The sequence below is a fragment of the Leuresthes tenuis genome, unplaced genomic scaffold, assembly GCF_036924035.1.
Source record: "Leuresthes tenuis unplaced genomic scaffold, fLeuTen1.0.hap1 SCAF_9, whole genome shotgun sequence".
Taxonomy (NCBI): domain Eukaryota; kingdom Metazoa; phylum Chordata; class Actinopteri; order Atheriniformes; family Atherinopsidae; genus Leuresthes; species Leuresthes tenuis.
In genome coordinates this window covers 15,880,935-16,025,113 of record NW_027325363.1, presented here as the reverse complement: position 1 = coordinate 16,025,113, position 144,179 = coordinate 15,880,935, and the positions used below count along the sequence as shown (strand labels likewise).

The following is a 144,179-nucleotide window of genomic DNA, read 5'->3' as shown; positions in this document are numbered from 1 at the left end:
GGATGGAGTGTGTGGGATTGTTATTTTGTGTATATTTACACTGCATCACTTCTGCATCAGATAGTTGTTTACTTTGTCACTTACACTTGATCCAGATAAGAACATCATGTATCAACACAACTCAATGTGTATTTCACAACTGTCCAGGTTGCCACAAATTGTTCCGCTGACCTTGTAACTGTCTGATGCATAAATAATGTGGTGTAGAAGTCAGCAATATAACATTCACTCAATCTGCTATGAATCACTTGAGGCTTGAGTTGTTTTTTGTTGGTGAAAAATATTGCTCCTCTGTTGTTCACATTCTTTAGCCTGGCTGTCAAGAACCCCTCTGATTCTCCAGACTGAGAACACTCTGACAGCAGGACAGACACAAACTTTGGACTGCTTCATGGGATCCACTGGATGGGTCATGAGAGTTGAGAAAATGTCAAAAGCTGCAAAATGATCAAATTATTCCCTTGCGATGAGTTGAGATTCTCACTGTGTTCTGCGTTCGCTTTTAAGTGGTTTTTACACATTTTCTTTAAAAAAAAAATATTCACATAAGTGGATCATTTTATTTGATAAAATATCTGTTGAAAAAATATGAATGCTGGTACAATTTGTTGAAAGCAGCATTTCCTTCTGTGTGTGTGTTTACGATTGAGGAGAAAATAAAGTACACCGCTTTCCAATAATAAGCTTTTACATGTCAGGACATAATAAACAATAATTTGGTTCTTACCTAGTCTTAAAATCAGATAAATACAACCCTGAATGAACAACAATGCTTTGAAATATCACTGTGCCGCGTTATTATGTATTAAACAAAAACTAAGACGAAACTCGGAAGCAGTTTGTTGAAAAACTAATCATGCCTTTGCTAATTCCTTTTGAATCAAGTGGGGAATAATGTTTATTCTTATTATTATAATAATAATAATATTATCAATAGAAGTTATAAAATACTATTTACTGCAGTAAAACGCTCATTTTTTTTCTTGTGAAACTTTCCTTGTGTGGCAACATGTGGCACAGGTAGGATTATACACACACTCACAGACATGCATAATCAGCATTATTTGTTTTCTTTGTTGATCAGTTCTTTTTTAATTAATCTCTCACACATTTACCGCTTCCATTTTTGATGGTTTATTTAAGGAATCGTTTTTTTTTTCTGCTATTGTTGTTGTATTGTTTCTGTCTACGTAATGTGTTAAAGTCTCTCATCTATCACCTTTTGTCTATTCAATTCATATTTATGTCATACCAAGCACACCATAAAAATTTACAATGCAAGGGCTACAAAAGAAACTAATCAAGACGTTGCAAAGGCCTAGTTAAAGAAAGACTGCTTTGGCGAGACCTTAGGAGCGCTGTGCATAAACGAATGCCAAGCTCTAATGAATGTGTGAGAGACTGATAATGACATACAGACCACAATTACTTCAAGTTGTTGCTGGTAAAAGTGGTTCTGAAAGCTATTTAATCATGGTGCGCTCTTCATTTTTCATTGTTTGTTAACTAAATAATGATGCAGCGTAACGTATCGCGCATTGTTGTTCATCTGAGGTTTTATACACCTAACTTTACAACCTTAAGGACCACAAGATTTGTTCTTATGTCCTGTGTCTACTTTATTTTGCACATGACTCTATATCACTTTTTATAGCAATAAATGACCAACTATTTCAGCTAAAACACAGAAGTCTGAATGCCCATCTCTTCAGAGCCCAAACAATGATTGAATTAAACAAGAAAGGTGTAAAGTGATCAATAAAAGTGATCAACAGAGTGAATGGCTGAAGGAGCGGTTCATTTCAGACACCATTAATTTCACTGAGACAATAAGAGGAGGTTGGTCCACAAACAAGTCTCTTTTGACTCTTTTAAATTCAGTTCATTGGATTTTCCATCAATCCATAATTGCTTCCATGCACGATCCAGTTTCACATCATAGTCTGTCATAGCTGCACCGGTCCAAAGCACAAAACCAATAATTTAACAAAAAAAATAAAATCATCATTAGTCTTATCTATAATATACGGGTGTTATGTGGGAGTTATGATAATTACAGCTATGCTTCGCAGTCGTGTGTTAGCTGCTCTGACACAGCTGGTAGACACTGCTGATATGACTTTAAGAACAGAATGAGCATTGAAAGTTGTTCAGATTTTCTGGCACAAAATGATGGTTGGCTCATGGATCACTTTAGGCTTCCAAGGGCTGCTTGAAAAAGCACTACCAACATACCATGCTCCATCTGTACATCTACATCTCTATACCAGCTGTGTAGTCATCTGTTCTATCTGAAGCAGCGGTTGCCAGTCCTAATGCTGTAGCAGAGATGTTGTCTTTGTGTGAGATAGTGGTATTCTATTTTGTTGTTTTTTTGTCCTCACTTGTTATCTATGTGCTTTTCATTTTGGTCAGGGCCCTTTGCTCTGAACTTAAAGAGCTGTTTAGTTCTGTTACTGCTTTCTATTCAGTAATGTTTCTACGGTTTGTGATTCCAGAACTGAGACTTTTCCTTTCCTTAATTTAATTCATGAGTGTTCCAGTTTCTTATTCAATATAATTGGACTTTGTTGATGATGCGTATATTGCCATGTCTATTCGGTTGTGGTACAAATGTTTTTCTAAGCAAATGATGAATTAGAGGAGTGTCTACCTCTATTTATGGCTGTAAATGGCAGTGACAACAGGCTTGTGCATTTGCACACAATTTCACAGTTAGTGAGATTTATAAAAGAATATCAAGTGTGTTTTTGACAATGTAACCCTTTGCATGGTTATTTGAAAATGCTTCCCATGTACAGTGGTCAAGGAAGCTACATAGTCAAAGCAATGACTATAATGTTGATTAGGTGTGGGCAAGTCATGCATGGTGCATGCTTTAAAAGTGCTTTGATCTGCCAAGGGACTAAGGATTACTTTGCTTGTAGCTATTATCTAGCATGGTGGGTGTATTGCAACCCTTCTATCTAAACCCTAAGCTTTTCTTGTTAAAGTAAGTAAGTACCTCACAGCAAGAAGATACCTGGTTCCAATCCTGGCTGGGGCCTTTCTGTGTGGTATGTTCTCTCTCAGATGGCATGGGTTCTCTCAGGGGACTCTGGCTTCCTCCGACAGACAATTAAACGTGCTTGTTAGCTTGATTGGCGATTCTAAATTGACCGTAGGAGTGAGTGAGTGTGAACTTATCTTATATTTGTCTCTGTGGTGGCTTTGGCGACCTGTCCGCCTCTCTTTCAATGGTAGCTGAGATAGGCCCCTTAGGTCCCTAGTTAACCATGCATTGGATGAAACAGTCATGTAAAATAAAGGATGAATGTTGATGATCCAAGTTTATTTGCTGAATTGTTTCATCCATAGACTGTAAATGAATGAAGGGAAAAAAAACTGCAGGAACATCAACCATTGTTTTCTTGAATTTTCATTCTTAAAGTTTGAGTTTGTCACTTGGCCATTATTATTAAATAATTTTACCATTATTATTATTATCATTATTGTGCCGGTCTTTTTTTGTTTTATAGCCAGAAGTGACCATATCTGGACAAATGGGTAAAGCTCTATCCAAATGTTTATATAAATTACTATTGATAACCAATTACTATCCATTTGTGGTGTGATGTATATGCTTGAAAAAAAAAAAGGTTTTAACTAATCATTTAAATATCTGCAGAAAACAACATTGCTCCTATACATCTATGCTGCAGGTATCATAGGAACTTGCTTTGTACAAAAAAACACATCCCTACATTGGCATGTAGTGAAATGATGAGGAGCACTGATTCCCTATTTTCAAGTGTCATTGTTTTGATTGTCCATTGTTATTTGAATAGTTACAATCACCCCAGCTGAGTAAGTCTATTGAGCCTGAAGTGCTCCACAGTGCAGAGCAATAATTATTGATGGAGCAACTGGCTACTACAGTATACTGCCAAGCAGATTTAAGTAGTTCCTAATCAGATCTGAGCCACAGTGTGAGTGGACAAGAACAGAGTTTTGGGCAAACAAGGAAGAGAAAACATGATTGTTAATTAGTGGACAATGCACAAGAGAAAGAAATTGCAGGAATATAAAATTAATGACATCATTTAAAATGGGCGGAGAAATGATAAAAATGAAAAAAGTAGGGAAAAGAATGAATGGTGAATCTTTCATGTTCACGTTTAGGAGACATACTAACCCACATGAAAGTGTAAAACCACTGTAATGGACTGAAAAAGCAGTCTTAAAAGGACACAGATGTGACAAAGCAATAGAACTAGGCCAATCAAATTATTTTAAAAAAGCCTGAAGGGGCAGAATTTAAAAATGATTTAAAAATGAATAATTCTCTATTTTAGCACTTGAAGGAAAATAGATTCAGTACAGTGAGACTTGTGCAAACATTTCAATTTTGTGTCAAAAAAATCAAAAATGAAAAAGACAATTGTGACAATTTAAAAAAATAAAGAAAAAACACAGTGTGTCACAAATCATTGTTTTATTGAGCAGCAAAATCCTAATTCAGTTGAAGCCCATCTTCAGTTCACCAACACCTGCACTGATGCCATGAGGCAGCAGCCAAATATTTCTTGATTTGTCATTGTTGTAAGACTCATCCTTATGGTAACCAAGAAAAATGGAGAATTGTGTTATGGAAAGAGGAAGTGTGCTTTTTTAACACGTGGGTAATATTACTAAGGGATGTATTTTACTCCATATTGTCACGTTCTCGCCGAGTTTTGCTTCTTACAATAATTATGTAAAAGGCAACATGAATTGCACAGGAAAATTTCAAATGACTTTATCTATCCATCGATTATCATTAGCTTATACGAAGTCTGGTTTGGGTGGCAACAGTTCCAGAAGAGAAACCCAGACATCCCTCTCCCAAGTGACACTGTCTAAGTCCCTCAAGCGAGTTCTGGGTCTGCCCCGGGGCCTCCTACCAGTCGGACATACCTGAAAAAACAGCAAAGAGAGGCATCCAGGAGGCATCCGAGCCAGATGTCTGAACAACCTCAGCTATCAATGCAGAGAATCAGCAGCTCCACTCTGAGCTCCGTCCAGATGGTCGAGCTCCTCACCCTATCTCTAAGGCCTGCCACTCTTTGAAGGAAACCCATTTCAGGTACATTCCTTCAGTCACTAACCAGATCTTGTGACCACAGGTTAGGGTTGGTATAAAGGTGGACTAGCAAATCAAAACTTCACCTCTAGGCTCAACTCCCTCTTCACTATTGGACACCTGAGGCAAGGACTCATTCTTGAACCAAAGGGAGCACTTCACCATTTTCTGGTTGAGAACCTTGGCCTCGGATTAAAACTACTTTAACTCTGGCATTTTCTTTTGAAGTTTAAATCATCAGAGCTTACTATTACTTAAATTGCTTTTGACTCCTCTGAGTACAACTTGGAAAAAACTAATTTAGGGCATAATAATCTGTCAGATATCGTAATACTAGTTGAAAAATATTGCCATTTTGTACAGTGAGAACGGATGCATGAGGGAATCTTGTGTTTATTGGAACCAGCTTTTATTCCTGTAGTATTAGAGTTTAATCAACAGTTGGCTGACTCAGTAAATAACCTCTGAAGTGTGCTTTGTTGTTCTATTTTTGATATCTAACTCTTACTGTAAATATATTACATTTTACAAAATTGGTGCCTTATACATGAATGGATCCTAGCCCTCCCTCACACTGGTATTCATAAATACAAGCGCAATAGAGCTCTCAGAAAATTTGGTTGATTTTGTTTGTTTGCAAGATGAATGGTCATTGTATTCATTTGAATAGCTTCTTTCAATAAACATTAATTCATGCTTAAGGTAGTGGCTAACAGCATAGATTCAAACAAACAAGCAATTCATTCCAGCCATAAATCACCTTCACCATAAAATCAAATGATTGGCTTGGAGGTCCTTTAAAACACATCTTCAGCTATTTCAAACAGCAAGTGTACCCGAAGAAGTTCTCTCATATAGTAAATGTATGTTGGGCTGTGACGTTTTATAGAGATTGGAAGAGATATATTGTTTTCTCGTTGTGTGGATTTTATTGGGCAGTGAAAGAGAAAGGCTCTGTGTGCATATGTGCCTTCAGACATGGAAACTGCAGACTGTGCCTCTGGGTTTTTGTCATTGTAGTTGTTTATTTTCTTGCATCTTGTGATGCCCCCCGCATGAACCATATTCAAAACCCATAGCTGTTGAACTCCTGCCTTCGTCGTGGTCTCCTATTTACTCAACTGCAGGCAGCTGCTTGTCTGCTGGCACCGACAAGGTAATGTAAAGATGGATTTGTGCACTGACTACTGAGCAACTGGCTACACTTGCAAATGGAAAAGCAACTGATGGAAAAAGAGAAGATGCAAGAAGAAAATATGGCAAAAGAAAAACGAGCGAGACGTAAGTCAGAGGAACAAATAGTATACATACTGTAAAGAAATACTGAGCAAAGCAACTAAGAGGGAAAATTAATTGAAGGAATGGAGACCCTCTGGGGATGACGGGCAGGGAACACCACCAAGGACAATTTAGGCATCAAGAGTCCCTTGGAGAAAACAAAGTGAGGTAGCTGATGCTGCTAATTGCATATTTTCAGGTTTGCTGCTTAAACATCATCTTCATTTCCATGCAAAGTGACAGACAAGATCCAAAGCTAGCCAGAAGAAAACGGGGCCTGATATTTCCTCAGGACACTCACCGCACAGCAACAGGCCGTGATCATCTTAAAACTGTGAATAATTCAAAAGAAAAAAAAAAAAGCCTATATCCTGTCTGTCTTCCAGTGTGGTCCCAAACCACAACCCTAAGCTTTATTATAGCCAGCAGGTGACAGACATTGCAATCACCCAGTGAAAGAATGATTCCCTTTGAACTAAATAAAAGCTGCTCCTGACACTGCAAGAGTTACATGCAGTAGAGTGTTGAGTACAAAAAGAATTACTGCTACCAGTGTTACTATAATATTACTACAGAGATTTTGCACTGGATTTGAGTCAGGTATTATTTATTGAATATTATCGAGGTCTGTGCTATTGTAATGAATTGCAAATTGGAACAAATCTTTTGACTGATTATTTTTATTCCATGTCCTCTGATAGTAAAGTGAAGAAAAGTTAGTAAAGTAAAGTAATGCAATAAGTTTATCAATGTGTAAAATTATATTACACATCATTCCATCAACATATTGTTTCATGCCTGTTGAATCATCAAGGTCACAATTTTTCAGGCCTGTCACATCTAGTCTCCCTCCCTTGCCATGCATTGAGTTTACAACTCAATCAATGTTCTACTTAAATTGTAATCCTTAAGTTATTTATTGAATCACCCAATAAGTCAATCTAAGCTTTGCAGGAAAAGGATTAGGTTTACAAACATAGATGACTGCTCTCTTGGCATTATTGGGGGAAACAACCTCTATTACTATTTTTGCGATGTAAAGTTTCATTAGAGTTGAAAGTGTAATAGCTTGTCATGCATAAAGTTGTACATGTAGGATTCACAGCAACATGGAACATCAGCAGGTCAACAACACAGTCCATACATTTATCAAATAAAGTAAATGTGGAGTGCAGCCTGGGGCTCTGGAGTCTTGCTTATGTTATCCTTACCTGAAGAGCTTCCCCAGCTATGCCTCACAAAGCAATGTCTTTTTCGATATCACAGTGTCTGTTCCAGAGACATGGGTGTGTTTTTTCCACCTCAACAATGAAATCCTTGTCCTCCTTATTGTGACAGTGACCAGAATGGCATGCTATCCCTTGACAACAGCAGAAGTCACTGTCTGAGATGTGCCAAATCAGGAAACTAGTCTCTAAAGACTGGTGCAGTAATAGAGTGGCTGTCTTGTTGCATGTCAGAGGACACCAGCATGTCTCTAGTTTGAATGAAGCAGATTTTTGATTCGTTGCAAAATTAATTATTTTTAATCAAAGGTTAATAGGGTATCTAAAAGGTTCAAAGTAAGTTCAAATGAATTATTACCTACCTGCATTCATTCATTTTATTATCCATGCTTCATCCTGCTCAGGGGGCTGGAGCCTATCCCGGCTGTGGCAGGGTACACCCAGGAGACATCCCCAGTTCAACCTAAAGCCAGCACAGAGACAAACGATACAAACAACCATGCATGAACACATTCACTACTACACTCAATTTAGAATACCCAGATAATCTGACATGCATGGAGAAAGCTGGAGTTCCCAGAGAAAACCCTCGCAGGCACAGGGAAACCATACAAACTCTACACAGGCAGGTCCCAGCTGACCACCACCCACCATACTGCCCACATATCTGCATATTCATCTAAAATCAGTTTGAAGGGTTTTTTTCTTTTATTTCGTTCTTTCTATCTTTATTCGTTTAACAGCAAGAGGGTTCCTGGTTCGAATCCTGGCTGTTTGTTTCTGTGTGGCCCTGTGATGGACTGGCGACCTGTCCAAGGGGTACCCCGCCTCTTGCCAAATGGCAGCTGGGATAGGCTCCAGCCCCCTGCGAAAACCACCCTGAGTTGGATTAAGCGCATATAGAAAATGGATGGATGGACAGATGGAGTTGTGGGAAATACTAATGAGCAGTCAGTGACATATATATACAGAAGGCAGCAGTCTCTCAGAGGACTCTCAGTTTGGAGAGTCAGAGGGGAATTCTGACAGCGGAGCCTCTTTTCAAAACAGGACCACAAAAGCGCAAGTTTTTACCATTTAAAATAACCTCCAGAGTTTCTAGTAAAAGCTATTTATAGTGAATTCCACACTGCATCACATTTGCATCAGATAGTCGTCTACTTTGTCCCATTTTTCTCAACCTAAGAAATTCTTTGTGGCTGCCCAACAGCTTCGACTCCTGGAAAAAGCACAGACACTTACCATTTTTAAAATCTTTGCCAAAGTAACTTCCTTCTTTGAGCTAACTGGTAAGTGTCAAGAAAAACATTCCTCCGTTAATAAAAATCACCACATACAATGATCACTCAAACCGCTTTGAAATTTTTGAGGTTTGAGTTCTTGTAGATGAGTAAAGTCCTACCTTCCGTGGCCATGTTCTTAGAAGCTCTGAGCTTAGCTTCAGAATTCCTTGGTGATTCTCCAACCTTAGAGCACAGTGACTTCTGTCTGCTGCAGGTCTGCTGCTCATGAGTACTTCACAAAACCACAATACCCCGTACTTGAATTGCAATTTTTTCCTGCTGTGTTCTGGTTCAAAGTCTATTCTTGTGGATCGGAGCTCTGCTGGTTTTCAGTTGTGAAAGGCAGCTAATTAAATTTACCTGGATGATTGTCTTAATCATGTAAATACCATGCAGAGAAAGTCATTTTGTCCCTTTGACAACCAGAATTCAGACTCATTAAACCATACCTTCACTGAGCACTGAGCAAAACAGCTACAGCCTGGATGTCGTGTTAGGATAAAGTGCTAAAATTACACCATTTATAACGAGATCTAACCATGAGATCCACACAATAACTGCACTGCAAGCTTACTTTACAATGGCTTTACAATGCAATGATAAAAAGATTGACATGCTGCAGGTTTAAAAGTAGTAGGGCTTTATTCTAAGGCTTGTAGTGGTCTGTGCTTTAAACTTAAAGCTACAGTCATAGTCTGTATAATATTTGAACTATCTTGTTCAAATAAAGGACATTTCACACTACTAGTACCTTATTACAATCATCATTTAAGGAATTTTGCATGAGCATCTGCTTGTATTGTACCACAGTTACTAAGCATTTTCAAAATGAAAAAGAAAAGACTAAATGTAAGCCCCAGAAACAGTTTTCTCTTTTGCACCCTAAAATTCCTGTTAAGAGACAAATGTTTATCAGTAACCTGCCGCCGTCACTGGGACATCAGCCTTGTGGGTACGTCTGCACTTGCCCACTTACAAGCTAAAACATTTAAAAACCCCAAGATGAGCAATATCACAACACGAATAGCCGACAGTGTTCTTATCTGAATGAGTACCCTGGAAAATGCAACATTGATAACAAAGAAGCAAGTGAACATGTACAACCTTCATACTGAAACCTGAATTTCATCATATAAGTCCCACAGCCATGGGCTGTATTAAACGTCCCATTAGAGGTAATATATTTTGTATGAAAGACTTTAAGGCCTTTAATGTTTAAAAATGACATAAAGCCAAAATCAACTTATTTATTTAAATTATTATATCCCTTTCCCTAGAAAAACGCTCTATTGTTCGCTCAATGTTGAGCATTTTGTTTTGATGACATCCATGTAGTATAAATGGTGTGTATTTTCTTTTTCATACAGAACATGTTGATGTGATCACCGCTTCATCTCCATGTTGTTTTTAGATGAGTATGTAACTGCTGCACTGTTAGCGCAGTTGTATTAGCAATAAGGATCTTTAATTGTACATCTGTTGCCTTCCTTTTACTGAATAATATAGAAGAAACCGTCACTTTGCATGCGGCATGTCATATCACACATACTGGTGGCAGTTTAAACGTAGGGTTTCTGTACTTAGCACATCCACACCAGCATCCAAAGTCATGCTGATTTCACTTCGGCTTCGTCATTTGTATAACTTCCTTTGATCCCCATTTGAGCTGACTGAACTATGTTAATTAGCTCACATATGTCATCACCTTACTTGTGTTTGGGGAAAACAAGGACCTAAAGAGAAGAGAAGAGAAGCAGCTATGATTTAAATTTACATCATGACATTTCATTTTTTCACATGCACGCATCATGTTTATGTCAAATTCATCAGACAAAAATAAAACCCTCTCCCAGAAGGCAGAGCTCTGTGTTTGACATTAAAGAGAACTATTAGTAGGCATTGCAAAGATGGAATAATTTTAGCACAGTAACCTGGGTATGTTGAGATAAACGGTTATGCAATAACTGTCATTAATGAAGACAAGCTCATTTGAACTCAAATGATCAAACCGTGAAAAAGTGCTTCTGTGTGTGCATTTGTGTTTGAATGTTTTGTCCTGACAAGAAAAGAAAGGGGAGGAAATTCCTCAAGTATCAAGAGGAGATCTTAGTATCTGTTATGAAAACTGAGCACATTATGGTTACTTGGGCGTAGTTTTAAAGATATTAACAAAGAAAATAAAAATGAAACTCTATCAGTAGAACTAATCACATTGATGAGTCGCAAATGTATTGTCATTAAAAAAAAAAAAATTTATCAGTTTTTGTCATATTGGCTAAATCATCTCGAATAAAGCAAGTAGTTTCCACAGCCCAGGCCAGTAAAGTTCATTATAGAACCACCTAACAGGTAATAAAACACAGCCCTGAGCGCCTGAATGTGATTGTCCCGCGACTCTGTAAAAGACAGGACATGAAATATGAACTTGCTGACAGAGGTCAATCAAAGCCCAGAGAGTGATAACATTTTATATCCCTGTAAAAGTGTTTCAGCACCATCTGACTTTCAGTGATTGATCCAAGCTGTCACCAGGGGAGCAGTCATTCTGTTCATGCATTCATTTTCTTTACTGTGCATCAGTTTTTTTTTTTTACTACTCAATTCTGGCGCCTTATAGAGACCTCCTTGGCATTGTTATTTTACCATCCTCCTATATTGACTTTCTGGAACACATGCAGGAATTTATGTATGATAAAAAACATGAAACCAACACATCAAAAAGCTGTCCAGTGTTAATAAACATACCACACACAGCATAGCAAAATGGATCCATTTTATTTATCAATTTTTCATCACTATCTTACTTTATGTATAAGCTTCCAAATTAGATGCAGCCTCTCACACCATATCCTCTGTCATGTCTGCTGTAGAACAAATGGATCTTTTAAGATATGGTGGAGCTTGGCTCGTAAGATCCTGAAACATGAAGTATTTCAAAATTCAATTCTGGATTTAACAGGGACCCAATAAAGCTAAATCTGATTATTGTTTGATAATTGTCATTAGACCTCTTGCTGAAGCATTTTGGTTCAGCTTGAGGCTTTTTTTAAAATTGAAGGGACCCAAAAGCAGACTGACACATAGAGATGGGAGAAAGAAACTGATTTGTTAGTCTTAATGGTGTAAGGTAGGTCCACGGAGAGTCCAGTCCAGCAATATCTGTAGGAAGAGAGGAGGAACGCTTGAATGGGACCAAGGAGTCATCGAATAATGATAGTAGTTTCCACAGTAAGGGCTTACCGTGTCTGCAGGAAGGTTTCCAACACAGGGGAGAGTAATGATGACACTGGCTGTGGTGCGGTTTGTCTGAGATGGCGGCGGGGTAGAATGCAGGTTGTAATCCGGACACAGTCAAGAGGTCAACGGAGGTATCCAAGGATCTCGGAAGGTTACACTGGGGAACACAGGTCAAGGAACAATATGTCACTGGAAGGTTTTACACTGATTAGCCTGATTACCAACAGAGACTGAAGTCTGGAGCTCCTGCAGGTCCTTAAGAGGCCAGCTCTAACAAGCACAGACGAGCAGCAGGTGCAGAAGCAGTTAAGACTCCGTCCTAGACTTCCTGGATACCTGCTCTGCTCCGCCTGGAGCTCAGAACACAACTTAAATACCACAGCCAAGTGCAATTATGACACAGATCACATATGCTTCTTTTTGATATTTTTCTCATTTTGATTCACGTTGAAGTATTTGAGCTACTTCAACAGATATGTTGTTTGTTGAAAAGAAGCACTTCTCAACTCAAAGGAAATACAGCAAAAGCTTCAAATGCTATCAGATTACCTACATGCCCGCGTTCTGCCATAAAATTCAGCTTTTCTGCATGCATGTAGAGTAGATGTTCCACGCCTGAATTTAGGTGCTTCTAGACAGCGCTGTCTGTTGAGATGTTGTAAGAATGTGTAAGTACACTCTGTGCTGTCATCCAACCCTTTACAGAGAAGTCACTACCGTGTAGATACACAGCTGAATCACAATCTCCTACAGATTCTCTTTGATTTCTGAGACCCACGCATGTGCTTTCATTGACCTTGTGTTAATCTTACTGTCTTACCTGTAGTTCAGATCAGCTGTTGGTGCTCTTGAACTTGCAGCCTTTCGATCCCTGTGTCTCTTTGCTCAAGCCTCACACTTCAGATTGCACTGCCAGTCCAGATTTAACTATTTAGGTTACATTATAACTGCAAACACAAAATAACATCTGTCACTTTGATGTTTCTCTGCTTATTTCAGTGACCTGTAAATAATGAAATGACTCAGCTTCTGTCATAACTTCTAGTCCAGGCATACTGCAGCAGCTTGGTCTACAGTGTCAACAACCATTAAAGATTCCAAGAATTTGGACTTAAATTCTATCACAAACATAACTATCTGTTTCATCTGTTTGTATTAATAGAATAAATAAAGAAAAAGAAAACCCTCACATTGCAGGTTTAAGAAATGCCAACCCTAATTTAATTAGTTTTATTTACACTCGTTGGAGCTGAAAGAGAGAAGAAGAAAAAACACAAATGTTGTTATATGCCCTTAAAACCAATTGTATTACAAAATTAAATTTAATGAAAAATTTGACTTGATGAGTGTAACGTGTAACAAAAACCTTTTCATCTTTGAAATTTAGGAATGTCTTTTATGCTCGATTACTCCTTATGATTAGGAATGAAAACACTGAAACAAGTCAAATATGCAAGATTATAATAAAAAAAACTCCAGTACATTACAAAAGCCATACAAGAGATTTTCCCATTGGGAATCTATGACATCTGCATCCACGTCTTCTCTTTTAAAGCTGTCACCGCCACAGCTTTCTGCTGTTTAATTGGACGTTACTGTAATAAACTAAAACCAGAGAAAGGGACAGCACATCTTTTAATCTGGCCACCAGCTGCTCAGATCCAGTGGATGACAACATATTCATGCAGCTTTGTGCATGTTTTTTTTTCATCACAACTTAAAAATCACCTCACACTGCCTGGTCCATGATGTGTTGCTGAAGGGTAGAGATACCAAAAAAAAAAAGGTGACAGTTTGTGACAAAGTGTAGAACTTGCAGATGTTGTTGGCTGCTAAATTCTAAATAAGGCAGAAAGGAAGGCAATTTTTTTTCCTTCTTGTTGGTACTGGCTCTCTCATTGCAATGGTATACTGATGGAAATCTAGCATGGCTGAAGATAACATCTGTCGACATCATACGATTGTGATAAAGGAAAACTGTGAGATACCTTGTTGTGAAAAGCAAATGCAGAAAAAAAGGGTCCTGCTCGCCTGCACTTTCGCCAGTTTTCACTTTCTTCATTTCCCATGTCAGCACTCTGTTGCCCTGAGTTCTGAAAGCAGAACATTTCAAATGCACTTGGTGCTCAAACAGCTTCACCACACAGTGGAAATTGCTGCATTCTCTGCTGTGTCACATTCACATTTAAGGGCAGAGACAATCCGATACAAGCAGTAAGCCGTAGTCCCATGACTAAAACATGAATAATTTAATTGCCAGTGATTAAACAGGATAGGACCAATTTGTTGTTGTGTATTACAGTATATTGCAACGTACAGTATACAATAAAAATATCAGCATTGTTTATTAAGATGTCTAAAATGATTAACTTGTTTTCGAACTAGCTTAGAAAGGGCAACAGTTTAGGCTGATTTGTCTGGTTGCATTCATGTATTACAAAGCGTGTTTACATGATACTAGAAAATAAAAAAAAGAAAATTTGACCTTCTCATCACCGGACTAACACACCCAGAAAATACAGTTACGGTTCATCTCACTCCTCTATGTATATGCTTAAGTTGACTCAAATGGACCAAGGCGCTCCACAATTTCTGTTGTTTTGCTTTTATGTAATATGCATTTATGTAATAATTATGTAATATGTTATAACAGCTATCCCAATAAAGCTGCTCAACTTGCAGTACAGACTGTGGCTCTCTCCTTCTAAAATCTTGATTTTAAAACAACAGGATCTAAAAAAAATCTCTGTTCAAGTCACTTAAAGACGCCTATGCAGGGAATTTGGCTGTTGCTTACTTAACTGTTGAAGTCCCCCTCTACTGAAAATCAAGTTTTTAACCTTTTCAACATGTCTATGAGATGTTTTTATGCGTTAGTAGACATATCATGAGCAAAATCTGCCATCAGTGCAGTGGATGAGGATTACTGTTTTGAAACTGCACAGCACCTCCAAAAGTTTTCGAAAGGCAAGGTCAGACACCCCCTATGTTTTATGAACAGGCACCAGCCATCCTGACTACTTGCAATGTGGGGCTGTACAGCTAATTTGCTTGCGCTGTAAGGAACAGATTAAATTAGAAGCTAGCAAGCTGTGGAAGAGGTAGTACAGGCTTGATGGGGAACAAAGCAGAAGAAAGGCCCAGTGAGAAGCCGTAGCACTCTGCAACCCATGGGAAGTGGCAAGAAGCTCGCTGCCAGTTGAACAGAGACTAACCGTGGATGCCACTAGCCCGAGGAGAGCTTGATCAGGCTGTGAACCAAGCTAAATTGAAAGCTGGTAGAATAAAATCCCGGGCGGGCTGCAAGCTAAAAGGAAGATTCTTCGCTGTGAAGGCTGTAAGCCCCGTCAGAGACTTTGCCTGAGTAGCTTCTCGACTTGTTTAGCTAGTGTCTTTTGGGGCGAGGAGGCTTCTGGTTGGCTCACTCAGCGTACAGAGTGCTACAGTTTACCGCTTGGAAGCATAGAAATGGAATAGAAAACTATTCTATAGAAAACTGTATAATTCCTTCAGCTTTCTTGAAATTGCTCTTTGGCTCAAAGATGTATCGGCTGCTGTTCTTCGGCAACCCTTACATGGCCGACAAATAGAGCTGATTAGCCATTGACAGGTTTTATTGATTTGGAAAGGAGTTGTTGGGTAGTAACTGGATGCTGAGTTGATTCTTCCATCCATTTTCTATATTCTCTTAATCTAATTCGGGGTCATGGGAGGGGCTGGAGCCTATCCCAGCTGCCATTGTGCAAGAAGCAGGGTCAACCCTGGTCAGTCCATTACAGGGTCACATGGAGACAAACAACCATTCACACACTCTCATGTGGGATGGTGGGAGGAAACCAGAGAACTTAGAGAGAACCCACACGTGCATTGGCGACAGTGATAACCACTATACCACCGTGCAGCCCAGTTATGAAAGTTTGTTTAGTTATTTGTTTGAGTTATGCAATATATCTCCATTACAGCTTGTTATAATCATACACATACTGTAAACCCACAGGTTGAAAAAAAACATTTTATCTTATCTTGCCTACAAGATAAGATTTGAATTATATAAACACTTGACAACTTGGCATTTGTCATTGCTTTATGTCATGAATGTAATTTCCCAGGGGCAACTTGCTTGGATCAGGGGGAACCAAACCACAAATGGAATTTGATATGCCTCCTATCTGCAAAGATGAGATGATATTACCAAATGATGCCCAGTATCTTATTTGTAAGTGGCAAACAATATGTGACAAAAAAATTGCAGTCAGTTTAAATGTGAAGCACTTTTGTGATTTGCACTAAGTTAATAATTGGACACCAATTTGTCCAGGCACTGTAGGTGGCACAGACTCATTAGTCATTCAGAGATATATTGGTTTTATTAAAGGCTAGGGTCATCTATTCACAAAGAGCAGATGCTTTTTCATTGTCGTCAGAAGGATATAAGTGTTCTTTTTCTTGAGCAAGAACTTATGCAGTTGTGAGTATTTTGGCAGGTGTTCGTGTCTGTTTGAGGACAGATTTTGCCGACAAAAAGGCATTTGGGATACAGACACAAAACATTACAGGTTTGTAGTTGTAATGAGAATGAAAGGTAAGGATAAGAAGATCAAAAATGGGTGTTGACTTAGTCTATATAAAAAGATTATGTATTTGCAGATAATCTTGAAATTTTGTTGATGGGTGTGGTTTGAGTATCAATTCTCGTTGCAGATGTTGTGACCCCATCACAAGTTGCTCTCTAGTTTTATATTTACTGCCACAGTCTTACAGACATCATATGGCACTTTTTCATTACATGCTACCGTACAGCATTGGTGGGTACAGGTAGCAGGCACAAACCATAAGAGGGACTATCAACAAGAAGACAAATCAAGAATAAGTAATACAAAAAAAGAGAATACATCCTAATTCAAACCAGTAACTCAAAAAACTAACAACATGAACAAGAAAACATACTAAAAAAAAAAACACAAAAAAGACAAGACAAGAAAAATTCATTCAGTCTGAAATTTACAAACCCAGTCACATCAATTTTTCTTTTTCTCTGATGTTCTTAAGTTTGTTGTCTTAACAGCATACATTTGTGCCTCTTCATCTCCTGTATTTGATTGTCACAGCTTTTGATTAGTTCCTCTGCTGAGGACCATCTGGTAAAGAGCTTTGCAAATGATATTGTCACGAGCTAAGAGCACGGGGAAAAATTCATAGTCTGGAAGCTGATATAACCCTTTTTTGCAATAGGCAAAGCAACATTTATTCTCTCTCTAGTTTAATTTACTTTAGTTTCATCTCAGCAGAAGAACTAACATGCGCTGTCTGTAGCTATCACTGGGTTCCATATCTACAAAGCTGGGTGTCACGACTGAATTTCATATCATACCTGTTGGACTGACTGCGAAACACTTAACAATATGGACGTGATCGCCACAACACTCCAAGTTTTATTGTTTACTAAAGCACGGATGCACTGGTGCCTGAGAATCAGTATTTGCTATTTGAGTCACTTCTGTATTGTGGACGTAACGTGCCATTCCTGTTTTTCTCTGTTTTGTTGTTCAGTACTTTAGGGCATGCCCATATCTACATTAAATCAAGACAGTCCCAATGAGAGTGATGTTCTGTTGCCATAGAAATAGACACTTTTTGTCACACATTTTTTAAAAATATACTTTGAGCCTCTAAAACATGAATGGAATGCTGATTACTAAAGGTTCTGTGATAGACTCATAAAGGAATTTTTAATCAAACACCGTGGTTTTTGCAAAGCCTCTGTGTTGTATTTAAGCGTTCAGTGTCTGCTTTGCGGATAGATGGGGAATATTCGCATTAAAGGCTTTTAAATACTCAGCCAGTCAATGGTCCGTATCAGTAAAAGAAACAAGACAAATTTGGGATAGCAGAGACAGCGGAAAATATCCTAAATTCAGAAAAAGACACAGGGATTATGCTTTTTAAAGTCTACAAGTCATCGTGCTATAATGTGCCCTTTGTGTATTTGCCAGATTAGCCCACTCACTACCAAATGATACACAAGTTATCTCAGCCTGTGTTGTACATGTAATATAGACTCCCACCCTGCAGCTATGGATTCAGTGAAAGCGTAACATGCAGAAAAAGAAGGGAAAAAAAACCTGGCAGTGCTACAACCACTCGTAAATGTGACTTTGTTCACACAGCCTGATGTTCAAATTCATGCTTCAAATGCACCGAATGAAACACCACCCCTGTTGTGTTCGGAGGGTATCGCAGCAGGAGGAGGGTGGTTTTTGTGGTTTTAGAATTCAAAGAGACAGCCGATATTCAAATCTCTAACATTCAATCTTAGCTGCTCGGATTTAGAAACCTGTAAATGTCTTCACATATGAAGCTTCAATGACTAAGACATGTTCCCTCTGGGTCTTGAAGTGAACATCAACAATCAAATGCATCATTCAGTCTTATTTTGGGGGTGAGCGTCTAAAGATTCATGATTTTGTCCTCCAGCTGAGGTATGTTTCGTGTATTGTTTTTTTTTTTCTTATTTGCCTGTTTATTTGCTTGTGTGCAAGCAATATTAGGCAAAAACTACCTGGCCTACTTTCATGAAACTTGGTTGAGAAGCAAGTCATGGGAAAGGGAGCAGCCCATTAAATCTTAATGCAGATCTAGATCACTACCCTAAAAAATGTGAGAAAGGGTACTGGCTTTTTTAGTTCTCCTCTAATTAATTATTCATCTTTTTACCAATGGGATAAAGGGCATTAGATAGATATTTAGATCCATGAATTTGAGACACCCGTTCACCACTTCGACTTTTATTATTGGTTTACTTTTTAATTTTTTCGTCATGAATGAGACTCCCTGTTAAGTGGCTTTTTCTGCACGGTAGAGATTGCAGGGATTCACATATAAGTAGGAGAAATGAAAGCATAATATACATACCCTGTATCAAGCTTGCAACATTTTAATATGCAAAAAAACAGGTTCAAGTTATTTGTGGTGATGTTAACAATTGCAGTTATTCAAGGGAAACTACATGAAAATGAGTGCTAGAATGCAAAAACAAGCTTTTCATATATTTATCATTGCTCTCTACATGCTGAAATAATTTGACCAATCTAAAACAATCTGAACATGCCTACCTAATGAAAGAATAGGGAACGCCTGCTAAAGTTCAACCCCAAATATATATAATATGTATAATATGTCAAAATACCAATCTCTTTGCCTCTGCCATTGCAGAATGCTGTTGGAAGCTGCTGTTTATTTAACTGTGCAACCATGACAGAAACTGTTGGATGTGTCTGCAAATGTTTGATATCTAACGCCAAAGCAGGTTGCAATGGTGCGCTCTTTTTCTGATCCGGATCCTCCCTTATGTTTCATTATGTGCAGTAAAAGGCTTAGAGTTACTATAAAAGGGCTCTGTTTACGTATGAATCCAGTCCATCTCATTTTAATTTGTTATGACATACACATTTTAATCAATAACTCTGAAGAAAAACTCTGTTTGTGGGCACATCAGTCCTTAATTTCCCCCAATACATAATACCATGTTATTTAAAATCGTCTTTTATCCCACAAAAAGCAGAATCCCCTTCCGAATGCCATTTACATGAGACTCAAGGAGAAGCTGTGCCCACTCACTAATACATGTAAGAAAATGAAGCGTGAGGAGAACAGAGGATCCACAAGCTGAAAAGCAAAGGCCTCTTAGTGTGAGATAAAAGGATGGATACTTTTAAGAAAACCACACTAAGACACCAAAGATCCACAGAGGTGGTATTAATGTGGTAGAGCTGACACAGTCCAACATGTCTTACTTCACTGGAAGTAGAGAAAGGAAATAAGAAATTAAAGAGCTTTCTGTCCTCTCTTTTTTTTCTGAATCTTCTCGCCCAGCTTTGAGTCATCGGATCAAGATGTTTCCAGCTTTTGTAACATTGCAAGATTTTGTGATTAAAGATTTTATGTTTGAACTATTTATCTATATTTATGTTATTCGCTTAGCAACACACTCATCTTGAAGCGATACAACTTATAATTAAGTAAGTATTAAGTTTTTTTTTTCTTTTAAGAGAATAAAGACTTGTAAATTGCCGATTGAATGCTTATTCTGTCAAATTCAGAAAATATTGCCAGACATTCCCTTTGCTGTCTGTTTTATGTGAGCACTTAAAAGAATGTGTACTTATTTGTGCACAGGCCTGGCTCTGTAAATGGTAAAAACACCAATAGGCTTAAACTAATCCACACAACACCCAAAGACAGTGTGCACCGGACAGCCCTTTAGATCCTCACTCATTTTCCTGGGCATAGGTTGAATTCAAAGGATTGTTACAAAATTCTTGCCCCTCACTTTTGTAAATTGCTGGCTTTTGTGCAGCAGCAGATTTGTTTGCGTGCGACAGAACGCGTACTTTCGCCACATAATAAATCTCCTACCCCAGTCTTTTCCTACCTCCTTGAAGCCTGTCTCTATTTTACGATTTTCTCTCGCTCATTTAAATGTCACACTTTTGTTTTAAGCTGGATTATTCCCTCTGCCAGATCAAGAGGAAGAATAGGAAGAAAAAAAAAACTAGGATTGGCACAAATGAGAAAGCAAGGCAGAACATCACAGTTTTGAATTTAGGAATTCACACCTAAATTACAAGGGAATGTAAAGAGGGAGCGATATGAAGCTTTACGTGAGAAATATTAACGAGGGCTCAAGTCGAGTAAGAAGCCTTGCAGATTTCTCCCTTATCTCTTCACAGACAATGTGACAAAGCTAGAAAGGACCGAGGCTCAGGCCCAGTGTGGCTTAGTCTAGAATTTTATACCCGAAGCTATACAACTTTTTCAACATGTGTATATGATGGAGGTTGGAGCACGATTACGGCTGCAACCTACCCAGGTGATATGATTCTATGCTATTTCGACCTATAAGTATTCACCAGTGTCCCTAAATTTAGCTCTGCATTCTAAGATGAAACTTTAATGATCCGTGTTCAAATTGGGTCACGCAGCAGCACCAAAATAACATGTAACGTACTGCCTATAGAGCGCTAGAAATACAGCGAACAATCTACTGTTAATATACATCTATTATACTTTTCAGGATGAAGTTCAGCATTTTGAGTGACATGATCATTTGCATTCTCTACGTGATGTCAGCAGCTGTATGTATGTTAACCTGTATTGCTGGATTTTGTGGGGGAGCAAAAAAGTTGCAATAACACAAGAGTACTGTCACGTTATTACCAAATTGTTGTTGCAAGCATTTAAAAAAAAAATATGAAAGAATCGTATAGCAGGCACAGAGCCTTGTTCAATCAGTTTTATTTTTGGCCCGTAAAAAAATATCTAGGTCCGGAGCTTTTTTTTTTTCCATCTTTGGTTTGGACACCAAATCCTGAGGGAAATTTTTCTCTTTTAGCTGCAAATTGCCTCTCTGTTCACCAAACGGTTGCTATCTTTGTCTTTTACACAACTCCACTGAGAGGTGAAGAAGAGAGATGGCACGGTTGTGAAGGTAGTGTATTTTATTTGATTTTCATTATTTTATTTAGTTTGTTAGTTTCAGTTTCCAGTGAAGATTGCAGCCTTGAAGGCCAAACCTGAAATTAAAGCTGAACAATAAAGTTTGACAAACACTCCACAGTTGGTTTGAGATTTTTTTTCCCACTAAAATAGTTCTTCTTGAATACTTAAGCGTTATATGTTGAAGTCATGAAATCCCATAAATAATTATCGGTGTTATCGATTATAGATACTGAGAAAGAAAAGTTATTAAATGACAGTAAATGATCACGATTTAAAAGGGATAGAAGACCCTGAGATTCAAACATAATTTTTAAGTAAAACATCATTTCTCTGTGTTCATTTTATGTATATAATATAACATTTGTTCATGTTGCTAGATGAAAGCCTTTAAATGGAGTACCACAGGATGGCTCACAAGGAGTCGTCTCAACTGGGCTGTAGTCTATGACTGCTTCTCTCCTCTTTCAGTTCTGAAAATTTGACAATAGCCATGAGGAATCCCATTTACATAACTGGTAGTCATTTCATCAGTTGCTAGTGTAAAAGATCTTGATGAGTGCAACCTTAAAGCAGAACTTGCTTAACCAGAGAAGCAATACATGAAAATAACACACAAAACAGTCATGTTCCTCTGGCTCCTCCTTGTCTTCTGAATGCAGTTTGCACAAATCTATCATGTCTGGGTGAAAACAACCAGTAAGAGTGGATAGAGCCCCTAATTGGTGTCAATCACTGCTGCCTCCACAGTTGTCATGGTTACAAGCCAGGGCGGGCATTACAGCCTTCTCCTTAAGGCCGGCCTCCTCATATGGAGGCCTGTGACCTTGAATGCGTCATTCTGTGTAGCCTAACAACATTGCAATACAGTGTGCTGTGTGTGACAACACAGTCATAGTAGCATGATAACATGTCTTTCTTAAGCCACAAAAATGCAAATGACCATGAAAGTCGTTGGTTTGATCCAATCCATCTGTTTATTTTACCACATGTTTAATTTGTTTGTGTTACAATACTTAAAGAAAGTTAATAAATTGAATTTATCGTAAACTCAGAGCAGGTGTTGAGGACATCAATAGCAAGCTCTGATCTCCTGTGGAAATGAATATGACAGTTAAGTATATCTGTATGTTTGGGTTAGGGATGGCTAAAAGATTAACAAATATTTTCCATATTTTTAAGTCCAGAACACAATCCTTACTCGAAAAACTAGAAAAAACTCATGAGAGACGAGGCAAAAGTCAGAGAGACTTAATTCGTTATAGGCTGGGGACAGACAGGCTAAAGTATCCAGGGGCTGAAACAGGTCAAACAACACATAGAAGTTAAAGATTGCAGAAGGCTGGGAACACATAGCGAAAAAAAATCTCTGACGATCTGGTACCGGAGAGAGGGAAGACTGACACTTAAGTATGGGGCGGCACAGGTGAAGGGGAATCAATAATCAGCTGAGTAGAACAGGAGCCAGATGCCTTCAAACACAGTGTGGAAAACTCAAGCCCCTTAGAAAGACTAAAATCATGACAGCCTTAATGTAAACTGAAAGTTAGCACATATTAATAGATCGAAGTTTATGCATCTACCTGTATAAATGCAAAACCTTGGCAACTTGGACCACAGCTGGACATGTAACTCAAAAGAAGCTGTTCTCATATTTATGCTTATGTTCATAGAAGCTCTGCCCATTCTTCTCATTTATTCATGGCTTCTAGTTATGGCTGCTTGCTGGGGTTTTTTTTTGTTTTGTTTTTTTTTCTGACATTGCAGAAATAACAGTTGTGAAATTCTGTTCTGGTTTGGCATAAGTAGATTTGCCTGAAGTAGAGCCAATAACAGATGTCAGAGCTGTTTCTCTCTTTCTCTGTCTGTGTGGCTTTGTGTGTGTCTGTATTAGTAACCAATCAGAAGCTGCCCGCTGCTTCTCTTTAGCTCCTAATGGGAGTTGGCCTAACATGCCTGGGTAAACGCCTCTTGTCTGTCTCTGTAAGCGTGTGTGTGTGGATGTTTGTGTGTAAGAGTGCATCATATTACACAGGCAGAAAAAGTTCACCGGTATCGTCATGCGATGCTGAGTGAATGTTCCTCCCTTCTCGATCCCTCTTACTGACTGCATGTGTTATTCATTGTTCTCGTTGTCTTTTCTGTGCATCTGCCTTTTTTATTTGCGGATTTGTTTGCCCTTCTGTTTTGTTTGTGTCTTTGCCCACCCCCAACTCTGCATATCTGCACACCTTTGAGTTTGTCTGCTACAGAGTCTGTATGTGTGTGCATTTTGCAGTCCTGTCTGTCTCTGCATGCTTTGATTAATCTTCTTAAGCATCTGCTTATTTGCCAGTCTGAGTACATTATGATTGCTTGATGGTCTACCTGCCTACTTTCTTTCACCTTTACATCTCTCTGTTTGCTTACCTGTCATCTTTCACTCTATTTGTGGGAGTTTTTCAAAACTATTTTTGCAGTTACTTCGTGTTTGAAATGAGGAGCTGTATATTTAATAATGTCTCGCTGCCACCTCCATCTTTCTCTCCCAGCCTGAACCAATTCTTCATATCTGCTCTGTTTATGTATTTTCTTGTAACCATCTTCATCTACTTCTGTCTATTATTCTTACTGCGTGTCTTCTTGTCACTCGGCTTATTTGTATTATTCTGCCAGTGTTTCGACAGCTTGGATTTTGTGCCTTTTCTTCTGCCTTCCCTCTGTCCATTCATTGCTATTCCTTTCCTTTTTGTTTTATGACCACTTCACCTTTATCCTTTTCACTCATTTCTTTTAAGTCAGAATGAATTTCTCAGCATATAGCAGCAGAGAGAGGGACCGTGGTGAATAGGAGCAGCTGCTAATCAGCTAGGACTGGAGGGAAGGACGATGGGAAGGCCGTGAGTTTGATACTGCAGGCTTTTAACTTGGGAAGCTTCGCCTGAAATTCACAGTGAGGAAAGGGCTGGAGACAGATGGGTAGGGCCAGAGAGAAAAGCAAGACACAGAAAGGGGAGTCTAAGTGGATTAGAATAGAGGACAGAAGGGAAGAGTGGAAGAAAGCAACATCAAAGCAGTTGAATGTTAGGAAAGAGAAGGGAAAGAGTTAGACAGAGAGAGACAATAAAATAACTCAAAGTACTGTTGCTTATCAAAAAGCTGACAGCGAGCTTAAGTGAGCTGTCTGACAGACCTACCTGGAGACCTGGACCTACCATCAATCCCTCTGGTCTGTTGTGAAATTCAAGTCAGAATAGCCTTGGATCCTTATAATAAAAACATGCTCAAGTTTCATCATTAATTTGATTTTAAGAAACCATGCTCGTCCAAAGTTTTGAGCGACTGAAGCGTCTTTGTATGCCCTCTTTTAGTCATTGCCAAATGCCAGGATTAAGAAAAGTGTTGAGGATGACAATATTTTTTTTATCAAGGACAACTCCAGCTGTAGCAGGAGCTCAGATTTACACACACACCCAAGCTCTCACACACACACACAAAAAAGTTGCAAGGCCAATCAAATTATTGAGAAAAAGACAATGAGTGAAATAGATGGCATTTTTCATATGGACTGAAAGGAGTTACAATATCACGAAATTTTTCACTTCATATCAACAATTTGAAGCAACACAACAGCTGGAATTTTTTTTTAACGTAGGTCTGCATTTAGAGGGCATATTTTTTTTTGCTTTCATCCCACTTTAACTGTCCACCTCAGAGACTGCACCGTCAACACCTTTTCGATTGTTCAAAGCGCAAATGTCATAAATAATGACAGGGATTGTACTTCCAGAGGACCAGATTTGGCCTAGTTAGTCCTTAATGTTTGTTCTTTATGGTCCCGCTATACTGCAGAAGCCTGGGCAGTTTTTTTATTCAATTAAAAAGAAAATAAGTTTGTCAGGAGTGTGGGTGGCCTGCCAACTAAGAAGTATGGAGAAGCCTGTGGCCTCATTAGTCGTGCAAATATAGGCACCCGTGACCTTGGGTGGGTGGAGTGGATTTTCAAATCTTATTTTGGCTCATCAGTAAGTGTTCTTATCATTAAACGAACAGTTTTATCTCACGGCTTCTGTTTGTCCATCCCTCTGGGGGAAAAATAGCTCAGAGATCCACAAATACTAAAGAGCGTTGGGTGTAACTCTAAGTTGTTTTTAAGCATTTCTGAAAAACTCTTTATTTGGTCTGGACAAAGTCAATGGTTCGTTTGCATTGTAACGGTTCCAAACATTAATTTTCCTTGTGCAAGTTGGTGACATTTTGGAATAATTCAAAAAAGATTTTTATAAAAGATAAGATTTTTGGGTTTTTTTTACATTTCAATGTGATCATTAAGCTTTATACATTTCAAATGATTATATCATCCCATTATCAGCCCACACGTCTAACTTAACAGTTTAAATAGGATGCAAATTTTCACATTTGCAATGGAAGCAGTGGCAGAGCTGCTTAGAGTGAGCATATTATGCGAGAGGCTGGCACTGTCGCACTTTGCTTTTACCAATGATGCTGCTGTCACTCAGTTGATGCTACAATGCTGCGTTGTTGCTTCTAGCACATTGATATGGCGCTAAGTCACCTTTGTTTGGTCATTTTGAGTTACCAAAGGGGAACAGCAGCAGCTTCCGAAGGATGTTTGGGGGTTTTTTTGTGACAGCATGGTGCAGAAAAGACCATGATGGCTTGACTGCTGTGCGTCTGACGTTTTGCGTTATCTGGGCAACAGTCTGTCAAGCACACAAATTGTTATCATGGCGTCCCCTCTCTGACATCTCCTCCTTATGGCAGCTTTGTGTTTTCCTTTGGCACTGCCTCCAGCAAGAATTCAGCTGCCTATGTTACCCTCACACATATCAAATACAGACAGTGGCTCGTGCCTTTCCTTGTAGTTCATTGCTCTGGCACTTTCACACATTTGTGAGGAACGCATTACGGGCTAAAAGAAACACTGCCTAATCAACTTTAATGGCCTGTATGTGCTCAAGTGACCCATTTCCTTTATGTTGCTCATTTAGAAACAGAGAGCTGTACACTTCTGGAAGCACAAGCTGCCATTTACTTTGTTTCCTCCTGTGCATGGGCCCATCTGTGCAAATCACACTGAATTTGCTCATATTTCCTGACTAGAATCTCAAACTTGCAACTTTCACCTTTCCGGTGTGTGCAACACACATCTTATTTCTCATCTGTCAGATATGTTGCTTTTTACAAGATATTCCTCTGGAGGACAGATTAACTTTGGTGAGCATATCTTGTGGGTTTTTTTTGTTTTTTTTTATTAAAAAGCAACTCAAGTCAGGAGTGAAGAAAGTTAAATAGATCACAGCTTATATAGTTTCAGCCTTTCTTGTTTCCAGTATAGGATAATCTTTTGCAGCTTACACAGAAAGACAGAAAAAAAGAAAAATGAACAATTTGCTGTACTTTTCCCCACTTAAGCACTGTGGTCAATCTCAGACCTATTTTCTGCCAGTATGCAGTCTATTCATCTATAGTTGACATTGCCATCTGCTTTTTTTAGCGTTTTTAGCTTCTCACTTTCTGATACCAGTTCAACTGGCAGACTGTGGTCCAGGCCTAATCAAGAACATCTATCAGAAAAACATGGTTAAAAAGAAACTGATTGGCTCCGTACTCTGTGACTAGTGACATTTTCTAATTCATCCAGGGCTTCCAGTGAATATCAGGGAGGACACAAACATTTTTATTTTTTTTTTGTATTGTATGATGAAAAGAAATGATACAGCTTAAATTTCTGTCAAAATGAAACAGCAGATGCTTAGGGCTCCAGCTGAGGTATTTAATCAATGAGCATTGGCTATACAACAGTGTTCACAAGGACAAACAGCCTATAACAAAGAAGAGAAAGTGAGGGTTTCTTTTATACCCGGCTGTCTTGTGTAACAGCAATATTTTGATTCTATGTTCTTCTGAGTTTTCAGAACTAGTCTGGAAAAATTGTTTGGATTCAAGGTGAAGACAAAAAGGCATTGTGTCTGATTTCTTTAAAATCCTGGAATACGCTCTTGGCAGAGACACAAATGAAGATAAGGGATCGTTTATCTAAGAAATGCCTTATTCAACACATCTATAACCCTAAAACTCATATATTTTCGTAATTAAATTTAATAACAGAGGTGTCTAGAAGCTTAAACAGAAATTTAAATCGATAATGGTTTTCTTTTAGGCAGAGATATGTAAAGAAACGATGTGTCTGTACTTCGTCTGCAGATGACAGAGTTCAAAGCACTGTCAGTTTGGTAAATCATGGAGGACGGGAGCACTAAGAGCTTTTCAGATCAGGGCCACAGAAGAGCAAATTTTTAACCGTCTGAAATTACTTCAATCTCAAACATTTTCTAGTAGTTCAAGCAAAGGTTTTATATAGTGACTTTTACACCATAACAGTTTGCTCTGTCACTATTTTCTCAATCGACACCCAGATCACTATGCGTCATTACATCGCGCTTTGATTGAGCTATGTATCCTACCACTGATCAGCTGAGTCCATTAGGAGTTGGTTCAGATTTGTTGGATAGCTGTCTGCTGGACATTACTTTTGGATTCATTCATTTGCACTATTGTTTCACGATCAGAATTGGTACTCTGGGATTAGATTAACAAATCTGTGAGGCCCCCACAATCAGAATTCCATCCTTCAAAATTCTTTCTAATAGTCAGCAGGTATCACTTGAATGGTAAACATGCTCCCACTCCGCAGTTTCAGGAGATGCAATATCATTATCATATTCAAATTTAATATGATGACTCTATGGTTACAATTTCTTATTTTATCAAAAGCCTGTTACCTTGACTCCTCAGTCTGTCTCCATCTCCTCCGCTTGCCTCCCGGCAGAAGGGAGTAAGACTCGAGGAGAGGAGTCAAAGATAGGAATTGAGGATGTTCAAACTGAGAACTGGGACAAGATATATGTATAGCAATCAGGAACATACTGCATATCATTGTCTACTGGGTGATTCTTCTCTGACTCTGAGCTAAGCTGTAAGTATCTATAATAAAATTCCAACTCACTCCTGTCATAGGAAATCCACCTTATAAGTGAGAATTTAAAGGGGACATATTTTTGAGCACTTGCTCACTGCGAAAATAGGGCAAAGAGAAGGACCAAATAGCTAACTTAACAAGTCACAGATAGTCTCTTCTCATTTGTCTTCTTCATTTTACCAGAAAAGCAACACTTTCACAACATTATGGCAACATCTAGTGAAGAAACCGATGACAAACTGATCATCATGACGAGTTCTGTATATTTCCAAAAACTCAAAGCACTGCAATGTTTACATTCGACTTGCTCTTATTTTAATTTTTTATATATACAATCTATTGGTTTTTATTGTACATACTGCCATCCTCATCTACATTGGTGATCTACGTAATGCTGGGCAGGTGTAGATTATACATCCCGTCCGACTGCTAGAAGTCACTTTGTGGTGTGTTCAAGTGCTAATTTGTTTGCCTAGATGCTTGTGGCATGAAGAGACCAAAGCCTCTTTTACATATGCCTTTTCAAGCTGAGACTGATGTGCTTTCATTGCGCATCGTGTCATATGTGAAAGTACAGAGGTAGCAACAGAAGTGGAATGGGTCTGCCTCTCGTGTGCTCACACACATCAAGCTAGCGTCACAGAACTTCCCACTCTAAGCAACAGCGCTGTTGTCACTCGACTTATTCCACGGCGCCTGTGGGGCTGATCTTCCTCCGTTTCTCATGTGTGAATTATGAGGAGGAACAGCAGTAGTAAACAAAAGTTTCTTTCTTTTTTCTTTTTTTTTCCTAAATGGTGCAACAAATGTGTGAAAGAAGCTGCAATAATGGGTCTCGTCACTGTTGTTCTTTCTGTTAGTTTGGTGCTGTTGGGGTTTCTGTTTTAAAGGAAAGTTTGGTTTTTGGTTTTTCTTGTGTTCTCAGTTGTTTCTATAAAGATGATGTTTCGTGTTTGTGTAGTATTTGCTTTATTTCTTATATTAATTTTGAAAGTAGTTTTAGTTTTATTAGAAATATTTCCCTCGTGTGTGATGTCTGGATTTTGTTCTTTGCTTGTCTGCCTCTGTGATTGCCTACTAAGTCTTGATTGTTGCCACCTAGGACTGTGTGTCTCTCCCTCTTTCTCTCTCAGTCTGTTCTGCTTGCCTTGCCTGTCATGTCCACATGCTCTGCCTCTGTTCACTCAGCCAGTCCTGTTCTCTGCTTCATTTTTCCTGATTGCTGGTTTGGATTTTTGGTTAATCCACTTTTTACATCTGCCCACCCAAACTAACTTTGGACTTACAGTGTCTTTTGTTTTCCGAGGGGTTTTATTGAAGCCTATTTTCTCCAACACTCCCTGCCTCCTGTGTCATATCTTTAGGCCTCCCTTCTGTCTGCCCTCATAATAGAAACATATTCACTAGAAAGTGGAGGCATGAGGATGAGAGAAGAAATATGGGAATGAAGGGCAGCTAGAGGGAATAAAAGAGAAAAAGGCCAATAATCATGTGTTTGACATTTCGATGTCTGATGGAAGAGAAATGACGGAAGAAAATAGGATGAATAGAAAAGGGATTGTGGGTCTGGGAAGGAAGAAAGCCCCTTCTTAAATGCAAGAGGGAGTATATGAGAGGAGGGTATGTAGTCAAAAGATGAGAAAAGAACAAAAGAAAAAGATGTAAGGGGAGAAAGTAAGGAAAAAGTAGAACAACCCTGCAACATTCAGCAGTCTGTTATTGGCTCTCAGGAGGGAGTGATGCATGTCTGGCTAAAAGGATTTACCTGTTTTCTTGAACATACAAAAACAGGAAACGTATAGAAGTATACAACTCCTCAAAATAAGAAAAAAATAGCATATTAATCCTCATAAGAAAACTCTTTTCAATTAACTCCAACATGTTGTCTATATCAGGCCATACTCTGTAGATGTGCTGTAACACCAGAAATTACAGAAAATAAACTGATGTTTCATGTTCTGTCGATTTATGTGCACATATTTTTACTTGACTGCAGCACTTGTTTATGTTTTGCTTATTTCCATTTCTGTTTCTATTTGCTAAAAACAGGATGGAATGGATTATAAGCATGGCATATCCACTTATCAGATTTAACTGGAACTGTCAAAATGTTGCTTAATCTTCTCTGTAATCAGTTTGTTGGGATGTTGCCACGAAGAGCTGCGCGAAAGCCAGGACATGACACAATGGGGCTGAAAGAAAAGAAAGAGAATCCAGATTTCCATGTTACCCAAAAAGCTGTAGCCTCGTTTAAATTCTGTGAACTAGATTTAAAATTAGGAGAGAGAGTTTGAGTTTTAATATTTTTTTCAGCCCTGCGACAACAGAGTAATTGCGCCCTTTTCCTTACTAATGAAATAACATGGCAGTTCAAGAGTTCAAAAAGTTTTTTAAAAAGGGAAAAAAGTCCAAATCCGATCAGTATAGACAGAATATTTGCAATTGCTCTCATTATACTATGTAAAATAATAGTATTTCAATAATTGTTTCAACTCATTTTTGTTTATGACCAATAACTACATAACAGACATTAAAGTAAGCAAACAGCCTTTATCTTTGCCTTTCTTTTGCATTCAGCTGTCCTTATCTTCCATGGGCCCATCTTTGCTTCATTTTTGTGTCCTCTTAAGTGTTTCCTCTGAGTCTCTTGGTCTCAGTACAGTCTGTCAATTTAAAGCGTGAATGCCGGTGGGGAAAAGTTAACTGAGCCAGACAGTTCACACACTAAACCCAGACAGTCACTTGTTTTATTTATTTTTTATTTTTGTCACAATTGCTATGTGTCTGCTTTATAGAATTCACAAACTGCATGAGACATCTCTCTTGCACCTCCCTCAGACATGTCAAAATGACTGCAAAAGCTTCACACTTTCTCAGTGATGTAGATTTCAACTGCTTTCAGCAAAGTTTTTACTTAGATATCTGGGGAAGGCCTTCAGCAAATTATAAACTTAGCAGCTTCAAGCTTCATCAGGATTTGCTCAAGGAGCTCAGTTCAGGTTTGATTAATATCCAAATAGTTACCATCGTGTGCCATCTTGCTGTCTTTTTACTTTTCATTCCAATCATATCAAGTGTATGGAGTGCAAAATGTGCATTTTACAAAGTCAGTAACCTTGAGAAGGATACTTAATAGATTACTACGCATTGATCAAATTATAATATGAACTTCTTTGTGATTAGCTTATGGAAGAGCTGTGCCAAAACTATGGGAGTAGCAATATTGTACAGTAGACTCCAAAAAGATAGTATCTTGGTCAGCCTTTTGAGTTGAATTACAATGTATTGTATACGTAGGAGTTCCACCTGCTTCCAGTCCTTCTGTGTCACTGGCTGTAAACCCAACTGAGGTCAGCTCAGAGAGATTTAGAAAGAGTTACAGAGACGGAATCAGAGAAGGAGCAATTCATGTTATTACAGGATCTGTATTAAGTCTGCAGTGTGTGCCGGTGTGTGCTTGTGTGCCATTGTGGGTGTTTGTACTATGTGGGCAAACTCTCTGCAGTAATAAGCTTGATGGTGTCTCCAGTTCCTTTATCTGGCTCCATTCAGAGTGACCTTGAGCCACAAGACCTGTACTCAGATATTCTCCACACACTCGTACACTGCACATACACGCACACACTCTCTCTCTCTCTCTCTCTCTCTCTCTCTCTCTCTCTCTCTCTCTCTCTCTCTCTCTCTCTCTCTCTCTCTCACACACACACACACACACACAAAAGTTTAGAAACATGGATATGCAAAAACACTTGAATACATACTTTCAGGTGCCAATCATTTCTGCAATAATGGTAGGATGTTCTGACTTGTATTTGGTTGCTGACTATATGTAGGCCTATACCTTGATTCAGCTTGTCTAAATGGAATTATAGCAAGGGTTGGTGTTATATAGAGCTGTGATTTCTCATGTTCAGTCCCTTTCTGTCTCATTTTGATTCCTTCGCTCTTTGTACATACTTAATTGCAAATGGCCCATGTTTCATGGTGAGCAGGAGCAGATTTAAATCGATAATGCCTCTATGTGCATTCATGGGTTAGCGAGTAAGCAATATACACTATGAAGAGCAGAATTTAAGCACAGAACTTTGACAGTATGCTCCCCAAAGTATAATAAAACATAATGTGTCTGAATAAAATGACTAATTAATGTGCCAAGGAAGATAAGTCACTTTTTCTTCAAAGTTCAAATATCCATTTGAACGTGTGAATGTCAGTAACCCAGCGGCAAATTGCAGTCTAAAAGCTTCAGACCAATGGCTGTATGGTTGCAATCATCCGGCAGTTAGAATTAGTTTGCCTTGTGATCCAGCAGACGGTATTCTAGTGTCAGCTGGACCTAATGAAAGTTGGCTTGTCAGCAAAATAAGCTATATTATGTTAGCTATATTGTAACAAAAATGGATTGGCAAAGCTATCCTAAGAGCACAATTATTACATTTTTGAGTTTTACATTGTAAATTGTTTCATAGGCTAACAAATATAGATCGGCTTGCTTGTTGACTTTGGACCAATCAGCTAACTTACTGTTTAACAACACATCTGCAGACTCACCTGTGGAGTTTTAACATATATGTTGAAGGAGACTTAAAATGTCATTACAACCTTGCATAAGATAATACAAAAGTTAGCTGGATACAAAATAAAATGTTAAGAGGTAGTGGCCATGAGGGATGTTCAGGTGAGTCAGATCATATGTAATGTCCACCATGTTTATTCATAGGGAATTTGATAAAAGTTATTCAAATAATTTTGGAATTGCTGTGACTTAAAGATAAAAAATACACACTGCTGTTACTTTTAAGTCAGATGATTTCAGTTTGAATGCAGGGATTTTTATCATCTTATTGTTTACTGGTCTGTGGCTTGGTCAGTGTGGCTCAATAGCAGATGTGTTGTCAATTCACAACGGTGGCCCAGATAAATGTTACCCATTTATTTTTCTTTTTAACACAACACTATTTAATTAAACATACTTTTAGATGTTCTCTCATGGTTTCCTGGGTTGCCTGCTGCATCATCACTGCCAGTGAAATAGTCAGGCATTCATTTTTACAGACATCTTAGCCAACTTGAATCCTGCCTCTAAAGCCAACTGAAGTGCTCTTCCTTTTCTATCCGCCTTTGTCATGAATAGTTGTAAGCCTTTGCATTTTCATTATTGATTTGTGTAATAAGTAAACGGCATGTGAAAAGAGCTCATATTGAATGCAGTTTTGTGCATTAATGCAGGAGTCATTATTCTTTCTGTTTGTGCTATAAGGTTGTAATGTGTTTTTTATGCTATATATGGCTGACTTTCACCGCAAACAGCTTTTTGTTTCATGAATGAAACACTCAGGGATATGTATCTTCATTCTTTACTTTTACTTTTAGAATATTTCAGCCTCACTCCAGCAAATCCTGGGCAATCTGCAGACAGTCTCTACCTAAGAATCAGCAATATAACAACAGCCTCAACTCCAGCACAAACCTGATGAAGCACGAAGAGCCCCTGTTCACTTCACCTAGGTAACTTGAGGCAATGCAATATCAAGCACTTCTTATTGATGGTAGAATTAACTGCACTGCACACAGCAGCAGCTAAAGAGTTGCCTTGGGAACTAAATAGTTTAGCATCCACACTTGTTACAATTTCTGCTGTCACCTCTTCATGCCATCTTTTCTCCATCCTGCAATCCTCTTTCTCCTCATTTACCCTTCTCTCTGTCAACATGTTTTTATCCTTATTCATTTTTTTTTTTTTTTTTACACTCCCCGGAGAAACACTGTCTTACTCGCTCTCTGCCTTTGACCTGATTTCATGGCATTGTTTTCTGTTTCTTTAGATACCTGTGTGCCTCAAGGGAAAGGACCAACTGAGGAGGACAGGAAGAGGTGAAGGGGATGACTGACAGGAGAACACGAAGGAGAAATCACCATTGGCAGAAAGGTCTATGTAGAGAAAGGAGGAAGAGGGAGAGGAGAACAGAAGAGAAATAATTTAGTATACTGCAAGAAAAAAGATAAGGAATCAGAAGGCAGAGGTACTGGGGGAGGTGAGAGGTTTATGTGCGCATTTTGTCCTTGTAATTACTTTATCTCTTTATTCGAAACAGAGTTTCCTTTCACATCCACTGTCTGAACAGCATGTTTGTATTTAGGTATGAAATGTTTGGAAAGCTTGAATAATTAAAACATGTTGACAACTGATATATGGGTACCACGTCCTCAAAGGAGTAGTTGTTGCAGTCAGCAGAGCTTTATCAGTGTAAGCCTAGATGCTGATTAAGGATTTGAAAACACTAAAAGCATTTTCACCATGTGCATACAAATAACAACCGTTTATTCCAAGTATACAGCATGCACGTGTGGTGTGTCTGATACAAACTAGTGACATGTGTATCTGTCAGTATATGACATTGTTTTCATTATTTGGATGCATTTCCTGGATACTCCAGCAATTAAGTAGTGCACCTCCACTAAGGTGTAAAACCCATAAGAAAGAGGTTGATGAGGTTATGGTTACCAGTGGGCGGTTGATGCTTGAAACAGAGTATGAAACAAAAAAAATCAAGTGGGGTCAGGGGGCATCCTCTCCTGAAGTGGAGTTTTTAAAAAGAAGCCTTGAAATAGTGACTTCTTGGAAGTTTTGAGAAAACACGCTGGCAAACTACAGAATAGAAATGACATTGAATAAATCAGATGGAGTTTAAATATGTTGAGCTGGGGTGGAGATGGGTTAGAAAGCAGCTTGCTGAAAAAATATCTCTCTGTGTAAAATCCACCAATTAAATTCATGTCAAGGGATCTGCTGATCAATCAGATGAAGTTAGCAGTCATTCAACTAATGTACTGAGATGTGTGTCACGCCAACATAACCTACCTGAATTATTGCTAACTAGTGACGTATCTTTATTTTCTAAAATCTAGATATTACTTAGTTTATAGACTCCCCTCCCCCTCCATAGATTTGCCACCTTAATGTGGAGTTGGGGTATGAGTATCTCCATGATCCTGAGAGCTGTGTTGTTGGGAGCATTAGCCGCTGGTAGGGTCTCTGGAGGCAAATTACTCTCTGGAGAGGGATCAGATTAAAAGCAATTCAAAGACCTTTATGGAGTGGCACCAGTTGAAAAAGGGGAAACCGGGGCACCCCCCTGGAATCAGGCAGGCAAGGTGCTCACATACTGCTGCTTGGTCAAGATATCGTATCAGTTTTTAATACACAGGTGTTAAAAATTGATTTCTGATATCATCAGAGAATTATGTACAGAGAATTTTTGTAAAGCTGCACATAGTTATCCTCCTGCTGCTGTAAATGACACATCTGCTGCTTCAGTATTTTTTCAACTTCTTTCGTTTTTACTTCTGTTCTTTATTTGGATTTCCTTTGCTCTACAACTGCATTTCTTTTTTCATGCGTTAAAAGTATGTGGTCATTGTTAAGCGTTTAACATACACGGTAAAATTAGGAAAACATCATGGTCACTCTGGGTGAAAACTTCAGTTTCCAGTCAGGTGAAATCCCCGTTCACTGCTGGAAACTAATTGTGCTCTGGCTGAATCCTGGCATCTGGGATTGAAAACGTCCAATTTCCGTCACTCTGCTGTCACAGGCAAGGATGTGCGCTTTTCAGGTCAGGGCACTGTTACGGTGATCGAAAGCTTTTAATCCCAGATACTGCTGAACATATATCCAGAGCTCTGGTGATTTCTGCCCATGAATGTGGATATCACCCACCCAGATACTGATCTTCACACCTATAACATACATATTATTGTGCAAAACTTTTCAGACATTTTGCACATTGCATAAAAAACACATCCCTCAATTGGTATGTTACTAGCTTGCAAAATCCTGCATTTCCTAAAATTTTAGCTTAGGGGGTAACGTGGTTTCTGACAACTGACGCAGATGACCTCTGACCCAGCATAGGCAAGTGATGAGTTGGGAATGAGAACAAGTTGACCTGATGGACACACAGAATGTCAAGACAGTGATTGAGCACCTGTCTGGACATCAATCACATACTTTGTGTTTCACGAAGGGTGACATTTAAATACGCTGAACTGTGAATAACACTAAAGCAAAATGACATGACAAGATTAGACCATCGTACAGCTTGAAAGTTCGTCAGTATTGTTTGGTTACACACACACAACAGATGACAGCTCCAGTGGTCGAAACCCATCAAATGTTGACTCAAAGGGAACTTAGAGGACAGTCAGAAAACAGTCGTGCTCACAAACATCTCAAGGGTATAGACTTGGTTGTGATGAGACAGTGAACGTGACCCAGAATGTACAGTTGGAGAAACGGAGAGGATAAATGTATTCGTTGCACGTTTTTCCAAGTTCTTACCTTGCCTTTGCGCCTGCAGTGCTCTTCTCTTCTTCGTTCATTTTCCGTGCTCTGGTTTCCTCATGCCTGTATTGCCGGCCATGGTTGGATTCCTCTCATCAGCCTGTTGCACTTACCTGCCTGCTTGCCCCGCCGCCATCTCGAAACCTTGAACCACAGCCAGCACCCTCTCCTCCATCTTGGATTCCCTCTGGAAATTAAGTAAGGACAAACCAACCGGTTTGGACAATACACCAACCTGGAAAATCCCTCTAACCTTCTCCCTCCTCCCACAGAGTTTCACGTCCTCCCGGATTCAGCTCTCGACCCTCCACCTACTCCACATATTAAAAAATTTGAATTACTCCGATCCTTGTTTGTTATTAAGGAAACATCTTACCAAGGTTATTTTTTGGATTAATATAAGAGAAACCAGTCCCATCATTTTGGTCTGTGAATTTACAACAGGCTGTTGGGCCTTCTTAAAGATCCACGAGAGGATATTCTGTTTGATAGGCCTCCTCCTGCAGTATCTGCCGACAACATGACTCCATCTCCTATCTGTTTAAAGACTTGCGGGATAAAAAATAATCAGTGTTTCATTTAAACGTATGTAGAAAGCTGTATTTATTCCTACTTTCACTTGATAGATCTTTGATGCTGTTGAATTTCTTTTTAAAAAGCACATAGTGTATCCAGGTAAGTCTATTAGGAGTATGAATAATCACGTCTATTCATCAATTACAGAAATATTGTGCCTCAATAATTTATTTTGTTCATATACAAAAGAGCCAAAGGCTCCAAAACAGACCATAAGACAAACAAAAATCTTTAACGAGATAATACAGGGGAACTTTTCAGGAATTCATCCTCTGATAGTTCGGAACACTAATACTGTCTCTTCAGAACGAGACATGCTCTGTTGTGTGCATAAAAGAAAACAGAATATGAAATAACACCAGACTCACAAAATAAAGCGGAACAAACTGGTTGAGGGTGGGGGGGCAGATAGAAAAAGGACACGATAATGACCATTCCAAGCTAGAAGAAAATAGGATTACTAGACCAATGTATTTTAACAGGTGTACAGCTGGAGGGTAAATCACACCAGGGAGCTTCATTTAATATCTGCTCTTGAGTGTTTGATCGTGAGTGACTTTTGGACGGGATGTGCATGTGTTTGTGTTGTGGCTATATAAGTTATCAATTTAAAGACTATCACTTTTCAATTGGCTTGAGTTGAATAATCCTCAACTCTGAACAAAAATGCGAATGTATTTTTCTGTGCCTCCAGACTCACCACATCCTCCCGGCTGACGGACAGATTCGATCAATTACTAATGATTCCCAGGAAGACCTGAAAATGAGTGCTTGCAGAAACATATGAGATTGTGTAACATAGAGAAAGAGAGCTTTCGAACATGACACAAATGCAAGGCTTGCAGCCATGAAACTGGGGTTCATTTCCTGTGTGGGGCAATTACTAGCATCTCCCTAAGGTTGACAGATTTGGCTTGTCAGTGCAGTCCCCTCAACCCCTGCTGTAATGTTATTTACTAATGCTCTGCTGGGAACTAATTTTGATGCCATTAGCCTCTCCACGGTTGACACTTTCAGTTAGTTTGGCCAAACTTTTAGACATCTGAGAGAGCTACATCTGTCAATCTTTGGTTGTAAACAGATCAACACTTCTTGGAAAGTCTTTATTGAGTTGTCTTCAATTCTAGTAACATTATAATGACTTCACCTCTGCTGGTTTTGTTCATCTCACACATGGGATACCACACTCTGGCACTGAACGGCAGAAATAAAAGTTGTTTTTTTTTGTCTTTGTTATAAAAACAGGGCGGCACAGATTTGGTGCTGTTTTTGGCAAATAAATGATCATATCATATCACATCATACAATTGATCATATCATATGTTAAAATGCCAACACCTACAATCTTCAACTTGCTTCTTCCCCATTCTACCACGGTGATAAATCTGGTCTGCAGTGATAGCATCACCGGCTTTGGACCACGAACATTTCACGTTATCTTATTTACAAGGTAGCTGGAGGTCACCCATGTTAACACTTAATGCCATTAAAACATTTTTTCCTTTTTTAGAAATCTGGTTATATTGGGATGTCAAAATCATACATGTACATGGATGTGTGTCAGAGGTTGATATATATAAAACATCCCCACTTTTCTCATTAGTCCTACATACCTAAACAGATGATTTGTAGAGATGGCTCAGTCAGGTTTACTACCGTGAATATTTCAAAAGAAGTAATGATTGAGACGTGCTCTACAAAACAGTTGGGAATGATACTGAATAGTTGATGTGCATTGATGAAAACTGTGAGACAAAGAGAACACATTTAACATGAGTCTCAAAAGGCACCTAATAGACCATGCAATGGAAACTCTTTCTCTTTGTCTTGACTGTTATGAGATAATACAAAAACTTTATCATTGTGGTGATCAGAGGCAAAGTTTGATATGCTATGCTGTCATTCAAATTGTTGTTTAATCCCATACTCCTGCACATACTCTAAAAAGAAATTGACAACATAATATTCCGGAAGTCTGGAAAACAGCAGTTACCAAAAAAAGCTGGAATATCTGGACAAATTGTGAAAAAATTGTGTAAGTCTTACTTGAAAAAAAGACGAAAATGACTTCTTTATTCCAAGTCTTCACTAATAAATACATAGATATAAATATCATATTGCATTTCTATCAATACATTTCTCTAAATCAAATTTTAAAATAACATAAAACAATTCTTGAAGACGTTCCAACAACAAAAAAAAAACAACAAAGAATTAAAAACTCCAGAGACAAACTGAGCTGAAAAGACACAAAAGAACACAAAAAACATGCAGTGTGACATGGAAGTGAAACAGCAGCGCAGAAAGAATAGCAAACTGAAATATTAAGATACTGTCTCATACCAAGCAAAATGGTGTTAGTTAAATTGGTCGTCAAACTGAAGGAGCAGGCTACCGTGACAGCTCTGACGGAGGAGAGGAAATTACATAAGCATGTTACTGAGAAAACAGCAAAGGAGGCAAAACAGCAAATGGAGAAGGATGAGAAAAGAACTGCCATGGTCAAATACATTTCACACTCAAGAGGTTAAGATAAGGCAGACCCAAGCTGAGAAGATGAAGGATCAAAAGAGCGACTGGACTGAAGCAAGCCCCAGTTCACGGCTGGCAGATTGTATCTCAACAACCAAATGGAAAAAAAGTTCACCAGAGGACAAAGGAAAAGAACATACAATTTCAGGATGCCTGTACTACCTTTGGGCAAAAAAATTTTCCCAGTGGTCACCAGCTGAAGGTGGATAAACAGGAAGTTGCTGTTAAGAATGCAGAACAGGCTGCTGAGTGGGTGGATGACCCCCGGCAATATGTTCTGTGTACACTTGTAGAAGCTGCAACAGTGACTGGTATACATCTTTTAGCAACAAGCATGGGGAGGGCATGCTTCAGACAGAGAGGAATCCAACTATGTCATTGAACTGACTATTGAGGCTTTTCCCGGGACTCATTTTACCACTCTGTCAGGAGATCTGCAGCCTGCAGCTCAGAGTGGTCGACGTGGTCGACGTGGTAGACGTGGTAGACGTGGAGCCGAGCCGTCTGCCACAACTTCAAGGATCACCCAAATAGAGATTTTTCTGCCAAGAAAAGAAACCAAAATTCCAATTAATGACACTTCTGCCCATTTGCATGAAGAGGACCAAGCTGACAACCACTTTTCTTCCACCCATTTACAGCATTGTCTACCAGTTCCTACAAACACAAGCGGAGAAGGACTTCTGTTATCATTTTGACAATATAGAAATGGCACCTCTAAGGATGAGATGAACATTTAACAGCTATTAGGTTTGTTCTCACCCCAAACACAAAATAACTTCAGTTTAATTATTTCTAATTAAAGACGATTCCTCTTGGCAATTCCAAACATTTTTGGGGGGTTTATGAAGTAGAATATATTAAGGACTGGCTTTTACACTAATATTATCAGCAAGACGAGTATGGCACCATCTTTGAGTTAACAAATGTCATGGTGCAGTCATTAATTAATGTAACAACAGAATCAAAATGAAGCTGGAATAATGGCCATATAAATTTCTATTACAAAAGTATCACTTTCCCATCTTTGATCATTTGCTCCTTTGCTTTCCTGCTCCAGTGATTATATTATTATCTATTATCTACTCCGCCTCAGCTGGGAACACAATCAGCTTCCCTGTGTGCAAATGTCTTTGTTTGCTAAATCGTCGATGTGAACGTGACGTTTACACCATGATGCGTTTTTGGTAATTGTATTGAATTGATATTGGAATTTTTTCTTCATCTATAACAAACTTTCTATCACTTAATTTCCCTCTACTTATCGAGCTACTACTAGACTTAGTGTGTTTTATTTTTATACCAGCCCACTTCAGATTTGTCTCTCAAGTATTCTCCTCATGGCACTGTTGTAGTCACCAACGTCATATCATCCATGTAGGCCCTAATTGGTGTAATGACATCTCTCTCCACCTGGAACCCACTTGGAAACTCCAATTATCTCCAATGCCATTGTAAATGCTAATGGAGAAATCGTACACCCTCCCATAATGCCTATTTCTAGCCTCTGCCAACCTGTTGTGAAACTTGCTGTACTTAGGCAGTCTAATATCCTGGAAATATGCTCTTATTAAGTTAACAACTACTACAGCCACTCTAAAATAATCAAACTCTTTCCAAATAAGGCTATGTGCTACTGAACCAAATGCAATTGCTAGATCCAGAAATATAATATGCAAGTCTTTTTTCTCAATCTTGACTGTCTGAATCTGATGCCAAATCATGCTAGTGTGCTCTAAACACCCTGCGAAACCTGGTATTCTTGCCTTCTGCACAGTAGTATCTATTAAGCTATTCTTTTCAAAATAACTAGCTAATCTCTGTGCACCTACACTAAAGAAAATCTTCCCTTCTACATTTAGAACTGACTCAGGTCTGAGGACTCTTTCTCCTTTGGAATAAGAACGCCTCCTGCCCTACGCCATGCTCTAGGAATAAACTGTTTCTCCCAAACTATTCTTAATTGCCTCCACAAAAACTTTCGGATATCACGTGCACATTTTGCACCGTGATGGATTGGCAACCTGTCCAGGGTGTACCGAGTCTCGCCCGATGACCGCTGGGATAGGCTCCAGCCCCCCCCGCGACCTGACCAACGGATTAAGCGGTTATAGAAAATGAATGGATAGAAGGTGCACTTTCATAAACCTGGTAGGGGACTCCATTTGGCCCTGGGCCGATGAAGCCTTTGTACGACTGATTACCTCCTCAACCGCTTTCCACCTAGGTGGTCGAACATCCATCTTATGAGCTATCTCTCCCAATGGTGGCATGTCAGGTGGAAGGCCTCCTACTCAACACTGCTCAATATCTGAATACGTATTTCTTAGATACTTTTCCACCTCTGACTTTGTTGCCTTAAGCTGCCCTCCCTTTTCCTGGTTAAATAACCATTTAACAAAGGTTGCTAACAAAGTTGCTAGCCTGCTTCTCAATTCTTCCTGCAAAACATTAATTCCCTCCCTCTCTTCTTCTGTAGCTGTTTTCCACTGCTTTCTTAAATTTCTTCTGTCCTTAACCAACTTCTCCATCTCTCTTTGCTGTCTAGACTTAACTAAATGTACTCTTTCAATCCTCTTTCTATCTTACACCCCAAATCTTTCTACACCATAAGAGTAAATTATATCTCCCATCTTCTCTAGCCTATTGCTTGCATTTTCTCCTAACCTACCCAATATTATCGACAAATCTTTATTGACTGCCTCCCATTCATTGTTGCTATTTGCCCTAGGCCACTTAACTTTAGCTTTCTGCTCCATATTTCTCTCTCTAACTGGCCTATTCACCTCAGTATCAGCTGCATGCTTTCTTAGAACCTCCTCCTCCACCTCCGTAGCTGTGTTATTGATATCCTTCAGACTGTGGTTTTCTACCTGCTGCTGGACTTCATCTGACTTACTCGATTGACTTTTTAAAAAGTGCTGATCGATGTGGCCACACTGCCCTTCTTTTACCACACATCTCTTTCTTCCCTGATGCATTTTAAGGCCTCTAACTGACGTTACTTTCTGCTGGCCACAAGGACAAACCTGGAGCTTATTTCCCTCTAGCCTACCACTTTTATTTTCTCCAGCTACACTCTCTTTGCTCTGAGAACTATTCTGCCCAGTTCTAGCCCTAGAGAATAGGTCTGTGCCCCTATCCTCACATCTCCACGTCATAGTCATGTTCGTTCCAGTGTCAGTTGCTATGTAGTCTGCTTGTGCTGCTGTTCATCTGAGGTTATATTTATTTCATTTTAAGACCTGCTGAGGACCAGATGATTTTTTTCATTATGTTTTGTTCAATTAATCTATGAGTTTAGAAATGAACTGGTGCATTCTTTTCTTTTTTTGCTGTTACTTGATATTTGCTGAAGTTAATTTCCCGCTTCCTTCGACAAGATTCAAATCTTCATGAGCATCTCAACACCTCTGCTAAAATCTAAAGTCTTAGTGGCAGCCATCAGGACATGCAGGGAAACACAACAGCTATAATATCAAATTACATTTCTTTGCAACTACTTTGGTTGGCTATATTTTAATTTAGCTTGTACGCCATTACATCATTCAGCATGGGACTCAAAGATGGTGGACGAGTGTGTCAAGTGGTTAATGAATTAATGCAAGCATAAAAAAACAGGCTGGCGATTCTTTAAAGTAAATGTTAAAGTGGTCGGACAACACAGATGTGACAAGAGACTGAGCATCCAGAAGGTAAGCATGACAGATCCACAGTTTCAAACTATGTCAAACATTTTGCCAGAGAGGTCTCATCAATGAAAACATTGACACCAACTGCTGATGAAATTCTAATCAATACAGGTGAGAATAATCAAACAAATTCAGCTCAAAGTGCCATGGCTAGAGTCGGTCTGGACGTGGGATTATTAATTGAAGGAGAAGGTTTTAATGCATGAGCATCAAATAATACTAATACTGATACTAAGCTCTGGAGATTAAACTCAAAATATCAATTTCCAGATCTTATCAAGTCCACTGAGCAACATCGACATTGGTGTTGTCAAGCAGGGATGGATCCTTCAAGGGCAAGAAAATATTTGGCATAGGCTGCATTTTATGTAAAATAATCGTGTCCAATTTCCGTTGTAGAATGCCTATCTATGTACAGAATATTTTTCAAGCATTGACAGTTGGTTTTATACGCCTTATCGTGTTGAGTTACCAGCTTTCCAGCACCAATACAAATGCACATTTTGAGAGAATTCAACCTATGAGAAATCTAGGTTAAGTGAGGCCGTTTCAGTGTTATACACAGGAATATCATGTCTCACACTGTGCAAATTTCTCTGGTTTGACATATTAGCTAAGCTACAAGACTTCATATCTCATCGGGTTCTCACCTGAGACCTGTCTGAGGTGTTGGTGCCGGTCCTACATAAAGTGCCATATGTCACACTTGACACAAACACCTGGTAATGCTCCTTGGGAGCTTAATCTTGTTGAAGATGGGTGTTTCTTTTCAGCAGGTTGCTGCCCCAGAAAGAAGACAGTTACCTACAAAACCAAATAACTGCTCATAAGAGTAACGACCTCCCTCCACACCTCATGGGTAAGTGTAATGAGTTATTCATTTAATTAATCAATGTAAATGTGTCTTTCTGGAAACCCCACTTTGACTTCTGGCTTGGTTTGGCCTTCTTTTAGTGTTCTTTCTGACCCCAACATGGAATTTACTCTTAAGATGTGTTCTGAGATGTGATATCCTGGTGTAGACTTTGAAGTAAATAGTGGCTGATGATAGTGGTCTGAATTTGTGAATAATGGAGCCCCCTACTGCTAGAGTGCGTTGGACCATGTCAATTCGAAAGTGGCAAAAGTCAAAAACTATTTACGTGTGTTGCTGAATGTGATGCACAGTATGTAGTTTCAATACAGCCAGTTGTTGTGATTATCCTATTTTTTTTGTATTTAATCATTTCGAGTCACTTATTATCATTTCACACATTTTTCTCAATTATGTCGCCAGGTTGACAGAGCAATAAATGAGGCAGTTATTGCAAAGGCTGCTGTGTGAGTCAGAAGGCTGGGTAGAAATGAAGCTTTTATATAGCATTAAACTTCTACCACCCTGCAGTCAGAAGCGACAACAAACACCACAGGGATTATAAACCCCTTTAAACCTCTTTCTTTTTTTTGTCTTCATGTATCTGTCTCTTGCTCCTGCCTTTTTTGTATTTTTTTCCGTTTTTTCTCTCTGGTTTGATATTTCTTTTCTTTTCACCCTCTCTTTTTCCTCTGTCACGATTTTCTCTATGTCTCCCTCTGATTAATAAAAAGCGGTAGAATAAAGGGCTTTCACTCAAAAGGGGAATCACTCAGGGAGCCAGGAAAATAGAAATAGCCTGTCTTAATCACCACTTGCATACTCACAAACGCATGCGCCGTTTCCAAAGCACCCACACACACAAAAATCGCATACTCTATATATCATTATCACGAGGTTCCAGGCTGCAGATAATCCAGTGACAGTTGACATTCAGCAGTTTGTTGTTTGCACATACTCACTGGAAACCCTGATTAACACGTTTTATGAAGGCAAGATTAACACTAAGTAGCAAGGAATACATGCCCTTGAAGGATGCAAAAAACACATGGAATCACTGAACAAAACAATAATGTTGCAACAAAAGTATGATTCTGAAGATTTATTTTTTTTGGCTTTATACATTTGAGACAATAGGGTGGGGAAGCAGGCACACAAAGTGGTGGTTATGAAATAAAACAAATCTGTTTTGGAATCAAACATATCGAGTCAATGTTCAACAGCCACTTTACAAAGTCTTAATTCTGGACCTACAAATGGGTCAGGAATAAGTCAAATTCAAACAGAAAAATGATTAGGTCTGCGTTTATAAAGGTTAGATCCTAAAATAATGGACAGTCATCAGAACCAAGATGGCATAAGGGTCAACTTGGATGCTCACTTATGTTAAATAAAGGGCAGTGGAAGGTAGATGGAGTATTAATAATAAAAAAGGAATTTCCCATTTGGATTGAAAACATATTTATGGGGTTAAGCTATTGACTATCAAGACCATTTTTCGCAATGCCAATCCCTATACGTTTTTTGGTACCAAATAGAAATAAGTTTTAAATTCCTTGAAATACCAATGAAATAGCAAAAAGTATGTCTTAATTTACATCTATAATTTAACAACTGGTTCAACAATCCTAATTTTAAACAATCCTATAAACAGCACATGACATGCAGTCTTTCACCATGAATAACCTACAAGATTTTTTATTTATTTACCATTACAATGGGCATGAGTCATATTGGTTTGATGTGAGCATAGCAGCTGAATGAGGGAGTGGATTATTTACTGCAGATAATGTTAGTCGAGCCATTAGAAATTGCTGAAACTGATGCATTTATCAGTTCAGAACATCTGCATTTACTGCCACTACTTCAATCAGCATGGTAAGATGCACAGGGATAGTCATTAGCTAAAACTACAATATCTGTTACGGGTCCCAAAAATGATAGTTTGACCTATATCCAATCTTTTAAAGATTGGATTGACTTGTCAAGATTGTCTGGATTGGTGCGGGAATGGTTCTCCTCTTACCTTTCTGGTAGATGTTTCTGTGTATTGGCTCACCGGATGATGTCTGACACTGTAGGGTTTGTCCTGTGGTGTACCTCAGGGTTCTGTCCTGGAACCTAGCCTGTTCCTTGTATACATTCTCCCTAGGACCGATTATTAAGCAGTTAAATAATATCTCCTCTTATCATCTTCATGCTAAAAATATCGACGACTGTTTTTTTTCACTTCTGACTCACGGTTCACATCATAACACAACACTTTACTAAAAACACATCTGTCCCTTTAATGGTTTGGTTCAGGTAACAACAGTGCATGGTTAGGGTTAGAAATAGATAATGGTTAGGGCTAAAATACATTCTTTTTCTTTTTTTAAACAACCGTCAGCTTCACGGACATTATTTTGTTGGTTGCCCGAGTTACATGTAAACCCAAAACGATTCAATAAAACCGTGTCACTTCCTAGTCTGATAAAGGCAATTATTTGAATTGGCAAGGGTTAATCGACAAAATGCCCAAATGTGACATATTTCTTGTGGAGGGCAGTCTCAAATAGCAAACATAAATTTTGTGTCAGGAACACAGAAAAATCTAGGTTTTTCCTTTTCATTTTATGTAGATTTGGATTAAAAAACGCAGCAGAGGTTGCAGACAATTGACCTGGACTAGTATGTACATGGTTGGGCACAGTTCAATAGCTTGATAGTAGTTATATGTGAAACAGACATTTTAAGTGGTTTAAACTTTGACAAGAGCTCCCACTCTGCTCATTTGCGTCTCATTCCAGAGGTGTATTTTCCTCATGAGATCTGGTCTGATAAGTGTGCGTTTGTCTATGTGTGCTTGTGGTTGTTCGTCAGTTTGTGCAACAGCTTGAGGCTAGATTTTTCTGGCAACGTAAATAGATGAGTTCCTGAACTAATTACACAGCTGTAATGTACTCATCAATATTTAAGGGTAATCACTGCTTTAACAGGCACTGATTACCATGAAAAGAGCCAAGAGAAGGGAGGTGAAATCTCTGATACTTCTAACAATGCTTCTGTTTAGCCATCATATTGTCAGGGACACAGATGCAAGGTCGATTCAAAGTCAAGAATGTTTATTCATATAAACGGCAGGTGGAGGATCTCCAAGCAGAGCAAATTAAAGGGCTGTGAAATCCTGAACACTCTCCTCAGTAAATATGTTTGAGGATGGTGCAGCTATGAAAGATGATCAAAACCTCTCTACTCTAGGAGGAAAATAAAGGGCTGTGAACAAAATAAATCTTCACGCTCTCCTATTGAGGCGGACTTAAACAAAAGACGCTTTCTGAAAATACAGAGGCACTATGAAACTTAATTAACTAGAAGCACGCCTTTAACGGCGGCACAAAGATCTTTAAGAACAAAATACACAAAAAAAATAAATAAATCGCTCGACTAGAGGAGGAACTATGAAACTTTAATATTAACGAACGCAGAGCTCCGTTAATGGAGGTGACTATGAAAAGGATACAAAGCAAAATCACTCCAAAAGGGAGGAACAAAACCGACTATGAAACTTAGCGTGAACTAATCTATGGACAAGGAATAACTTACAAACAAAATAGCTCTGAGGGAGGATCGCGTGATTTCAGGCTCATTGTAAGAGGCAACACACTGGCACAAGACAAGGGAGACGCAGACTATTTGAGAACAAGAGGAGCCATGGGGAACAGGTGGAAACACTCTGGGAATCAGGGAAGACAATCAGACGCTTGACACAGGAGGAAAGGCAAGGTACCTGAAACGAGAGGTAAGTTAGTGATTTCAAAATAAAACAGGAAATTACGAGAAAAGACATGAATCAAATTGGACGTTGTTTTCCAATTAAGTCAAGAAAAAATATAAATTGTATTTGAATAATAAAAAAAATGACTTTCAAAGCAAAAATATCCTACTGTTTTAATAAATGTAGAATCCACATTATATTATCCTTAATATCGCTTTTCTTTTGCATTGTCCACATTAACCGAACATGAACACAAAGCTTGACTTTTACTCAAACATTCCCTAGAAAGAGGCAGACAGCGAAAATAGCAAGACTATTTTTTTTCTTCAAGTTAGAAGCAAATACAGAGTGTGACAGAAATACCCATCGAGACAGATTAAAGGGAGCGACACAATCAAACATGCAATTACCCTGTTGATTTCTCTGTGAGACACTGACATTTAAATGGAAACTGTAGAGGAGGAAAAAGAGAGACATTACTGTACTTTATCACTCCGTGTTCCATTACTGTGATCGCCATTACAACATCATCCATACTCTTGAGAAGCTCTGCACAAGACATCCTGGCACCAAACTGCACCAGCACACGTACACATATGGGAACATGCCAGCAATCATAGAGATCCCGCTGTCATGAGTGTCCACACCTGTATGGAAACAATTAAAAAATTGTTCATTACGATAACATAAAGTAGTTTTTCTTGATTCAGATATATGTTCATGATTCACCTTTTTCATATTCAGAGAAATAAATACAATACTCTTCAACTTTATGTCAAACAGACAAAAACTATTTGTTTTCCATCTTGTCCTTGTCTTCCATTGTGTGGATTTTGATGCAGTGGTCTTAAAGTCACACACTTGTGTTGTTAGTTTTTTTTTTCTTGTCTTCTTTTTTTTTAAGGTTTCCTGTGGGTTTGATGGATACTACTTATTCTTGTAGTGCATTGCAGCCGGCAGCAACAGTTCTGTTCCATCCCTCACATGTCTTCATGTCGCCCCAGAAGCATTTCCGGAACAGATTAGCACCTGCCAAATCATTCAAGTTGTAGTCAGTCAGGCAAAATCACATATGTCTGTGGATTCTTAACACAAACAGACCATTTTCTCCCAAAAGTGCAATTAGTTTCTTTGCCTTGTCTTCTCTTGTTCTTTATTTCAACTTATGACCTCTCATTCCCCATAGTTTAAATCTTGTGATTTCTAGCTCTGGCAGCATAAGTGTCAGTGAGCTGCTTGCACACGCACATTGATGTTTGTGTGGTGTATTCAGAGGTTGTCGACTGTCCTAGACATTCCAACGCATCTAGTTTTAGCCCTAGGAAATCACTGTACATGCAAATATAGTCTAAATTGCCCAACAGGTGTTTTCTTTAACTTGTTTAGATGGTAATTTCATGAGATTGTGCTCAAATTATGACAAAGGGATTTTATCTGAGCACAGCCACAGTCTTGAAATGTGTTTATCACAGTTGATGAATGGTCCTAATGGATCAGCTTTTTAGTCACAATTTCTATTGTCAGACTTGTTTTACAATTTGACAAAAAAATAAATGAAGTTTATGTGAATGAGCTGCTTTCTTGGGAATTTTGCTTTGTCAGTTTAAAGTGTATATGTGCAAAGACAGTAGCAGCAAAGCAAATTAATGCAAACTGCACAACACGGAGTGACACGATTACACCCCCCCTCCCCCATTCCTAACCCATCACTCCATAACAAATATTTTGCCAAACGTGAAACTGAAATTTCAGAGTCCATTTGTACAGGATGATATAACTTGAAAGTGGCTTGGATTCTCTGAGGCATTCTTGTGTATGACTTTCATTCCAACTCGTCACCCCTCTGCCTGATTGCTGATTGCTTTGGAGATCGCATTCGAAAAGCTTCCTGTGCATACAGACAGTTAAATGTCATTGAGCAAATGACCTGATCAGGTTCATGTGCTCATGGTTAAACCTGCCTGTGCACGTGAATTTTTAAGACTCTTTTCACAGTCCCAGCACCTCACCAACCACAAACGCATGCTGTGTTTAAGTGCCAGTGGAAAACTGGGAACTAAAATTTTTCCTGGGCCATCTCCTGACCATTAAAGGAAACAAATTGATGTAGCTGAGGTCATTTAAGAGTTAATTAACTATCAATGCAATTCTCTGCAATGATGTCTTCCATCTCTCTTCCTTCTTTTTACGTAATCATAAACACAAATAAGGCTCTAAATCCACCATGACAAATCATCTGGTGAAATTGGTTGATTGCAGTGCTTTTTAAAGCTTCATATCAAATTTAACCTTGACATTCAAATCGACATGTTCATTTTAACTGCTAAAGTCAGGGTTTGAAAACCGTATACTCCCATTATGTTTAGTATCCCGCAGAGTAGGTAAGTAGTGTGGCACAAAGGGTGAATGATTGAGAAATTAGATTATAAGACGACAATTAGCTTTGCTCATTTTCACCTCGGCAGGGTGACCATCACATTGAATGTTCGTTCCTCAGTTATCACTAAAAGTCATAAAGTAACAGAAATGCTCTTCCTCAGTTTCTTTGATATCAGTTGTACCCCATGGCAATGTAGATACAAGATTTATCAAAAGTATTACGATTATCCTGTCATTTGTAAAATTGACATTTCCCATATGGGAGGCTTATATTGAATGTCAAACAAATGCATTTCTAACTCCAATGCAAATATTCAAAAGTGTCAACTTGTGTTATGAAATACCTGTAATAAAGAAATGCACAGGTATTAGGTCTCCAATAATGTTTCTTTCCAGCTCCGATCGCTTGCACAAATGTGATCACATCTTGCCCCAAAAATACCAAGTCAAATGTGGAACTCAAGGCTTTAAAACAAGAGTTCACAGACCAATGGGTTGTGTCATTGTGGCAACATTGGTTTATAATGTACAGTCCCTTAAGGTCATATATTCAAATACAAGGGTTACTGATACCAACCCACAAAAATACACCATTCCCAACATGCTTTAAAGGAAACAGTGATTTCTAGCATCCGGACCTGCCTCCTCTGTGATATACACAGATGCTCTCCAGCACTGCGTTCCTTGTATTTCACGCTGTAAGAGCACATCTCTAGCAGAAAATCTCCAACTGTGAACTACAAGCGTGAACAACAACTGCAGAAAAAAATTTGAATGATACTGTCCACACATTCTACGAAGCATCTCATGTGTGCATATGGATCCGATTTCATTGGCAGAATACTGGCAATTGCGTTTGCATTAAGAGCAAATTTGTTACAGAATAGATTCAAGTATAAATCAAGTTAGTCATGGGAAGCTCTGTAATGCTGAAGCACAATACATCTGGATTGAGATTTATATAAAGCCATCCTTTTTCTACATTTCATGTACAAACATTTATGGAGTTTTTACTTTACAACATTGTACGGTTCTCAGCTTGATTTAAATAAAACTAAATATTCAGAAAACAAGACAATGATGTCCATCAGAGGCAACAATTATTAAATGTAGAATAATTCAGAAAGGATATTGCTGGAAATTTAGAACTTTTTCGAGCATTAGATTATGAATGAGCCGATTTTGGAAGAGACACTTTCAACATCATAATCTCATAATCTGTTTTGAAAGAGCAGTGACCGATATAGCTGTTCTCAGGGCTGTGTGTGCTGAGATTTAATATCTCTGGTCGTTACATGAGATGGACAATCTTCCCTGTTTCATAATTACGTTCAGATATACTGTGTGGGTGTTTAACCATCCCTCTCAGGTCAAGAACGTGTTAAGATTTAGAAAAATAAACCTTCTTGCAAGTCCTCTAACTCTTGACATCTTCAAGATCCTTAAAGATGCCACGCCCATCTCTCCAAATATGTCCAAGGCCTTGTGATGACTTCATCCTGACAAGCGATCTCATCTGCCCTTTTTTTCTACACTGGAGACTCAGGTATTCACCTTTCTGACCAACTTGTGTTTGCTTGATTTGAGGTGTCATGTGGTTCTCTCTGGGTACTCCAGCTTCCTCCCACCGTCCAAAAACATGCATTTCAGGTTAATTGGTGGCTCTAAATTGTCCCGAGGAGTGAGTGTGAGCATGCATGGTGGTGTGTCTTGTTTGTCTCTGTGTGACCCTGTGATGGACTGCCAACCTGTCCAGGGTGTACCCCGCCTCTTGCCCAATGACAGCTGGAATAGGCTCTAGCCCCCCCGAGACCCCAAATTGGAATAAGTGGGTATAGAAAATGGATAGAGGGATGAAGTGTCATGTTTCTCTTGAATGCAGCCCAGCCAGCAGGACTAAAAAAAGCTGTTTGTGACATCAGTTCAGCATATTCAGCTCAGGCATTAGGAGATAATGGTGTTCCACAAGCTATAAAATGTATCTGGCAAATTAGATGCTATCATGACTGTTTTCTATTCTCCTTCTGCCTATCCAGCCTTTTCCAGTCTGACACTACGTTAATTGCAATAACACACGTAACTATGGTTATTTCCTCAACTATTTGCACTGCTGTCTTCTCATTTTTAGATGCTTTCTGGTTCTTTTCATTTTTCACAGATTAAGATTTCACATTCAGAAACACATGAAAAGCCCATCAATTACTCTAAACTCTAAAAGACTAAAGCCGTAGAGACCATTTCAATGCTCTTGACTTCTAGCCCCTTAAAATTGCTCAGCTGTGGGGACCCTTCATTGGTGAAATGAAATTTCTCTTATTGAATCAAAAGGTAAAATAAACTAAATTATATCAAATGGAATCAAATAAGGCAACAATTGTGGACAATTATCAGATGCATGAGATTTCAATTAATAATCTTGTGTAACCCATAAAGTGGAGGCACAAAATTTAAGAACTTGATAGATTTAAAATACTGATTTGATACACTGATGTATAATGGGATATTTTCATATTGTTGTGTTTGACATTTTAATCTAATGCATTCACATGAAAGTTTGTGAAACTGTCACAAAATATAATGATTTGATCGATGTCAAATGCCTCTGCTTTTTTCTTCTTTCTTGCGTATGGACATGAAAATAACAGCATATTGGAATTTAGTTATTTCATGATTTCACAAAATAATTGGTTGTTGCGTTTAAATACACAACCAAAACCCTCCAGCCTTTAGGCTGTGGAGTTACAGGTATGACTGTCATCCAGGATAATGGAGTTCATCACCCGTTTGACCTAGTTTTTTCAATGCATACTTCACTTAAAAACATGACTTTCACTTTTGCTCTTGCAGCACAGTTAGATTAACAGGCAGGGCTCTCAGGTTTTGAATGAAGGCAAGAGCGAGAATCCGTCCACCCCATTCCTGCGACTCGGCCACCTGTTAACAGGTGAGTCGAGCTACAGTTGAATCTCTACTGGCCATTTAACTTGACCACTGTCCTTGTAACAGTTTACACGAATGGGAGGGTAATCAAGTGATCAATTGAAGTATGTCCAATGTGCACAGTGAGTAAAAGACAAGACCCTTTTTACTCTAGTTGATTATATAATTGCAGGAGTGATTTGATCCACTGATATGCATCAGGATAGATAAACTTGTTCCTCACTCCTTTTGTCCCTTTTCTCACATTTCTTGCCTTGAGATCTCTGCTGTGTTACAATTTTATTGCACTTTGCATTTAAATGCCACAACCTTTGAAAATATCATACAACACTTATTTGTTAATGATTTTTTGTCAACTTTGTCCAATGTGGCATAATATTCATTTCACGCTTCCTTTGTTATATCCCTTTGGTTTCACCTGTTAAAACAGACCATTGTAAAGACTGTTTTATCGAGGTACGATGTGGACTTATACTTCTTCACCTCATTCCTCCACCTCTTTCTTATTCTCCCCCCCCCTTTTTTTATTGTCCCCCATCCAACTGGAATGATACCACTATCGTCCTAATTTTTTTCAACTATTTTTTGATACCTTTTCTTTTCTCCTTGCTCATTTATCATCTTTAGATTCATCACCACCTTACAGCTTTTGTTCTCTTGTCTCATCTCCCTTCCTCCCTGTCATCTTCTGTGTGATGGATTATATGTACTAAAAGCATTCTTAGATAAACAGAACAATGTAAGATTGGGCCTTATGAGACGATGAGTGAATTGCTGTGTCTAATTGTGACAACAGGAGGCACTGCTGCTCCCTAGATATGTGACCAATACAGCATCAGGGAATTGGATGATTTTATTGATTAGTGTACATGTGTTATAGGCACATGGAGTATGAAAGATCGTGATATCAAGGAGCAGCCGCATTGTTCATGGAGTGCTGCAAGCTATCACAGGTCAAATCAGACTTACAAGGAGATTAAGACTTGCAGAGAGGGCATACAGTGTTGTTATAAGGTGTAGAGAATTTAATTAAAATATTCTAAGAAGATATTATATACCGGAGCTCAAGCAAGGTTTAAGGGATAGGGGGTTTAATAAAAATAATTCAGCTCAGAGGCCCTCATCAGTCACACCTGACATAGATCCCTTTTACCACATTTTTGCACCGCTCCTTTTGAGCAGTTTGAGCTTATGACAATATCTATATTAAAGGTGGTACATCAAGTACTGCTTTCAGAAACATGCTATTGGGGAGCAACTCATCAAAAGGAAAAGACTCTACCCGATTCTTCTCTTTAACTATATGCCAATGTCAAAGTTCCCATTCTGTCTAAAATTCTAAAGATAGTTGTCCTTTATCAATCCTAGACACTTTAGAAACCTAAGGCATATAGAAAAGTTCCAAATCAGTTTTAATCACATCACAGCATTGAAACACAGCTTTTCTAAGAGTCTGCTTATAACCGTCGGATCAGGGGACTGTGTTGTTTTAGTGCCATTAGACCTGTCTGGAGACTTTGATCTGGTGGATCGTAATATTCTGTTGTCACATCTTGAAGCGTTTGTTAGTATCAAAGTTACTTTTTTTTTTTCTTGGTTCAATTCTGACTGAGAGCAACATTTTTTGTTCACTTTGGGAAATATGTCTCTTCTGCAGCCCCTCTTACAAGTGGGGTGCCTTAAGGGTCCGTTTTGGGTCTAATGCTGTTTACATTATGTAAGTTGTCTTTGGAATCTATTTTTAGGCAACATATAATTCCTTTTCATTGCTTCGCTGATGATAACCAGGTCCATTTGCTCTTTGAGTAAGACAGCAGAAACTCACTGCAATTGTTACTGAACAGTCTAAGTGACCTTAAAACCTTGATCAAATTAAACCTTCTCAATACAGAAAATAGAAGTAATTTGGGCTTATGAATCTACAGTTCTGTTCAACAATTCTATTGGTGCTCTTGGCCCTTTGGCTACATATAGTCATTCTGTTGTCAAAAATCTGGATGTGATTTCTGACAGCTCCTAATATCAATAGGCAGAGCAGTGCAGCTTCTTCCAACTAAGAGTGATTGCCAAGGTGGAAGCCTTATAAATAGACAAACTTTTGGAAAGTTGAAGCGTAGCATAGAGAGAGGTGTAGTTGCAATCTTCAGAGACTGTCATTAATGGATTGGGATATTGTTTTGTAGCTTGGAAACAACTTAGCTGATGATGTCACACAGAGCACTGGCAGATAACACAGTTGAGAAAAACATGGCCAGAGACTCACAATCAACAGTTAAACATCTGGGGTGCAGTATCACTCAGTATCATTTCCAGGACTACTGGCAACCTGTCCAGGGTGTACCCTGCCTCTCGCCCAATGACAGATGGGATATGTGCCAGAATTACAAGCAGAAAGATGTTTTAGTGCACAGCATCCAAACCAATGTAGACAATGTTTAAAAAAAATGTGATGATGACTCTGTCATTTCAGTATTTTCTGTTTGTCAATCACCCAGGAGATAAACAACCAAGTAATACATTTTTGTCAAACTTCCCTATCTGTGATCAGCATGTTGATCAGATACTCCTTCTCATCTTTTTTGTCATTGTTTAGAAAGAGGATATGCACAGGATCAGGCACGGGCACAGTTTTGTACATGTGGATTTTTCTTGGCACATATACTTTTCAGATTTTGTGACTATGTTGACCTTCAGTATAAAAGCTGCGCACTCTTAATAAATGAGGGCCCAGGACACATTCAAATGTTCTTTGGTCATGCCCTGTCTGTTCAGAAGTCTTTGGGGCTTGGGGAGGACCTACTGATTGGAGTGACTTATTTTTAGATGTATTTTTCTTAAAATGTAAATATAAAACAGAAATGTTACCAAAGCTACTTAATCAAAAACAGGTATAGTGCTATTATATGAATCATAAACAGAAAGCAGATCTTTAAAGGCAGTCGGAATAATTTATTTTCATCATCTGGAAAGAATGAAAAATAAAGACTATTCTTAGCTTTATGGTGACAGTGTCTGACTGTGTGTGTGCCCGCTGCTGCACCTCATCAGCTGGGATTTTGGCTGCAAACACCACACCATCTGTTGGTCAAGGACTTCCTGAACAAAACAATTCAGTCCCAGAAGGCCTTTGGATGGAGTTGATGTAGCATGTCAATGCCAGGTTGGCTAACCTTTAACACAAACACACGGAAGTTGAAAGTCAGGCTGCAGCTCATTTCCTTTCCTTTTTACACCTCACTGGTCTGGGTCAGACATCTTGGAAATACTTTTACCTCAGACAGACGCTGCTGTCATCACTGATGTTATCACTATAGATGTCACTTCTGATGTTACTGCTCTTGTAGCTGTTGAAGAAACAGCTTCTTGTTACAGCTGTACCGGACTCACAGGTTAGATTACTATCTGTATTAACTGCTTTCTTGCATGCATGGCGTCCCTGGACACCACCATCTGCCTCATCATTTCTTTTAAGCGAGATACAGTAAAACAATTAACTAAAGCTAACGGTATGCCGCTGAGTGTTTCCACACAATGTATAACACTCACAGGTCACACCTTAGTTTAACAGTTGTGTAATGGTAAGAGAACATGGAACCATATCTGTAAAACATACCTTGTGGGTGAAATGTAGCCACTGAATCCACCAGAGTGTTTTTGTTTTTGTCTTCTTTTTTACAGCCTCAGATCCAGCTGAATCTGGAGTCTCAGGCTTCACCCTCATACTTTTTGATGGTGTTGACTCTGCTGAGAATAACAAATTCTGATGTAATTTTACTGCATGGTGCTGTCACAATGACAAAACTGCATCAAATTAAAGAGGAACAGATGGTAAAACAGTCTTTGACAGACCTGTCTTATTTAATAGAATACTTCACGCACCCAAAACTCTCCTGTGTGGGGTGCATGAAGCCTCCTTGACACCAGATTCTTCATCTTCGTTCTCCTCAGTGTTGCTGTCACAGGTGGTAAATGGACACAAAAACTGCTTGGCTGCATATGGAGTCATTTCAGGCTTTAACTTCATAACTTGTGAACATAGCATGTGCTACTGGCAAAGTTTGGTTATCTAAGCCATTTGGGTCAACACTTGACACAAATCGCAGTGTATGAGTGACACAATATGCCAAATTCATCAGTATCCTCAGCCACACTTCAGAAGTGAACATTTCCCACACACAAAGTATCACACACAGCAGTTCACTTCAACATGGTGTTTTCCTGTCATCTGACCAATGTTTAACTGGGGGTGCCTCTTTGTACATGTTCTTATCTGTATTTTTGTATTCTTGTGTAATTGTGAAATGGCTTTAGTTGCAGCCAAAGCACTGTTCCAATTAAAAGTACACATAGAGACAAGAAAGCTCCAGATATTGGGATGTACGGCCTCTTTGCTCTGCCTACATCAAGGAGGCTGTGGCAACGTGAAAATTCTTTGACCTTTACAGTGGAGATATTTGACATGTTTATTCTTAGATTTATTATTAGTATTAAACAGAGAGTAAAATAATTTTGTACTTTTCATTGGCAGGAGAGGATGTCAGGATTACATCTTTGACCAGACTTTCTGCTCAAGCTAACAGTGGTGTGTCATGAGCTGGCGAAGCCCTCCTTCCCAGAGGGAGAAAATCAGCTTACAAAGAATCAAGTTGTCTCATTAACTTCAGAGATTCACTTTCAAACCATATAGTTAGACTGGATGGCCTTACTTTTGTATCCACTTCTACTGTGAGCAGCCTTGGAATCATTTTGGAATCGTTATTAGCTGCCACATTCTATTCTGCTCGTTATGTGGTTCCAAAATTCTGTGCTGCCTTTATTGCCTTTCATTCTATGTTCTATTCTTTGTGACATGTTCTAAAGGAATAGAACAGAAGAATGCCTCCTTCCACAAACTGCATACAAAATCTCACAGAGACACAGTGGATCTAGTTGGACAGGGAGTTTTATCGAGCCGGTACATTATCGTTTGTTGAGCTGTTAAGCTTTGGGAAAAACACGATAGGCGTATTAGTTGTTTGATAAAGTCAACTGTCATGTTGCTGAATCATAAACGCATCATGTTTTTGATAAGTGTCACATTAACGAAACGCAGGATGGATTGGAGGGAGTTTGATGATATAAAAAGACCTCCCTGCAGCTCCTGCAAGGTAAGGAGTTTCGACCATTAAATTGTATTTAAAGTAAAAAAACTCTCTGTCTTTATAATTGACTGAACAAATTAGCCTACGTTTGTGGGCCAGGTTTGTTCAGAACAGAGAAATAGAAGATAGAAGATGAAGATGTATGCCAGACTTGTATATCAAAGAGATCAATTATGTGGAAAAAAAGAACTATCAAATGCATTTTTTCCTGTGAAATTAACTTACAAAAAGACTGTGATTTCTTTCTTTGAATATATCTAGTTATTTAAATACTACTTCCCACATCTATGGAAAATGACATCACAGACAGGTTCAGAACTGTAAAAGATCACATCAGATCTTTTAAGTTTAATCAAACTGAATCATTCTGTTTAAAAATTAATCATCACTAAATCGTATCTTACTTTAAGATTTGGGAACATGTTGAATGGTCTTCTCAGCTGGATATACACACATCCCTAATATGGGGGACAATACTGGTCAGTAACACGAGTTTATTATTTGCCGGCTCAGACCACAAACAACTGGTGAGTCATGTCATTTTAATATTTGCCCAGTCAGGTGCATGGCCATGGCCCTTAAATACATAGTGGGTTTTTTTCAAGTTTTTTTAAAAAAAGAGGGGAAAAAAGCCCTCAAATGAGCATACACATTCTCCTTTTCTCATTTCTTCTAATTAATTGCAATTCATAAATTACAATGGAAATCTGGCTAATGTTCATCTCATCAGTTTACTGTCATGGGTGAGAAACGTGGTAATTATCTCCACAACATCTCTGCTGACAAAATAGGTCATCAACTAAAGGGGAATGATTGCAGAACACAGAGCACCTCATTGCAACCTTGGACTGGCATCCCTGCATCGATGCATGAAGAAAGATGATTGGTTTATGAAGGAATACCCACTGTTGCGACTGACTTGAGGTGGACCATAGCCAAAATGATCCACTGCTGTATTGCGAATAGATAGTGATTTGTTGGACAGATTTGAGCAGAGAGGACTCAGAAGAACCAGTGTGGAGAGAAATCATTGTCCTGCTGTAAACGGATTCAGCTGTAAGAATATTCCAACTTCTGAAAAACTTCCAATATCCGCGTGCTTTATGTGACAGTCAGATAGCTCTTTTATGAGGATGAAAAGATGTTCCATTTATGTTACATTCAAAGCCACCAGACTCCATTGATAAAAACAGCCTTTTGAACACGCAGAGTACAGGAGCTGCTGCCTTGATCGTGCTATTTATTTGTGTGACTTTGACTCTTTATCTGGCTCTTTTCGTCAAAAATATAATTATGAAACTGTCCTTTGACAGGTTAATATGTTTTTATATTAATTTCTTCTTTCATCTGCTCTACAACATAAAAAAAGAAACACGGGTGTTTGGTTCTATCTGCACAGTGTAAACATTGTTATAGATGTCAGTCACATGGAAATAAATCAGCCAGTCAATCAGCTTCTCATTTTAGAAAGCAGGTTGATAAAACTTACAGTTTAAAGACCGTCAGGAAGTCATGCCAGTGAAGTTGAATTATTAAAACAGCTGTAAGCTGATGCAACTACACTAATAACTGAAACTATCAGCACTGATAAATATGTTATGAATATGTTGCAAAATTAATCCTCTGCTTCGGATCCATCTGCTGTAGCTTGTTGTCCTGAAATATTCAGCTTGTTTTGAGTCTTAGGCAAGCACCTGTATAGGTTCAGGAATTTTTTTGTTGAACTTAAGTCTTTAACTCTGCCATGATATCATAGTGTAAATTTCACAATGCTAAAAGAGTAGAGAAAAAATAAGTTGGTAACTGAAATGTGAACATACTTAAATGTCAGCTTCTTCTTTTGGAACTCTGGATAGACAATGACTTGTGTCATTCTTCTGATTGAACCCTTCATGTCCAACTCTGTAGGAATTTGATTTGTCACTTAAGGAGCATCTTGCATGTTGTCTTGTTTCCTGTGAATTTATTATTGAGTGTCATTCTGTGTTCTTGTCATTGTGATGCTTTCTTAAGTGATATCACATTGGAACCCTTCACACTCAGTAGGGCAGTTTTCAGTAGGAACTTGGTGTATCTGGTTGGATTGGAGGATTTTCCCAGATTTTTGCAGATTTTTCTGAACTTTCAGAAGCATATCGTTTTAGAAGGAGGTTTTGATTTTTATATGTTTAAAAATGATTATATATATAAATTTGTGTATGTATGTATACATATATATATATATATATATCCCTTTGAATGGGTCCCTCTTGTGCAAAGTAACCTCCAACAGTTCCTCACTAAAAGTATTTTGCATTGATGCTTTACCTGGTCACAAGAGAGTGATGTCAAAGTGGATAAGTTACCTTTCTCTCTCGATTAATTTCCTTTTTTTCCCCTCTCCATTTATTTTTCTGTTATAAGATGGTGGTGTCAGAATTAAATTTCTTTTCTTTATGTTTATCTTAAATTAACATTATATTTAAAAAAATTCCAGTTTACTGGCACCAACAGACCTTTGACAGGGATCCTCTTGTTTAAATCGTCCAGGCATTCTTCCAGTAGTTCCTCACTAAAAATGTCTTATGTAGGTTTTCGTCTAAATACAGTCAGGTGGTGTCAAAATGAATGTGTTTTCTGGCTTCCAGTCAGGTCAGGATGTGAATGTAAATGTCTCTTTGTCTAAAATAAATCTCTGCATTTGGCTCACACAGTCACTTACTCACCTCGTCCACTTTGTGTGTGCCTCTCTGTGACATTAGCTAGACATCTAGCAGGCGAGCTCATCATGTCTCAGCCTAAACTTTACACTCAAAACTACAGAGAGGAGTTGGAATCAAACCCTCGATACAAAGGCTTTTCAAAGCCATTTATTTGACATGCTACACAGCCATACTGATTGTATTATAAGGCGGATTTCTACGCCAAACTTTGTGAAGGAAAAAACACATGACAACTCAGAAACATATTCAAAAGGCAAAGCGTTATGACACTTCCGCCCACCACTTCCATGCTGTGACAAATTTTTAAAAAATTGCCTCTGCAAAAAACGGTTGAGGCCACCATGGCATTAGTCATCGTTGAACACTGTTTCATGCTGGACTGTTATCACATTGGAAAACCATGTAGAGCTCATTTCCCAGACTCCACTGTTGCTACCCACTTCAAAATGCACAGGACGAAGTGCACAGAAATGGTTAATGGTGTTCTGCAAAAGTTGGTTACGGATGTGGGTCACCAGCATTTCAGCCTGCTCCTTGACGAGTCTATGGACGTAAGTGTTTAAAAGTATCTGGAGGTTGTGATAAGGTATTTTAGTGAAACCAAGCAGACGACTGGGTCAATATTTCTGGGGCTTGTTCAGCTGGAGGTGCCAGATCTATAGCCCGTGCTGTTGTGGCTTTCCTTGAGAAGTGTTGTCTTAAAATAGAGAAACTCCTGGGGGCAAGGACTTACAATGCCTCTGTTATGATGGGAATTACCAATAGAGTCCATAAAGTGGGGAAGGAAGTGTATGTCCTCAAAGATCTGGTTCTTATTTGCTGTGTGTGCCACTCTCTGCAGCTTGCTGTAAGTCATACGTCCAATGACACCATTCTCTGTAGTGTTGAGTAATCGGTATGAGAGACTTATAACTGGTTTTCTGTATCTCCAAAGCACAGGGAGGCCTACAAGGCCATATATGACACCATCAACTGTGGGGAGAAACCCTTCCTGATAACCAAGGTGTGTGCCACTCTCCATTGAACCTGCAGTTTCATGCATTTTGGACCAGTGGCTAGAGCTTCGGCTGCACTTTAAAGTCACTTTTACTGATACGAAGCCTGGATAAAGAAGAAAGGATGGAATTATGACATTAAAAAAATAAAATAAAATAAGAATTGACAGAAGAAAAGTCAATTGTAGTTCTAAACATATCTCGGGTGTTTTTATTTTTCTAACTTTTGGTCTCTCCCACGACATTATTCCTCTCTCCTACAGCGTCAGTTATGATTACATGCACATTTGCCAGTTATGCCAATTAGGGGATCACATCATCCAATATCTCCTGTTCTTACTGAGGAGTTGGCAACACTGACGACAATGAGCTGGAGTAGCTCACGACAGCGGCTTACATTTTGGGAATACCAGCAAGAGCATCACTTTAATGAGAGCGCTTTCTTTACAAATGACTTCTTTTCTTCTAATGTCAGCCTAAACAGAGTTTAGATATAGATTTAACTAAAGAAAAAAGGCCCAGGATTGTTTACTTCACATACATTTAATTTCACTGCTTTCTCCAAACTGCCCAACTCACTCAGGAAGATGAAAGACATGTTTCTGGTACTTATATATAAAGCTGTTGATAAAGTGTTTTGTAATGATAATCAAACCATGATATATTGGTCTTATCATTGATTATAGTATAAAAGTATGATGTGATTATATTCTACAGTAGGTGACTGAGAATCTTTTCTCAACGTTCAGTTTCGAAAAGGTTTCCAAAATGTTCTTATAAATGTACAGGAAATAACAGATTTTGTACTCTTTCAATCTTAAAAGCACAAAACACAAGGTTGTTTTCTTTTGTGTTAGTATTAAATCTTTTCATAAGATCGTATGACATGACAAATATAATTCATTATCCTAAAAAGAGTGTCTGTAGATCATGATGGAATAGATACTGTGGAATACCCAGTTCTAAATCTCCAAAAAGCCACTTTATTGTAGTGTTTAAATAGAATTTCTCTTACCCAAATCATAGTTAACAAACGTAGTTAACAAATCATAAAATAGCATTCCTTTCATTGAATCAATAACTTTAATGTATATTTTGTGTACTTCTTATTTAATAAAACAATAAATGTATTTTAAAAAATGTCCTTCTAGTCTCCATTACATGTCAAAAAACAATAATTTCCTTTAAGACAAACTAAATCTCTTATTTTCAATTTGAAGCTGCTTGGGGTGTATTTATAAATCAGTATAGGCAAATTGATGATAAAAATGTTGTTCATGGGAATTTTAGTTACACAGGGATTAAATACAAGTAGGAAATTTAGCCTACCAAATTTCTCAGAAATTTTAAAAGGAATATTTGTTTATGGCATCAAAGTCGTTATTACCACAGAAGAAAACTGATCTGAGAATCCAAAAGTAGCATCACACGTAATATGCTTCCTTAAGCCTCCAGCCAGTCCACACACATTTGTGTCATGAGCGAGATGGATCAAGCCTTGAGGAGGAGAGAGCAGCTGTAGCACCTTACCTGTTCCGCCAGAAGCCACCTTAGTCCCATGAGGTCTTAATATCATGTGACAAGGTGACGTTCTCCAATGCTGGTGAAAGTCTGACAAGATTTCCAACCAGCATACATTGCCTAAGGAGCGTCAAGCGTCACGTCAAGTTGTTGCAGCGCAATGCCACATAAAGTCTAACGCACCTTTTGATTCTCCTGGGGCATGGCTGGCAGGGCATTGTGGGATTACTCATTCCACTCACTTGTAGCTCATCATCCTCCAACAGTTTATCTACCGCGGTCTGCTCCTCAGTCTTCACCAGATCATCAGTCTGCCTTGAGGATACACAGCATGGCAACTCTTATTCTCATGCTCAGTGAAAGTTACCTCTATATACCTGGATCAGTCTTGTGCCACAGCCACCTAACCTCAGTTTACTGCAAAATAAATCTGCATAAAGGTTCTTCTCTTGCCAAACCACAACACCAGAGCTTTCATCTCTCACAAAAAGGACCTTTCAAAATATTCCTTTTACTTGACGAAGTTCATCGCGTAACATAAAAAGAAAAAAGATGGTTAAAAGTCACTACTGTTGCTGCAAATAAGAGAGGAGTGGTGACAGAAACTTAATAGTTACTTGTGCAACATCAATTGTGCTGTCAGCCATTGGGAGAGGGGCTTAGAATTGTCACAATTAAGTAAAAAAAAGACTTATCAATGTCATAGTTTTCATTTTAAAGGTTGGACCATTTCACTTTGAAATGTAGACAGTTACTTAACATGTTGCATGTTAACTTGTAATTAACAATTACTGTAAGTAGCAGCACGATTGTGATTATAGAGAGAAACACAATTCATTAGATTACAAAGAAATATATACTAAAAATCCTTTAAATGAAAGCCCCACTTCTCATAAATGGTGGTAATTTTGCTCAGTGGAGCACACAGCATAGACGCAATCACACACACACAGATTAATTATAGGCTTGTGAAAACAGGTTTATGTAGTTTTGGATGTAGCCACAGCTGTACTGGACCATAGCTCAAGAGGCTGTTTGTTTCAGAGAGCAGGACCACAGCAACTGACTATACCCTCGACAGATTTGGATCTAATTTTAGGAAGAACCAGGAGACCTGCATTTGATGACCCGAGGTACCTGACCGGGTTCCATGTGATGAGCAGTCATTGAGCAATATCATCTGCTTTTATTGCTATTTCCAAGAATCAAAATGTAAGAACGTAATCCTCCGCCACGTAACTCTTCTCTTATTACATCGTTTTTATTTACAGCCTGTAGCTGAATATATATATAGTTGTATTTTGTAGTGAAGCAATAACGTAATCTCAGTTTCAGGTAGCTCGCTATACTCTGCTCTTGAGTGTGACTGTATGCCGGCTCAAATGTCATTTCTTCTTATTCCACAGGCGAAAGTGCAACTCTTGTCACGTGACCAAATATCCCAGAAGCCTCCTCACCGGGAAGTAGTAAACTGGAAAGGTTTGCCTTGACAATGATGGAGGAAGAGGAATTTGAATTCGCCGAAGATTTGGAGGCTATTTTGCATCTAACCCCAGAGGTGCAGTTAGCCATTGAGCAGGTAGGCGCTCGGAGTCGTTACCGTTATGTCAAACGGAAAGCATTGTTGTCGCTTTTGCTAACATGTAGCCAGCTGCTAGCCGGCTAACCCATCCTCCGGGATCTCTGGCAACAGTGACATTATTAGCTTTAAAACCTGACATTCTCCAAAATACTGACAGCGTTCGGTTTGTTGAAAGCTTTGTCAGCCTGTCAGCTTTTGTGGGAAGTGAGGCACAGCTCTATTTCGCAAAGGTGTCTTTACTACCGCCCCCCTCCCTCCATACGTAGCTTAAGATCGTCGTAAGTAGCTACATCAGGCTCATTTAATAATTTCGAGTCAACGTGTTGAAAAAAAAAACATGAAAAACTCACTTGTCCATCACACAAATATTTAGGCGTAAATTCTGATTGAAATGTTTCTTATTGTGTGTGTGTCTGTGTGTATACAAGGTTTTTCCCAGCCAGGACCCACTGGACAGAGCAGATTTCAATGCTGTGGAGTACATCAACACTATTTTCCCCACGGAACAGGTACAGTGAGTTTCTTTCTTTGGTTTAGTTTAATAAGAGCTATCGCGTGATGAAGGGAAACCACTTCCATATGGGCACTCTTTGAAATGCCACTGTAGGAAAAGCCCTGTTGCTCCTTTAAATGTTTGGTGGACAGTCTGGATTAGGTTTGCAGTGAGCCTTCTGTTCACACATACGACTACAATGTAACTGTTCAACTGTGGCAGGAAGTGTGTGCACAGTATACTGGATATGTTCTGCATGAGGCACGATTTAAATAGTCACAGGTTGCCATGTCTGTGAGTGGATATACACCAGTGTGTGCGTACACCACACAGGTGGCTCGTGTGAGTGCTTCTGACTGATTATTTGTGCAAACTAGTGTTTCAGTGAGTCCTCTTCGAGACAGGCACTGCATGCGATTAGCTTTTGGTGATGTGGCAAAGATAACCACCCTTGTTTGTGTTTTGGGTCAGCTCGACCAGTTGTGCTGCACGGTGCCCGAGGAAGTGTCCCGGAAACGAGATAAAAACACAAAATAATCTTTGACACAGACTTGGATATCGTGTTGCAAAAACATGAAAGTGTATATGGGGCTTCATCAGTGCTGTAGATGACATTCATATATGTAGTTTCGCTACCAAAACACTTGGTTTTAAAAGAAGGTGAATAAGAGAAGCTAGAAGCTTGGCCAAAGGAATTTCCCAAGGTTTTAGTGATCCCAAAATCCCTGCCTTAATCACACAGTTTAAGCTTGCTGATATCATTCAAATTTGGAACAGGAGGCAGCTTTGAATCCAGGAGGATTGTAATCTGTCATCAGAAATTAAGACAGGCCCACAAAATAATGGATTGAGTTTTGTTCTCATCTTTGTTTCAGCTTGTTTTCATGTCATGTTTTCCTTTTTTTTTTATTGATAGATCTGTCGACCTTTTATTTCTTAAATAAAACTCGCCATTCTCGCTTGTGTTTTTGTTCAAGACTTATTAAATTCCATTTGAATCTTCCTTTAGTCATCATGAATGTTATATTCTTTTCGTTCAATCATTAGTGTGACGTGCGTGTGTGTATATTCCATCTCCATAAGGGGTCACTGTAACCTTCTTTTTTTTTTTTGCTTTTATACTGTTGATGGTTTTGCATGCATCACCGCCTAATTGCACCATGTACATAATTTTTAAGCCAGTGAAAGGCTCCATCTGCGCTGCATTCAATGCACGGTATATCTCAAGCAAAGTCATCTGCTAATTTGAGCGCAGCTGTCTTATTAAAGGCGATTAAAGTATGTGTTTTTGTTCTGAGAAAGTTTTCATTGAAGGTATCTGGATAAGGTGTCAAAAGGACAGAATGAAACAGATTAACATGTGGAAGATTGAGTTTTCAACTTTGAGTCAAACGTGGTTTTCCGAACATGTGACAAACGATTTCTTCATGTTTCATCGACATCCTGTCTTTGTTTTTGTTTGTGTCTGCCAGTCTTTGGCTAATATCGATGATGTGGTAAACAAAATTCGTCTGAAGATTCGGTGAGTTCAACTGAGTCATGGGAATTTTTTTTTGTCTAACCGTACCTTCAGTTTTACTCACGTTCTTCCTTTTTCTTGTCTTCGGCAGGCGTCTCGATGACAACATCAGGACGGTTGTGAGAGGCCAGACCAATGTGGGTCAGGACGGCAGACAGGTGAGCTGAGCTGAGCTGAGCTGCTAGTCGTCAGGTGGGGTCTTTTCAAGGTTTTTCAACCGCGAACGCCAGAGGTTTTCAGCAGAACGTGCCGACAGTTTGGTCCCGACTCCTCTCTATATCTGCTGCTCGGTATAGTCCAACAGCTGAAAATGCACTTTGTTTGTCAAGAGCACACAGGAGGCAGAACACGATGCAAGTAGTATGCTGTGGAAATCGATGCGACTTGTGCACAGAAAGTTGAGCGTGGTGGATGGGGCATTTTATCACCCCCTCGGCAGTCACCCCCCCTCTGGAAATTTTCCCAAAACAGACAAAACTGATTGAATTGTATTTTTTTTCTATGATAACTTCCTCATTTTTCTGGCAGCATGGCTATAAAGGACGCAGGACTCTTGTTTTGTCATTAAACAACATTATTTTGTAATTGCAATGGCGGTAAAGAACAGATGCCGAACACTTACAGTCGACACTGGGATTATCCCCAAAGGCAAATTGACATTTGCGGTCGTGTAAGTGGGGAAAATGAGGTGTATGTGTCATCATAGGGCAGTGACATCTCACAAATGTGTGTAGATCTAAACCTTTTGGAGTTTGCATTTCCCAGTTGATAAAAGCTTGAAAATCGATGACATGCATGCATATCTATAAATTGGTTGTACTGTTAAATGCTTTCTCTCAGGTTAAATGTTGCATTTGGTTGCAGCCGACACAGAAAAACAGGCTTCTCTCCATCTCCTGCTCTCTCCCCTCTCCATATTGCTTCCATGGAAAAGGACAATATGACTCAGCTGCATTCCCGCAGCTCAAACTGCGTCTATACGGAAAACATGTCGGTGAAATAGATTCTCGCATGTAAATACTTGCACGTCTTTCCCAACCCAGACTCTTGATCTTTTTTTTCTTTTTTTTTTTGCCTTTTACTTTTGATGATGATGGAAAAAGAGCAGCCCCAGCTGATTCACTCCAGGTCCTTGCTCTTTTAAGGAAATGTGCCTTGAAGGGAACGTGACACCTGCTGGGTGAGCCATCCGTGTTCTGACCGGCTGACGCGATGAGGTGTGCGCCCGGCTCGGTGGCCCCCGTCTCTCCCATTCAGCTACCGTTTAGTAGCGGAAACGCTCTAAATCCCCTCCAGACCAATAACATTAAACAGTCACACACAATAATTTTAGTTTGTTTTTCCAACCCCACAGAGCCATTCCAGCCTTTTCAGGGGGAAAATCTTTTTTTTTTTTTTTTGCAGATGGAAAGATGGAGAGGTGTTCATTTCAGGAAGGCAATACATAGAGACGGCTCCTAAACTAAAACCAGCAGTTTGGTCATTTCTGCCGTTTACTACACTCACTTATCTGATGCGATCCTCTGGATTGAAAACCAAGGTGGTAAGATTTAGAAGGAAGGAAGGAGTTAGGAAGAGAGAGAAAGTGGAGGTCTAGTGAGCAAATTTGAGTATTTTCTCGGTAGGGTGGCAGACAGCAATATGTTTGCCAACTGAAAGTCTGGAAATGTCTTAATGATCAGACGGTAGTGGCTAATAAAGCTTATATTTAGAGTGTCTGAGGCAGTATTCCTTTTAAAATGTTACTAAGGCACTTTACAAACATAATTCGGTCCCGTGTTTAGTTGTTATAGTCGATAACGTCACGGAACAAGGTATCGATCCAGAGTTCCTGTAACCGGTGATATCACCACTCGTTAAAGAGCTCATGTTATGGACATTTACTTTGTTTATTTAGAGGAAGAAAAAATAGATGCTTTAATCCTAAAATAAAAAAAAAACAACACAGTTTTTCTATCTGTACTCCTCAAACCAAGCATGTTGATGTAGACAAAAAGTCATGTAAAACACTCAGGGAAAGTAGGTTTCATCTCTCTATTCGGTCCAATGTGAAATGATGATTTCACTGGCATGCAGAGTATCTCTCTGTCTGTCAACTTTGACAATACGCACTCCCAGATCTGCTCTGATATGCACCACCTTCATTTCTTGTTACTTTTTTTTTCTAAGATTGCACAACTTGTCTGTCTCTTTTTCTAATTGGCTAGTTTTCGTTGAGTTGGTGAAGGGCTTAAAGGCATTCTCAATCAAAACGACGTTGTTCTGTGTTTGGATCGCGATGGAGACTCTGATTCAGCAGTTTCTGTTTGAAGGATTATTTTTCTCCTTTTCTTTTTTCTGTTTTTGTTTTTGGTATAATCTGTTTAAATCCGCCTCAATAATGTGGTCATAGTGGTCCGTTACTTTTTCTAATGAAGTGCTTCAGAAAATCAGGCTTAGCGAGAGCAGAACGTTTCAACACGAGCAGGGATTTCCTGAGCTCTTTTCCTCTCCCTGAAAAATGTTCACATGAAGAATTGTGCTGAATATTCCCGTTATTAAAATATCTCGGTTTAGTTGAATGGATCTGTTGTCATATTTAGCTTGAAGTGGAGAGGAACCTTTTTTTTTTTTTCTGGCCTCTACCAAAGAACGCTACACTAAGGTCTGCCAGAGGTTCATTGAAAGCATCTTAAAACATTGAAAGGAGGCTCCCCTCCCTCTTCTTCAAACCTTATAATACAGTCTATGTTAGCCGTGGAACATGTGCTACTTATTGCGTGTTCGAGATCCGCCGGTTCGTGTGAGTGCAGATAACATCTTTGGCATGGAGGCGCCTGCTGGGCAGTGGTCTTCTGAGCTTTCCTCAGGGCTAAGTACAGGAAATGAGCACTAGGAAGCAAGCCAGATTGAATCAGCTGAGCCTGCATTAGCGACAGTCGCAGCATTGGAAGCTTCGGACTTTGTTTGCTCAAGGGCCCCTCCAGGGAACCTCTCAAAAGATTCAGTGGCACTCCCTTCCTCCCAGTGCTCAGATCAAAGTACTGTCCCTTAACTGCCTTCACTCGTCCAATCACCATCAGCCACAGTGTGGCACGATGACTTGAAAAGATGAAATATGCGTGAAGTGGAGGCAGCTTTTCCTCTCCTTGACTGAAGGCTAATCAGTACCAGACACTCTGTGGGGTCTCAGCGGTAGATTGTGTTGATGAGAAGTCTTATTACACAGAGAATACATTTTTAGCTTAGTTTGATAACATCCAGGCCAAACCACCCTGTGTAGGTTTAATGATGGATTTTGTTGCGATTTATTTCATGACCTTGTCATATGGTACCATCGTCACCTTGACTGTGTGTCTCCATGACTCGGTCACCACTCTGGAAGGGAAATGATGGAACTTCTGTCAGCGCACGCTGTATTTATGTTTGTATGCGTGCGCACACGGGCAGTTTTGCGCGTTTGGGCACCCACTGTCCACTTGTTTGTGAGACGTGCCTGCGAAAGTGGTAAATTCCTCGGACAGCTGGTGCCGGCTGTTAGCATTCCCTGTGTGCATGTGTGTCAGACGAGAGTTGAAGCTGTGTCTGCGGTGCCGCCACGGCAACAGAGCAAATGAAGCCAATTAGCCTGACATTACATGTCGGAGCAAAATCTCTGTTTGGCACCATCAAAGAAGAGCTGCCGTGTCAGATGATGGGGAAGTATTAGAATAGCAGTTCAGCCACCTTACAGTGGTGACTGTCTAATGTAATGTACCCTTTTTAAACCGCTAATGATCTCTTTACCCTTAAGAGTGACAACCGTGTATATATACACACATATGTAGGAGAATGTGCCGAATATTAGGTAATCAGCTGATGCTATTCACAAAAACTTCTGGAAGCAAACTCCCACAACTGGGAATAGTCCAGAGTGGCACCTGCACACAGAAGGCAGGACAATATGCCCAAAGTGTGCATTGGAAATCGTGGATGTGGCCTATCTGACTGCTTTTTGTTGATACCTGTAGCACATCTATTTGAACAGGTCTACAAAAAAAATCTAGAGGTCAACAGTAGATGATTTCAAGAAGATGGAAACAAGGGTTTCTGTTTTTATCTAGCGTGAACCTGCCAGCAAGTAGGAAATCCTGTGATAGCCACTTCATCAAATAGTATGCGATAGAGAGTGTTGTCGGCGCTTCTTGTGCAGTAGTTGAAATGTGCCTTCTCTTTATGTTTGATATTGCTTTGTTTGTTTGTTTGTTTGTTTGTTTTGTGCAGGCTTTGGAGGAGGCTCAGATAGCCATCCAGCAGCTCTTTGGCAAAATCAAAGACATTAAGGACAAGGCAGAGAAGTCTGAGCAAATGGTACACACACACACACACACACACTCAAAAACACACACACAAAAAAAATGGCTTGCATAAGTACAGCCCGGAAATGACCCAAGCACAGGGGAGATGCAGCCTGTTTTCTTCTGTGACAATAGAAGACAGTTGGGCAAGTCATTTATAGAAGTCCAGATAATGCACCTTCCATGTGTGTCGATGTTTAAGCAGGAATTTGCGTGTTTGTGTGATGTGGGTGGGAATGTCTCAGGAGATGTGTTTTAAAGCTGTTCATTTTACTCTATTATTCTTGATCCTGCTATTTCTTCCAGTCAACCACCCTCCTCCATTTGTCCAACTGTCTGTGCTTCGTTCTCCCATCTCTGCACTGTGACGCCTTCCCTCCTTCCATGCAAGTTTCTTCTTCTTCTTTCCTCTATCTTGATCTTTTGCTCAAACTGGTTTGCTCCTGTGCAGGTCAAGGAGATAACGAGGGACATCAAGCAGCTGGACCATGCCAAGCGCCACCTTACTACGTCCATCACCACCCTCAACCACCTTCATATGCTGGCAGGGGGTGTTGACTCTTTAGAGTGGGTACAGTTTCTCATCCATGTTTGTTTTAGTTGATCTAAGGCAGGGTTTTCAAAGTCTGAGGCTGTAATTCTCCCCTCAAATAAAGTTTGGTGGAGAGACCCCACACTCCCTCCACCTTTCTGGTTAGTTTCGTTAAACTCCTGGTTGCCTATAGGAAAACGTTGTGGTGTATAAAATCATTAATGTGTGTGTTTTTGTTCTAGAGCCATGACCAGAAAGAGGCAGTATGGAGAGGTGGCCAACTTGCTGCAGGGAGTGGTCAATGTGCTGGAACATTTCCACAAATATATGGGCATACCCCAGATCAGACAGCTTTCAGAGAGGTAACCAGGACGCAGACACACACACACACACACACGCTCAAACACACTTGACTGTTTGGTGATCAGCATAACTCTGGAGCTCATTTCCAGTAGCCAGAGGGTTAGCTCTCCTCTCTGCTGAAATGTTCCACTGCTCGTCTTTCGAACTGTTGAAAAGTGGTTCCAGGGTTCAGTGAGGTATTTAGCGTATTACATCCTGTTTATGTAGATAGACGCACATACAAGCGCTGTCCCACACATGTAGGAAAACAGAGGAAGGAAACTCACTGAATAGGCGCTCATTATGCCAGTTTTTCTTCCATTGTAAGACAGCGTGGACACTTTTCAGAGGATGCGTTTGTATGGCCACGTATACGTTTCCCTCTGAGTGTCACATGCATTTATCGCAGAGGTTGTTCTTCACTATGGCAGCAGGTCCATCAGTTATCTAACATTTCATTGTTTGTTCACTCTTGTATTACTAATACCTTTTATTTATTTATTTTTTTTCTTTGTAAGAATTTACACACATTCCCACAGAAAGTCTCTTTCACGCTTTTTTTTTCCCATCTATACTGATAATTCCCCATGAACGGAATCAGTTTTGGACACGTCGGTCCGGTTGAAACTCAAGTTCAAAGCAGTGCTGATCCCTAGAAAACAAAAAAAAAAAAGGACGACCTTCTGTTCCGTTTTGACCGAGGTGTGGTGAATAGCGTTCATACCAAAGAACAGCTGTGCGGAAGAAGTGGCTGTGCTGGAGAAAAGGATGAAAGGAGACGCAAAGAAGTGGACGATATGAAGGCAGGGCTGACGGCTGGAAGCAAACGGTTAATAGGGAGTGTCGAGGCTTGGTGAAACGGGGGCTGACTTGAGGTTGTGAGGGGGTCTTAATTCCCTTGATGTCTTTGTGCGTCATTTCAGTTTGCTTCCATAACAGCAAAGTTGTGTCAAAACAATGTCGGTGCTTTTTCAGGCAGTGCAGTGTACAGTATTATGGCTTTAGTGTCATTGTTCATGGACATTTTTAAGCCTCCAATTCAGAATGTTGGCTTTTGCAGTCAGACAGGACGTGCAAGAAACTTACCTGATTGAGAATCCAATAATACTTTGCACATCCATTAGACTGAACCTGCACTCAAAGGGAACCTTCCTACAGTAATGCATAGCTTTGAGTCATTAAGTCATCACACAATTTAACGACGCAGATACAGAGTTGTTCTTCAGATACAAATTCTTTATGAGGCGCAGTGAGAGAGGGAGAACTACACAAATGTGTGTGCTGTAAAAATAAGAACAAATGAATGAGAAAGTGATTGAGGGACTCAAGTAGGCATCGGAAGAGGTGCAGAGGTTTCTGTGTTGGCTTCTTCCTTCAGTCTTGGTTGTAACAGTGAGATTCGTTAAAAAGCAAAACACTGGGCTAATAGGTTGTCACCTAAAAATGCAACTGATTCCTTTACCCTTTCTTGACTTACTCTTCTCAGCTGTGGCGTTGAAATTCTGTGACCGATTTTGTATTTCTTCATCGTGTACCGTGCATTCTGTTTATATGCAACCTCAGACATCAACTCTGCACCGTCAGCTGTAAATTCCCCCTGTGTGGTTGATCATCTGTAGCCAGCCACGCAGCAGGGGGGGGAGCTGTGTATGTGGTCAGTATCTAGAGTCTAGATGCAGTCCTACTCGTCCACCCTCTCCTGTTTGTTGTGAATGATTCTCATTGCTTTGGATGCTGCTCTTGGTGAGCCGAAGTGGGATGAATTGGGAGTAATCGCAGACTCGTTCGACTAAACGTAGTCGGCCAAATTTTTTTGTTGTTTTGTTAGAGTAATGTTTCGCGTTGGTAATTCTGCCAAGGAATGTCCTTCTCTTCCATTCTTAACCCAACACAGCGATAATCTATTAAAGGTCTGAGCCACGCTGGTGAAAATGCTCTTACCCCTGTGCCTCATTTTCAACGGTTTTTTTTTGCGTTGTTGTTGTTGTTGCCTGCAGAGTAAAAGCAGCACAGAGTGAGCTGGGGACTCAGATCCTGGCAGACTTTGAAGAGGCCTTCCCCTCTCAAGGCTCCAAGGTAAATATCTTACAAAAAAAGTTGTCATTATTGTTCCCCTTTTACATAAAAAAATGATAATGGTAATAATATTCATAATAAAATTGAATAAGAGATAAAACGCACACTTTCTCACACCCATTCACCCATGCAGAGACCGGGTGGACCGAGCAACGTGCTGAGAGATGCCTGCCTGGTGGCAAATGTTCTAGATCCTCGCATCAAACAGGAGATCATCAAAAAGTTCATCAGGCAGCACCTCTCTGAGTATCTGGTTCTCTTCCAGGAAAATCAAGATGTGAGTAAGACGTAATGGCAGTTAGCATTTCTATTTTCTGTGTTCAAAGTGGTGACCTCGGAGTGATATTGGTGAAGAAACATTGTTCGCCTCTTTTCCAGGTTGCTTGGCTGGACAAGATCGACCGCCGCTATGCCTGGATCAAACGGCAGCTGTTGGACTACGAGGAAAAATATGGACGCATGTTCCCCGAAGAGTGGTGCATGACGGAGCGCATCGCGGTGGAGTTCTGCCACATCACCAAGTAAAGCATGCAGTCTGAAAGCCCACCAGCAGATGTGTGCTGACACAAAGTTGAGATTCCGAATGATATGGCTTCGATGGTCCGATTCATAGCCATTATTTAACACCGACTCTACGTCCAACAGAAGAGGAAAGGGAGGGGAAAAAAGAATTAAATTAACCGGAGAATCTTAAATCGGTCTTTAGGACTTCTCAGCTTTATGTAGTGAACTGCTGTTTTGGCCCAGAGTGACAGTGGCAAGTTGAAGTAGGTGGCCTACATGAGCAGTGACCCACAGTCAGTATTTTTCTCCATCTTTTACCTCAACTGCATGAACGACCCCAGGGGCACAGTGTGCTGCTCCCGTTTGTAACTGAAGCCCTTTTTTCTCAGTCATACCACCACGGTACCACTCAGCAGACCCCTTCATTATACCATCATTTCTTGCTCACGATGAATCAGACAAAACTGGTGTGATGCCGCTCCATTTGTGTGCTTTCAGACAGCATGCTAACCTTCTGAAATCAGAGGCATGACGTACAACCCAGCAGCTCAGTCTCTATCTCTTTTACTCGGAACAGCAAGGTGGAAGAAGCCTTTCCATTAAAATCAACCAACCCGTTGCAGGTTGCAAGAAAAGCCGCTGGCCGTGATCATTTTAGTCTCATCGGCCCCGTGTTCTGCATTAAATATGAGATGTTCCCTGGTTGGTGTAAGTTGGTGTTTTACACAGCAGCCTAAAGTAAGTCGAGCCGTTTCGGGTTGTGCCGCAGGATGAAACCACAAATTGAATGATGGTCCGGGTTGATTTAGGGCCATTTGTTTTATTTATTTTGATGTATTGGAAACGGATGCATTTTGAGAGAAAAAAAGCACAGCAAATAATCAAGTTGCATCATTAGAAACAGGTCTGCTGTCCATATTTGTAGTCTTACAAAGGTAAGATGTCCTTAAACTGACTTTTATCGCCTTGTTGGTTGTTTTTTTGCACGTGTTCTAAGGGTGGAGCTCGCCAAGGTGATGCGAACACGGGCAAAGGAGATAGAAGTGAAGCTGCTTCTGTTTGCTATTCAGCGGACCACAAACTTCGAGGGTTTGCTGGCCAAACGGTTCACAGGATGCACCCTCGTGGATGCGCCAGGAGTGAGAAAAAGCACACACAGACGCACACAAACACAACTGGTCTGTTAACTCAAAATTCCTCAAGTTGAGACTGAACAAACACGGTCCAAGTTTAAAGCTAGAAATTGGATTCTATATCTAAATAAATGCAGCCCTCGCTGGCAGCCTTCTTGCATTATTAAGTGTGCCCACATGTGCCCACATGTGCCCACATGTGCTCACAGCCCGGAGAAGCATTTCAATCCAGGTCAAGTTTGAGCTTGGAGGTGGAAGTGAGACATTAAGAACGGGCAGATGATAAGTGGCATGCCGAGTTATGTTGGAGCCAAGTAGGCCAGCTTTGTCCTGACCTCCTATTAATTAGGCTTGACAGTAGCCTTTTTGTCTGCAATTCACTTTACACCCGTGCCTGCTGGGTTCTGTAATCCAATCGGGGATTTGATTGAGTGGAATTCTCTAATAGGAGTGTCATGAAATGGCTTACGTTAATGTAGAGGAAGATGCTGAGATCTGAACTTGAAAACCTTTTGTAATTCCTACGCTGAAATGTCTGCGTGACAGTCGAACCTGCTTTTTGCTTAAATGATTGAGCTATGGGGAGATTATTAAGGTTGCGCTGTATCCTTATTTGTGCAGCAGAAGAAGCCAGAGAGCCCACTAGAGCCAACCAACCCCTTTTTGGAGGATGAGCCAGGAGAGGATGTGGGCACAGAAAAGGATGAAGATCTTGCGAAGGTGAGTTGACCTTGTCTGACATTTTTATGCCACATCAAGGGTCTGTCAGATGTTGCTTCCACTTATGTTGAGCTCTCTTCAGGCGGAATAAATCTTTTTGAGGTGGTTATCTCATTAACGGCTCATTTCGCTTCTCTTTCAGCCCAGGAAGCCCAAAGCTCCAGACAACCCTTTCCACGGCATTGTCTCGAAGTGCTTTGAACCTCATCTATATGTCTACATAGAATCCCAAGACAAGTAAGCAACACACACTCACAGGAGCCGAGAAGATCAATTTGACTCATGGTAAACAAAGCCAGATTTAGAAGCAGGTTGTACGTTAAGCTGGCACAGGAATGCCTTTTCCACAGCCTACTCATCAATCAGTTCCCCCTCCTTCTCTTCTGCTTCACCTCCTCCTGTCTTTCCAGCCCTTGTTCCTGTACATGCTTCTGTCTCCACTGTGGCAGAAATGTTTCCCATTAGCTGCACGACCACAGACATTGAAGGAGAGGGAGGTTGAATAAGTGCTGCCACAGCAGATCTGCCTATTTTCTTTCCCACCTCGTTATTTTTTTTTTCTTTTTGGTCGCCTCACTCCATTCTCTTTTTGTGTAATTTATGTTTAATTATGTCTCTTTTTTTTAAGATTTATGTCAAGTCCTCTTTAGTTTCACTTTTCTTTTTTTTTCTTCTTTTTTCAACCCTTCTACCACCAGTTTGCACTTGCATGTCAGTCCCTGTTTTTTGAAAGTGCTGAAACTGAACTCTGAGACTGTTGCGCTTGCCTGCAACCCACTGGAGCGTTAATTGCTGTTTGGGGGACAGGATGGACCTATACTGCAGCTTTAACCTCGGTTTTGTCCAATCCAAAGGCCTTAAAACAGGCCAAATCAGCTGGTCTCCATGGGACGTAGCTGAAAAGAACAGTGGCCTGCTTGTTTGGTCTTTGGCTTTAGTTCCCTGATTCAAGAGAATTGGTCCACAACAACTGGCTGTAGACTGTGGCACTGAGGATTTGGCGCTTGGAGCATTTTCTTCTATTTATCCAACTGTCTCGCTCCCTGACTGCTTGTTATTTTATCGTCTTCGTATTTATTAGGGTTGAGGATTAATCGTGCGCTTTAAATGTTTCTGCAGGAACCTGGGCGAACTGATTGACCGCTTTGTGGCTGATTTCCGAGCACAAGGTCCACCCAAGGCAGGCACGGAGGAGGGCGGAGCGGTGCTGCCCAGCTGTGCCGACCTCTTTGTCTATTACAAGAAGTGCATGGTGCAGTGCTCCCAGCTGAGCACCGGAGAACCCATGATCGCCCTCACAACCATCTTCCAGAAATTCCTCAGAGAGTACGCTTGGAAGATCCTCTCTGGCAACCTGCCTAAGTAAGACCAGTTCAGGTTTGGTTACTGAAACATACAGTAGCATCTCAGCACTTCTTTTCAGGTATACCCATAAGATAAAGCTGGAGGTGCTTTTCACTGGTGTAATTAACCCACCTAGATTAAATGTATGAGGTGCAATGGAAGCAATATTAAGAAATTATTAAAAGCCTAAAGAAACTTTCTCCCACAGTATCGTCGCATGCGCCGTTGAGTCGAGCTACGGTTGGAGCTCGACTCGGTCAGTTAATTGGAATACTCTCCCTTGGTAGGGGAACCAATTCATTGACCGAAAGAATGTCTGAGAGCAGCGCTGTGAACTGAGTCAGAAAACACTGAAACTGCCGCTTCCAACTTTCACTGTGGGAGATCATCGTACTTGTAAATATAGCTGAATTCACTGCAGAGACCTCTTTAAGTTAATTGAGTGGTTATTTTTGCCAGATTATGCTGTGGTTATAAAATCCGGATTTTATAAGGGCAGACTGGCAGTCTGGAAATGCTTTGAGCAACTGCAAGTTGACATGTAGTCTTGATGGGCTCATTTTTTATTTATTTATTTATTTTTCGTCACATTTTCTGACTTGATTAGCTTGTCTGACAGGAGAAACAAAGACCAATCTGTGGCTTGAGAGAGCAGCTTGATTGGGAATTAGGCTGTATTGATATACACTTAAACTTCACTGTTTTTTGCTAATAGGTGCGTGCGATACTTGTGATTATTCCTTGCTGTTATTGGTTTCTTCTTTTGTGTACTCGATGGTAACAATGAAGCATGCCCAGAATACTTGGACCAGTTTGAGAGTCTAGTGTCTAGTTGAGGATATGCATGCTGGATTGATTTGTTTGACTCGTAAGCACATTATCTGGGTGCATTTGTCCGGCTTTCAGATGTTGGTCAGATGAACACATTCACATGTATTGCAAAAGTCTAGTTTTGGTTGGACTAATACAGTCATTGTGTCCTTTTTTTTTTTCTTTTTTTTGACCACGTGTGATATAAACACACTGACTGTCCAATCAGACTGCTTCAGTATTCCACATTTATCTCAACAGCTCCCAGGTCAGTTGCTATGTATGTAGTTTGGTGAGATGTACTAATAAACTTAGTGGGATACCTTGTCAGTAGCTAACATGTTATCCTTAAAGTCTCCCGGTTGGTGTTTTACCGTCCTTCGCACTCTGTTTTTTTTTTTTTTTTCTTGGAATTTTCTGATTCTAACGGCACGCCAAAGTGACTCAGTACTACATGAATAATGATGAGGAAAAACAAAGCAGTTATAATGCTGCAAAAAAATTCTCCCTTTTATAAATGGCAAAGATGTGCGTGTTTTCCTCGAAAAACACATTTCAAATAGCGTCTCAAAAAGAAAAAAGCAATGGCATTCCTCCCATTTTCAACAAATTCAGCCACGGAATCGTTTGCACACTTGTGGATTATAACAAATGCAGATTTGTTTGGGATCAACTTTTCATCAACAAGCCCGCTGCGCCCATATTTGTTCATGCTTTTGGTATGGAAACAGGGGACTGTTTAGGAGTAAAAGTTTGACGCTAACATCTTCTGTCCTCACTGTTTTGATGGATTATGATAGCATGCTATGAGCGATCTGGAGCTGGTTAGGCTGTGGTAAAGCCTAATATGCTACCAGCAAAAACATCTCTGGCTCATTGGCCACATCAGAACTCATCACTGACTGCGGTGCGCGCGCGCGCTCGCGCTCACTCTTGCACACAGCCAGGCTTGAATTATGCGTGCGTGCTAATTACACACTTGCCTTTGACGGCTAATGTATACCATACTCCTCGCTCGACACAAACGCCGTCACAGACTCGGCGCACGTGCACACACTCTGCGCACGTGCACAGACTCGGCGCACGTGCACACACTCGGAGATGCTCGCAGACACCCGCTCGGCGTGGTGTGCCGTGGATTGGTTTTGTGAGCTTTTTGAAAGGGGCCCTCAAAAAGGGAGTTTTAACTATGTCGTGGTTTTACCCACGTCTCTGTTATGACGTTTATTAATGAACGGGTCGCTGGCCCCCGCTGTCGCATCTGTTTGTACTTATGCCCATTGTGTCGGTTCCTAAAAATGGCTTTCCTTACCTGCGGTTTGAAAAATGTCTCGCACTGAAAGCTGTGGAGATGAAAGAGGGCTCCACGGATTAATCTCAACCACTTGTCCCTCCGATTCGCCGGGTAACATTAAGGAGTAGAGCACTGTGACTGAGACGTAGACGCTGTGAAGTTCTCCCACTTCCATTTGAAGGCCCGGCTCTAAAATGAACACCATCTTCAGACTGGATTTTGTATTTTCAGCTGGATTCATACGACCAGTTTTGAAACTTTGCACTTTTTTTGACAAGAATCTAAACTCTCAAATTATATAGGATGTTGTAGTTTTTCCCCTTTCTTGGGAAAGCACAATCCAGCTCTGCTGGGGATTTGAAAATCAATATACAGTCTACTGTTAACAGTAGCCAACATCAAAAACAGCAAATCCCTTATTGTGCTACGCACTCAACGAGCTTCACGTGCTGCGTTCTCATGACAAAACATCTGTTGTTACCAGCTAGGATGTGAAAACCACCGAACTTCCCTCTTAAGGCTCCGCCAGTCATGGATGCCAATCTCACACTGTCAAAGGTAACAGAAATAGCTGACGGGTTTCACATCCTCTAAAGCTTAGGTTGTAGATCTTTGTGTGATCACACCGCAGAGCCTGCTGTGATTCCTATGCGAGTGACTGAAGCGGTTTTGAGCTTTTATATTTGTGCGACAGCGCGTCTTCATGCGTCTGTGCTTAGAACCCTAAAGGTCAGGTACTCTGCTGATAATTCATATGTTGATTGGAGAAATCTGGTTGAATAAGTCACTTTTTCATCTCTGTACAACACTGAAGCCATTTTCCCTCATGAGGGGTAGTCCGGAAGTGTTGAGATGGACTGAGGTGTGATATGTGGGAAGGCAAATGTCCACAGCATTCAGTCTGAATTTCTTGCTGAGATTTTTCCACCCTGCCCCCTGTTGAAATCTCTGGAAGGTCAGCGAGGAGACATATTGGCAAAACATTCGGAGGACTTACAGCAGGTGTGTCTGCAGTTGTTGCTTTATTCTCTTCTCCGCTGACCTGTACCTTGCTTTTCACCCACCTCTCCATATTGCCGATGGATACAAATGCATGTTGAAAACGGCAATCTTTCACACTTTGAGTGCTGCGTCGCGCGCTCTGCCTCCTGGGTGCTCCGGACAGATGCCACCTCCACCTCTCGTTTGTATTTCACGCTGTCGGAGCACATCTCTGGCTGGACACACCCCCCCCCCACTGTGAAGTACATCTGTGAACAGCAACTGTGAATAAAGTCCAGACCAACTTCCCCTGAAAATGCATCACGTCGATGTGTGAAAGCGGTTTAACAGACTGTTATCTAAGCTGAACTACTTTTCTGAACACAACAGCCACAACTGATATATCACTCAACCTGTTACTATATATAAATACACATATTTGATAGATTCGGGGGAGTTTCAGGGAGGAATAGTGTGATGCTGAAGGTCTTACCGACATGTAGGCGTTGAATATTGCCACACAATTCTGATCGCACATTCAAGCCTTATTTCGTCCTTTTTATTGAGCATTCAGCGTATCGTCTCCTTTTTTTCCTTTTTTAACCCTCCGCCTTTGAACTCGTCTTTCTTTCTCTGCTGTTTTTTGCCAATCTCTCTCCAGATCCAGCAGCAGCAGTGGGGGTCTCACCATTACTAGCCTGCTTAAGGAGAAAGAAGGTTGCGAGGCGGCAAAGTTCACAGCAGACGAGCTCTGCCTGATCTGTAGCATTCTCAGTACTGCCGAGTACTGCCTGGCCACCACACAGCAGGCACGTACCGAAGCTTGCTCAGACCAATGTGTGCTGTGAAACCATGTGAACTGGATGTTTGCGGTGGCCGTTTAGGCTGAGTTTCAGGAGCTACGTTTTCAGTCAATATTTCATGAACTTAGACGAAGGATATTTGTTGTTTTTTGTGTTCACTTGTGTTTTTGTGAATATATTTATTTGTGCATGTGTTCCAGTTGGAGGAGAAGCTTAAGGAGAAAGTGGATAAAGTGTTGGTGGAGAGAATTAATTTGACCGGGGAGATGGATACATTCAGCACGTACGAGCCTTACATTTTCTTGTAAATTTGAGCCCAAACTTTTTTATCTAACGTGTCTATTTTAATGGTCTCTCTCTGATGTTTTTATAGTGTGATCTCCAACAGCATCCAGCTGCTGGTTCAAGATCTCGATGCTGCCTGCGATCCTGCCCTAACTGCTATGAGCAAGGTTAAAATGCAGCTGCCTTTCATTAAAAGTCAAATGAACATTACCATATTTGTGTCCTCAAGTGTAAGGTTTGAAGATGATGTTGCCGAGGCATCTGCCCCGCCAATCATCATTAAGAAGTCCGTTAGAATGCCGTTTTTCTTTTTGACTTGGTAATGAGTTTAAAGGTGTCCACATTAGCTGAAACCTTAGAACAATTTCAAGTAATATCTGACCCTCAAGGCCTCCCTGACGGTTATCCTTCCTCCTCAGATGCCGTGGCAGAGTGTGGAGCACGTGGGCGACCAGAGTCCTTACGTGACGTCAATCATCATCCATATTAAACAAAACGTGCCGATCATCAGAGACAACCTCGCCTCCACTCGCAAATACTTCACACAGTTCTGCATCAAGTTCACAAAGTACGGCGCGCACATTTAACGCACCCGTGCTCAAATGCCATCTAAAAGTGCTCCAATCCGATGTTTGTCAATTCTTTGCTTCCTCAGTTCTTTCATTCCAAAGTTCATCAACCACCTGTTTAGATGCAAGCCTATCAGCATGGTGGGAGCTGAACAGGTAGGTTTAGTTACCTTAATGTGCATTGTGTGCAGACCTGTGCGGAATATTCCGTGTTCACTGTCGAACGTCGGCTTTTTTTCCTCCACAGCTCCTCCTCGATACTCACTCCCTGAAGACAGTCCTGTTGGATCTGCCTTCCATAGGCTCCCAGGTGCTCCGAAAGGCACCTGCCAGCTACACCAAGATAGTGGTGAAAGGCATGACGCGTGCAGAGATGATTCTTAAGGTGAGTGGTGCTGGAAGTCAGAGGGTCATTTAGGTGAGTCAGTCTTTGCATTAATGACTCCTGTGCAACAGCTCTGTTCAGGCTTTTTTTTTCTTTTTTTTTTCCCGTGCAGCTTTCAAGTGCAAATTAGTCATAAGGTATGAAAAAGAAGCCCGTCCTAACCGCCCTTTGAAGCATTTTGGAAAAAACACTCAATCCTTGCTTCTAAGGCTACTCGAGATGAATCTAAACAGTTTACCTTTCACATATAAACTAAAGGATGAGCTTGTGACTTTTCTCGCTGACAGATTCTTTTTAGAATTTGAGTGCAGCTCAAACACAGTTTCAGTGATGCTCCATCCTTACGGGACACTTCACATTTTATGACATTTAACTTGGGTGGCTAAATCCATGCTGGCTGTTTTTTTGTTTTTTGTTTTTTTACAACCAAAGCTTCAGTTGGTGACCTTTAAAGGCTCGGAACTTTAGATAAACCCTTTTATTTAAGTACAGTCTGGATGGATTTTCTTTATCTCTTGTTTGCCGTTTAACAGATTTGACGATGAAGCTCTTGACATATCCAGTTAAACATGAGCTTTTACACTCGACCAAGAAAAGTCTGGCACAACGGGCACCTAACTGCTTTTCCATTGATTGAGGTTTCATCATAAGAAGCAACAATAGACTGAACAAACATTCCTGCCGTGAGTGTTTGTGGTTGGACGCGAGAGCCAGCTTTAAATGTTTGTCTTGAATGAGTCACTTGTGCAGATTATCCACCCAGGGTTTATTTTGGGCAGAATAGTCCTTTAATTGTGTCTTTAGCCCCACTCACAATAGCCCTTTACGAGCACGTTTCCACAAAATAACCCATCTCACATGAGGCGAGGAGAAAACAGGAACGGAATGCTTCTTGTTTAATGAATGAGAGACGGGCCAACAGGAGAAGCGTATCCTCAAACGCAGCATGTGGCGGAGCCCGGGAAAGGTGCGAGCGAGTAAATAAGTGCGCGCCGCCGCGTTTCTACTCCAACAACACACGCAGTGTACCATGTTGCATGCTGGATGCTGTTCGCTGTGAGAAGAGCAGTCACAGGGTTCTGCCAGTTGGCTTCTTCTCAAGATTACCTTATGAGACTCCGGAGGACCCTGGTATGTGGCTGCCATAGATTAACCCCGCCCTAATTAACTGTCTCAGGAGTGAAGAGTCATGCACTCGGATGGCAGCCATTTCTGTCCCTCCATTTCCACTGGTGTCCCTGGAGGCCGCCTTTTCTTTCTCCCGTCAGACTGGCGTACAGCGCTGAGTGTGGCCTGCTCTAATTGTGCTATCGCAGCAGTACTCTTAAAGTCATAAAGGTGGATTAGTTGTATGGTGACGGCTGTTTACCTCTCGCAGACGCTTGGTTTTGCCGTAGACACCGACTGTCTTAACGAGCTCGACTCTCCGTTTCGCATTGGATTGAGTCTCTCGGTCTGCTCTCTGTGAGGTTGCAATCTGTTCCATGTGCTCTCTGTAAAGCTTTGTCCTGCGGAGAAATGCCTTAAATGTATATCTGCAAATTTCCACTCATCTGCCTCACATTAAAGAGCCTTTCACATTATAGGATTATATGAATGCATTGACATCAGCCCACTACTGTCTTTTTTTTTTTTTTTTTTTTTTTTTTTTTTTTTTTTTTCTGAATTTAACTGCCAGCGGGCCCCTTCAGCTGGAATGGATCTATGTGGCTTCTAGAGAACTCTCGGGCATAGATAACACTGCATGAAGGCCTTTGATTCAAGTACATTACTGTGACATCAGGAGACATAGAACTCACTGTAAAGGCGAGACCTTGTATACCAGGAGAGATATCAGCTGGGAATCCTGGATGCCGAACACACTGTTGAAGAAACTTCTCACTGACTTTTTTTTAATGTGACATTTAAAAGTGGGATGATGCTGCACGATAATATAGATGCGTTCAGTGTTGAAAAAGATCCAATCGGCCACAACGTTTTTTTGCTCATGGTAGGGGTAAAAAAAAAAAAAAAAAAAAAGAAGCAAGAGCGGCTTCTTTGGATTTTGTCGATCTAAAAGAAACTATTTGGAGAGAAAGATTACTTCTATGAGCGTTTTTAGCTTTGGAAGGAGAGGGGGAAAAAAAAAAGAGAAGCTTTTGTTCTGCAGCCAGCACCCTAGACATTGACTTTATGTAACATTGATGTTCCTCACAGGTAATTGCTTCCACCTTGAGACTGAAGCTTCTGAAAGACGAACCCATTGAGGGAAGGTCAATACGGGAATTCCTCTGCCTGGCCTCAACGATAGTTTTAAATTACACTTTATGATGCTGTGGCTTGAAATGAAATCGGTCTTGCCCTCACCAAGAAACTCTAGTTCAATGGGAGAGTTGAAAAGACATTTAAACTACTTAAAGCCTATTTCGAGATAGCCAATTGCAGAGTTCCGTGGACATTTCAGTTAATTAGGTGCAGTCTGAACTGTGATATTGAAATTAGGCGTTCTTGGGAATGATCAAACTTTGCCCGATCGTTACTGATGTGTAAAACGATATTCAGTCTCCCCGGTGAAGCCCCGAGCTCCGCCCGCAAAATCCCTCTGAAGATGACACAAAATGATGGAACTGCAGACAGATAAAAAAGTGACTAGAATGAGATGTAGAGCTGCAAAAAAAGAAAAAAGGGGTAAAAGAAGCATGAAGATGCACACTATTGAAAGTTGTAAAGTTAAAACACCGAGATGGAAAAGCGCTCCAAAGGCGAGCAAACGCACCAAAACGATTACAGAAATGAGAAATGGCTTCAGAGGGATGCAAGCTTACAACAGGGATGCAAAACGTCTGCAAAGACACGTATTGGGGAGACCTGGGGAGTGCAAAGTGGCTACAAAGGTAAAAAAAAACAGCTGCAAAGAAACATAAAGACACGGAATGCTAAGTGGCTACGCAAACGCAAAATGGCTGGAAACAGCAGGGGGGGGGGGGGGGGGGGGTATTGCCTTTTAATACATCCATGTTTCTACACAGTTATTTGTTCTGAACTTTATATGAACTAGTATGGTAGCTTTAAAGCTGCCGGAGTATCTGCTTTAAAGATGAATCCGTTTGGGCTGTCTGCTTTGTGAGCCAGTGCTCAGTTGTGTTCAAAGTACAGAAGACTCTTTCTGTCTGTCTGAGACGGCCTCTCCTGGCCTCCACAATGCCTGTGAGACGTGGCTGTTTTCCACACTCGCCCAGCCCAGCCCACCAGAGCTCCAGCTTTCTCTCCCTCTTCTGAAGTTCTCTTCTGGGGAGTATTTCAAAGGCAACCCCCATCCCCACCCTTGTTAAGCCTGAGAGTTTCTCTCCTTCCTCCCTCCATTTCTCTCCCTCTGTTTGTATGCCCATTTTCAATCTTAACTTTCTCTCCCCCTACCTTTTTTTTCTCTCTCTCTCTCTCTTCTCTCTTCTACAAGGTCCCTAGTGGCCTTTCCCCTGGCCCGGTTCCAGGACAGTTGCTAAGTAAATCACTCAGTCAGCAGGGTTAGTAAGAAAGCAAAGAATTCCACACAATCCTGAGCCTCTCATGCATGCCTCCCTCTCTGCCTCTCCTGTGTGGGATTTCTCCATGCTGAGTGCATGTGCAGCTCATGCGCTCCTCGCGCATTTCACCTTGAGTGAAAAAGGAGATTTAAGGACAGATGAAGCTGTTTACAAAGCATTTTGTGAGCTTATTGGTCACATGTGCATTACATGGAGGGAAGTGGGGTCTGTCAGCCATGTGCTGGTCGACCTTCTTTGTAGCGGCTTAAAGGAGTGATATCCAAACCTTTCTCCTCCTCTCTCTCCCATTAAGGTGTACGCAGTCCTTAAAGATGTGTGCGCCCCCCCCCATTATACTTTTTTGCCTGCTATCGACTCGTGCTGATATTTGCCCAAAGTCATTATGCCTCCCAAAATAATTACAGTTGAAGCTTTGGCCACTCATGCGTGAAGTAATTGCCGTGTAAAAAAAGGGGGGAAAAAAGGAAAAAAAAGCTCTGTGGACCTAAAAATGCACAAAAATCATCATTTGGACTTTGTTTTCAGCTACAATTACTTGGTGGTGTCAGTTTTCCCCTCATTTGGGCCATAGCTGCTCCCATGTGGGATTATTTAAAGATCTCTTGGGTCATCCCGTGATGGTTCACAGGAAATTGGTGATGGGGGTCGAGGGCGGGGGTGTTTGAAAGCGCACTAAACGATTTTAAAACCGTTCCGCAGGTGGTGATGGCCCCCCATGAACCTCCAGTTGTGTTTGTTGACAACTACATCAAACTCTTGGCTGATGGCAACCCAGAGACTTTCCAGAAGATTCTGGATATGAAGGTCAGTTTAATCCGTAGAAGGTCAAAAGCAACACAACACATTTTCCACATTTTTTTGCTTTTTTGCAGCTGATGCTTATGCTTTTTAATCAAGAACATTGGGACAAAGTCTGAAAAATAGACGAATAAACTGCCATTCATTCATCGGTTGAATGATCCAGTATTGATGAATGAATCCCAAGATCTGATTTTTTTTTAATTAAAGCCCTTTTTATTGTGGTTTTGTGATCAGTATTGAAGCTAACGGACATCATTTCACGTTTGTGTGTGCAGGGTCTGAAGCGCAGTGAACAGAGCAGTATGCTGGAGCTCTTCAGGCAAAGGCTCCCCACTCCACCCTCCGGGGCCGACGGCGGCCCCAGTCTATCCTTCAGCGCACCCACCCCTGAGCAAGAGTCGTCTCGAATCCGCAAACTCGAGAAACTCATCAAGAAGAGACTGTGAACAGAAGCACCGGCAGCTGCTGGTGTGATCTTCTGCCGTCGTGCAGTTATTCATCTCAAAGTCTGTAGAAATGATAGAAAGGGGGAACGTTGTCTGGCTGAAAGTCGCATGAAGCCAAGCTGCTGCCGGATATATGAAGACACTTCCTCAACGGTTGGTTGCTGTGGTTCAGTAGGTCGTGCACTTCTGCTATTGTCCACCTTTCTTGTCGTGACACTAAGGTCCGAGCTGTCAGAGTGAATGTAAATGTCTGCTCAGAAATCTTCAAGCTGCTTCTCAACATATTGAATCCAGGACGAGTTCAAGGAGCCTAATTAAAGTTGTTTTTTCCGAGTGTAATGTACTTCTAACATGGCACACACAGTTTGAAATCCGTGTGCAGTAGAACAGGTTGGTAATGTGTGTCATCCATTAAAAGGGATGTTGGTTTGTGCGTTTGGCCTTAAGTGATCTGATGGGACTGGGCACAGGGGAGCTTTGGATTCTCTGCATTTTCAGACAGATGTTCGGCCATCTTTGACCCTTATGTACATAGTCACACCTGTACAGTAAATCTTATGTTTTTGCTGTTTGTTTGTTTGTTTTTTAATTATTATTTTACTTTTTGGAAACAGTCTAAAAAATGCAGTCTACATCATCATTTCTGGAAGAAAACTTCCAATCTGTTCACTGGTTTCATTAACGCACTCCATTCCTGCCATCATGCACTGCGTGTTCTACATTTTCATTGTCTGAACGGTATGCTTCAAGGGCAACTCTATTAAAGCATTGCCACAGAATTTCCTCTATGCTTCAGCAGACGGGTGTGGGCTGTTTTACTTTGCGCGTTTTTGCACAATACCAGGAAAACGTATCAACCTGAATTTAACTGGGCCCAATTTGAAGGAAGGGTCTGGACAAGTTCCCACTGCTGGCCATGTCTCTGGTTGCCAATTATCTTCCAGCCAATCGGCAACAAATAAATGCTTTAAAAGGCGTTTCCTTTCCTGTGTTTGTGGATGTGAAAGCCCCCTTTGAGAGGCTGCAAGTTTGAAGAGGAGCCGCGGGTCGCTGGGCTCACTCATTCTTCCTGAGGCTCGTACACAAGTTAATGAACTATTTTGAAACAACAACAAAAAAGAACCCTCTAGAACTTAAAATGTGACGTTTCCCCGCGAGTTTGAAAGGGTTTTTTTTTAACCGAAGTGTAGAAAGGGTTTTTAAGTCCGCCTGTGCGGTGTTCGGGGAGCTGAAGCCGAGCCAGGTTGATTATATTTCCAGGCTGCAGCTGTGCGTGCTGTCCGGGAAAGAGGTTCGCGGCAAGCACGAGGAACTTCCACGCGCAACAACTGCAGGGCAAGAGGAACTGAAATCTGACCGCGTTTCCCTTTCATCACCTGCGGTTCCGCTCGTTGGACTTTGGCAACGTTTCGCCAGAAATGGTCGGCAGGTTGAACTTGCCAAATGTTTGCGACGGAGATCCTCTGGACATGAGCTGCAGCAGGGCTGATAGAGGACTTGATAGCCCGGACTCCGGGTTGCCCCCGAGTCCGAGCCCCAGCACTTGGTTGCTGCCCGCGTGCGCGGAGAAACCGGGTCGCGTGAGCCCGGTGTCCGAGGACGAAGGAAGGGGCTCCCTGGTAAGTAATATGACCACCGTTTTTTTCATTACTACTCATTTTATGAAGTGACCGTGCTAGTTTCCACGTATGGGATGATGGGGGGGGGGTGAGGGGGGGTTCGAGGCTGGCTTCATACATATTCAAAGCTGTGTAGAACGACTTGTCACTGCTCGCAGGAAGCTGGGTCAGATATGACCGGTTCCCGCCGGCCACAGCATCTGTACAGCTTTACTGAGTCTCTTAATTGTGAAATCTGTTAGACTGGTAGAAATGTGCAGCAAGCCCTGCTCAAATGGGTCAAATCGGCACTATGCCGGGTGCTTTTTTGTTGTTTAGTTGATGTTTTTAAAGGATTTTCTGCGTTTCAGATTCCAGTTTCACCTGCTGGGTCTATTCCACAGCTGCAGCCGCTTTCCTTTGGGGAAGGCATAGCACTTGACCCATTGCCGTCAAAGGAACTGAGGTGGGTTTATTTCCACGCGACACCTGCGAAGTGCAGAAATGAGCACGCTTTGTTTAAGTGCTGTTACTCTGCGCATGTAACCCCGCGCGCTGTCATCCGCAGATACACGTCATCCGTGCGCTACGACTCGGACCGTCACTTCATCCAGGATGTGGACCTGCGGCCCCTGGGCCAGGGCCTTGAGCACTACAGGCAGACCATTGTGGCGGTGTCCCATAGCACCTGGCGCCACTACAAGACGCAGCTGGAGTTCGAGCCGCGCCTTCGCCCTCAACGCTTCAGGAGCACCACCATCGTTTACCCAAAGACGACCAGCGCGGTCTACACCACAGAGCTGAGCTACGACTCCCACCGGCTGTCCAAACGTTTCCTGTCCAGTGTGGAGCTGGAGGCAGCCGGCATCAGGAGGCTGCCTCAGTGAGGGAGAGGGGGGTGAAAGGAAGGGCCAGGTGGCAGAGGTCATTTCCATTACCCTTGTATCGATGCAAGCTTTTAAGGTTGCACTGGAGCCAGTTCGGGCTCTCCAGTGGATTCCTCCAGGTTAAAAGGCTAGTTTCGTCTCCTGACTCATCAACAACCTCTGTAGACTCGGTATTCCTCCTCCTTTTCTCCCTCTTCTTCTTCGGGCTTCTGCCCCATGGACAGGTGGGCTCTTTAAGCTCAAACTCATCACAGGTTTAACAAATATTGTCATGTTCTAAAGTCTCTTCAAAGTGCATTATTGAAACCTCACAATTACTCTTCATCAACTAAATCCTGTTTTCAGTCATTTTTATTGTCTTGACTGATGGAGAGGCTGCGTCCTCCCCTCCTCCTCCCCCATAATGCTCTGCTCATTTGGGCCAAGACGATCTTGTTCTAGCACTGACCTGCTGTGTTGTCTTTTTATAGTTCTGCAGCTTCCAATCTGAAGTATCCGCTCCAAGCCCTGGATGGGAAGCCTCTGTGCTGTGGGGGTTGGCGGACAATTGCATATAGATTCTTGATCTATATTTTTCTTGGATGTATTTATTGGCCCAGTTTTATTAAAATATTTTATTAATAACATTTTATCAGATTTATCTACAGCTTGTTGAAGTTTCTAAAGGCTTTTCAGCTCACTTTTATCAAAATGAGGTGGAGGAAACTAACCCTGCATGAGTACAGTTTTTTTTTTTTTTTGCACAGGGTGTTATGATTTTTGTGCACACAGTAACATGATCGAGGCTATTTACTAGCCTTCTTTCTCGCCTATTTGTTTGCACCTGCAATTTATAATTGGGTTAAAATGATGGGTGGGGTAACTTGTCTGGTCATCTTCAGCCTGTAAGCTTGGACTGATTTTTAGTAGGTGGTACAGATGGCTCCTGAGTGAGGAGTTTACTGATCAGTGGCTTGCAGCTTTCCACTGCTGTGACTTGGATTGAAATTTTATTTATTCTGTTTGAAGTTTGGGGGTTCTGAGGGGTGTTTTTTTTATATTTAAAAGCAGCTCATTATTGGGCCTCTCCACAGTGGTGGTAGGGGATATTTTTCAGGCCCATATCTGTTATTGCCCTTTTTGGATTTTTTTTTTCTTAAATAAAGTGATTTTGTTCAGTGGATGTGAGGTTATTTTTATTTTTTCGCTTCCCCATCGAAGTTGGCAGATATCATTTTTAAACAGTCCAAAGTAACAAGCACCCTAAACTTGTGTCCATAGCACTATATATATCTTTTGAAAATGGTTTACTGTCTGCCTATACAGGAAAGAGGGCTTTTTTTTTTTTGAGAACACAAGGCCTTTACAGCTTCGAGGACCAGCTGGGTTACTAATGAGTAGATTGCCTACTGTTCGTTCATGCGGCCACTCCTATTAAAATGATCGCGGCTAATACACGCCCTGTTTAAATGTGCTATCAAAATCACTTTTTTTTTTATTTTTAATCTGCACAAGTTTTTCAGTGGTGCTCCTGCACCGCCATCTTGTGGTCATAAAGGGGAGGTGCAATAAAAAGCCGTGTTTCTCAGAACCAGTGAAGTAATGAAAAATGAATGAATTACCTTTTATTTTCATTTTACAATTTACAACGAAATCGGAGCTCAATATGGATGAGCTTTGTAATACAATCTTTATATAATACTCTCTATTTTTAACTCCTAACACTTGATTTGGTAGGTATGCCTGTGAAAGCCTCCCGTCGCTCTCTTTAGAACAGAATTCATTTATATTTTTCAAATCGAAGTCGGAGACATGGTCGATATCGTTTGCATTATTTGCATGTTTCTACGTGTGTGTAATAACCCTTGGCCGCAAAATTATTTCGTTCTGTGATTCATGAAAATCTGAAGTTCTACTTTTCCCTACAGAACCTGAAGGCAGCAATACGTAGACGCATGAGCTTAGCATCGAACATTTTTGGGGACGTTTGAAAATATTTATTTAATCGTGTTATATATAAACACTAATTACATAGATGCATTTGGGGAATAATGTTTTTTAAAAAAAATTAAATAAACGCACTAAACGTTGCGTTATGTGACGTAATGGTTCAGAGGTCTAAACACACGCCCACGTTTCTTCCTCGCATGCTCTCTCTAATGTGGTTGATCGGCAGTATTGTCAGCTTCGTATCCGTAAGTGTTTGTGGTAGGATGGCGTGTTTTGGCGTATTGCGATGTTTTTGTTGTGCTGAAGCGGTGCTGTAAGTGTCAGAAGACGTAACGTATTGTTTCGTGACAGTATTCAAGGGATTTTGTGTTAGGTAGCTTGTGGCTAACGACTTACTTGAGAATGAAGACTGCCAGCGGTAACTCCAGCAACATCATGGACATGTTTGAGAAGGGAAAAGTGTTGAAAATCTGTGCCCCAATGGTTCGATATTCAAAGTAAGTATTTCTACAGCTGTAAAATAATTTCTGCAGTGATGAACTTTGTGTAACGCGGTGAACGTGTTGTTGATCGTGCATTTGTTGCTCATCGCACTTTGACTGAGTGTTGTTTTTGTCCACAGGCTGGCGTTCAGGACTCTGGTTAGGAAGTACAGCTGTGATATCTGCTTCACCCCGATGATAGTTGCTGCTGACTTCATGAGATCGGTCAAAGCCAGAGACAGTGAATTCACCACGAATGAACGTGAGTTGTAACTGTAGCTGCTTTGATATCTCACTGTCTGCCAGCTCCTGATGCGCAGCTTCTTGGCTAATCAGTATCGTGACGAATGGGCTGTTCTGTTCTCAATGCTGCTGTTGGAGTCACCTCCTTGTGACATGTTGAAGTGAAATGTTTATTCCTCTTGCTCCTCAGGTGATCGGCCCTTGATAGTGCAGTTTGCTGCCCACGATGCCCAGACCCTGGCTGATGCAGCCTGTGTGGTGGCACCTTTTTCAGATGGCGTTGACCTCAACTGTGGCTGTCCCCAGAGGTGCGACTAACGATAGTGGATCTGATCGATTTTGACTTCCAGTCTTCGTCTGCTCTTGTTATTTTAGCAGTTTAATTCGTATTGTTTTTTTTTTTTTTACAGAGGATGAGACCTAATTTAAGTCTAATGAGCAAGAGTTTTAATCCCTGTGGTTTCAAGTATTAGTTAAGAGTTACTAGGATGGATAATCAGATGAAATCCAAAAGATATTTGATGTGCTTTCAGATGGGCTATGTCAGCTGGGTATGGTGCGTGCCTCATCAATAAGCCTGAACTGGTTAAAGACATGGTTAGACATGTCAGAAACCAAGTGGACAATCCAAACTACACAGCCTCCATCAAGATAAGGTAAAAAACTTTAGTTTTTTGCGACTATTGCGAATTGATCTCAGCTGATACTGTCAAAAGATTATTTAATGAAGACTGCTTTTCGTACATTCTTTTTTTAAGCTTCTTATCGCAGAAATGACTTTACCCACAGGATTCATAAGGACTTGAGGCAGACCGTGGATCTGTGTCAAAAGGCCGAATCTGCTGGTGTGTCGTGGATCACAGTCCACGGGCGCACAGCAGATGAGCGTCACCAACCGGTTCATTACGATGCCATAAAGACCATCAAAGACAGCGTAAACGTCCCTGTCATTGCCAATGGCGACATAAAGTACCTTCGTGATGTAGAGTCCACCCACCGGCTTACTGGTGTTGATGGTATGTTATCTGCAGAAGTGTGCTTTTCAACAGCCTCGCCGATCACAACCTGTTACGTCTACGTAAATGCTGATATTTCTATTGTGATCACCGACTTCTTGTTTGTTCTGATCTGCTCTTCAGGTGTGATGGCTGCACGAGGATTGCTTGCAAACCCTGCCATGTTTGCCGGCTATGAGGACACTCCGTTGGAGTGCGTGTGGGACTGGGTGGACATCTCCATTGAACAGGGCACTCCGTTCACGTGTTTCCACCACCATCTTATCTATATGCTGGAGAGGGTCAGCTCCCAGCCTGAGAGGAAGATGTTCAATGCTCTGTCCAGCACCTCGGCTGTGATAGATTACCTCCAGAACACATACGGGTCGGTTCATGATCTCGGAACATGAATTTACGGAGGGTTAAAGTTTAGATTTTATTTTTTTCTCTTCTTTTTATGCCAAATAAAAAAATAAAGCTATAGTTTTATTGCTGTGTTCTCTTCATTAAATTCGTTTGCGTGATCGTGTGCCAAATTGACTAAAAGATCTTGTTCTAAACCATGCTCGTTAATGAGAATACGTGGAAATGTTTATGACTTCAGTTTTATTTTTGAAGCAAGTGAGACGTGTAGTACTCTAAAACATCTTAATATGACGGGTATTACAAATAGTAAAAACTACCAAAGTCATGCTTGTTTGCAAAGAATAGAGAAATTACACAAGTTAGAATATCATAGTAAAACTTTTTGTGTTGGCTTGAAGGCAACATTATTTATAAATCTTTTTTATTATTTTTTTTATTGATAATTATAACGGTTTCTGGTACATAATATTAAACATGCGTCAAAGGAAATTGCTCTGTTTAATTTCAAATCGGTTTTAAGTTTGTCAAAAGCGGCGGAAAAACATAGTGTTTCAATCCGCCTTCAAAGTAAAAGTGAAGATATGTAGTAGGGATTCATTTGAAAAGGATGTTGCAACCGACCTTTAAAGCATTAATTAGTAATACATATCGGTAGATTAACTGATGCTGGAAACTTGAATATAGTTTGCATTTTTTTGGTGACGAAAAAGCCAACTAACGAAAAAGCCTAAATTGGATTTCTTGTGAAAAAAAATGGACCGGAAACAGTTTTTTAAGAGGATTTTTGGAGCCAACAGCGTTGAAACAGGAAGAGAGGGACAGGAAGGCAAACTTTTCTCTGTGGAGTTACTTACAGTCAGTATTTTGGTCGATTTCTATTGTCGGTAAGTCGCGTATTTTATCGTCGAACTGTACCCTGAATTACTGTCTTATTGGTATATTGAGTTAAACGGAAGCCACTTAAGTTAATGTTAATGTTAGCACTAGCTAAAAGCTTAACGGGGAATTAGGTTTATGGTTTTGAATGTGAGCCGAGGGAAGGTGCTAAATATTCCCGTAAAGCGAGATATTTTCTCCAATAAGTTTAAAAAATCTAGGAAAACTATATTATAGTGGCGCTGTAATGATAAGATACAATACAAGTAGCTTGCCATAGTGGGCTGAATCCTCTGTTAGTTTAAGGTATCTCAACTGTGAGTATAGTGGCTGTTTAGTTAGTTAAATGTTCTTAAGATACGTAATTTATCGGAGGAGCAGCTCAGCCCCTGTTCCTGTTTCCTCTTTAAGGTTTAAGTCTGTTTGCATCCACTTATCTTCAGAAACGATGACATTGCAATGGACTGCTGTGGCCCTCTTTCTATATGTGGAGATAGGCATCATTGTCATCCTCTGCTTGCCCTTCATCTCTGCCAAGAGGTAAGTAACAGTAGCCCACAATCATGTGTGTTGCTGTACAAATAAAACAGCACTTTTGTGGTAATTCTGAAGGAAGAACAACAAAAACCTAAAGTAATATTCTGTGCTGATGTGTGTACGAAGCTTTCTGTCTATAATTGCTGTTTAATTTCGCAGGTGGCAGAGTATTTTCCAGCTGCGCATCTGGAGCTTTGTGGCAAGGTTCTGGAACAAAGTGTTTCTCACCATGATCATAGTGCTTATTGTTCTCTTTCTTGGTAAGAATGAAGTCATCTTGTCATTCTTCTTCTTAGATAACCAACCAGTGAGCATCATTCTCTTAACAAAGACCTCAAAATATCTCAAGTGTCTTTTCACCCAGCTAATTTTAACATAAGCGTAGCACAAAATACAAATTTGTGTTCCCATTTTGATAACTTCCATTTTTATAAGAAATGATAAGGAATGACGATAAGTGTCACTGCACTTGCGGCTTAATGCGCTCGAAACAAAAAAGAAAGCCTAGCTTTTAAGGATAATTGGATATGGAGACATTATGTTATTGAATAAAGCTTCTAGGACAGCGTGATGGTAGTAGTTGTGCACATCAATGTAACAAAAGGAATTCTATTTAGTGCTAGTACTTCAGTGTTATAGCTTTGATCCACATCTTTTGACATTTTTCAAGGCAAAATATCCCAGGGAATACTTACAAAGCAGTTTCTTTTTCATTTTGTTCTGGTATAGTTTGAGATAATTGGTGTGTAGGTGATGATATAGCTCTTACAACAGCTTTAATATGTTCTGAGCAGAAAAACTCTTCATGAAGATTGTACACAGATATTTAAGAATGTCCTGCTCCGCTTGTAACTCATCTCTCTCCTTAGACGCTGTGCGTGAGGTGAGGAAATACTCGGCGAAAGAGATCGGCATGGATGCCAAGCTGCAACCAAATATGTTTGACCACTTGCACATGAAGCTTTTCCGAGCCCAAAGGAACCTCTACATCTCTGGCTTTGCTGTCTTCCTCTGGCTGTGAGCATCTGCCTTTAGCGCAGCCCCGTACGGCTACTTTGAGCTCAGCCTTCCTCTCACCCTGTGTCATTCTTGCAGGGTTATGAAGCGAATGGTCACTTTATTAAACCAACTGGCATCTGAGTCGGGAACTACGGCCGCTCTTCAGGCGCAGGCTGACGCTGCTAACCAGGCAGCTGAGAAGTACAGAAAGGACAGCGAGCTGCTGAAACAAGTAGGCGTCAAACACATCGGGACATACAGCATATCCGCACACTGTATTATTCTGTATTCTTATAATTCACGTAATTTGATGTATTTCAGGCTCTGATGGAAGGGCAGGGTGATAAGGCGACTGCTGAGGGCATGGAGCTGTTAAGAGAAGATGTGGGGAAGCTGAAAGAAGAGCTGAAGACCTCTGGAGATGGTTAGTTTTCATGTAAATGTACACATTCCCACCATTCTTCTGTACCGACCACAGGGAAGTTGATGTCACAACTGCAGACTTGCTACTTGCTGCAGGTAAATGTTTTGTATTGACGGAATCCTTTCATGCGCAGCCCTGAAGAAGTCCCAAGCAGAGGCAGATGTCTTGAAGAAGCAGATGGACGGCCTCGCCAGGGAGTATGACAGGCTGCTGAAGGAACATCAGGAGCTTCAGGTAATGCTTTGGTCAAATGAAACAGGACAGGGGCTTCCTGGCTGATTATTTCACAGAAACAGTTGTTCGCGTGTTATGAAGCTTTTCATTTGTCACCAAGCTTAGCGTTCTGGTGTTGGACTGGATCAAAAACCACAGACACAGCAGCTGATTATCAGAATGAGTCGATAAACATACTCCTTCCCAGCCACAGACACCTCGTGGCTGCTCCGGGTTTACATGGGTGGTTTTACTATTTGGTGCATTGGGTTTCATTTCCAAAAGTACAGAAACAGACCTGAAGTGTCCTGCTCTCCGATGCACTTTTTATGTTATTTTTTTAGTTTAAGACGAGTAAATCACGAGTAAAGGTTATACAAAAAAAAAGGGGGTTGGGAGCGTACTGTAATTCCTCTTTCCAGGGACCTGGAATACTTTATTCTTTGCACTAATGGTGAAGTCTGGTGCAGTTCTGAGGAAAATGTAAAAGTTTTTTTTTCTTTTTTTTTCCAGTGAAAGTTCAAATCTACATGACTGCACAACCACCGCATTCAACACACTTGTTTCTTAGCGACTGCTGCATTTTGCACGTTAGCATTTTGCTCATCATCGTTCGGCTGCTCAGTACTCTGCGGGGTGATGCTGTGACTTCACGCTGTTTACCTTCTAATTTCATTTTTTCTTTTAGTTCTCGTGACTTTTAATTTCGATTTTTAGATTACTCGTTAATTACCCGTTGGCTGTAACCGGGTCCTCGGTCATCAATTTCATTCCTCCCCATGTAAATTGCAGTCTGGAATGACAATAAGCGTCTGGTTGCTTCTGTTTTTTTTAGCCTTGCGTGATACAGCACGGTGACTGACGTTTGCTTTTCATACCCTTATTCTCAGAATCTTCAAGATAATGGGACCAAAAAGGACGACTAGCTGGAGCAACTGATCTCCAAGTCACAAGAGTGCAACTTCACCACACTTTTCACCCTCCTACAACACACTGTCATTGTTTCTAATCACAAAATCGAGTTTGGCTTCTCTTAAGAGCAGAATTTTGGCTGAAAACGGTTCTAGTTGGTTTTAAATCGGCCATTTAAAAAAAAAATTGTTGGTGTAGCGGACTGGCATAAATGAAACGTGTCATACTTGGTGGTTTCCTGTTTCTAGCTGCTGCAGCGTAACTGAGAGGATTGTCTTTTTCAAGCGAATGCAGTCTGCAGGTTAATTGGGCAGAATAATAGTTGAGCTGGTGATTGACCTGGGTGCGATCACAGAGCTCTTGCTGTGTGTTCACAAAGGCGGGCGATTTGCTCCACTCGTTCTAGCCCCTTGTTCGGTGGAGCTTGGAATAGATGCTGAAAGCCAGAGCAAGCTGTCGCCGCAGTAAACATTTCTAAATGTGTTTTTTTTATGTTAATGGCTCACATCGATATTGCTGTAGCACGCGGGGACACCCTCTTCACGCACTTTGAGTCTCACGACGGGATGTAAATCTGATAAAGTTTGCACAAAGAGCTTCACTTAGACAAATCAACTTGAAACATCTGTGATGCACTTCAGTCAGTGCTCTGTACGCTTTTACATGATTGTTATGAAAGATAATAGTGGGGGGGGGGGGTCTTAACATCTTCATTTCGAATCACTTTATTTCTCCCTTTAGGTTTTGTCCTTAAACCTAAATTTAAACCTGCGTTTGCTGATTGAATTCCACCATACAAAATAAAAGTAGAAATATGTAAGGATATCAAACGTGCATTTGTAATGAATGAAAGAATGTCTTTAGTGTCCAGATTCCTTTTAAAAAAATTTTGCTGTACGTACGCTTCACGATTATTTCGTCACGAAACAGGAATGTATTTGTTTTGTTATATTTCCGTTAATCGGACCAAGCTATTTCACTGTTGGGAGGTAGGGATCGTAATTAGCTGTAAGTTGTAAAGGAAGTTTTTTTTTTTTATGGGCTTTACCACACTTACTCATAAACGTGTTCTTATGTTTCTGTTGTACAAAGAAATCCGATTGAAGTGCCTTTTTTTTCTCTTTTTTTTTTAGCAGCTTGTCAGACATTTTCTCTTAATAAAGTTCAGTTTTGTCATCTTGTGTTGAATCTTTTTCTCCTTCATCTTCGCACCGAAGCGTCTCACGAAAGCACGTCTAAGAAATAACACCAAAAACATCACTTGATTGCGCATCAAAAGTTTTATTTGTCATTTCTACATTGAAGATATTCTCTGCATTTTGTCGTAAATGCAGGTAAACGCCTTACGATGTCGAGATGAGTTCCTTCTCGCGTGCTGCTCCTCTGTTCGACTGTGTGGAACTGAACCTGAATTCCAACATAAAGGCAGTACAGTCCAGGCACACTTTAAGCGGACGAAACATTACGTTGTGGAAGTGAACGGGATTCACACTCTTTGCCAGAGACTAAACCCTGGACACGTCATTGGGAACGTTCCTCTGCCTGTTTCGAACACACTGATGCACATCTGCTGTATCATATATGGAAAACTAAAAATTACAATAACAAACGAGAGCTCCTTCCTGATCCTTTTGCAGTTGTGAATGGCTTTTACGCGTCTCAGTTAAAGCCGTTTCAACCCACTTCAGCATATGTAAAAACCGTAGTTCGCAGTTTTACTTTTTTTTTTTTTAAGACCTTAACAAACAAAAATGAGGAAATAAAAAATAAATAAATTCCCACCTGTCATACCTTGACACGAGACGAGCATTCCCGATACAGACCAGGTGTAGCTCAAATACGGCTTGATTCTGTTTAGACTTTGTCATGGATTTAAAAGTTGAATTTAAAAACAAAAAGAAGAGACCACCACACGACTTTCATTTACCTTCCAGACGCCAGCTTCTTCACTGTGGGGAATCAAACAAAATAACAAAAAAAAAAAACAAGGTATTCAGCAAACTGAAAACCTCTTTTCAATATACCCCTCTTTGGCATATTTCCCATTTTGTTACATTGCAATCTGTAATTCCAATGGATATGTTTTTGATTTTATGTAATTTACCCACAAAGAATAGTCCAATCTTTTGTAATAATAATAATAATAAAAAAACTTAACTATTTCATTCCCTTTGCGTTGAAACCCTAAGTTATGTTGTGCTTGTAGTCATCTTAAGAAGTCACATAATTAGCTTTATTAAGTGCAGCTGTGTGCAAGGGTGACATGATTTAAGTATGTTACATATACACACACCTCTTGTCAAAGCCTACACAGTCTGCAACACCATTAGGTCGTCGTCACAATGAAGATCGAGAGATTCTTAGCGAACAGTTAAAGAAAAGCATTTATGCGTATCCAACGCTCCCGTTATCCCTCCGAGAGCGAGCGAATAAAGAGAATGTCGCACCACTACAAATCTGTCCACAAGTGGCAAAGCGACAAACCACAAAAACTCCTATGAGGCATTGATCAAAGAGGTAACAAAGAGGCCAAAGGAGCACTTTAAGCCGCAAAACTGGGCTGTCAAGGGAAAACGGAGAAGTGAGAGTGGGACATTTCAGTACGGCAACGAGCCAAAGCACATTGCTAAAGCAACACCAGAGGGGTTTCAGGGGAACCATTGAAACACGCTGAAATGGCCTCGTTAAAGCGCCGACGGAGTGAGTCTGTGGCAGGACACGAAGATTTGGCCGTACACCGTTCAGCTTGAAGGAGTTTTTGTCTCAAGGAATGGGCTCGATGCAGACCGCTGCCACAGCTTCCAGTTGTAATAGGAAGTGGGAACAATGCCAAAGGGACGAGGCACCGTCAGCATCTTCTGTTTCAGTTGGGCGATACCACAGCTTCAGGTTTTAATCCTCTTAAGAGCAAGTAACTTCATGGCAGCATTTCATTTACAGGTACTGATTTAGAAAAAAAAAATTACTATCATATAAAGAGACCAAGTTAATCATTTCTGAGTCAGTTACTTGTAAATATATCACAGCTTTCAGTCCCTTCGATGTTCTCCACGTAAGGTTGCGTTTCAGACTCCTCTTGAAATGGATCCAGTCCATTTTTTTTTCCTCAGTGAATGTCTCAGAAAGGACACGAGATACATTTTACAGTCCTTTATTCATTATAAAGTAGCAAAACAATACAAAAATCTATTTTAGCTAAGTTGTAGTGAGGAATTGCATGTAAAAATAATCCTGAAATAAATATGAACTCTAGGGTTCACTCTAACACTCTGAAACATAAATGAGGGAAAACCTAAAAGGGTCGGGGGGGGGGGGGGGGGGGGCATAAACCTGTGCACGTGCTGCGTGAAATCAGACAGACGGGAGGAATTTCTTCTCTTTTTTTTTTTACTGTGGCGGTAAAAAGAGCAGGAAAGCCGTGCCTCTCATTTATCTCAAGGGAAACATGAACTCATTTTAAAAAAAAACAAAAAAAAACCCAAATCGTGTCATTAGTTTCAAATTTGGGAAGATTGAGATTGCCAGAAATGTATGGGCCAGGCCTTTAGAGGCCTCTTAGAGTTTAAGACAGACATCTTAAGATTGTCTTTTTCGTTTTTTTTCCCAAAGCTCTTCAGCTTTCCTGGGTTTCCGGATCACGCACTAACCCTGAACCGATGTGCTGTACATTCTCAAAAGTATCTCGAAAAACATTGATTTTGCTTTAAGAAATCCCTGATTTCACAAAAAGGGGTTCTGATTCTGGAATGAAGCCTTAGGCGATAGGTAAGTCTGACTTGGAAAAACCTGAGAGGAGAACACAATGTTTCAGGGTTTTGGCACAGCCAACCTCTTTCATACGAAAAGAAAAAGAAAGGAAAATACACAAACAACTGACCATTGAAGCACATGTAACAATGGCTGAAGGCGTGGGAACAGAACTCACAGACCCACTTAGAAATCTGCAACAAATAAACATTTCCTGCGGTAACAGCTCACACACAGTGACTTTGTTTTCACCCCAAGGACTCATACAACACATAGTATAGCAATAATTAATGTTTCAACAGTACACACTCTGCCTCTTCCAAGGCACAACAGTGGTTATTTTACACCAGAACCTGGTGAGCCACATGGAGATTCTTCTTAATACTAATTATCAGTCTTCAAAGGAGCTCAGTGTGCCTGGTTTTCCTCAATTATACGTTTCAAAGACGAGAGTTTGGGGGGTAAGAGCACTGCCTCCTTGTGGACATTGTGGATATTGAATTCCCAACAGCCTCCTCTGCACAATCACGTTACACTAAAACACCACTTTCATTTTTTTTTTTTTTTTTTTTTTAAGAAATGAGGAATACCGAAGTTCACATCCAGAGGTACACGACACAAACTGCAATACAATCAGACCAAACTTTGGGCTTTAAGTAAAAGGCAAAAGTTTTAAAGTCACTCAGAAATAAACTTTTTCTTCTTTTTTTTTCCTTTTTTCTTTTTCCATACGAGCATGAAGACGTACAGCTTGAAATTTTAAAAGTGAAATGAACTATCGTTCAAATGTCTACGTTCAAAATTGCTCACCCACCAGCGGGGCAGATGGCACACAGTTGGAGGTAACTGTTGAGTGAATGAGGCACATACTGTAGACTTTAACTCGCATGAACACAACCGCCGAGTCCTTTCAAAGGTTCCAAAGTACACATCTAAGCATGTACTTCCACGACCTGTTTAAGAATCGGCCTGACTGTTTCCTGACTGTTTCCTGACTGTTTTCCTCATGCTTCGCGTCCCGCTTCTGGTTCTTAAGGCAATTTCACCTCCGTTCGGTAGCATCGGCTGCAGGGAAACGTCTACTTGAAAGAACAATCCTACAGAAGCAGCTCGTAAATGCTGGTGTTCATAATTGTACTGTCTTGCAGGAGCTTGCACGAATCACATTTCCTCTCTATTCTCTGCGCCAGGATAAAAACTGAAATATATCTTCTTCTTTTTTTTTTCTTTAAGGAAAAAAACCAAACAAAACAACAGCATGTACATTCAAGAAATACAGCAGGTATATGAAATTTCGGTCATATTCACGACACCCGCACACGCTCAGTAGTACAAATATAGATTTTTATGCTTTACATTAGATGATTGAACACAACTTGGGATTCCCTGCAAATCTCTTGTGTGCGAGTGTGCGCCCCCCGGTGGACAGACTGACACCGTACACGTTTTGTGTGCGTAAGCACGAGAAAATCGTCACGTGTAAGAGACCAGTGGCATCAGTTCTGCCAGGTGTGTCACAGCCGGGTGTTCCTATCTGTGCTGTTGTCCGAGTTGTGTGCCGGTTGGTCGGAATTTGAGATCACAAACTCTTCCTTCCTGAGCGCCTCCAGCTCAGTTCCACCATTAGTCAGGGCCCCATGCAGCGCACTTCTTTCCTCCTTCTTCAGCTGTCGACTGAGCAAGATGAAGCCCGGGATGCAGATGATAAATGAAATAGTCCGCAGGCTCAGAGTCAGGCCCAGGTAAGCAATCCTGTAGTGGAAGAAAGTAAATCAATTTCACTGACTTGTTCAAATGACTTTTTTCTTTATTTTTTGAGCTGTTGACATGAAAGGAACAAGGAGGCTTTTAGAGCTAACAACAAGGCGTCCCCTTTTATGGCCAGAAATGGTGAAATAGTTCCTTACAACACTGTAGTAGGGCCCCAGCAGGTTTGAAACGTATAGATGTCAATTTTTCCACAAAAACCTTTAAAAAAAAAAAGCTATAAAGTGACTTTAAAGCAGAAACTTGCACATTTTTTGTTAAGAACTGATGTTGCGTTGTGACTGTAAAATGTTTTTGTCCTCCGTTTTCTACCAACTAGGAGTTTATGTTTTCAGAAAAGGAGCTACAAGTTGTTGCTAAGCATTGGTCACTTGTCTTCCTCGTCTTGTATTGTGTGCCTGAGCAGGGCTCATTTATTGTCCAGTGAGAGAGAATTGGCCAAAAATAAACTAATTAACTCAATAGTAAAGCTTCATCAGAGAATGGGGTTCCTCCTCCAGTTGTTTGATGCAATGCCACTGTGTTTAAAACAAACCTCCGTCTGAGCCCTGCACGTGCACAGCCACCGTTTACAGTAATACAACCGACTTTAGAGGCTGACAAAAGACAATGCCAGAAGCCACTGGAAAATGTGTTGAGGTCAATACGTGTGCGATGTAATGCACACTGGATTTATTACAGTGCCATGTAGTGTAAGACAGGAGAGAACGTTGTGCAGGGCAGCAAACATTAGAAGAACTTATTTCCTTTTTAGTCTAAAATGGAACTGAGCGGGCTAAAGGAGAGCTGATAATTAGAAGGTTATAACCATGTTTCAATTACTGCTGAATAACATCATACAGATGAACATGCTGCTCTCGGTGTATTGTGTCTTTTCTGTTAGTCATGAAACAGACCACTGTTGCTTAAAGCAAATGTCTGGAATATATAAGTTTTACTATTGGAGTCAACCGTAGCTTCAAACTCCTCCAATTTACTGCCGACACAGAGCAAAGGAAGAAACGATTACGATTGTATTCTTTTCATGAATTTAAAACAACTGCTTAAGTAACAGAGCCAACCGAAGCTAACGTGGCAAAACAAGAAAGCTAATCAGTTATTACACATGGATGGCAACAACGAGGCTGTATCTCCATCAGTCCCTGTTGTTTCAGCAGTAAAAATCCAATCTGATGTTTATTGTTGTCATGCGTCTTGCTCAGAAATTTAATCTCTTCTTCCTCACATCCTCTCAATGCGTTGCCCTGGGTCTTTTTACTGCATTTGCTTCTTTTTTTAAATGAAGCTTTATTTATAGTGACAACAGTTTCTTTTTTTCCTCACCCAATTTAAGAGTAATAGTGGCAATGTCTTGTAATATTATTATTATTATTATCATCATCTGCACAAACTTCGCTAGTGTTGCTTAAAATCCACAAAGATTATAACAACATGCATGTGAGTGCTACCTGTAGGCAGTAGTGTTGTAGATCCTACAGGCTCCTATACCTCCACATCTCTTCTGACCCCATTTGAGACACGTGGTGTCAATGATTGCTCCGAAGTAGATGGGGGCCGGAATCCCTGCTGCAGGACCAAAGATATATATATATATATATTTATTTTTTACAATTAAACCAAAACACACCAGATCATCATAGATTTAAAACCAGGAAAACACAGTTAGTCTCGACCCTGAGTCACTTAAATGTGGCCACAACAAACTTACCAAGCGTACGTGTTGCCAAAGCATGGAAACCCAGAGCCAAAGATTTCAGCTGAGGTTTGATGCACCTGCGTGAACAATAATAGAGGATATTCTTTTTTAGGGTGTATGATCTGTTATAAACTTGTGAGAAACAGCATTAAACAGAACATTCTTAAGTAAATCAAAGTCCTCATACATACATACACACTCACACACACACACAAAATCAATTTAGCCTTGTTGACATGATACAAGACTCGTCATTGGTGGGAAAAAAGCAGACAGCGAGGTCAGACAGGAAATATGCGCCACAAAAAAGTGGTGGAACCAATATGACATGAAATCAAAAATGACTTTGTTTGCCTGAAAGGGGACTAAATAAAGGGTCATTATAAAAACACGCGCAGGGTGGAGCTGTTCAACGATCTGCATGCACTGTGAGAAACTGATAAAAATGAGACAGTTGGTTCAAGCTACAAGAAGAAGTTATGAGCCAGGCTGAAGGAGCGGGTGCTACATGTAGCCTATCATTGCCGAGGGACTGCACATTAGCCATCGGGTTAGTGTGTGTGCCCTGATTAGTATAGTTTTAAATCACCCATCCACAGAATTAGGGAAAAAAAGCTTAGTCATACTTAAGCTGTGACAGAGCTTTTCATGGCAAAAAAATAAATAAATAAATTTTTATGACAGTTCATGACAACTGAACTGTGACTAAGGGGTTATTCTTAATCCTTTCACAAATAATGCTCTTAAGCAACTTAAGCGCTATCATCGGGTTAAATCAAGCCACCATAAACAGAACAAATTTAGACACTGAGGTATATAACGTCTATTCAAGGAGAAAATACACACACCATGCTATGCCTAACGATGGCAAATCATTTCTTATAACAAGCTTTTTTAAAGCCACGCATTGCCTCTAATCTCTTGGACTATCTTTGGAGGAAGTGACTGTGCAGATACTGTATTACAAGAGTCTGTACAGTAAAATGGAGCGAAAAGAGCAGAGAAAACAGCACAAAGTAATTGCATTTGTGTCACGCTTTGCATTCCAGCAGATCAGCTGACATGGCTTCAGGAGATCTTGTGTGCGTGGCTTTAAGTATGTTTATGGGTTCTCGTGTCATAATTGCCTCAACGTTTCTCCTCTGAATAACTATTTTTACTCTATAAATACACCTCAGTACAGAGATGGATATGAGACAGCAGAGGACCACAAAAAAGAAAAAAAAAAGTAGGGCAGGATCAGTATAAAGTCTCATCTGATCTCTTTATAAAGATTTTGCCAGCAGAGGCTGCTCTGGTGCAAAAGATTTTATGACTGGTACACAAGGCTTTATTCTGGACAGAGATATATAGAAACTGTGTGTTTTCTAATATAAAACTCGTAGGAAAACCCTTACAAAACCACAATTCCATTAAGTAGATTGTCTTCTTTATCTTTATACAAAGCGTGACTCGTACTGTGTTTGGATGGAGCTGCTGTGCAATACTTCAATAAGTCATGTTACACTGTGCAGGAGAAAGCTACTCTGACAGACTTTCACTGACAGACTTTTTCACTGCTCACCCTGACTTATTGCAGTTAGAAAACATTAGCAGCTTGTCTCATAATCCCCTTGAGAAAAAAAAAAAGATTGTCATGACCTACTTCCTTCATATGAGAAGAGCTAGTGGTCATAAATAAATGACCGATCTTTCGTGACCATCATATGTCATTCCGAGAAACTTGTTGATTCACTCTGCAGTTAAATGTATGTTAATACATTTAACAGTTAAATGTATGTTAATACGTATGTATGTTAAATGTATTAACATACATTTGTACATTACAAATGTTAACATACATTTAACATACAGCTGTTAAACGTATGTTAATAAACATACATATATTACAGAATTTAGTTCAACTGAGATTTGCTTTGTTTCTAGTTGTCAGTTCTTTATCAACAATCATAACTAAAAGTAACTTTTTACTCAGGAGCACATCATAGGTGCCAATATCTGTGAGGAAACAGTTTCCCGCTGTTAACCTAAAGATAACCTGCGTCCACAGAGGCTGTTGGTAAACTCATCGTCTTCCTGGCCTCAGCAAGATTTCAGAGATTTGCCTTAAATTTTAGATCTTTAACATGTTATTTTCAAGCAATTTGTTCAACAAAGGCCTGGTAATAAGAAAGTCAGGCAGACATGAAGTCTACAGAAAGTGATCAGAGACCCTGCTCTATCGCATGTAAAAAAAAAAAAAAGATAAATCTCAGTTTTCCTTTTAACGTAACAAAATCAAAGTAGCACATTGTGTGATATGACACAGAAGGACAAACTCAATAACCACTGCAAACAGAGCAACAAAAGTCCAACTAAACTAGTGCAAGGCAGTAAGTCATAGTCACAGGGATCTGTTTGAGCTTCTCCTGATGGTGACGAATGACATCACTTACAAAAGAGAACAACAATTTGAGCCTAACTTCTGCATCAATCTGAACACATGCTAAACCACTTTACAAATGGACTGTAAACTGTGAAAACATTAATATTTCACATATACATTATCAATCTCAACCTCTCAGAAGCGATCACTTTCCACACATTGAAAAAAAGCCTCATTTGCAGACAAATTGTTCAAAATTGGCCAAATGACAACGGATCAGCTCCCATGTGCAGAGTTTCGAAACTCCTTTCTCAGCTCTGCCAGCTCCTCACCGATAAACAAATGCATCATTTTTCTGTTTTTTTGTTTTTTTTTTAAGGTGGTAGAAGTCATTTATACAGTAAACTGCTGCACTTGTGTCCATATGAGCATTTTAAGAATCTAGAAACAAATGTAGGCTTATGTGTCCTAGATGATGGAGCACTGAGCTGTTGGAGCTACTCCGAAAAATATCTCATCTTACAGCAAGGCTGTCACTTTCCTCATCTCTGAGAAAGCTGAGGCAGTAACAGTGACATGTGAGGACAACAGCTCAACTATCGACCATGAAATGTTATCGTTGTGTTTTGATAGAGTAGGGAGGGCTTGAATGCATGACCAGGGGTACCAGGTTTTTCTTTTCTTTCTCTCTCTTTTTTTTCCTTGTATGGTGAGTGTCAAAACCAAACAGACAAACAAACATATGTTTCTATGCCCACATCCATTCTTACGTGGGCATATCTGCCGTCGCCTAGGTTGCCGTCAACAGCTGTTGCAAGTCAGTTTATCCTAACAGGCGTGCAGAATGAAGATATAAAAGCCGTTGGTCGGCCAGTATCAGAAATTAATAACAGAAGGAGAAGAGAGAACTATTCTTTTAGGTTTTCCTCCTCCTTCATCAGCGTTAGCATAAGAACTGTAAAAAAGCCGTGGAAGGAGTTTGCCTCTTCGCTGATTTCTGCTCTATACGATTTCTCATTTTGAGGAATATGTGCTGTTTTTCAATTTGCTAGACAGCTCCGTTCATTCATCTTCTCCAAAGACTTCAGCTTTCCATTGCATTCGTCCGGTGGCTCGTTTCGCTCTCTGCACTGCTGTGAGTAAGTCGCATTAATCCAGTTCCGCCTCTTATAACGGTGTTCTGCAGTGACATGAGCCAATAGCTGGGAGGTGCATTTTACATTTTGTGTTTTTTAAAACTCAAAAGATTCAATAAAGGAACCGAGCAGCAAACTGCTCTTTCACTTAAAATCCCACAGATAATTATTTAAGATCAGCTCAAATTATGTCTATGAGTAAATGTGCCACACAAACGCATCATTCTATAATTCCATGCTACAAAGTTGTAGCATTTCTTATGCTCCATCTAAGATCAGCAGATTTCTGGCAAAAGTTTGAATAAACGAGGATTTCTTTGAAAATGTCTCTATAGTTCAATGCCACCAGTAATCAAATGAGTTATGCATGTAGTTATTCTACATATTCTCCTCTTTGCATGCAAGTATTCTCACATCTTCTTTTTAAAGATCACTTATCTTGTGCGATTGTTGGTTGCATCAGTTCATAAGTAGTAGTCCATACTGTATTATTTATTATTATACATAGTATTATTTTCTTCATTTGACACCATCTTTTAGAAGTGCTCATAATATAACGTTGCAGAAGCTTTTTGTTGGCAGCACACGGTCTTTAGTTTGACTTTTTATGGTATTTTAGACCACGGCAACGTGCAATGTAACTGCGTCTTAGATGGTTCAGAAGGGGGCAAAAAGTGGTCCTTGAGACCAACTATAACACAAATTGAAATAAAAGATAAAAATCATCACAGAAATCCCACATGCTGCAGATTGCTGGGTCACATCTTATTATAAAATGTGAAAAAAAACTAGAGGATCTTTCAAATAATACACGATGCTTTCCTTTTGCTAAAAAGAAAGATTTAAAGAAGGCAGTGACCCTCAGGACCAATGACATTGTACATCACAAACAATATATAACACAGGTGAACAAAGTTAACATTTGAGTTAGATCATAAAAGACATATACTTCTGCCCCTACAAACATTATTCCATGTAATACCAATTAAAAGCTACTAGCTGCAGGGTGATTAATTTCATTTGTTCATTTATCATCATGCTTATTTATTGGCTCTGAATTACTAACTTGAAAACATCGGCGGCACCAGACTGATTTCAAGAAAACTATCCCCGGCTTAAAGTGGCAAAGGTCGTTCAGCAAAAGTTAAGCAAGTTGCAGACTTTTTCACAAGTAGCAGGGTAGAGTGGCCCAGCATTTTCACACTGCACTACATGTATATATATATATATATATATATATATATTTTTTTTATGTGAATCTAACCTGATGAGAAGCATGTAGCCTGGAGTCCCCCCAAGAGAGATGATGAAGGAAGTGATGACAGAGAGAGCAAGGAAGTACGGGAACATCCTGTCGCAGTCGTCCTTTTCGGGGCACTGACCTGTACTGGCTGTGAAGTTACCAGCCACACCGACGCAGCTACAGTTAGAGAAGACCTGGAGAGATATGCACAGTTGCTCACACGAGACCATGTGGAGCAGGACGTAGATGCTAACATGCACACATTTATGAACTACCTACAGATTTATTAGTGGGGATGTGTGCGGTGCAGTGGTTTTACAGTTTTGTTTTTTTTTTGCTTTCTTCCAGTCAGAGAAGACACAGCATCTCCAAAATGTTGTTCTTTTTAGCACAAACCTGCTCACAACAGGGCTAAATTGTGGTTTGCTTCTATTGAATTGTTCCTCTGTCAGCTTCAACTTACTGTGTCCTTCCCTGAGCCTGCAGAGGTCGTGCAGCCAGCAAGACACGGAGAAACATATGTGATGCCGTTCTCCCCACAGACTGGGTCCCACTCACTCGACGAGCAAAAACAGTCTGAGTTGCAGCCCGTGAACACTGAGTGTGTATCATAAGATATGTCATCTATGCTGGAGAAAAGAGAGCAAAAACAGAAGTGCAACTAAATATTTCCCATGACATTAGGTGCTGGTATATACTTACATTAGAATATGTTCTTTTAAATAAGTCACAGCATAGATATGAGAAAAACAACAACAGGGCTTTAAATCCTTGAAATACATGTGAAGCATTTGGCGAATAAATATTGTCGATGAGGGGAACATTTGCAGTATTTTCTTGTGTATGTTGTGGTAGAAAACAAGAAGACAAAGCTCCTTCAAAGATAATTACATTGGAACGCATCACCTTTAAAGCTGACATGGAAAACTAAATATATATGTATATAAAATGATTAATATAAGTCACTTTTAGCATCTACATCTGGTTCTATACCCACCGAATATTAACCAGCGACAGCAGCCACTACCCCTGTGTGTGTGTGTGTGTGTGTGTGTGTGTGTGTGTGTAGAGCAGATGATGTTCAGTATTTTTGTTGAGCTTTTTGATATAAAGTCTCATCTGAGAGAAGAGGAAGGGGACCAGGATAATACAGCTATACACTGAGCTAAGCCTGACTATCAAGTCTATATAGCATAGAGAGGAGAAGAGGGATTATCAAACATTATGGCGACAAAGCAGAAATCTTGTTATTTCCAAACTCATTATCATTAGCTGGTTTCATTTACCGCCCTCTTTAAATCGCCAGAGTGCATCTCACTCATTTATCAAAATCGATAAAGAATTCATGAGGTATTAGAAATGCAATATTTTATTTACTGCATGCAGTGTTGTGCTTTTAATTGTGTGTGCGAGTTCAGCACACTCACTGCGGGTTAATTACCACCCTGCTTTTTTATCAGCTGTGTCATTTCATTTTGCGCTGCCGAGCAGCACTGGGCTCACTCAGAGGTTTTTAGTGTGCACCCGATATGTTCAAGAGCAGAGTGTTATCCACATATCCATAACCACATGACTGAATTAACTTTCGTACACATTATTTTTCATTAGATATTCAAAACCCCATTATGTCAGGAAATGGCTTTTCCCTGTTATTTCCAATAACGAGTTGTAGGATGTCAACATCGACCTCACAACACCGCGCTCACACATCGTGAACGCAGCGAGAGATCGTTTGCACTTGCAGAACGTGATTTTTTTGCAGCTCACCTGTTATACGACAGCGTCACCCCGGCTACCTTAGCATTCTCGCAGCTCATTGCGAAGAAGAACAGCGACAGGACGTAACCGATCAGAGAGGTGCTGAAGGCAAACTTGGCCGCTCCCATGATGTTCAGTTTCAGCCTCTTCATTAGCAGACCACCAGAAAACATACCCAGCGCCACGGCGGGAATATTGATCACACCTGAGATGACGAAAACCAGCAAAGACCATTAGCAGCACATTGTATATTATATCAGTTTGGATTTTCTTAAAACATACAGACAATTCAACTTTGCACTGTATACTAGCTTGGCTATAATTCCTTTTAGAACTGGGAATAACTACTGAGACACTTTCAAAGGGAAAACAAGAATCTAAATCTTTTTTTTTTTTTTTTGGTCTCATAACTACATTTAACATCAATGCAAAGTCACAGTCTTTGATCTATACACGTGTCCATAACTCTGGTCATTAATAGTGGATTCTCTTTCATATGCAGCCAGTCTGGTCAGTGCACAGACCTCTCCCTTAATGAGTCCACATGAACCTAGATGTTTTCATTTCATGCTCTGAACTTCATTAGATATTTCATTTCATGTTCAGAGCAGTTCTCATATTCACAAAGCTCCGGTCTCTGAGGCTGATGCAGTTAGTGGGTTGAATTAAAATATACAGCCAACTCACTTCTTTACCAGTATTGTTGATCTGAAGGTCTGCCTCATTTGAGAAATACAAAAACTACAAGGGGACTAGCTGCTGAAAGAATCCACAGACCATAGATTTGTATTCGTATGCATGTCGGACGTGTTGACCTCCCTACTTGACGTTCGAACTTATTTGCGCAGACGAAGCATACCCGATAGCTTTTTCTCCAAGCCGAGATGAGCCAAGCAGACATGGTTTCTCTGGTTCTGTTTCCTGATGATTTTCCCAGGAAGTAATACACTAGTAATTCATAAGATACAGAGCAATGTTCATGAAACATGCACCATACCCATCAGGAAGTTGGCCTTTGACGCAGACTGCCTGAAATGCTGCTCGATGTACTTGGGTTTGTAAGTGACCATGCCGATGAGAGAGTTCAGCTGGATGACTGTCACACATTGGTAGATCAGATACACGGGGTGTGCCAGCAGAGTTCGCAGGGTTGGAATGAAGTCTGTGGTGGGATTTAAAAAAAAAAGAAGCTGCGCTGAAACACAAACATATGGAAATGTGCAACTGCTCTATGTGACCGTGGCTGATAAACGGAAACAATCTTGAGCTGTTGCTGTGAAAGAAAGTGTCCCTCTTTGTCTGCATGAACAAAAACAGAACGAGCACTGTCTTGTGACGAAGTGAAACAGCTAGCAGAATAATTTGACGATGCCCAACTTCATCACCATCCGGTGTAATTAAAGTGTCGCTGCCGCAGTCGAAAAACAGAAAACTTCCTCTTTCATTTCAAAACGTCTTATTCATCAGGACTTACAACCCCAATTCCAAAAACAGCTGGAACGGCTTGTAAAATGTAGATTAAAACGGAACGGGATGATTTCCAAATCTCACCGAGCATTATTTCATTCACAATAGAACAGAAAGAGTATATCAAAGGTTGAATGGGAGACATTTTGCTGTGTATAAAATGAGCTTATCTTAAAGTTGATGTCAGCAACACATCTCAAGACATCCCAGCTTTAAATAACAGTCTGTAAACGTCCAGAAACTTTTTGTCCTCGGTGTGAGGAATGTCCTCTTTATCCACGCTTACCTTTGGCCATCTCTATAAAGCTGGTTTCTTCATCTGCTGGATACTTGTGCTTCTGATGGGGAGAGTCTTTAATGAAACTCGTCTGCTCCTGAGTGCACTTCTTTGGAACCCGCTGGCCGGATGGGGATATAGAGCGGGGCAGAAACCAGAACGGGATAGCGGAAAGCAGGGTGATGACCCCAGCTACGAGGTAGCCCAGCCACCAGGCCCCCACCCAGCGGGCGTCTGATGGGGTAATGGTGATGGTCTCTGTGTCAGGAGCATAGACGGTGAAAGATAAGTAAAACTAAATTTCAAAAGAATGGACATACACACACACACACATATATATATATATATATATATATATGTATTATATATATATATATTATATATATATATATATATTATCTAGTCTCTATAGCAGACTAGATAATTAAAATGTAAGGGATTTATGCTGGAAGCTTTGTACTTGGTACTCAACTTTTCTATCCACCTGTAAGCTGTCAGTTTGCGCATATTGAGGAGGAAAACTGGTATATTTTATTCAAGTGATAGCTATTTGTTTTCCTGTTAACTTCCTTTTTTAATAAAATGTTTTCTGTTTTGTAAATTGGCCCTTTGAGCAGAGCTCTTCATTCTTTCTTTTTTCATCTTTTATTTAGGTTGAGCGCCAAAGTGAAATTCAGTGTAGAATAAAGCAATCAACTTGTCTTGCTTCTCCTTTAAATTTTTTTTCCCTTTTTGGATTTTTTTCCTTTTTTTTTTTTTGGTTGTTGGTCACCTTTCTTGTCAACTCTGTGTAACTCTTTTAGTTCGTCCCTTCTCTCCCCCATTGCACTTTGTTTGATTATTGCCTCTCTCAGCTTGCCTCCTTCATTAGCTAAATGATGATAATCCTGCACACCTGCTCTGTGTGTTGAATTGTGCACACGCAGACTCTGATCCACTCTCTGCTGGATCTGATAATGTTGGGGCTCAGTTTTATGAATGAGTAGTCCTTTTACACAGACGACATTTTGAGCTCTAATGGTTGGAGTGGTGCAGGTGTTACTGAAGACACTGACGCTGCCTCTGTTGTATTCAAGAGTCTCAGCACGCACAACAGCAGGGACCAGATGTATGCACAATGCATATGTTCAAAGTCAATTTGACTTTTTTCACTCAATAATAGCTATTCGTGAGAGACGAATGTTTAATGGGAATCTGCTAACCTCACATCTCTCAGACATGGTCTGTCCTTTGTCCCAAGGGTCCCTTGTTTCCTCAGTTTATGGGAACATCAGCAAATGGTCCCACATTTGCCTGCATCCAATAAAGACCTTTTTCACACCAGACATTTTGACTCGTTGCAACATGAGAAGCACAGGTGTATTGAATGATGTCTGTGATTGCTAAGTTCCTTTTAGTGTCCAGAACAACTTGTCAATGAAATGGTGTGTCGTCGTCCCCCCCCCCCCCCCCCCCCCCCCCCACAGGGGTCGGGTCGCATAGTGCTTTCTGCTAAGGTTCCAAACTGAGTGAAATGAGCAGGAGTATTTAGGCGGCAGCCATGATAAGAGGATGTTCAAATTATTTAAAATACTCAGGAAAGGAGCTTTAGTGCTTCCTTCATTAATTCCTTCAACATAGGAAACAACGGATCATCCTCTATGAAAGCAAACAAGATAATTCCCTCTCACAAATCCTTGTGGTTGCAACGTTCAAGATGGAGCTCAGTTATTTCCATCCAGTCTTACGAGCTGTGATAATATTTCTCACATCTACAACTTCTTTCTTCGTGTTCAGAATTACAAACCCCAATAATTAAGAAATACTTTCAATTGTATTATTATACAAACCTCAGTGAAACAACTTTATTGAGACTGTTAGCTACAGTACTCGGTGTGCTTTTTGTAATGCCGCTGAACCACATCACAGTTTAAGCCGCGTGCACACCGCAATATTTTAAGCTAGATTTTCACATCTCAGACAAATGTTGGAGATTGCATTCGAATGACCCAGATCTGAAGTAAATCAGCAGTTCACACAGCGTTCATCAAGCGCTATGTGTGAAGGTTTCGATTTTTGTGGTTCAAGGAGACAACACAGTCCTCTACTGAATATTCAAGGTGTTTGATATTTTTAGTTTAGTTTTGAGTGAGCCGTCATGATGGGCTGCAGCCAAGGAAGGCGTAAGGGACGGGTCAGGGTACTCAACAGGGTGAGACTCAGAGACCGAAATTTATGAAGAGCAAACGGGATGGAGAGCACTGTGAAGACACTTTGATCTGAACAAGAAACTGAACAGAATTTGGTTAGATGTTGGCAAGAACAGCCATGTCCCTTTGATGTTTCCAGCATTCAGAGGTGACGGATTCTTTCTTAGGAGGAGCTGAAGAGTGAAACTGCAACTTTCTCTGCTGCATAAATAATGACCCCCAGGTCAGCGGTGTTGTGTGAACTGTGCTATGATTTCCAACACATTCCAAACACATTGTGTAGCTTTGGAAAACACTAAGAGGTCATTCCTTTGACTGTTCAATCCTATCCCAGGTGTAAAGCGGCCATCACTAATACAACACTCCATGTCCTCCTATGACACGCCAAAACATCTGTTGTGAAATAGGTCTATTCCCCAGCAATAATAGCACATAATGACAACATGAAAAACATGTTCCCCGTGTCTGCATTTACTGCATTTAGATTTTTTGGGGGGGTGATGTTGGGTGGCGTGGGTTCTATACTTCTTATCCAGTAATAATAAAAATCCAGGTCCTTATTTTCTACAAATGAAATGAGGAATTTGTCACAAGACGTGGCAAAGTAAAGGGTCGTTTTCTTTAATCTGCACACTGCTTGTTTTTTTTTGTTTTAAAACCCACAAAGTGTGATCTCACTCAGTATAAAGCCCAACGAATGTCTCCAAATATTCCTTTTTGCTCCATATTGGCTTAGTTGAGCTCTCTGTGAGTCTAAGATGAAGGATTAATGACAACACGTGTGTCTATACAGTTTGCAAATTAACAAATTATTTTGTCTTTATCATATTATCATGCTTTTTCTTGCTTTGTTTTTGTATTCAGCTTCTTTCTCCTTGCACTGCGACCACCTTGTTCTTGACCATCTATCTATCTATTTACCTATGTATTTATCCATCTATGAATAAAATGTGTTTCAACCTACCCATTTTTACAAATCCAATGTCCACATAGATTTTGGCACAAAGTGAGCCTAAAAGGTATCCAAAGACGGGACCAACCACAGAAATGGTCTGCACACAGCCTATGGAATGAGAGACACACACAGACAAAATGCTAAGGACTTTGTAAAAGCTTAGATGCAGCAGACCGTACAGAGCACTTTTATTTTGAAATGATTGGTTTACAACACACACATGTTTAAAACCTTTTGTCAAATCTCGATTTGTCTGGAAAAACATTTGCTGAGTAAGACTGTTCTTTTCCTGTAATACGCATAATCTGCTATTGTAGGATACATAAGAGTTTTACTGCAGTGCTCGTATTTGGAGAAAGAACAACACTGTTGCACATGGCAGAGCTTTGTGCCAGCATGGCATTATTACTAAGCAACTACACGGCGCTCTAAGAGGGCTGTGTTCACTGTTGCAAGTGAGTTGCATCTCAACATTTAACAGTTTCTCTACTGTATATGAAAACAAATTCATTACTATTACTATTATTATAATCGTGTTAATTTTACACTGAATATACAATCACAACATATCAACTATTCCATCTGGAGGACCATACGTTTTGGTGAATTTGAAGGATCTACGAAATGTTTCTGCTTTAAAAAGTCCTTTTTTTAGTCTTTGATAGTTGTTGTTGTTTTGATGACGACGGAATGCTTGTGCATATCACAATTTTTCAAAAAGAAAAAATAAGTGGAAAATCTCCCCACTCATCAGGTTTACTGGCAGCAGGTCAGGGACACGCTGGGATCTTGGGTGCACTTTAAAGAGTTTTTTCCAAAGTGAAATGGAGAGGAGTTCACTTATGTGTGTGAGACTGACTTTTGTAGTTAGGTTTCTAATCTTACAATTTCATAGATTGCATAATATAAGGTGGATTAACAGAGGAATCTCTGGACACAAGAGACAAGGCAGAAAACCAATATTTAATTATCATAATCTTTAGGCCCTGAGGCAGCAGTGCTTTAAATACAGGCTACGTGATTTTGAAGTTGAAATAACTGCATTGGCTCAGGAACACTACTGAAAATCATTGTCAGTGGACATAGTACGTCACTGCATCTGCAACTGCAATTAAAATTCTACCATTAAAAAAAAACCAACAACAACACAGAAACACTGCTTACTACAGGCTCCGTGTCTGAGCTGGCTTTATGTTCTAATAGAGTCTGTAGAGAGACAATTGGCCTGTGGCTTGACAAATTATGATTCTCATTGGAAATTATAGATGCTCGGTCCCACAAAAAACAAACAAAAACAAAAACAAGAAAACAAGGCTGCATGTTGTTTAATGTGTGAGCAGTTCTGTTGTCGTGAACATATTATTTCCAAGCTTGTTGTGGAGTTTTTGTGACACTAATAAAATACTGAGATGGGGTGCGACTTGTGGTGTGGCTTCATCAATGATGTGTGCTGAGAGGCGGCCATGCTGCCTGCTGGGTTCGGCTGGGTGTCATTATAGGATGCATAGTTTAAACCATGGTGGTAAAAGTGGCGATATCAGAAAACTACATGGAGTCATGGCCAGATCAGAACATTTTTACATCTGTCTCTATGTATATCTCAGACCTTTGTATAGCGATCGAAGCTGCGCATAAGAATCATTGGCATCTTAAAATGAAACCCTATATGGTGACCTAAACTATACAAAAATACTAAGTAAATAGTCAGGAAAAAAGAAAATGCACCTCTTTCAATAACAAGGTAACAAGACATAATAAAGGAAAATGATCTAGTCTTTAACAGGCCCTAAACTTAATTAATACAGCCTCAGAAAGACAGCAAAAAAAGATATTTTACAGTGTATTTACTCTTATTTTTCATTTATTTTTCACTCAAAACAGTTGCCAATCATCCCAGGTGTCCAAGTCCCAAACACAGAATACAAATCTACAACAGAATGCCTTACAAATGGGGGGTTCTTAGTTTTTCCGCATACAGATTCAGCATTTCGTTTAGTTTTTGTTAAATGAGTTCTGATACTTTGTAATATCGCAGATGATTTTGGGTGACTAAATAGGGTTTAAATATTTGAACACATTTCCAGATACCTAAAGCCTTGTATATGGCAAAGTCGACTTTCTTTTCCACGTGACTTTTTCTCTTTTTTTTAAATACTTCATTATTCTTTTCTATGACATAACCATGAACTAAGACAAGAATTGTAATGGCAATATTTTCTTTTATGTTTTTATATATGCATCTCTACAAGTGGGTAATGATTTTCTTACCAACATATAGTGCAGCGTTCTCCTCGGTAGCAAAATCATCTATGTAAGAGATTCCCAGGGGCTGAACAGGTGTCTCCCCAATCCCCCGCAAGACATTTCCCAGAAGCACGTATATCCACATAGACAGGTTAGACTCGCCTTCACAACCTGGTGGGAATAATGTGTGACATCTTTACGTCTGACTACTATTGTCATCTGTAAGCGTGTTGTGCTATTCTCACCTGAAGACGGCCCTTGAGGCAGTTTACCGTCTTGCGTTAGGTCTGCTGGGGAACCCACCCGACATGGAGATGGATTAAGGGTTGAGTTCCCCTCCCAGCGCACCGACGTTTCAAATTCATAACTATGAACAAAAGTACAGACAGTTCAAACTCAGAGGAGATAAAATATTCATTTAATATGGTTAAGAGCTTCACACAGAGCTGAAAGGAGATTTTATTAAGTAACATGTCAGCGATGGAGTATTCTTGCCTCGTGTCAGGGCTGTAGTTTAATTCTAGTAGCAATTGTGTTTTTACTTACCGTCCAATAATGAAGTGAGGCAGAGCAATGAGGAAGGTGCCGATAGACATCAATACGCATCCCACTGCAATGATCTTTGGCCTGTGGAGCTTGGCCCCAAAGTAACTCACGAAGGCTATCACTAACAAGTTGCCTGTAGGGATGGAGCCAGATATATCATTGATTTAGAGGGCTCCCAGAGGCAAAAAGAAAAAGTACAGATGATTGCCTTTTTACTTTTGTTTTCACTGTTGTCTTTTATAGTTTGGTACGGCTGTTGCAATTATTATTTATTTTTAGATTCTCTTTAGATCGGGAAAAACTGATGAGCCACTTTCATTTGCATTCAGTCGAGAACAAGAAACAGCCACAAAACTGAAAATGTGCCTTCCAAGAAAGTTATTTCCCTACCGTACATCCCTCAGTCATTGAAATATTCATTACACAGTGTGGATGAATATCATGTCATGACCAGTATATGACGTGCATTAAATTTTCATAGGACTGGCAGATGATGCACGCTGTTGACTGTTTGCAAAGATGTGACGCGTTATTTTCACGCTCTGAGAGTTTCATTAACTGTCACAGGTAGAAATTCAGCTGGTGCTGGTGCGGTATCGTTTGCTGCATTAGTGACTTAGAATGTCACATGACTTAGATAGGTGGCCTTGTAATCACGCAATATTTTCCTATTGCACCGGTTCGTTTATGAGGTGACATCATATCTTCCAACAACCCCAGTGTCCTATGTGCTAATGAGGGGGTCAGTACCTACAAGTACAGCAACTGTGTGAAGTTTTCTAAGAAGGTTGTTATAATTTAACACGTCCACTATGTTCTGTTCCTGATTGGTTTGTTGTGTGTGTTAGTTACTTGCTTTAATGATTTAAAAAATATATATAGATACACGTAATGTGCAGTGTATGGAGCCTATATATATGCTGCCAGTTACCTGAGCTCATCTGGATGTGATCTTTGCAAAGATAACATATATCATTATAACTCTCTCCACTCTTCCCTTCTCATTATTCCTCATTGGCCTCCCTTTGTCTTCCCTTTGCCCTGTTCTCCTCTCTTGTTTCTTGCACTTTCTTTTCTTCTTCACGCTGCCCTGCTCTGCCTCTATGTTGCCCTGGCAACAGTCCTATGGAAAAAGCTTGTTGCCTAGGCCACACGAGAGAAGCAGCTTTCATGGGAGATTGAGCGATAGCGGTAGCGAGAATCACAACATTCAGCTCTGACATTGACGAAGGTGTCACTGTTTTTTCTTTGGCAGATGCACTCGTGGACACCCACACAGGACTGAAAGTCACTGGAGTAAAAACGTGAATCGTCTTTCACAACTTTTGTGCCACCAAAGGGTCCAAATTGATTGTCTGATAGCAGAAGAAGTAGAGCAAATGATAGTAGATAATAACTTTTACCCCTCATGACCCGTGTTTCCATGGGTCTAATCTGTAGGATTAAACTTCAACTGAATGGACCAGACTTTCAGAGCTGTGTTGAAAACTGGTCAGGAGACAATTAGGGAACCACTAATAACAGGCAACATGTACAGCAACCTGAGATTATGACACAGTATTGCTGTGAGGTAGATCAACTATAATAAACTGTTTGTAAACCTGTTTTGGCCACATTTTTATTTCTTGTTTTAGAACACCAGATTTCTCTCACTAGAGCCTTAAAGAGGGTTTATACAACCTTTTCACATATGCAGCATTATCTCACGATACCTGTACACAGAGACTGGTTTGTTAAGTTGATTTGAGTTTCCTTCTGAAGGCAATCTTTTCATAAATCTCCTTTGCTACTCATGTTCCTGAAGGATCAGCTAAGTTTCAAAATCACACATCTTTCGCTTTACTGAGTAGAGTTTTCTTGTTTTCAGTCGGAGAAATTTACATAAACACCGACTATCTGTCAAAAGTAAAAAAATCGGCATACAATCATCCATTTTTCTGTTTTCTTGTCATTTCGGGTTGCACTGAAAAGAGTACATGTTCAATAGATGACCTAAGGCAGACATTCCCACTGTTGAAAAATGACTTGAGTATATACTGAGAGAAAGCTGTGAAACGATAAGACTCCCACTGCTTCCAACAGATTCACGTCAGCTGATGGTCACAAATAGCATTACTGGGGACAACGGACAGTAAATTAATACTCTTCAGAAGCTATGTCGTAAAAAGAATCTTACAAATTCTATGGTTCGGCTGTCCGGAGCTTTCAGAGAGCTTGAGGCTTGTGTATTATGTCCTTGCTCAACACTGTGACTCACCACACACAGACACATACACACAAACACACCCCTCTGTCCTCGTCTTGGAAGCCTGATGAATCCTTTATCTGCAGCTTGAATATCTCAATGACCCATTCATATTTACGCCCCAGAGACAGCTAGAAAAAAAGGGAGGCGAGCCCACGACACAGACGCAACAAACGGAACAGCAAAATAACACTAGTGAATGGCAGGCCCACTTACCTATCTCGAAGCTCCCATCAATAACACCTATTAGGTAACTGGGGATGTCAAAGCGCCTCTCCAGCTGAGTTATTGTGCTCTTCATGTAGCTCCCCGACAGAGCTTTTGCAAAATAAGCAAAGGACAAAGCTACCAGAAACATCTGGGGAAAACAGTGAGATGAGAAAACGGAAGGGGAAAGAAACAAGACAAGGATTTTACAAAGATGCACACTGAAGCCAAAAACATTAGCTAATGCCGTGTTTCAAGTGTATTTTCATTCTCAGTAATTTTTAATTTTTTAATTGGGGTGATTTTCCACTAAGAATGGACACATACCAATAATACCTGGAGTCAAATTTGACTATCGCTGTAAATAGCTTTAAAGATGAAACTTTTCTTCAAAATTATTATCTAAAGTCAGATAATTTTTTTAAGTTTAATTATTTATGGTCTCAAAACAAAGGAGAAGCTTAAATAAAGTCAAGTGTACTCCTCAGTATTTTTTTTTTTTTTTTTACAGGCAGTGTGTGTGAACACAAGCAATCAATGCAGCAACAGAAGAGGGTTTTGTTGTCATGAAAATGCGCACCCATTCTCCAGTAAACACGCCTTTTCTCTGCATAGAAGCTGTTTTAAGGATACATCGGGTTCACACTTAGGTGCTCATTTGAAAAAAATGTGATGCTGTATTTTGTGGTGAGGACGCTGGTGAGGTTTTTCCTTTGATGACTGGCTGCATGGTTACACGATGCCCAACGACTAGTCAGGACAGCTTACTTTGCTGTCAAACAGGGTTTGTCATTTTTCCTTCCCAGCAAACACAGGGAGTTCTTTCAGAAAGGTGTCTTAGTGTTCAAGACTTCAGCTACAAGTAAACAGCTGAAAACACTTTACAATCTTCTCCCGGTTTGTGAATTTTATTAAAGCGTTGACATTTGTACCACCTGGCCTTTCCTAACAATGTGTGTGAATTGGACATAGTCCTCGCAAGCTATCTAATTAAGATCTGAGCCCTTAGTAAAGGTTATCTATCTGCAATTCCATGGGATGCCCAAACCTTTGCATGGTTCCCCTTTCATTTTCAACTCTTTCCACTGAAAACAACACACTTATTTGCCCCTAAATGTGTAGAAAGGTGTCTTGCTCTTGACTTTGGAAGATTAGTTCATTTTCTGTTCATTACCTATAGCTTTTCTCAGAGACAGCAAATATTACATATGGCGCTGTATGTCCACTAATCTTTAATTTGAATGAACCACTGCCAGCATCTCAGGAATAACAAGAGTTTCAGATCAATGTAATGGCAACAATTTGGGAGAAGAATAAATGCAAGTCAGACAGCATGAACTGTCAACAATGAGATAATAACACCCGAGAGTTGATGGCACAGGTGGACATGTGTGTGATCCCTGATTGTTCACTTCAGCGATTGTCGGTGCATTTCAGGTAAGCACCAAATTCAGGAGTCCAGTTTCAAGTGAGACAAAAGCACATTCAGTCTGAAAAAAATGCAATCATCCAGACGGTGATAAATTTAGTAGAAACCATACCATGAGACTGGCACCTAAAATAAAAATATGAGAGGAAGAGGCCAAAAGTGGATTCAGCCAAGCCAAGAGGAAAAAAGTGAAAAAACAGATAAAAATCAGTCCCAAAAAAAAAATGGTCCCTCTTCACAAACCAAGGCAATCTAATAAACATATTATATGATGCCAGACACCAAAAACAAATTCTACTTTATTAGCTTCAAAGCAGACCCCAAACTGATTTTTTTTTTCCTCCACAACTTGCATACAGACAATAGTCTTTAAAAGGTGCTGGTCAGGATTATCCAAAAGGATGCATACAAAAAATAATATCAGTAGATTGAAAAAAAAAACAAACAAACAAAAAAAAACAAAAAATCTAATTGCCATGTTTCAGCAAAGAGCTTTGGAACAACTAAGACGCTACTCTTAGCCTGTAGTTAGAAAAGTGCTTTGTGAGGTCAGCTTGATGGGAAAATGTGCTATATAAGTACAAGTTATGCACACATATGAACAAAAAAAAAGTGACAGTAGAAAAACACATAAAAAAATAAATACAAACACCAAATAATTGAATTGTAGTTGTCTTGGAAAGAGAGAGGGTCGTACTGGCTGACTCAGATCAGTCAACAAACATCCCACTGAAAGGAATAGTAACATGGGCACAGTACGCTACCTTCCTCTATCATACACTGTTAAAAAAATATTCACCATCAGATAAAGGCAAATATATATATATATATTGTGCTGGAAACAATTCCTGAGAATCTGAATCGCATTTTTGTTTGATATGCATATCCCTGATAAATTTTCAGTACTGGCTGGAATGGACTGTGGATAAGGATTCTAATACAGCAATATGGAGTTAAGTATCCTGTCATAAAAGACATAGCATGTATATTAATAAGTCAACAAGTCACTACAACAATAACATGTCTCCACAAACACACTAGGAAACCAGTCTGAGAACCTGTAGCATTTAAAGTGTAAAAAAGTGTCTTAAAGACCACAATGTATAGCGATGCAATAAAATCAGTCTGTGAGCTCATAGGGAACCATAACGAGGCTAACTACAGTTCCTGTGATATCTTGATTTCATGTGGAATTGAGAAAGTTGTGAAGTTGCCCTGAGGTGGTGATCCTGTAAAGATATGAAAAAGTTATCTTATTTGAAAATGAAAATTCTGGATCACTTGAGGAATTAAATTTTGTCACCACTTCCCCTTCTATAGACTCTCTCATAAATATATCAGTTTTTGTAAGTGTATAGCAGGATTTATGTACCTTGCTTTTTTTTTTTTTGAGTATTTACTGAATCATTTCATAATTCTGTAGAAGTGTCTTTTGTATGCTTCTTAGTCTTTCTATCTGGTTTCCATGGAAACCAAAAAGGCGGATTGCTTTAAGAGCTCACCTGGACAGAGAGATGTCAACATGACCGATTTAGTTATATTACACTACGGCTCAGTGTATTCAACTCATTGTTGCTTGCTCCTTTTTAGCCAGTTTGCCTCATGAAAGGAGAAATAATGGCGGTGACGTCACCCCCATGACTTCCCATAGCAGAGTTTAGACAAAAGAAGAATACGATCTTTGTGTTATCTTTAGACTGTCTATAATCCCCCTCTGTCTGCCTGAGAGCTTGTACGTAAGTAATAGTTTGTGGCCTTGATCACTGATCTTGTAGCGCATCTCACCCCCCTCTTACAGCAGAGCACATGAGAGTCACATTAAACCCATGATGTGACAGACATGCCTTCATCATAGACACAACAATGTCTGTGATTTACCTATACAACAGCGCATCATATAATCATCACTGATGACAAGATTTGGCCCTTTGACCATTTAGTGGTATCTGAATTGGAAGCAGCTGACTATACTATTAGTTCCGGTGAAACCACATTAGCTAAGTTAGAGAGGGAAGAAGAAAGTCTGGGTGGATGTCTTTTTTAGTATCTTCAACAACGTATGCAACATGATCAGGAGTTTGAGGTTGTGAAATAGTAACAACTTGTCTTATTTCCTCACACAGAGCACTTATTTAGATGACAGAGTGGGAAAAAGCCCATTAATGCAAATAGGCCTCTGTTGAAATCATGCTGGGCACCAGTGCTGGATTTGGGGCATTCACACCAGTAGCTCATCACATGTGCATTTCCTGAAGGGATTAAATTGCAAACAAGCATGCATAACCATTTGTTTCACTGCTATTTCTAGGCAAGCCTCTTTTTTTCCAAGCAAATCAAAATGTTTTGATCAGTTATTTGTGCAAACTAATCAAGATATAATCGAGGCTAATGTCAGTGAAGGGGAGAAGAGGAGGAGGCTAGTTTGCCTCTAAAAAAACACTGTATTTTTTTAGTCAGCTGCGACCCTTCATTAAGCCTCGGTGGCACGGTTTCAGTTGGTGCAATATCCCTGCATAGCCAACACTTTGATGGTGCCAAGCTTAAGTCTTAAGCAAATACAAGCTGTCAGTTCAGCTATTGCTCAAGAGGACTCTGTTTCTACCGGAGTGAGTGATGGAATCCCTCAGAGATGCGTGTTTGTAAAAAAACATTCGCAGACACTGTTTTTCACCTCTGTATTTTGCAGGTAGCACGGCTGATAGGATTTACTCATCCATTTTACTGTGCCGACGGGGAACCAAACTACTTTCAAAGGACATAAGAAGAAATCTGATTCAGATTTATTTGGACTGCGACTTGTCCCACTTATTTCAAGAGAATTATTTTCATCCGACAAAATCTTCCTGAACAATGATCGATTGGGCCAAAACATTAAGCTATTATAAATATTTCACATACATCAAACCTGGGTTTTAGGTATGAACGTGTTAATTTAACTCGTGATTTGCAAAATGCTTTTCAATACTTTAGATCTTCTTTGGAGATTCACTCTTATATACAGTACATATATATATATACATATATATACACTTCTACAAAGCACATCTTGCACTAGCATCTCTATTTTCTCATATTTCAATCGAGAAATATGCTATGTTTATTTAGAAAAACATTAGAAAAGATGTTTGATTAGAAACATGTTATACATTAGGACTTTTTGCCACACATCTTAATATATAGTTAATTTGTGGTGCTTTTATAAGCCTCATTCGGTTTCTAGCCTCTCATGCACCTCTTGCTGTGGCTTACTTACCTCCTAAGTGGTGTGTGATTAGAGAGAACAAGTGCTGCATACAATATAGAGTCGACATATATATATAAGCAACCCTTTATGAGTATGTGTGTCAGAGAAAGGGCGAATGAAAAATGCATTGTTAGACTGTAGAACCTACATAGAGTTGACAGGTGTTGTGAAAATGTGGACCATTTACCAACATTACATTTTCGGATTTTGCAGCAATGGCAATCGTTGAGAAGCTTCTGTGCTATACGTTTATTGTCATGAAGGTTTGTCAAATCCACATTCAGGGGAAAAGAAATGTATCACCGTGATCACTGAAAGTAGAAAATGAACTATATATGATGGAATATATTATTAGAAAGCGCTAAGGGAGTTCTAAAATGGTGTATGAGGCAAGAAATAATTACAGAGTGAAGAAATACTGAGACATTGTGGCACCAAAGTCCTGCTCTTATTGGTGGAATTAACAAAAAGCAGAGAATAACATTCAGCACCGGATTAGGATCGAAGCGGACTGTGCCATATCCCACCCAGCCGCTCAGGGAACCAAACAATCCTGAGAGGAAATAAGTCTGTCTTTCCACTGGAGTCTGTATTATGATAAGCTGTTTGAACACCATTGTCTCACATCACTTTCATGTGGAAAAAAGCCACAAGAATGTCTGATCTTATATAGGGCTTTGCTAACATTTTTTTAAGCATTTCTATTGATTTACTTTTAGAAAAAAGGTTTGTTTAAGGCGCGGGTCAGAAAAGACAAAGAAGGAAAGCCTGAGGTGGTCTATTTCTTTAACACTATGAGATTTCAAATCATGTTCAACATCAACGTTTCAATCAAAATAGACTGAAAAGTTGATAGCTGCTTTTATGTTTTACAATGGCAGCAAAAGGCCACAAGACCAACATTATTGTAAAAAAAAAAAAAAAAAAAAAAGGTCACATTTACCAAGAACAAACCATTAGCTTGAATGTAACTGTCCCAGTCCATACAGCCCTAATTGTAAAGAAAAATTTCAAAACCTTGTCTTTTTAGTGCACTGGCCAAGTGTTTAATCAACATCCAGCTCCAAATCCAGCTCCAAATGACTCTGCAGTAGTCATTTGGCATAGGAGTAACAGTTATTTTATGAGCTTATTCAAACTAGATTTGATAAGAACACAGCCCTTAGGAGAAAATGCTTATTCTCACTTGGGGTGCTGCACTCTGGGCTGCAAGAGTGGACACAGCTAATTTTTTCACTTTTTCTTTCTGACATTGAGGTCCTGACATTGACATCAACAGCTCTGAGATAACAGAGAATTGCTGATCGCCCAATCTCATACATTTCTGCAGGTCTGGTCACAAATAATCAACTAGTTCAATTACCTCAGAAAGTCAGAAACTGTGGTCCAGCACAGCCTGTAGGATACAGTGTTGTCGTAGTTACAAGCTTGGGACATGTAGTTACTGGAATAATTCTGAATACAGTGGCGCCTACAGAGCATCAAGCATAAACATGGTACAACTGAAAATGGAAATGGCTTTAATTAGCTTGTTTTAGGTGATTTAACCAAATTCAGAAAACTTTTCCTGTAACGATTGTATAAGTGACATTGAATATTCAAACAACACAAAGAAATCAGAATTGTTTTTTCCCCCCACAATTCTGATGACCATGCTGGGGTTAATTAGCAGTTAAGCTTTGCATTTTGAATAACAAATGTTATCAGTAGTATCAACACCAGTTTAATGTCATGCAGGTCCCTCTTCATGCTGCCAAAACAAGCTCTAACCCTCCTGAATCTTCAAGCACTCTAAATGGGCCTCTGGTGTCAAGTACCAAGACATTAGCTGTCACTTGTGAAGTGAAACCTCTGTGGATCAAAGTTGTTTTTCCACACAAACTTCAGACTGATATCAGGAAGATTTAAAGGCGAAATGATTACTTTGAGTTCTTTGTTCACAAAGCATCCAAAGAATTTCCATTGCGCCAGGCAACATTATACCACTCAAAGAGCCAGTGGGGTTTCCCGGGAGAACACTACCCAGAGCATCACACTGCTGTGATGCTGCTGCCGTCCTGCCCTCCTTCCATAGTGCATTCATTTGCCACCTTTTCCTCAGGTAGAAAACACCCAATCGCCCAATTGATTAAAGAGAAAAGAGGTTTCATCGGGCCAGATCACCTTCTTCCAAGGGCCATTGGTGCTTTTCTTAAGTTTACGAGCCCTTTGAAGGCACTTTTCGGTAGGTTCAGGAATTAACAGTGACGTGGTCGTGCGGACTCATACACAGCAAAATTAGATATTGTGGATTCTGACATTTGAGCTTGAAGACATTTGTGCTATTGGGGTTCTTCTTTGTGGCCTAACTAAATTGCTCATACTGTACACGTCAGTTGGCCTTAAGCTCCAAATATTCTCTTATTGCTTTAAAAAAAAGCAGTCTCTGTGCTGTTGTGTAAAAGAGATCCTGACTGTGAAATGTCAAAACTGCTGTTGTGAATCAAAGAAAAACCTGATTGCTGAAGAGCTATGTTTCTCCATCCTGAACCCACGTCTAAAGGAATTACAAAGCTGTCATAAAAGCCAGAGGAGGTGCAACAAAGTTATTTGTGATATTTTTTGAACCACTGTTCCATATTTTCCAGTTTGATTTCTTTTTTTTTTTTAAATGCAATAATTACAACAACCAGTATGTGGAAAAAGCCAGAATGTTCAGCTGTTAAATTAAATAGCATGTTTGATTTGTTTTTCTTTATTAATCTACAAAATATAACTGCTGAATGAACACAATGGTGGTGATTCTATATTTATCCCTGGAGTGGTAACTTCACATAAAGACACACAAGTTGAAATGTTCACTATTCCTTTGCCATCATCCTCGTGTAACTGTTCCCTAACTTATTGCAGTGATAAGGTAATTTAGTTAGTACTGGCCTCTATACACACAGATGCATACATACTAGGGGAGCATGTGACTCTCCAACAACACACGCAAGCACACATACAGTTTTTAGCTGGTGCTTGGTAATCCTAGCATTCATAAAGACATGACAGTTTGTGTACCCTCAGACTGGTGCAGGGGGAGGTGCGAGGTTCGCTGGTCGTGCCTCCACCACGACCATTCTCCTGCGCGCGATCGTCCTCAGCTCTGTCCTCCATCCTCCAGATATGTCTTCACGTCTCCTTAGCAGAAGTCTCTCAGTGAATGTGATTTCTTGGCACTGAGGCATGCAACCCTGCAAATGGATAATTCAAGCATGTGACCCATTTCTCATCCTCAGGAAAAAAAAGAAAAAAAAAGAAAGAAAGAAAGAAAGAAACGTACCCACAGCAGCCGACACAAGGAAGACTAACACACAAACTGCAACATGCCAGTTTCTATTTTGTTCCGGAGATCTTAAGACTCCAATCACAAGTAAAGGGTCAACATTGTACAGAAAGAGAAGACGTGTGCATATTTTCAGAGGAAAAAAAAAAAAGTTTTTGTTTCAAGTTAACTATTTCACGCAACTATATCAAGCGTTGAACATTCCAACTTATCAAACCACATACCTTCTTGTATTGTTCGGGCAGCTACTGAGATCATGAGACCAAATATCATGAAGCTTAAACTGGGGCTATGAAGTCTGGTAAACCCATAATCTTAAGCCTAAGAGCCTCAGTGCACTGAAACCAAATATAAACAACGTCAGAGGGGATTTAATTTGCTATGAGATTGATAAGGAGAACTTTGGTTGCTTTAAGTACCAGAAATACTGGTTGCCAGTGTAGTAACTTTTTTTTTTCTTTCTTCTTTTGTACACGAACTGAGACAAATAAATGTAAATTTCTAAAAATAATTGCTCTCACCCGCAATTACCAACCCGTTGACCAGCCACCTCATGCGAGAGGATGAGAGCGACGTGTTTTTGCCTTAATTTGCAGAATGAGACTTTCAGGTGCACATTGATGTTCACTTTTAAGCTGACACAGCTCGAGGAAGGCAACAATCCAGTGCTTTTATTATTAACCCATGAGACTGCTACACAAGTCCATCAAAAGCATCAGAGTGCCAACATGCTGCCACGTAATTGTCTTGTGCAGAACTTTTGCAGCCTCAACTAGAACCTTTGTGGTATCTATTTTTGGCTGCTCTGCTTTGGCTGCCTTTACCCTGTGGATGTGTGATGTATGTGATTATTAGGAAAGAATGTCGAGGTGATTTGGATTTACCGTTAGCTTTTTCATGTCTTTTTAAAATCACTGGCGTCATTTTAGCTTTCTCTAACAAGCATGCTGTTGACCCACTTTGGGTCTGTCAATCTGTTTGAAGACGCATTTGCAGCAGGGAATTCCTGAAATAACACACGCCGTGCCTGAAAGCCGGGCCAAAGCATAACTGTGTCACTCTCAATAGCGGTATATCGTCAACGGTGATCGTAGCGGCAGTCGAATGAACCAAACAAGGAGAAAAGAAGGGTGCTGACCATTCAGTAGTCTTATAGCTTGTGCTTGGAATAAACGTTGCTGTTAAAAAAAACAACAGAACTTCAAAGTCCCAATTCTTAGAGTTCATCTCAACACAACTATTTTTCTCCTGCTTGCATCATGCAAACACATTCCAGCTCATGTAGCAGCTATCTTATACGGGACTTCATTCTGTCTCCTATTAAAACCATCTGTAAAATGGATGAGGAGAGATTCACTATTACAGTCCAGAATTACCGTCCGAGATATTTCACGGTGATACATTGAGGAATCGAATTCCAAGTCATGTGCATCTATACAAATGCCTTAATTAATGCTTTCAAGTAACCTTACTGTGAAACATTGTTATCTCCTTGTGCTTTCACTTGCTATTTCCTCACTGATTTAAAAATGACAAACGACTTGGTTAAGGTTAGGCATTTAAAACAAGTGGGTTAGGGTTAACGTTACGGCTTGTGTTTAAAAACGACCTTGTAATAATGTCTCGTATCAAAATCTACATCTGAGCTGAGTCCCACCCTCTCGGCTGATCACACAAAACGTGCTGGACGCACAAACAGAATGTTGGATAGCACAGATTCCGTCTTTGTCGGCGTGCATACTTGACTATTTCACGATTTTTTTGTGAGACTGAGCCAGTCTCCTTCTCAAAGTTCAGGTGAAATCCAACTAAATAAAGCAACTCTGCCCCCTGTTGACATTAAATGCTACCTGTACTGACCTTTGCTTGTAAGTTTAGAATCCGTGTGGTTAGAAGGCCCTGCAATGCAAGACTTCTTACTGCTGCGAGGGATGCCTCTTGAAGCATGTCATAAGACAGCCATGCAACATGTGAGTGTTTTTTGGCTTAAATCAGTAGTTATAGATTTGATTTTTAGATTATCAAGGATCAGTTTGAGCACAGCTGCAGTCGGACAAAACAGAGCATGGGAAAGTGCAAGTCAAAAAAAGTGGATACTTTAAAAAAGGACACCGACAACAACAGAGCAACACAGATACCCAAACCACAAACTTCCATTATTATTATTATTCAACCTATTCTTTTATCCCAATCTCTATCAAATTAAAAAGACTGAAATAAACGTCTCATTGTATCCCTCTCTAGCATCTCCTTTCCATCTTTTTTTTTTTTCCACAACCTCTTTCTTTTCAAATGAACCATTCCTTTGTAAGCGCTCACATTTGTCTTGCTTAGTTCACATATTTCCCTTTTCTCCTTCCTCAGCCCATGTCAGCAGTCATGTGAAGCAGTGACTCCGGGGGAGCGAGCTGGTGACTGCTATGCAGAAAAGAGCGCTAACATAACACCATCACTGGTTCTGTCGGTGAGGCTGACACTGCTGCTACACGAAACATTCACATTTCCCCCCTCTTTTTTTTCCTGTCCTCAGGTTCAGGCCAAGCTAAAGAAGCTCCCTAACTGCAACAAGTTGCTCTACTTGAAAGGAATCAGACCAACCCTAGCTTTAAGTAAACCAATGGAAAGCACATAAGTAGCAGGTTCCTGATTCATTACTGAGGTTGTCTTCAACCCAAGTTACTTCTCATTCTCACAAACACTGTGCTGGAGTGAAAGCAGAGTATCAGCAGATGTAGCAAATGGGTCATTTCAGCGGAAAAAAATTCTAATAGGGTGACTTGTTTTGTACTCAATGTGGACTATAAAATATTCATGATACAATATTTACCTTTCAGTTTTCATGAGTGAGAATAAAGCACGCACAGAGGTCCTCTTACAAGCTTCACATTTACTCACTTTTACATGCTGAGCACATTTGGTTTTTTCTATTATCGAAAAATATACATTACTGTGAGCTTTCAGTAGATCCACCACATGCACTGAATGACTGGTTTAGCTGCTTTCTCTCCCCACCAGCCTGCCCTCTGCCTTTTCCTCCTGCTTATCAGTTGACATACGTTAAATGGCATGAGTCCTCTCCTCTTCTATGCTGCGCTCCATATCTCCATACAGTTTACATCTCCATAAATTTGTCTCTGTGTACACCGGAGGTTGATAATCACTCTCTGCTGAATCCTTAGCGTGCTGCTAAAGGGCAGCACCAGAAAAAAAAAAAACAGAAACCGTGGTTATGTCCTCACGATGTCAGTGATACCAACTGAATTTATTGGGAGTGACAGTTTCACACAGTGAATTCTATGAACAATGACACGCATATGACACAAAGGAACAAGGTGACATGTGTCTTTTGTTAGGAAAAAAATCACAGCAGCCGGTGCTTGTCAGAAAATACATCCACATCTTTTTTTTTTTTGCCACAAGGCTAACCAAGACACTTACTCAAAACATTAACCAGCAAATGTTGCCTTTCTTATAAGATTTAATAGAAAGAGAGAGGGGGGGGGCACACATCTGATCAGGAGTTATAAATTAAAGCTCCTCTCCTCGTCAGAAACCAACTAGGGCTGAGCGGCATACCAGAATTTAAATGTATATTGGTGGTTTGTCAAATAACATGCCAAATCAGACTATAGCGTTTATATCAGCATAATCTGACCCTCTGTTTTGCCCTGTGAAACAAAGTGTCTGTGTGATCATTTCGTCTCACTCGGGCAGCTCAGGCTTTGCCTTTGACTTCTGCATTGGTCTCCAACAAGGTCAGCTCCGGGCTGCTTACAGATTCTCATCACTGTTACAAGTTTTTCAGCCCCCCCCCCCCCCCTTCCAAAAAAGCAACTAGTAGGCTATGTCATATTATGTTGAAGAGTGCCGCTGAAGTAGTGAGAGAGTGAGCTCGCGCTCTTCGTCCTTCACCTGTTTGCCCGGCGGAACACTCGTATCACTCGGGCTCAGTCAAACTTGATTCTATCGGGCGACATTGCATCTTTAAAAAAATAAAATAAAATCAACGACTGCTGGTGGATTTCAGTGGCCATCTCTGACTCGCGGTGTTGTCGGATAAGAGAAACACAAGGAACGCACATGAGAACGATGCGCGTCACTAAGGTTCGGCTGAATGAAAAAAAAAAATGCACGAGAGCTGGGATGAGTGGAAGAAGAGTAAATCCATGTTTCTAGATTACATGTTATGGATTACATACTATGATTTAAAAAATGACATTAACGAAACAGCTTAACTTTAATAAACATCTCGTTACCACCATCCTGCCTGCATTCGGCACAGCGTCCGCACCATTTCGACCACCTCTCTCGTCTGGTGATGAGAACATAGAGGCGCCACCGGAGCCAGCTTTCACAGCCGCTCAGACAACATACTGACATGACCGTGTTACTGCAATGTGGTAAAAAAAATAATAAAAATAAGACCTCAATCACGCCATTATTTGCTGCTGCTGGATGACCTCAAGTGGCGCTCCAGCAGCTTGTTTTGCAAATAAAGCCATCGCGACGACCAGAGAATATACAACTGGAGGGAGTATGGAGGGAGAGACGGAACAGAATCTGGAAAATAAAATAGAACTTTTTTCTTTTAAGTTACAACATTTTTGGATGATCTGGGAGTAGGCGAGTTATGAGGGAAACGCTCCCTGCTGTTTAAATGGCAGGATGCGCTTTGAGCTCCTCTGCGTGGATCACCTGCAGGTGCTTTCAGGAGGGGGGGTCCTCTTCATCTTTACACCGTCACCTAATGTTTCTGAAATTATTGCGTTTTTATTTGATTTTTTTTTACTTGTAGCTTACGTCTCCACTGAAACAACTCCGGATGAGAGTTTTTTTTAGGATGCCTTGAAGTGAACACATCGCAAAAGTGCTTATATCCTAAATGAGCGCGATCAAGTCAGGCAATAATCCTCTGGCGGTCATGCAAAACAAAACAAAAAAAAGCCTATTGCCATCTTTAAATATAGACACCCTGATTCATACAGCTCGGATTTCCTGCAAAGAACAACGTGATGCTGAGCTTATACAGACATCACTCACCTTGGCGTCCTTTTCAAAACAAGCGTCGAAGTGACCGAGCTTCGCGGATTTCTGGACCAATCGGAAGCGCGAGTAGTTTCCCTTCAGCCAGCTCCTGTCAAACTTCTCATATGGTTGGGTGAGAGGGAGAAGCGCCGAGTCTCGTCTTGAATTATCTGTGACCGACGTGTAGCGTCAGAGTTCATTTCCAGGCGACAACAAGGTTTTTTTGTTTGTTTGTTTGTTTGTTTTTTTATAGTCTCGTGACACGCATGACTTCGCCGCCTCGAGCCTGTTGTTGAAACGCAGTCCGGAGATGAGGTGAGTCGGATACGCATCCACGTGAGCGAGATCTCCACAGCCTCCCGACGTCGGACTGCTTCTGCTCACACACAGGCTCCGGCACAATATGCTTCCAGAGAGGCGGGTGTCTTAATCTGAAGCTCTCTCTCTCTCTGTGTGTGTGTGTGTGTGTGTGTGTGTGTGTGTGTGTGTGTGTGTGTCCCTGTCTCTCTTTCTCGTCCCCAAAGCACAACCAATATTCAAATCGTGCTACATTTAATCTTGTGTTTGCGAGGTGACGGAGGTTGGGTAACTCACCAGCCACGAGCGTTCTAAAAGGAGGCACCACTCAAGCTAAACTCGAACATTCAACAAACGTGTGTGTCACAGCTGAGTCCTGGGCTTTAATTTGGTTTACAGCATTTGATTTCCAAGGGGGAAAACACCGCAGATGTTGTGTATTCCCCTAATTCTCTAAAGAATTAGTATCAGAGCCATGGTCAGTCATTTTGTTGTAGTATAGCACTGTATTCCCTATGATTTGGATAATTTAGATATCTAGCTGTGTGTGGATGTGTGCGTTTGGTCCTTAAAGAGACAGTGACATATTGTCCCGGTTCATTTGTCTCTGTATTTCTGTATTTTTGTCCACCACACCTTAATGATCCTAAATATCATGCCATCCCAGACTCAGAAAACTTTTCTTTGCCTCTTGCTGGCTTCTGTTGTATAACATCCTCTCCCTCATACATTCTTAGAGACATGCCTCTATGATGAGGTTATATCACTCACTTCTCATTAAGATTTGATGCTTGGGTTGGGTTTTTCTTGCCCATTTTACGTTCATCTAATTCGCTTTAGAATCTTCTTGAAATTATGTTGGTGAAACATTGATGTCTTGCCCATAATCTACGACGAGTTGACCATTTTGTGACTCTGCACGGCACTTTTCACGTGACGTCAATCGGGCCTGTGATGATGACCTCCTCATGTAAAGAGTGCTGCAAATCTTCAACAAGCACAACCCACTGCTGCGCCACAAAAAATCTTTGGAACTTGTGTGCGGCATCTGAGGCCTTGCTCTTACAACTGTGACTCACATATTAGAGTTTAGTTGTTTTTCTCATGTCCATTTGACTTCCAGGCAGTTTTTCTCTAAAATACTTATGCTGGGCCCATCCCTGTTGCGTGCCCTCTGAGCTGGTGTAAGCGATTCAATTAATCGCCATCAACAGACTTCGGACGTGTTGCCCCTGCAGCGATCATAAGCGTGTGCTTTCATTTTAGGCCTGTTTCAGGCAGACAGGTCTACATGTTTGTCAGCAGTGTCACCCCCTACTGCTGAACAGATCACTGTTGCATAAGCATGTGGACACAGAAGGGGACTGGTCTGCATTTTTCTGCCGCGTTCTCAAAACACCTGTCTTGCCACGCTCTGATTACATTAGCACTCACAACAGTCAGATGGTGCACATTATAAAATGGGAAGCAGACATACTGTGAAGACCTTGTTTTTTTCTGAATGAAGAGGCTGCGCGGTGGTGTGGTGGTTAGCACCATCGCCTCACAGCGAGAGTCCAGGTTGAATTCCCAGCTGGGGCCTTCCTGTGTGGAGTTTTCATGTTCTCCCAGTGTATGTGTAGGTGTGGGCTACTCAGGCTTCCTCCCACCATTCAAAAACATGCATGTTAGGTTAATTGTTGTCTCTAAATTGTCCCTAGGAGTGAGTGTGAGGGTGTGTGTGGTCATATGTCTCTGTGTGGCCCTGTGATAGACTGGCAACCTGTCTGGGGTGTTTTCCCCCGCCTCTCGCCCAATGATGGCTGGGATAGGCTCCAGCCCCCCTGCGATCCTACAGTTGTAGGAAATAGAAATTAGATGGATGCATGGACCATTGCAGTTAAACCGTTGCAGTTCAACAGGTCATGGTCTCTCTGAAGCTTGTGCATTTTCTGGAGAGCACTGTCCTCCTCTTGGTCAGATGTGAACACCTGTCGCTTACTAACCTGTTATCAGTTGTGTGACCCATGTAAGAGTGTTTTTATTGACGCTGGCCATGTTTTTTATTGAGCTTTTTATCTCGTTTTTTGATGCATTGTCTTAGACGTTCAGCCTCATTCACGAATAATAAATTCCAGGGTAAGAAACTGAGTGGACTTTGTAATAGCACAATTAAAACAGCTCATAAGTAGTCATACTATACATGAGATATAGAGATGCATTTAACTAACACTGGTAGTAAAGCTGCATTTGTGCAGTGAATAGCACCTTAAAACTAAATCAAAGCTGTTTAATGCAGAGGTGGCGCACTTCTCATCGAACTTCGTGCTTGATATAGTGTGCGAAAAAAAAAACCCTTCTTAAACAACACAATCTTTGGCAAATGTACTGTAGGTGTGATTTAAGCACGACTCAGAAAGGATCAGCACTGTCTGAGCGGCTTGAACTGCTGCTGCAATTCCTCTGTGGAATTTTGTATTGCACCCAAGGCTTTGGTCTATATATTGATGTCATGTAATTAGATGTGGATTACACCAATTTTTTTTATATCACACAACAACAGATAAATTAGTTTCCCTTACACATCAGTTCTGCAACTTTATCTCAGACGCCTGTCTCAAAAGGAGGAGGTGGTATTGATTATGTTTGGCTGATGTTTGTAGAGGCGTGTGGCTATTACGCGGCAGCGTGACGACGGATGCAGCCTAGAAGCACTGTGCTCTCTTATCTCAGCTCGCAGGGTGAGCAACATTTGCATTCTGTTGTCCTGATGACTGGTGGGATTTATTTAGGGAAACAGCTTTTCATAGCTGCGAGGAAGATTCGACAGAGATAACATAGTTTGATGATTGGCGTGTCTACACTAACCATAGAGTTTAAAGTTTAAACATAAATTTTGAACTTTTTATGCCGCCTTAAAACATACATCACTAAAACAATAGCCATTTCACAGGCCTACCAAGAGTTAAATGTGTACTGTTTCATTTCGTTGTTAATCTGCGCCTGTTTTTGAACATGTGAACTCCCACTGTGTGCAAAAGAGATCTTGGGAAAATCATCAACTGTCAGACTGTGGCTTCAACTGGTCAACTCTGTAGGTTCCTGACAGAATTTATCACCAGAAGCCCCTCCATTTCCTTTTGGCTTTCAATAATCTCCTTGGCTTGCTCTCCTACCAAATAACGGTTGCCAGTGCTTCTTTCAAAAATAACACAAGCAAGCTAAGTCATTCACAAAAAGTATCAGCTTGTTTTCTTAGTCTCTCCATCAGTTTGGTCATTTCCTCATCTTAGTATTTGACTGGGACGTTTGCATTTTGTTGCCAAGCACGAGGCAGGAGGTGTATGTGTTGAAAGGTGTAAAGTGATGGGAGATTGATACAAATCAGGCAATGCAAACTGTCCAGTGAAAAAAGAAAGACTGAGAAAACCATCTGCAAAAAACGATTTAAATGTGCCCGGTTAGATATTATTGAACTTCATTTTGACAGGCCTGGACATTTGCTTTTTTGCATGAAGCTCTAATTGAACATTTCAAGGCTGTAGCTAATGTGTGAGAATTATTACTCATAATCAAAGATGATTAAAGAGTGACATTTTTTTCTGATTATGATGTTTCAACCAAGAGGAGCACAGATGTTTTGCAATGCTCTTATATAGTTTCCTCTCTTTTTTACATGGCAAGGTAAAACACAATAACACAATAGAAACTGTTCAAGTCTTGTTAACGTCTCCCTTATTAGGCAAAAAAAAAAAAAAAGAAATCAAATTTGCCATTGTGCAAAGCAGTTTATTATTTGGTGAAGGCATTCATCTCCCTCTGGAAGGTGATTGGACTATATCTCCTGAAACATTGACGGCGTTCCCAAAAGATAAGAGTGGTGTGTTTTTTTTATATTCATACCTCCTTGAGAGTACCTGTTACAAAAAACCAGAGGGCAACAGACAACACACAGAAGTTAAGTCAAAGCAAAAAGAGTTCCAGTACTCTATTGAACCTTTGTATTCATCTGAATGCAATTTGAATAAAATTCGTAAATTTTCACAAAAATGAAGGGGGATGATGGGGGTAAAGTCATTGTGCCAAATTAATTAAATAAACATAACAAAATCAGGCCTAAATCTCGCTCCTACAAACAATAAGGGGACAAAAGACCAGCTGATCCAAAAAAAGACATTTAGTGGCACCAACCAAAAACCCCATACTGTGTGGAAACAAAAGAGATTGTGTGTGAAAGAAAGTGTAGGGTACCCCAACCCTACCATTTCCACAACCTCCCACCACATAACTTTTCATCGAAAGTTATCTAAGAGCGCTCAGGTTGACCAGGTATTGTATGACAAAGCAAGACCAATGGCTCAGTGAGGTATGTTGAGCCTTAAGTCAGTGTCACAAAGTTGGCTTTCTGGCCAGATAAGGAGTATTTAATGCTCAGTGTTTGGAAAAAAAAATCAGACAGACTGATACAACATTTAAATGTTATCTTGCAGAGCCATTGAATCTATGCTGATTAGATCCCCACTTAAAGCACTTAACTGATGTTGAGTAAAGGTTGCATCGTTTAAAAAGACTAAATCACTAATTGAGCTGGAAATCATCCCTTTTGACCTGAAGTCAGTGTTGAATTTAAAACTTTAAAACAGAATACATTTGATATGAAACCGGTTTAGCTGTGCAGTGTCATCAAAGAAGCTTTGCAGTAACAGTGAATTAAATATATCTCAATTAAATATATATATATATATATATATATATTAAATATATATATAATTTTTTTAATATTTTGTCATTTTAAACATTTTATTAAATAATTTGCTCGAAAGTTCATCCTATAGTGCTGATATGAGATCAAACATAGATTAGAACATTAACTTATCTATGTATTTGAGAATTGTCAATTAATAATGTTATTTTCCCATTGATTTGGTCCTGGACTTAAATTGTTTCCACATTATTATTGGACAGTTTCAGAGCTAAATGCACTTCTTGGTATGAAGTTAAATGTCAAAAGGTTTTGTGAGGCTTGACATAAACAGCAGACAGATATTTACAGTCCTTTCTCGTATTAGTTGCAGCATCATATTGCCGAAATGATTCTTCATTCCTGACCAATCGTACAACCTTGCTGTACTACTTATAGATGAAAGGTCATAAACAGGTGCACTACCCCATTTCCAAAAAGTTTGGGACATGAAAACCAAATGCAGTCATTTGCAAACATCATAAGGAAATGTTTTATTTGTGCTTAAAGATAGAAAACATATCAAATGTTGAGAGTGAGACTTTATACTATTTGAAGAAAAAGCAAATTAAAGAGGTAAAGTCTCACCAAAAAACTGATTCTACAAATCGATGAGCTTAAGAATCATCTGCAGTACATAGTGTCATCAAAAGAGTCAGAGAATCTGGAAACATCTCAATGTCCAAGGCACAAAACTTGAAAATCAATTCTGGCTGCCTATGATCATCAGGCCCTCAGGTTTTGTTTTGTAAATCACTGCACGGGCTCAGGAACACTTTGAGAAATCATTGTCTGTGAACATAATTCACCGTGCCTTCCACAAATGCAGGTTAAAGCTCTATCATGCAAAGAAGTAATATTATGCGAACATCTTCCAGAAATGCTGCCGTCCTCTCGGGGCCAAATCTTATATGTTCCTCTGGACAAAAGAGACGCAGGACCATATGGCTCACTATCAGTACTCAAAAGCCTTGATCTCTGTTGGTATGGGGGTGTATTAGTGCTTATTGCACCCACAACTTGCACGTCACCATCAATGCTGAATTGTATCTACAGGTTTTAGAGCAACATGCTTCCATTCAGACCGCGTCTTTTTCAAGGACGGCCTTGTACATGTCAGAAATACAATGCTAGGCCAGATTAAAACAGCATGGCTTCATAGTAGAAAAGCTGGTTTCAGACAAGAATCCAAGAACATTCCAAAAGCTCCAGCAACCGATCGCCTCAGTTTCCAGATATTTACAGTTTGTCGTTAAAACAAGTGGGAGTGCTACAAATTGGTAAATATGGCCTTGTCCAAACTTTGTTGTTGTTGCACTTACATTTTCCATGAACTAGTTTCCTAGTTTCCTTTTCAACATTTGATATGTTTTCTATGTTCTACTGTGTATAACATATTGATTCATGAAATTCGCACATCATGGCATACTCCATCGTAGAACTCAGGTTGTATGTTATGTGGAAGATGCATCAAAGGATGCATAAAGTCTCCATTTTTAAGTAAGCTTGTGCAGAGCCGCAGAAAACGTTCATAACCGTGGCTGTAGTACTCTTTAGGTTTTTGTCAAGCCAGCTGACACGCAAAAAGCCTGAACTTGCTTGTACTACACCCCTCAGGAGTAGAGAACGAGAGAGCCAATACTTCACTTGTACTCCGCTTATTGTGGGCTCTTGAAGGTGATAGACCAGTTTGAATTTTAGGGAACCCAATCTGCAGCAAGGCTTGACTGCGCAGGTGAATCATCATTCAGGTAGTACCTAGAAAGAAGGCAAAGAAAGGGAGAGAAATAAGCATACATAACGACATGAACACCAAGGGGAGAAAAGGAAGAAAGTGAAGAAATCGCCTCCGAGATTATTTTAAGACGGCAGAGGGAACGTCTGCATTGGTCATGCTGTGACTGGTATGACGTGACAGTGTTGGGTGGGTGATGGTGCCTTCTCTTATTCCGCGTGATCTCATACTAAGCCAATTTTAACCCCCCACGGTCATTAGCCACAGGGGTTAAAGTTAAAGGTCATGGATTATGGGGAGGGAGAAATACAAGAAGGGGAAGAAGCGAATGTCTGAGATAGTTGTGGAGACAAGTGAGGAAGACATGAAGAAAAAAGAAAGTTGCCCTGGAGTGTATTCAAGTGGTCTTTGCAGAATAATGAATGATACACACAGGGAAATGTGCAGGCCCTCTGGCTCCCACATGAACCACGTCACTAAAACTTAAAATATCTTAAAGATCAAGGGCAGAATATTTGTTAAAGCATTAATCCAGGGCTGGTTTCTGCTAAATTATTAGTTCACTCGATGGATGAAAAAAGATGTCTTATAATATTTAATGCCCTCAGTGGTAAATAAGGCTGACGCAAAACCAGACAAGGAGCGCTTCAAAGAAAGGGCGACTTCAATGAAAACAAGATTACCGAAAGGATTTCCTTTGATCTGCACTAGAATGAACATGCACTCAATTTATTAGCTCCTCAACATCAGAATCAATAAAGAAAAACTATCACCAAAATCTAGAGGTAGTTAATTACATTAATATTTGAAGATCAAAAACACGCTCAATAAAAACAAGGAGATCCTGGAGACTGTGTGCACACAGATAAAAACTCTTTGATTCAGTAGATTTTGGTATGTAATTCCTTCGTCCTCCTCTTCCATTCAGAGCCATCAGCTTTCTAAAGTTTCTCACAATTTGACAGGGATTAAGAGGCAGATTTACTGATGTTTTCCAACAGTGACAATCCCTGATTCGGCGTTATATTCTTACTAACGATTTGCTAACGAGGTACAGCAGAAAGTCAGTGTCTGAGTCACTGAAAGGCCTGAAAGACTCGGACACATTGATGCACATGTATTTGTGGGAGTTTCCCTCCTTTTGGAGTCAGATGTGCCATTATTTGCTACCAAAATAAAAGCAAAAAATTTGCGTTTCACTGGTTGTGGCATGGGGGAATCTCAGGTGTTGTGCAGCACAGACGGGAGAAGACACTGTGCACTAAAACGATTTATTTTCATTACGCATTTACGTAACATTTTTTTTAAATGGCAGAGGAAGATGTTGAGGGGATTAATAGCAAGCCAACGTTATTCTCAACTGACTGGAAAAAAATATAGCATGTCCTTGATTCTAAGTAGAAACAGCCTTCATGTTTTGTTCTTTGCTCTACATGAGTTTGATTTTTTTTTTAATGGAGGCCCCATAGCTTCTGTTTGAAGTTTAGGTCAAAGATGTAAAATTGATTTGAATGATCTTGAATCTCAAGTGTATTGACTTTGAGCTGTATAACCTGTCATCAACACTTTCCTCTGCGCTTGAGCCAACTACTTTTCCCATCTCCCAAAGTGAGCAACCTTGAT

General features: G+C 40.2%; 5 protein-coding genes across 7 annotated transcripts; 4 read left to right on the top strand and 1 right to left on the bottom strand.

Moving 5' to 3' along the window:
* The first annotated feature begins 65,469 nt into the window (after window positions 1-65,469).
* vps53 (VPS53 subunit of GARP complex) lies at window positions 65,470-89,272 on the top strand. Of its 2 annotated transcripts, none has more exons than XM_072392544.1 (22): window positions 65,470-65,613; window positions 66,045-66,125; window positions 67,582-67,631; window positions 67,720-67,786; window positions 71,871-71,957; window positions 72,396-72,511; window positions 72,719-72,838; window positions 74,816-74,894; window positions 75,028-75,171; window positions 75,273-75,415; window positions 76,396-76,537; window positions 77,156-77,251; window positions 77,394-77,488; window positions 78,371-78,613; window positions 82,342-82,489; window positions 82,684-82,766; window positions 82,857-82,935; window positions 83,188-83,336; window positions 83,424-83,493; window positions 83,585-83,722; window positions 87,946-88,050; window positions 88,323-89,272. In XM_072392544.1, the coding sequence occupies exons 1-22, from the start codon at window positions 65,527-65,529 to the stop codon at window positions 88,491-88,493; spliced, it is 2,493 nt and encodes an 830-aa protein (XP_072248645.1). In that variant the 5' UTR covers window positions 65,470-65,526; the 3' UTR covers window positions 88,494-89,272. The 2 variants fall into 2 exon arrangements, with proteins under 2 accessions (XP_072248645.1, XP_072248644.1); XM_072392543.1 differs by having other exon boundaries at window positions 77,153-77,251.
* A 103-nt stretch (window positions 89,273-89,375) lies between these two features.
* Window positions 89,376-92,087, top strand: rflnb (refilin B). Of its 2 annotated transcripts, none has more exons than XM_072392546.1 (4): window positions 89,376-90,112; window positions 90,496-90,557; window positions 90,660-91,232; window positions 91,449-92,087. In XM_072392546.1, the coding sequence occupies exons 1-3, from the start codon at window positions 89,912-89,914 to the stop codon at window positions 90,976-90,978; spliced, it is 582 nt and encodes a 193-aa protein (XP_072248647.1). In that variant the 5' UTR covers window positions 89,376-89,911; the 3' UTR covers window positions 90,979-91,232; window positions 91,449-92,087. The 2 variants fall into 2 exon arrangements, with proteins under 2 accessions (XP_072248647.1, XP_072248646.1); XM_072392545.1 differs by having other exon boundaries at window positions 90,463-90,557.
* Window positions 92,088-93,256: 1,169 nt separating this feature from the next.
* Window positions 93,257-95,076, top strand: dus4l (dihydrouridine synthase 4-like (S. cerevisiae)). The gene is made up of 6 exons (XM_072392550.1): window positions 93,257-93,404; window positions 93,530-93,651; window positions 93,823-93,940; window positions 94,166-94,288; window positions 94,422-94,648; window positions 94,772-95,076. The coding sequence occupies exons 1-6, from the start codon at window positions 93,310-93,312 to the stop codon at window positions 95,035-95,037; spliced, it is 951 nt and encodes a 316-aa protein (XP_072248651.1). The 5' UTR covers window positions 93,257-93,309; the 3' UTR covers window positions 95,038-95,076.
* A 722-nt stretch (window positions 95,077-95,798) lies between these two features.
* Window positions 95,799-100,085, top strand: bcap29 (B cell receptor associated protein 29). The gene is made up of 8 exons (XM_072392551.1): window positions 95,799-95,877; window positions 96,313-96,409; window positions 96,566-96,666; window positions 97,276-97,423; window positions 97,502-97,637; window positions 97,727-97,829; window positions 97,963-98,063; window positions 98,933-100,085. The coding sequence occupies exons 2-8, from the start codon at window positions 96,318-96,320 to the stop codon at window positions 98,966-98,968; spliced, it is 717 nt and encodes a 238-aa protein (XP_072248652.1). The 5' UTR covers window positions 95,799-95,877; window positions 96,313-96,317; the 3' UTR covers window positions 98,969-100,085.
* A 2,004-nt stretch (window positions 100,086-102,089) lies between these two features.
* LOC140314383 (solute carrier organic anion transporter family member 1C1-like) lies at window positions 102,090-136,184 on the bottom strand. The gene is made up of 15 exons (XM_072392549.1): window positions 135,820-136,184; window positions 130,515-130,687; window positions 122,806-122,947; window positions 120,345-120,477; window positions 120,044-120,165; window positions 119,823-119,969; window positions 117,564-117,662; window positions 114,420-114,668; window positions 113,664-113,828; window positions 112,676-112,871; window positions 111,372-111,537; window positions 110,930-111,102; window positions 106,177-106,241; window positions 105,917-106,034; window positions 102,090-104,453 (listed from the first exon to the last, which is right to left on the bottom strand). The coding sequence occupies exons 2-15, from the start codon at window positions 130,608-130,610 to the stop codon at window positions 104,216-104,218; spliced, it is 2,109 nt and encodes a 702-aa protein (XP_072248650.1). The 5' UTR covers window positions 130,611-130,687; window positions 135,820-136,184; the 3' UTR covers window positions 102,090-104,215.
* Window positions 136,185-144,179: the final 7,995 nt, after the last annotated feature.

Bases quoted from the DNA above. Each gene is read 5' to 3' on its own strand.
- rflnb (XM_072392545.1), top strand. From the start codon at position 89,912: ATGGTCGGCAGGTTGAACTTGCCAAATGTTTGCGACGGAGATCCTCTG. The intron at 90,113-90,462 runs GTAAGTAATATG...TCTGCGTTTCAG, and splicing joins ACGAAGGAAGGGGCTCCCTG to ATTCCAGTTTCACCTGCTGG. The intron at 90,558-90,659 runs GTGGGTTTATTT...TGTCATCCGCAG, and splicing joins TTGCCGTCAAAGGAACTGAG to ATACACGTCATCCGTGCGCT.
- bcap29 (XM_072392551.1), top strand. From the start codon at position 96,318: ATGACATTGCAATGGACTGCTGTGGCCCTCTTTCTATATGTGGAGATA. The intron at 97,638-97,726 runs GTAGGCGTCAAA...GATGTATTTCAG, and splicing joins ACAGCGAGCTGCTGAAACAA to GCTCTGATGGAAGGGCAGGG. The intron at 97,830-97,962 runs GTTAGTTTTCAT...TTTCATGCGCAG, and splicing joins GCTGAAGACCTCTGGAGATG to CCCTGAAGAAGTCCCAAGCA.
- dus4l (XM_072392550.1), top strand. From the start codon at position 93,310: ATGAAGACTGCCAGCGGTAACTCCAGCAACATCATGGACATGTTTGAG. The intron at 93,652-93,822 runs GTGAGTTGTAAC...CTTGCTCCTCAG, and splicing joins TGAATTCACCACGAATGAAC to GTGATCGGCCCTTGATAGTG. The intron at 94,649-94,771 runs GTATGTTATCTG...TCTGCTCTTCAG, and splicing joins CCGGCTTACTGGTGTTGATG to GTGTGATGGCTGCACGAGGA.
- LOC140314383 (XM_072392549.1), bottom strand. From the start codon at position 130,610: ATGGAGGACAGAGCTGAGGACGATCGCGCGCAGGAGAATGGTCGTGGT. The intron at 114,669-117,563 runs GTAGGTTGAAAC...CTCCTGACACAG, and splicing joins CATTGGATTTGTAAAAATGG to AGACCATCACCATTACCCCA. The intron at 111,103-111,371 runs GTAAGTTGAAGC...ATATCTCTCCAG, and splicing joins CAGGCTCAGGGAAGGACACA to GTCTTCTCTAACTGTAGCTG.
- vps53 (XM_072392543.1), top strand. From the start codon at position 65,527: ATGATGGAGGAAGAGGAATTTGAATTCGCCGAAGATTTGGAGGCTATT. The intron at 65,614-66,044 runs GTAGGCGCTCGG...TGTGTATACAAG, and splicing joins TGCAGTTAGCCATTGAGCAG to GTTTTTCCCAGCCAGGACCC. The intron at 77,252-77,393 runs GTGAGTTGACCT...CTTCTCTTTCAG, and splicing joins AGGATGAAGATCTTGCGAAG to CCCAGGAAGCCCAAAGCTCC.